Source organism: Poecile atricapillus, chromosome 29 (assembly GCF_030490865.1).
Source record: "Poecile atricapillus isolate bPoeAtr1 chromosome 29, bPoeAtr1.hap1, whole genome shotgun sequence".
Lineage (NCBI taxonomy): Eukaryota > Metazoa > Chordata > Aves > Passeriformes > Paridae > Poecile > Poecile atricapillus.
Window position 1 is genome coordinate 762,066 of NC_081277.1, and position 138,700 is coordinate 900,765.

A 138,700-nucleotide genomic window follows, 5' to 3' on the forward strand; every position below is an offset into this window, starting at 1 on the left:
AGATCTGCCCTTGACTCGCTGTCAGGTGTCAGTATGCAGGGGCTTCAGGCTGTCTCTTGGGTTATTTGTGCAGCAGTTCAGACAAAAAAGAACCAGTTTAGAGCTGCCAGTAGATTTTAGGTCTGTGTGGGAGGGGAGGGGAGAGGGGTGATGCTGTGTGTATAGCAAGCAGTGCTCTGCAGTCCTGGCAGGGTCTGGCTGAGCAGCAAAGTGCTGATGGTGAGCCTGAGCTCTGGTGGCTCTGAGCCCTCAGTGCTTTGGGGCTGAACCAAAAGCCCAGCCAGCAGTTTGTGCTCTGGAGTCGTTTGCACCTGCCTGGGAGAAGTAAATCAGATTTGACTTTGTGTCTGCCTTGAGGAGAGAATCTGCCCATCACAAGGGTCTGTGTGAAACTGAGGGAGCCAAGGATCAGGGGATGCATTGGGAGCCCTGCTCACACCACTCTGATGGGCACAGATAGAAATAAAATGTGTGGTCTGTCAGTAAACAGAGCTGAGTGTGACATAAGTAGCTGAGGCCAGTGAGCTCATGTCCAGGACCCTGTGTGCAGAAAGCTGAATCAGTTCCGGCCACAACGAGCTTTGTGGGAGGAGAACTTTCCAATGCTGTTTAGGGAAATCTTACAGAGAGAGTAAACAGATATCTGACCCCAAAATCCTGCCCCTCTGCAGGCCTCTCTCGTCACGGCAGCAGCTGTGGAAGAGGATGCTGTTGCATCAGGGGGGGTTCCCACGCCTTGGGGCAGTGTCAAGGTGCTCCTGGCACTGTGTTTGGCAGGCACGTGGTAAACACCAAGTTTTTTGTTTGGCAAATTAATTGGGGAAGAGAAAGGAATAACAGCTGGGCCAGCTGGCCCTGGGCTGGTGGGGTGCTGTCCTGAAATGCCCCTTCTGCTTGTGAGCTGTGTCCCACATCCCCTCAGGCAAACAGTGTCCTCGGGACTTCTTTCCCTCCCCAGGGCTGTGGGGCTCCTCTCTCTTGAGGAAGTATTGTATCTTTGATCAGTAGAAATTAAACCAGGAAAATACTTTCCATTTGTGTCAGGATAAAAACGGCTCGAGCTGGGTTGATTGATAGCTGAAAAAAACGGGAGCAGCCCCTGTGTCGTTTTGGAAGGCTTCCCACTGTCCTTGCTTACAGTAAACACCGAATATATTTAGCTGCAGAGCCCAGCATGACACAGCCTCTCACTGCAATAATAGCAGTGCCTTGTCTCTTTTTTTTCTCTTTTCTAAGAAATGGGATTGACTGGAGCTCCTGGGATGTTGGGTAGTGATTGCCTCACAGGTTCACTGTGCCTCCTGGTATCAGTGTTTGCCCTTGTTTACCAGCTCTGGCAGCTGCGGGCTGTGGTGATTATCTTGGCAAACAGGCATTTGAGAGGCCATGCCATATCCTCAGTGCCCCCGTGCAGGCACTGGCCAAAACCTGCTCCCAGCCTGACTGGGCACCCTGGGCAGCAGAGGAATGATGAGATTTTTGTCAGGACCTGCCTGTGTCTTCTTCCTACCCTTTGTTTGCCCCACACTAAGCTATTTTTATTCTAGTGCCAATGTTTGGGTCTCTGATTTCTTTATTTACCAACAGCTGTAATAGTGCAGTGTTTTACAAACACTGGCCAGACACCAAGGATTTCAGGGAAATAAACCCCCTTCCCAAAGGTCTCTCCTTTATCTGATAATGAAGACTTCACCATCTCCCAGCCCTGTGTCATCCTCTTAGCAGTGGTGGCTTCTCAATCTGTTCTCCCTCTCCATATTAGGTGTAATTTAGCATCTCCTCTCTCCTCCCCCTTGCTGTAATTAGCACTTTTTGCCTTGAGTCATGGTCTGTAATCATATCTGGCCTGCAGTTACTCTGCAGAGCTGAGCCCTTCCCCAGGTGCAGATAAGCCTCTGTTTGTGCCAGGCTGAGTGTTCCGAGGGACGCCGTGCCCCGGGCAGAGCCTCAGCTCTGGGGCAAGTGGCAGCACCAGAAGGTGAAGGCAATTATCTTCCGTGCTCTCACATCCCTCCCAAGGGGAGTTACAAGGCAAACTTGGTTGTTATTCATAAATTGTTTCGAGACCTGTGGCTGAGGTGTGCAGGAACGGAGCCCGAGCAGGGCCTGACACAAGGAAGTGTCCCCCCAGAAGTGCCCTGGGATGGTACCTGACCACCGTGTGGGGACATTTGGGCCACAGGTATGACAGCTCTGGGGACTTGCTGCCTTTCCAAGGTGCAGCAATTGGTTCTGCAGCAGGGCAAATTTTGGGATGTGGCATTTGGAGCCCCTGGGCTCTCCTGGGAAGGCAGCAGGTCCAAACTCTGCTCCAGCAGCACAAGTGAAGCAGGAGCTGGGGGAGCTGCTCTGAGATAAACTCAGCAGTGAGTGGAGAGAGAGATGGGGCTGGAAATGAGCAATCCTGGCATGGCCCAGGAGCACAGGGAGAGGAATAACAACCACAGCTCAGACTGGAATTGGCCATGGCTCCAGTGGGACCTTCACAACAAAACAACAGCCTGGGGACCCTGAGATGGGGCTGGAGGCTCCCAGACACTTTAGGGAGGTTGATCATGAGCAAGTTTATAGCTTATGAGGAGTTTGTAAGGGAGCCAGGACTCAGATAATGGGGGGTTTTAATTACTTAGATATTGACGGATATAATAAGTGTACAGCAAACCACAAAGGGAAACCTTTGTCTGGAGGGGAGAGTGAGATTGATCTATGCACAGCATGTTAAATTACTTAAATCATTCAGAGCCTCTTCTGGCCCCAGCTCCAGGAGCAGAGCCAAGTATGATAAATAAGGCTGGAATTAGGAAGTGTCTAGAATCCAAATGTTTGTATTCCTGTTCGATTTCAAATATTCCCGGGGACAAAAGCAGCAGAGCACTTGGCTGAGCCTGCCTGGGGGCTGTGGGAATTCCTGCAGAGGGGCTGGCAGCCCAGCACCAGGAAAGGGCTGCCAGTGCCCATGGGCAGCTCAGGAACTTTTGCCCAGATTTGTCTCAGTGGCCCATGACCTGGGTGAGACCAGGCACAGCAAGGAGAGACCCAGGGCTAAAGTGACTGAGAACGCTGGAAAGTCTGAGCCAACAGTGTGGGTGGGATGACGGGCTGGGCATGGCCCAGGGAGCCTGGCAGGCAGGGCTGGCCACCTCCTGTGGGTTGGTCCCAGGGCTCCTGAGGCTCTGTGAGGTTTGGTGAAGCCAAGGTGTGCCCAGGTGAGGTCTCCTGTTGTCACCTTGGGTGTGCACCAGACTCCATCACACAGGTCTGACCATCAGATATCATGGGGAAAATCTCTGCTTAACGAAAGAAAGGAGTCAGGAGTCAGGTGGACACTCCAAAATGTGGCTGGAAGAGCTGTTGTGCTGCTGGGCAGCTCTGAGTGGCAGCTCCACAATGGAACGTGTGCCTCAGTGCTGCAGGGACAGGGCCTGGCTCCAGAGATAAGGGAGATTTCTGTGTGGGTGGCACCAATCTGGGGCTGGAACTGCTGCTCTGGATGTGGACAAGGGCTGTGACATCTCTCCTGTGTTTCCATCCACTCCCTGGCAGGCGTCAGTCCCAGCTGACCCAGCAGATACTGCTGGGCTCAGGGAGTTGGTGCAAAATCCTGTTCTCAGTCCCGTGGATCCTGGGCAGGCTGTGCATCCCAGCCTCACTGTGGAGATGGACCTTTGGGAGACAAGGTCTGGGGGCAGCATCTCCGAAAGAAGGAGGGGAGTCTGCTCTTTTGCTTTTCCCTTGCTGAAGTAATATTAATTCTATTACAGAGCTGCAGAAATGGTCTTAACCCTGCCTGTTCCAGTGCACAGGTTGTCCCAGTTGGGGTCTGACAGAGAGCAGCGGAGCCTGGACATTGCTGCTCAGGAGAGGTGATGGGTAATTGTGGCTGGACTCACCTCACACATCCTGGGCTCCCCCAGTACCTGCCAGAACAAACCCTTCAGGACAGAGTGGGGCCTCAGGCTGTCAGCACAGCTCCCACTGGCAGGATGCAGCATGGATGCTCAAACACATGGTGCCATTTTTAGGCACAGGCATAAATTATTTAAATGCCATGTGCTTCCAGTCAGGAAGCACCTGAGACCTTAGATGTCTGTGTCTTGTGATCGGTGTTAGACAGCAATGGTTTGAAAACAGAGAGAAATCAAAGCTCTCTTGGAGCAGCTGTCCTGGGCTGCCAGGAGAGCACACAGGAAAGGCCTGTGCTTTACTGGGGCTCACTGTGCTTCACTGGGGCTCACTGTGCTTTACTGGGGCTCACTGTGCTTCACTGGGGCTCACTGTGCTTTACTGGGGCTCACTGTGCCTTACTGGGGCTCACTGTGCTTTACTGGAGCTCACTGTGCCTTACTGGGGCTCACTGTGCTTCACTGGGGCTCACTGTGCTGTACTGGGGCTCACTGTGCTTTACTGGAGCTCACTGTGCTTCACTGGAGCTCACTGTGCTTTACTGGGGCTCACTGTGCTTCACTGGGGCTCACTGTGCTTTACTGGGGCTCACTGTGCTTCACTGGGGCTCACTGTGCTTTACTGGGGCTCACTGTGCCTTACTGGAGCTCACTGTGCTTTACTGGGGCTCACTGTGCCTTACTGGGGCTCACTGTGCTTTACTGGAGCTCACTGTGCTGTACTGGGGCTCACTGTGCTGTACTGGAGCTCACTGTGCTTTACTGGAGCTCACTGTGCTGTACTGGAGCTCACTGTGCTGTACTGGAGCTCACTGTGCTGTACTGGGGCTCACTGTGCTTTACTGGAGCTCACTGTGCTGTACTGGAGCTCACTGTGCTGTACTGGGGCTCACTGTGCTTTACTGGAGCTCACTGTGCTGTACTGGGGCTCACTCTCTGGGTACTTCAGAGGGGCAGGTCCTCACTGAATTCAGTTCTAAAGGAGCTGCAGCTGACTGTGAGTTGGCTGTGACAGCCTTTGGTAAGGTGAGCTCAGGCACAGGCAGGATGGACAGTGGGGTTTTGGCTGGGGAACACAGCAGGATGGACAGTGGGGTTTGGGGTTTGTGGCTGGGGAACACAGCAGGATGGACAGTGGGGTTTGGGGTTTGTGGCTGGGGAACACAGCAGGATGGACAGTGGGGTTTTGGCTGGGGAACACAGCAGGATGGACAGTGGGGTTTGGGGTTTGTGGCTGGGGAACACAGCAGGATGGACAGTGGGGTTTGAGGCTGGGGAACACAGCAGGATGGACAGTGGGGTTTGGGGTTTGTGGCTGGGGAACACAGCAGGATGGACAGTGGGGTTTGGGGTTTGCTGCCTAGGAACACAGCAGGATGGACAGTGGGGTTTGAGGCTGGGGAACACAGCAGGATGGACAGTGGGGTTTGGGGTTTGTGGCTGGGGAACACAGCAGGATGGACAGTGGGGTTTGGGGTTTGCTGCCTAGGAACACAGCAGGATGGACAGTGGGGTTTGAGGCTGGGGAACACAGCAGGATGGACAGTGGGGTTTGAGGCTGGGGAACACAGCAGGCTGGCTCCTCTGCAGTCTCTTAGGCACCTTCCTTGTTCACTGAGAGAAGGGGACTGTGCCCTCCAGTGCACAGAAACCCCTTGGCTCTCCAGAGCCTCTGACACCTCTCTGATTTTCTATCTCCCCTCTTCTGAGGTGACACAAATCCATCCTCCTTGCTCCTAAGGACCTGCTCCTGACCCCATGGCACGGGGCAGCACGTTCAGGAGTTTGCAGAAGGAAGAAAACCCACCTGCTGGGGGTCCTGTGGCCCTTCCTGGCAGCAGCATCGCTTCTGCCCAGCGGGGTTTGGGCATTTGCAGCACATGTGGAGTCCCTGTGCCCTGCAGGGCCAGCCTGCCCCAGCTCCCTCCAGTCCTCACTGCATGTCTCATTTAGATGCAGAGATTTTTCCCCTGGTCCAAGTTTGCTGTTTTCCTGAAATGGTCCGAAATGTAATAGACCAAGACAATCATCGGGATGAAATATTTCCTACATGAAATATGCAGCAGCTATTCAGAAATGAAGATCAAGTGGAAGGAGCAGTGCCAGGCAAAGATTTAAAGGTGCTGACACATTCCCATGGGTTGTTTACTGAAGTCATCTCTGAAGCCTCAGTTTTAGGGCTATATTAAAAAAAAAAGAGCACAAAATACAATTTAGCAAGAGTTTAATAATTCAAGCTACAGTGTGCTGGGCTTGTTTTTGCTGTTATGGGAACAACATCTCATTTCAAAGGACCTTGACTCTCTTCTGGTAGTAAGAAGGGGCCAGTGCTATTTTTGCACCAAGACACTGACTGGGTGTGAATCTTGCTTCTGGTGTCTGTGCCAGCAAAACCTGGGGAGGCAAAACAGAGCCATATGGCCTGATTTCCCTAAAGGTGCAAATCCTAAGGAATCTGAGCGCGTTGACTTGCTAGAAAATGGCAACATGGGCACCTGGGGTTATAAAAAAATGCTTTAGCACCGCTCCTGGTGCAAGGCTCTGCCCACTCAGCCCAGCTGGGCGGTGCGAGGGGAGCTGTTCCTGCAGCCTTGGGCCAGGCAGTGCCAGGCAGGAGCGGCACAGGGGCTGCTCACGGGTCTGTGTCAGAGGAGCCTCTGTACTGGGATGATCCCGGCTCCAGGCTGGGTGGCATTCTGCTGCCGGTACCGAGTGAGGATCAGGCCTTTGTCAGAAGTATTTTTCTCGTGCTGGCCCCTTGGGGAAGCCATGTGTCCCCATGTCCCTTGCTACAACACTGTATTATCACTGAGACTCAAAGTGAAGCCCATGTGCAGTGTTGCAGCTTTGCCCCTATGAGCCTGAGCCCTTAATGAACCAGGAGGGGCAATGGAGTTGGCCATGGAGCAACCCCTGTGCCTCGGTACAGCCTCTTCCCGTGAACAGAGCCTCCTGGACACCCTGCATGTATCCCACAGCTTGGCTCTCCTTCATCCACACTCCTCTCGTGGCTGGGTTTGAGCGGCTTCAGCGTCGCTTTCATGATGGGAGAGCTGGTGTTTGTTGGACTCCCCTGGAGTAACCATGATCACTCTGCAGGGGTGGATGGACAGGAGCCATGTCTGGGTGCCAGAGGCTGGAGATCACAGCGGGGAGCTCCTTCATGCCCTTCGCTGTGCCCCGAACCCCTCCGCCCTCCACGCCCCCAATCCCACCCGTGCCCAGCTCCCCATCCCCGCTCTGCCCACCCGTGCCCAGCTCCCCATCCCATCCCCGCTCTCTCCGCTCTCCCCACCCGTGCCTGGCTCCCCAGCCCGCTCCGTGTCGCAGCCGAACGCGGTTTTCTGCCGCCACCTGGTGCTGGAGAAGCTGCGGGGTGGTGACGGACACAGGCCCTGCCTGTGGCTGGCTCGGGAATCGCCGCTTTATTCGTCCGTGTAACCCACCCGTGTGTACCGGAGCTGCGGCCCCCGCCCGGGGCGGAGCGGGGAAGGAGCGGGGCTGGGAGGGAACAGCTCTCCCCTGGGACCCGGGGGTGATGTGTGAACGCCAGTTCCACAGGAGGACACCGTGCCCATGCCGCTGCCAGGGGAGGATGCTGAGCTCGCTGAGTGCCTGCTGGGGGAGGCAGCGGCGGCAGCAGCACCAGCAGCAGCACCAGCAGCAGCACCAGCACCAGCAGCAGCAGCACCAGCAGCACCAGCAGCACCAGCAGCGCTTTCTCTCAGCAGCCCTCATGTCTCAGACGTGCACAGGGTGGGAAGGCTGATGCTGATGCGAGGTTTTGGATCCTGGATCAGACACCAAAGCCCCTTGGCCTCCTGCGCCCCGCTTTGGGCAACCCTCGGGCTAGGTCAGGCACTTATCATCCCCTCCCTGGTGGTGTCCCTGATGCTCTTCAGGAAGCTGAAGATGTGGGAGCCGCCGGTTCCTTTAGCCTCCAGGGCAGACGGGGGCTTTCCCAGCGCGGGGCCGGCGCTGGCACACGGCTGTGCCCGCCTGGCCCTGGCTTTGGCCGCCGCGGTGGCGATGTACTTGGTGACGATGCTGATGTGGTAGGACCTGAAGTCTGTCAGCGCAGACACGCAGCGATTGAAGGCGGCTCGGAGCCGCTCATCCCCCGAGGACAGCACATGCTGCTTCAGGGACACGGCACCCCGGATCTCCTCCACAAAGGCTCTGTGGGGCGGGGGCATGTAGTCCCTCATCCTGTGCAGGAAGGCAGCTGCAAGACAGCAGCAAAGGAAGGAATGAGTTGTGGGTAAGCAGATTAAAAGCCCTGAGCCTCTAGGAGAGAAGCTGGCCTGGAGCTGCGGTGCTGGCACAGTTTGCAGGGACCCCTGACAGCCTGCACAGCCTCCTCTGCTCTGCCTCCAAATTGAGAAAGAAAACCCATATTAGGTCAGTGCTCTGTTGAGGCTGGTGCTAACCCTAAAAGGCAGAGTTTAGCCCTGCTCCCAGCCTTTTGGTTTGGGGTTTTTTTTGCTAGTAAAGTGTTTTTGCTAATTTCTGGTAAATATTTCTGTTGTGGGCTGGACTAACGTGGAGCTTTATGAATGGCCTCTTACTGGCAGGATGCCTACATGCTCTGCTCCCTCATCTCTGGGCCCATGGAGAACCTCAGCAAAAAGCTGACATGCAAGAAGCCAAATGAGTGCTTTTGTGAATTTATGGTGGTGATGAAGCACCTGCTGAAGCCACATTTATAACCTTCCTCCTGGTCCCAGCCAGGGTCTGCAATGGGCACATGTCCTCCTGCCTGACAGAGCTGGCACAGACATGGGAAGCGCTCTGGCTCATCTCTTCCCCTGCCCCTCACTTGCTCTGGAAAAGGAAAAGCTCGTGGCTCACCACAGTCCTGGCGGTGGCAGATCCCCAGGAGCTCATCAAAGGCGTGCAGGACCGAGCTCTGCGCCGCGCTGCCCCCCGAGTACGCCAAGGGCTCCGGGGACACCCCCTCGTAGATGAGCCCATGTGGCATGGCAGGGTTGTCCTTCCAGCTGAGCAGGAGACACGGCAGTCAGGCAGGCAGCAGCCATGGGGCTGGGGACAGGGGCCTGTGAGAAGGGACCTTGGGCTGGCAAGACTGAGCAAAACTTTCCTGGCCCAGCCCATGGGTCTCATCCTCCAACTCAGCCATGTCAGCCCTCCTCAAACAGAAGATAAACTTGGAAATCAAACACTGTGCCAAAGCACACAATGAGGCCATGGGTGTAAGGAGACATCCTTGATTTTCCTTTGCCAGAAGAGCGTTCTCTGGGGTCGCCATGCCCTGCTGAGCACCCTGTGGCATGGTGCTGAGTCACACTGCCCTGCCTGGCTGCACCTCCTGCTCCACTTTGGGAAGGTTTTTGCAAGCAGAGCTGCCTTAGGTGTGTGAGAGAGGAGGGGGCACTTGTCTGGGCAATAATGGCACTTTACATCAATTCCTTGAATGGCAGCAGCCATTCAGAGAAGCAGGTAGTCACCCAAACACTCCTCTGAGCCCCCAGAGTTTGGATTTTCCTTTGTTCTTATTACTCAGGGTGATGTCTTTTAAAAGGCATTTAAAAGACATATAGAGGTCAGGCCAGCCCGCCTCTATTTATCTCTGTAGATAACAAGGCAAGGATGGGATTTTGTCTCTCTGAAGCTGCTGGTCCTGGGCAGGTTGAGAGCACTGCTGGTGCCTCCCACACACACCCTGAACTCAGATCCTGTCAGCCCCCCTTGTGCCGAAATGGACAAGTTACACCCAAATGGAGATCTGTTATGATTTCAGGGAGGTAAAGTGTCTGGCACAAATATGTATCTGTTGACCTTAGCAGAATGCACCATTCCATGAGGCTTTAGGTACTGGCTGCAGTGTCTGTTGGGCTACAGGAATAGATTTTACACAAACTGCAGAGAAAATAGATTCATTATCAAATACCAGAGTATTTTTAGTTCTCCCAGGATTGTATTTATAGTAACCTCTACTAGTGGGAAGTTCTTATAAGCAGAAGGGAATTTAAAAGGCATGTTTTCCTAAGCTGATGACCATCGAGACAAGGGCAGCTTGCATAAAGAATGAGAGAAGCTTAAACATGGTGCATGGAGCCTTTTACTTGGGAATGCTGAGAAATAAAAATAGAACCCCCCTGAGAAGCCCCAGACCTAGAGTCTGCAGATGCTGCAGCCCCACAGGGATGCTGAGGGATGGTGAATGTGCTGTGCTGGGCTCTTGGGGCTGTGGTTCTGCCTTGCCCAAACAGTGTTTTCAGTATTTGGGGGGGATTTTCTTTTTTACAACTGACAGAATTGTAACACAGCAGCAGCAGAAGGATTGTTATGGATGTTTCCCACACAGTGAGAAGAGCCTCTGCTCAGCTTTGGAGCTTTGCGTACACAGTGTGGAAGTAAATAGAAATTCCTCCTCTCCTGTCAAAACTGTTGGGCCAAGAGCAGGAAAGATTAATTTGTGCACAATTCTGGCTGTCAGGGCTGTCAGGGCTGAGCTGCAGCATGGGATGCAGAGAAGCTGGAGGGAGGCAGACCCCAGCCCTTGGGCACAGTCCCTGCCCAACTGATCCAGTGCCTAGGAATCCCTGAGGGACAGGATCATGATGCTCTGGGGAACATACTGCCAGACACAAGCTGGACCCTACCCTGCCCTGGGGAATTCCATATCCCATCTGTGCTGCCCCTTCCCTGCACATTCCCAGCTCCCCCCAGCCCTGGGAGCTGCCAGCACAGTGGCTCTGAAGGGAAACAGGCTGCACTTACCCAGAGAGGAAGATCCGGATCTCAGAGTAGAACACTTCTGGATCCACATGGTCTAGGGGGAAGTCAGTCAGATCAGAGGTGATGGGCAGTTGCACCAATGCATGTGATGAGCTGCAGCATGCACCAGCTGCTCTCACCATGCATCTGCCTCAGCGCCTCTCTCATGGCCTCAATGGCCCCTGCCAGCTCCTCCAAGGCTCTGTGCAGGGTCTCCTCATCGCCCTGCAGGATGGCACCAAGGGCCCGGCTGATTGCCTGCGAGGGGAGGAGGGAGAGCACCAGGTCACAAAGGGGTGGGATGGGTAGGATGTCTGTGTGCAGTGGTTGTGGACATTTGGTGCCACCCATGCTCTGCCCCTTCCCCAGCCCAGGTTCAGGGGACAGGAAAACCTTGTGGGTGCACCCCAGGCACTTTACAGTGCAGGTAAGCAAAGAGCCCCAACACACAGCAGTACCCACCTTAATGCCAGGCACAGCTGCCTTCTCAACAAGCAGGGTGACAAGGATGAAGCCCTGCAGGCTCTCTCCACCAGGCAGGGTGATGATCGTGTCCAGGTTCCTGCAAAAAGGGGCCGAGGAGAGGGATTGGGGGGTGGTGGCTCAGGATTTCCCTACACACTGTGGAAAACCATCCCAGACTCCAGAGCCTCTTCTCTGCACCCTGTGCAGAGAGGAGCTGGCACAGAGTGAAAGGGGAGCAGGACTGCTCTGCTTTAGGGGGCCCTGCCATCCTCCCTGTGGCCTCCCCATGGCCTGTGGCCACTGGCTCTGTGCAGCCAGAGCAGCCAGTGGCTCTGCCCAGTCCCTTTGCTATCGTGGCAGTGGCACCTGTGTGACAAACACTGCTCATGTGTGCACACATCAAGAGAGGTTGATCCCAAGCAGTGCTGGAGAGCTGAGCCAATCCAAACAAAACCAACGCCATTAGAAAATAAATGAGCATTAACTACTTACTCAATTTCCAGAGGCCTGAAGACATTTCAGTTATGGCCAACAAATGCACAAGAAAATGAGAGAGGGAAAGAGAGAGAGATTATAAATTGTTCTAGTGATGGTCTGTGCTCTGCAGGGAACAGAGGAGCTGCCCCAGGGGCTGCTCCCAGAGACACCCATGTCCCCAGAGTTCCTGTGTCCACACCCACGAGGCCGACCCCAGGAAAGATGGGATTCAAGGGGTTTTTGGCAGAACAGGAGCAGTTTGGGGACAGTCTGTCCCCAACACCAGCATCACTGCTGCCCAGCCACAGGGAGAACCGTGCTTTTTCCGCTGGCATTTGCCCATTTACCCGTTGGGGTCCTTCCTCCTCCAGTTGGCCAACACAAAGTCTGCGTGGCTGAGGATGGGCGGGAGCCCCAGGGCCTGTGACACCTCCCAGTAGGGGACAGCGAGATTTCGGGGCAGGACCTGAGTGGCACAAAGCACAGGGGGTGTTGTCAGGCTGCAGGAAGGTGCCAGGCAGGAGGGGGCATTCTCCTGCTGCAGCCACAGGAAAGGGGCTTTGCTCCCTTGGGATAAGTTCTAAGGGAGCAGCATCAGCTCCCAGACCCCAAGGAGCAGGTGAACCTGCTTTACCTTGCCTTTACCTGCACGGTGCCCTCCTCTCCCTCCTGCCAGACGTAGCCCATGGTGATGAAGCTGAGCACCAAGTGTGCCAAGTGCAGCTCCTCACGTCCTCGGAGGTGCTGGGAGCTCAGCTGCGGCATCTGCCAGGGAAACCCTTGGGAGCAAGGAGCAGAGCCAGCCAGTGCCAAGGCCCCTGTCGTGGATGGGCTGCCCTGCCAGCCGGGGGGAACCCTCCTAGTGCTTCTCCCCTGCCTTTAAGCCTCCTTCCCACCCGCTCTGCAGGATTTGCTCCCGCTGCACTGTTCCTGGTTTGTGAGGAGGGACAGTAATCCACGGGATTTTCCTCCAAAAGGAGTCCCTCCTCCTGGTTCTGGGATGCCCATGGGAGCAGCTGATCCCTGTGTGCTGAAAGGGTCAAGCCTGACTGGAATTTGATGGAGCACCTGTGCTCCTTTGGCAGGGAGCGTGGCTGGAATGTGACATGGTTCTTGTGACACCTGGAGGGGTCCTGCTCCAGCCCTGCTGGCTGCTGAGCACTTGGATCTGCTGAGGGAGTTATTTCTGCACCAATGTTAAGGCTTTGCTGTCGCCTGGTGTCGGTCCTGGCTCAGCACACATTTGTGCTGCTGGGTTGTTTTTGCACATTTTCCAGACGCTGCAGTGTCAGACCAAGGTTTGAGAGAGCTCTGGAGGCAGGAAGGAGAACACCATACCTGGTGAACGCGTGAGCGGAGCTGATGGCTCGCGATCAGCTGGGGCAGCTCATGGGCGATGTCCATCCAGGGGCCGTAGGGTGCTGGCAGCTCTGTCTTGGTGGGGAGAGGCAGAGAGAGGGCTGTGAATGTGCCCAGGCTCCCAGCACCCACCCAGCCTCACACACTGCTGCTGAGGGCTTGTGTCTGCTTCCCCTCTCCTGTAAGATGAGCCTGCGTGGTCACAAATTAACGGACGGTGAACACGATCTGTCTGTCCCCACCCAGTCCCACTGTGGATCCAGGCCTGTAATAAATAGCCCCACTTTGGACACAGGAGACTTGTCCTTCTTGCACTCCCCCAAATCCTCTAGAGCCAAGGCCGGTGTGTAAATGGCAGAGCTCCTTCATCTCTCCTCTGTGCTGCTTGCTGCAGCCACTTCCATCATTTTAAAGGGTAGGGGTTTGTCCTATGAAAATGCCAAAACAGCACCTGCCTTCCTCATTGTTCTTTGTCAAGTGTTATAGCAAAATGCTAAATCAAAGCTCCCCCAGAAAGCTGCTCACCAACCCCTCTATTTTCCTGTGGCATGCGGATGGGGAGGCACAGCCAGCTCCTACCAGAGGATCGGGAAGCAGGAAGCCAAACTCCTCGGAGACCTGAAACCTGCTCAGTGCCAGAGGCAGTGGGGGCTCCTCGGTGTCACCGCTGGCCTGCATTGCTGAACACTGGCTGTGCTCTGGCCTGGCCACCCCCCTGGCAGCATGTGCTGAGCCAGCAGCAGTACCTTGTCCTGGGGGGCCGGGCCTGGCTGCCCAATGGCCAGAGGGTCTGAGCAAACACGGCTAAAGGTTGCTGATAAGGCTTTGTTGTGGAGCAAACTTAAACTCTGTCCCCCGTGGGCATCCACCCATGGGAAAGCCTTGGGGGCACCCCAGGGGCTCTGAGCTGACTCCTCCCAGGGCTGCTCTGAGGGGCTGCCACGCTCCCCCGGGATGGTCCCTGCATGGGGATCTCCTCCATCCTGGCAATGCCAAACCTGTGTGCAGTGAGCTGCTGACCTGACTGTCAGGCAGGAGCCAGCATTCCAGCTCGGGGGTGCTCAATGCTGGCAAGCTCATGCTGGTACCTGGCCAGAGATGCACAAAACACAGGGGATGCTGCTGCTTTCCCCAAGGTGCTGGGGTCACTGGGGCTGCCACTGGGGTCCCAGCAGCAGAGCAGGGCTCAGCAGGGTGCTCTGAGAAGGGTCTTCCCTAACAGCAGATTTCTGGGGGAAAGGCAGCGCTGTGAGTGCTGGGGTTGGGGCTGGAGGCACTGTGAGTGCATGGGAGGGGAAGGGCCAGGGGTACAAACAGCAGGACTGACATCTCCGTGGGGTGCAGGTCCACAGGCACTGCAGGAAATGTGCACTTCACAAAGTGTGTGCAAAACAGAGATGACACCGGCACCACGGCCACCACACGGGACAGCGACATTCCCTGGTCCCCAGCTCTGAGCAGGGGGACCAGGAGCCACACACATCCACTGTCACACACAAAAGTTCACTTCAGAGGCAGCCACAGCACCTGAGCTGTCCCTGCCCAACAGTCCCCAGCACCAGGCAGCTTCACAGCCCTCACAGATGGGCAAATCCCATGTGCCCACAGAGAAAAGGGGACAATCGCAGCAGCTGTGGCCCCTAGGCCCCAAGAGCAGGATTAACTCTGACAAAAAACACAAACAACAAAAGCATAAAACCACAGGGCCATGACACCAGCTTTGCCCAACACCTTTAATTAGTGCCCGTGGTGCTGCCCCAGCGCTGGCTCTGCTGCGGGGTCCGTGCCTGTCTTCATCTCTAGGTCTGGCTCTCGCTCTAGGTCTGTCTGCAGCTCCAGGGCCAGCTCTGGGTCCGGCTCCAGATTCAGCTCCAGGTCTGGCTCCAGCTCCCTGTTCATGTCCCGGATGGTGCTGTGGGGGGACCTGCAGTGGTGCCTTGGCCCTGACTTGACTCAGTGCCTCAGCCTGAGGTCACCGTGTCCCCATGGGAATCACCTTGCCCCTTTCCCTCCCCTCTGCAGGATCCCCTCAGCCCTCTCCCACCCCTTCATCCCCCAGGGACCCCGGGCTCCGCACTCACCGCTCCAGGGCCGGCGGCTGCTCCCCACGGCCCGGGCCCGGCCCCCGCTGCCGCCACAGGCCGAGCCCCAGGGCCGCGGTGAGCACGAGCAGGACGAGGCTGGAGCCCAGCACCAGCCAGGCCATCTCCCCATCCTCCAGCGCTCGCTGCAGGCCTGGCAGGACACAGCCCAGCTGGGCACGGGGTGCTGCCAGCCCGGCCCATGCCATGCCCAGGGCTGCCCACACTCACTCACTCACCTCTCTCCGTCAGCTGCAGGCCGCTGTCCTTGCTGCCCCCCCGACGGGAGCCCCTCCTCTGGCAGTCGGGGGGCTGCCAGCCCGGGTGGCAGTGGCAATTGCCCTTGTTGTTGCACACCTGCAAAGCGCAGGGGAGGGTAGGGGTGTGCAGCAAGCCCTGTCCCCTGTGTGCTGCCTCTGCCCCCCATGTGCTGCCTCTGCCCCCCGTGTGCTGCCTCTGTCCCCCCTGTGCTGCCTCTGTCCCCCCCGTGCAGCCTCTGTCCCCCCCGTGCAGCCTCTGTCCCCCGGCCCTGTCCCCCCCGTGCTGCCTCTGCCCCCCGTGTGCTGTCTCTGTCCCTCCTGTGCTGCCTCTGTCCCCCGTGTGCTGCCTCTGCCCCCCCTGTGCTGCCTCTGTCCCCTGTGTGCTGCCTCTGTCCCCCCTGTGCCGCCTCTGTCCCCCCTGTGCTGCCTCTGTGCCCCCTGTGCTGCCTCTGTCCCCCCTGTGCTGCCTCTGTCCCCCCTGTGCCGCCTCTGTCCCCCCTGTGCTGCCTCTGTGCCCCCTGTGCTGCCTCTGTCCCCCCTGTGCTGCCTCTGTGCCCCCTGTGCTGCCTCTGTCCCCCCTGTGCCGCCTCTGTCCCCCCTGTGCTGCCTCTGTCCCCCCTGTGCCGCCTCTGTCCCCCCTGTGCTGCCTCTGTCCCCCCTGTGCTGCCTCTGTGCCCCCTGTGCTGCCTCTGTCCCCCCTGTGCTGCCTCTGTGCCCCCTGTGCTGCCTCTGTCCCCCCTGTGCCGCCTCTGTCCCCCCTGTGCTGCCTCTGTCCCCCCCGTGCAGCCTCTGTCCCCCGGCCCTGTCCCCCCCGTGCTGCCTCTGTCCCCCGTGTGCTGTCTCTGTCCCCCAGCCCTGTCCCCCCCGTGCTGCCTCTGCCCCCCGTGTGCTGTCTCTGTCCCCCCTGTGCTGCCTCTGTCCCCCGTGCGCTGCCTCTGTGCCCCCTGTGCTGCCTCTGTCCCCCCCGTGCAGCCTCTGTCCCCCCCGTGCTGCCTCTGTCCCCCGTGCGCTGCCTCTGTGCCCCCTGTGCTGTCTCTGTCCCCCCTGTGCTGCCTCTGTCCCCCCTGTGCTGCCTCTGTCCCCCCTGTGCTGCCTCTGTCCCCCCTGTGCTGTCTCTGTGCTCCCTGTGCTGCCTCTGTCCCCCCTGTGCTGCCTCTGTCCCCCCTGTGCTGTCTCTGTCCCCCCTGTGCTGTCTCTGTCCCCCCTGTGCTGCCTCTGTCCCCCCCGTGCAGCCTCTGTCCCCCGGCCCTGTCCCCCCCGTGCTGCCTCTGTCCCCCGTGTGCTGTCTCTGTCCCCCAGCCCTGTCCCCCCCGTGCTGCCTCTGCCCCCCGTGTGCTGCCTCTGTCCCCCCTGTGCTGCCTCTGTCCCCCCTGTGCTGCCTCTGTGCTCCCTGTGCTGCCTCTGTCCCCCCTGTGCTGCCTCTGTGCTCCCTGTGCTGCCTCTGTCCCCCCCGTGCTGCCTCTGTGCCCCCTGTGCTGCCCCCCCTGTGCTGCCTCTGTCCCCCCTGTGCTGCCTCTGTCCCCCGGCCCTGCGCCCCGTGGCACTCACGCCGTGGCCGTGGCAGTTTGCTTTGCTGTCACAGTTGTTTCTCAGCTCTGAGAGTGGGTGGCATGTGTTGTTTATACACACCTGGGAAAAACCATGGCAGCTCCAGCCCAGCACTGCCTCACACAAACAGCACTCAGTGCATCAGGCCCAAAGGGAAACACACTACTTAAAAACAATAAATAAAAAAGACAAAGAAGCCACAGTTCTGCCCTGGGGCCAGGTCATGTTTAGTGCTCACACCCCACCAAACCTTTAATGCAATGTTTGCAAGTTTTTACAGTGCTTTTAAATATCAAGCACACTGCTGCAAGGAAAAAGTGTTTCTATGATCTTGTTAATATTTACAGTTTCTATTTGTCATTTCAGATGATTACGAAATATTTCCTTACCCTTCCAGAGCCACACTTTGTTCCTGGAGGAACCAGAAGTGGATCCAGCCACGCTGGGACGTTCAGGTAGTTCAGAGATACACACAAATGGTGCCGCACCTGGGCGTAAATGACGGCAGCAGCAGCAGCAGTTGATGAGAAGGGCTTGTGGGACGGGTACGTGCAGATTAACTTCCCACACCTGAGATCCCTGGAAAGCCAATTTGCACAGGATGTGTATCAAACACACACAGACACACACAGATCCTGCCTGATGGACACCAGAACATTAAACACCACAATCTGGTGAGAAAACATCAGCAGGATGGGGAAGGCCAAGGGAGGATCTGTGACATAAGGAGAGACACCGTATCAAGGAGAACACACACAGAGGTATTTATTCCTTCACAAATCTCACCATAAACTGGAGTCCTGACACTTCTCTTGACTGGCCAATCCCAATTAAACATGCATTTTACATCCCCAGCATACCTCCAAGTACAGGGCCGGTACTTGTGTTTGCTCTTGAACCCGCAGTGCCCAAACCTGTCTTGCTGCCCGTTAATCTCCTCGTAACAGATGATGGGAGCATTCCTTGAATCTACAAGTTTAGCAATAAGATTTGTTACAGTTTAAATGAACACAAAGGAATATACTATGGTATCTAGTAACTTCATTTTTCACAATTTAATTAGAGAAAACATACCTATCCCTGCCCAAACCCCCAGCAGTCCTGAACCTCAGAAATCAGCAGGGGAGTAGAAAACAGGGAAGTTCTCTGACTGAGTTTGCCCACAGAAAATAATTTGCTTTTTGTTCTTTCCATTGTTATCTGTGAAGCAGTGGGGGACTCTATCAACAAGAGCCAAAAGAGAACTTGAAATGCTTTCCTAAAGCTGTGCCTTCTCTCCAGGTGCCCTGCTCTCCCCAAGGCTGGTGCATTGAAGAGTACAGGTACAAACTGAGCACCGTGCTGCTGTCCCTGTCCCTGTCCCTGTCCCTGAGCACGGCAGTGCCACCAGCACAGCCCGGTACCTTTCCCGTAGAGCCGCTTGCACTGCAGGTCTGAGGAGCGGCAGCGTCCCTGGTAGCAGTAGCCAGAGCCGTGGCCGCAGTCGTGCCCATCCTGGATGAACACGTCGGGGGGGCAGGAGGCGGAGGAGCCGCTGCAGAACTCGGGCAGGTCGCACTGGGCATCGGCGGCCGGGCGGCACAGCGAGTTCCTCCGCTTGAACTGAGGAGGATGAGGAGGAGCAGGAGGAGCTCTGCAGCCTCCCTCGCCTGCCCGCACAGCCCCTCCTGACCATGGCCCCAGGGTCCCCCTTGAGGCGCTGGGGTGACCGCACCATGTGTGACACCGCCGGTGACAAGAGTCCCCCAGGGCTTCCCACGAGCTGAGCTGGGAAACCCAACCCAGGAACCTTTCCCATTGCACAGCAATAAGTTTGGCTCTATCCCTCAGCATGGGAACATAATTCCAAACATGGAACATATTTGTCCAAAATAAAGAATGATTTTGTGATAATTAAAAAAATGTGTCTTACCTGACAACCCCTACAACATAATCCGGAGGCACATCTTGCTCTTGGCTTCAGTGTACACGTTTGAGTGCAGCACCTGTTCTTCAGGCATTCCTGGGGACACATGGCAAACTCATTTTATTGTGTTGTACCCCCGAGCCTCTCCTCCTCCTCCTCTCCCGAATTACCTGGGCAATATCCAGCAGAACAAATGGACAAGGCTGCCGCCAGATGGCCGCTACACAGAAACCATCTCAAACCCATCCCTCCCTCGGCTGCTCCCGGCTGCAGCGCGGCTCCCGGGGGTTCTGCACCTCCTCCCCAGCCTCCCGGTTCGGGGTTCGGTCCCGGTTCGGGGTTCGGCTCCGGTTCGGGGTTCGGTCCCGCTGCGGGGTTCGGTCCCGCTGCGGGGTTCGGTCCCGGTTTGGGGTTTGGTCCCGGTGCGGGGTTTGGTCCCGGTGCCGGGTTCGGTCCCGCAGGGGGGTTCGGTACCGGTTCGGGGTTCGGTCCCGGTTCGGGGTTCGGTCCCGCAGCGGGGTTCGGTCCCGCAGCGGGGTTCGGCCCCGGTTTGGGTTCGGTCCCGGTTCGGGGTTCGGTACCGGTGCCGGGTTGGTCCCGGTTCAGGGTTCGGTACCGGTGCCGGGTTGGTCCCGGTTCAGGGTTCGGTCCCGGTTCAGGGTTCGGTCCCGGTTCGGGTTTGGTCCCGGTTCAGGGTTCGGCCCCGGTTCGGGTTCGGTCCCGGTTCGGGTTCGGTCCCGGTTCGGGGTTCGGTACCGGTGCCGGGTTGGTCCCGGTTCAGGGTTCGGTCCCGGTTCAGGGTTCGGTCCCGGTTCGGGGTTTGGCCCCGGTGCCAGGTTGGTCCCGGTTCGGGTTCGGTCCCGGTTCGGGGCTCGGCTCACCTGTGCCGTGCCGCAGTCGCACTGCTCGCCCGGATCCACCACGCCGTTGCCGCACAGGGCTCCGCTCCGGCGGGACAGGCGGGGGCTGCCGAAAAGGCAGGAGCCTCTGCCCCGCTTCAGGAAGCTCTCAAAGGCCCTGATGCTGCAGTTGCTGAAGGCTTTTGCCCCACTGAAATGTCTGAAATAAAGCGGTTATCAGCTTGTGTGTTACACACTCACCCTCCTCCCTCCCTCTCTCTCTCTCTCTCTCCAAAGCTCTGTGCAAGTCAAGGGCTCGCCCAGACACTGGCACAGGGTAGGATGGTCCCAGGGGTCTATTAATTCACCTGATCTACAGCTCATTATTAACAGAGGTTGAAAAACATTCTGAAGGACCTTAATTTTAGAGAGCAAAAATCTCTTTTGTCAAATTGGGCCCTAATTTGCTATTTAATTAATTCTTTTTTACTTTTTAGAGGCATAAAAGCAGGTATTTCTCCACTGAAATAGTGGTCAGGCACTGGAATTGCTGCCCAGGGAGGTGGTGGAGCCCCATCCCTGGAGGTGTTCAAGAAAGGACTGACACAGCGCTCAGTGCTCTGCTCCAGTTGCCAAAGGTGGCGATGGGTCAAAGGCTGGACTCAGTGGTCTTGGAGGCCTTTTCCAACCTGAGTGATTCCATGAGTCTATGATTCTAATTTGTTGTACTTTTTGCAATGGAATGACAGTTGCAGAGGCCTCCTCTGACAAGGGACACCATGAAACCACCCCCGTCCCCCCTGCCATGCCCCAGCCCCTGCAGCCCCGGGGCAAACTCACAGCGCCTCTGGCCTCATGGTGCAGACACGCCCGGGGCAGCCGCAGCCTCGGGAGCTGTCCAGGTCCATGCCCAGGCTGTAGCCCAGCCCCTGAGCCAGCAGGGTGGAGAAGGACTCCAAAGTCACGTTCCCGTGGTACTGCAGGGAGGAGAGAGATGAGCTGCCAGAGCTGAGATCCCTTGCAGAGATCCCTGCTCCAGACACAGATCCTCCCACCTGCTCCCATCCAGCCCTGATCCTGCTGCCCACAGCTGCCTCACAGCCATGTGGGCTGGTGAGGGATGGGCAGAGGACAAGTGGGACCATACCAGGGCCATTGTGGCAGCAGCATCTCTCTCACATGCCCCTCCTGGAGCCGCTGCAGCCATGAATCCTCCTCGGTCCCTGTACCTGGAACAGAGGTGTGGTCACTGCTGCTGCCACCGACGCTCTCTCGGCTGGGTCTGCATAGCCCAAGTCCCCCTGGTGCCCCCGACTGCTCTGCTGTCCCCAGGGGAGCTGGGGCAGGGTCTGCGTGGTGGGAGGCTGCTGCCTGCTGCTGGGCAGGGACTGGGGGCTGCCACCTTCCCCATCTCCTCAGCCTGGCTGGGTGGCAAGGAAGGGATGGCACCATTGCAGCTGCTGCATCACTAGGAGGAACGTCTTTAAATACTTCAAGAATATTAAGGATTTAAGTAATTATGTAATTTGTATTAAGGAAATACAGATTTTTTAAAAAGCATGTATCAAAGGAATCCTTTATATTTCAACTTACATTGGTTTGACTAATTGCTACAACATAATCTTTAACACTAATGAACCTTTATCTTACCCTAAGAGAGAAGCAATGTTGTGTGCCTGTGGCTCCAGGGACAGCTGTTTCCACTGTAAAAATCTCTGTAGAAGATCGTCTGTACCTCCTGCTGTCGATATTTTATCCCCCTCTGCCCACAGCTCCAGGGAGGACAGTACAATGGTGACATTAAGGGGATCAAACATCTGGAAGAGAGGAAACCTCTGCTCTCACACCTTCCCTTCATGCAGAGTCACTACTCTGCACACAGTAAACACATGGGAAAAGTAAATTGCTGCTGTCAGTGCCTCAAAGACATCTGCAGCCATACAGAATGAACACATCTAAAGAATAAAGGGATACAGCAAGAGGCCTGAGCCAAAGTCCAGTAACTTCATAAGAAGTGTTGTAGATTTTGGGAATAACTTCTCATTACACAAGTGAACCATAAGATCACCAGTGGAGTAAAGAACAGGACTGGAAGTTGGTTACAAGCACCTGAGAGTAAGCAGGTTAATTGGACCAGTGAGATCAGGGAGGGAAGCAACCCAGGAGTCCTCAAAATGCAGGGGGGTGTGGCTGCCCTAAGGCAAATTGCCTCTTTATCTGTACATCTGCATAAGACGTGGCCATCACACAGGGAAAGATGTTCTTTTGTGGCAGACTGACATGTCTGAAGAAAAGCCTTCTCAAGGAAACATGGAATTTTTTACATAACATTCTCCTAAACCTAAAAGCACCTAGAAGAGAGGTGTCCACTGCTAACACCAACATCCCCCTCGTCTCCCATCCACTGTAGTACAAACCAGACTTAAAAACTCACATTGTTGATTAAATTGAAGGCCTGGATTACTGTCTGTGTCACAGCATTCGGGTCTGATCCCATATAGTTGTACTGAAAAACAACCCAAGAAGAAACAAGGGTGGACAAGCTGCTTACCAGGGTGAAGCACAACAATGTTGGAACACTGAAATGATTGAGACATGAGTTACAAATTCATGTTCCTTTTTTCCTAAAAAATCCACGGAATGCGTAACTTTTCAAAACAGAAAACAAATCCATGTAAAAGCTGGGAAATGTTACCATTTCCATGCTCACAGAAGTCAGGTAAAGACAAGGAAAAAGTGGTTAGCATGGACTTACCAAAGCCTTGTCCAAAACCACGTAGACTGTGAGGTATTTGGGAGCTTGTGCAGCGGCCGAGAGGGGCTAAAAGAGAAAATGGGCTTCAAAGTAGATCCTGCATTCTCTGGTCACCTCACTGCTGCTGCTGGCTGTGCTTCTCAAGTGTCCCTTCAAAGTTTGTGTCCAAGTGTCTGGCCAAAGCTTCCAGCAGAACCAGACCCCTCTGACAGGACAGGGACAGCAGCAGCACTGACAAACAGGCACCGCTCACCTCATCCTCCCCGTGGGCCCTGTCCAACATCTCCCCTCCTTTGGGGGGGCTGTGGGCTGGAGGGGCCTCTGCCATCTGCTCCTCACCCACTCGATACAACACGTGCTGGAAGGCAGAGGAGGAGCCCAGGGGCTGGATCTCGTAGCTGACATTCTCAAACTGCAGCAAACCCCTGCCAAGGCAGCACTGACTGCTTGCTCCGGGCACTGCAGAGCTGCCCCAGCAGCAGCTGCCAGGGCATCCCTGGCCCCCCTGGCAAAGGCCAGGCAAGTGCCCACGGGGAGGGCAGCACAGGGACAGGGCTGGTACTTTACCTGAGCCCTGAGCAGGTGCTGAGGGTCACTGCCGAGCCAGGGAAGCCATCGATGTACCCCCAGTAGTGACAGCCTCCCTAGGACGTGACAGAGGACAGGGAGTCCCTTCCATGGCTGGGATGGTGATCCCTTACCCAGCACCCAGACAGCTGGAGCAGCTGCCTTGGGCAGAGACACTGAAAGCACAGACAGCCCAAAGCAAGGCCAGGTTACCTCAACGTGGGCAGAATCAGCCTGCAAAGACCCCTGCTCACTGGACACGTAAGTCTGGAAATCATCAGATAAAAAGGCACTGCAAGAGAGAGGTGCAAAGTGAGGTGTTGTAAGCACCATTACCATCATCCGTCATCCAGAGCTTCTCGAGCTTCTTGCGGGTCCTGCAGCCACGAGGAAGCAGGGCAGCTCTGTCAGTGAGGGCAATGTCAGGGTCAACTCACTGCTGCTGCAGGTGGATGGTGTATGGCCTCCCCTCAATCCTCAGGATGTAGGACACTGCATCCTTGTGCACACAGAAAAGCAGAGAGGGGGAGAATTGGGAACAGGGAGTTGGAAATAGCAGGATCCAAGCGAGGCCTGCTGTGAACAGCAAAGGGGGAGCACCACGGTTCTGGCAGCTTGCTGTGGTGACATTGTTACAGCTGCTGCCACATCTGTATTCCCCCAGCCCCCTTCTGCAGCTGAAGACCTCACTTTGCCCTCCCCACTCCCAGCCTCCCCAGCACCCCCAGCACCATGCCTGCTTCAGCCTCACCGCTCCTCTGGTGCTGGCCCCCAGCTGCTGTGGGACCGTGATCTGGGACCAAACCCGGCCAGGAACAGGGGACAGAGCCCCCCATGGCTGAGCCCAGGCCCGGAGGGCAGGGGGCACACGGGGACCCTGCCCAGCCTCGTGCAGCAGCTGCAGGAGCAGCAGGAGCAGCAGCGCTGGCATCGCACACAGGGACCCCTGGCAGGCCAGTAACGGCCCCACAGCCACCAGTAACTGCCCCACAGGCAACTGCCCCAGCAGCAACAGCCCCTCCCTCCCCTAAAGCAGAGGCTGAGGCAGACTTGTACAAAACTGGCATCTTTATTGCTCCTTGGGTCTGTACAAAGGGATCAGGAACAGCCCTTTGGCCAGAAAGCAGCGCGGGGCCAGCCTGGAGGTGAACACAGCTGTCAGCGCAGCCCCGCACGGGGACAGGTATCCGTTCACTTGATGAAAGAAAGTCAGTAGTCATCTTCAGTATTCAACACCAAAAACTGGAGCTATTTCCTGTCCATGGGATCGCTTCTGAAACCACACAGCCCTGCCCTCCGCGACTGCGGCTGTTCCAACGCGCGGGCTCGGAGTACAAAAACTCTTTGTCTAGTAAAGGCACCGTTTTTAGCATAGTTTAGTTCACACACACAGTTAAGTACATCTCTCTGGATGACTTCATTCCTTGGATCCCCTCCTCTTTCCCCACCCTCTGAGCAGGGCTGGAGATGGGCTGCATCCAGCTGCAGAGCTCATTGTGACAGACAGACAGACAGACAGCCCACTCAGGCAGAGCGGGACATAGCGACACAATTAAGAAGTAATCTTGGAACAAAAAGGAGACCCCCCACCAGTACAGTTGGTGAAATTCTAGGTGACATTTTACAGATTTTAATAGTGTTATAAATCTTAGTCTAAAGTTTATGGGAAACCACAGGAGTTCAAGTATTTTATTACTGCACACACTATATATATACTTATGTATGTATATACAGAGGAAAAGATTATTTTTTGGCAATATTAGGGGGATTTTACAGACTGAGCTGTGCTTGTGGTGAGCACAGAGTGAAACAGCCCAGCACACTCTTCAGCACTTATCTCACTTTTAGCAAATTTGTGCAATAGAACCTCACTTTTAGCAAGTTGTGCAATAGATTTCTATTTCTGACCACAACATCCAGCTTCTACCCACAGCACCATGGGATCAGGATCTCCAGCTCCCTCTCTGAGCACGGTGGATGCTGAGCACCTCTGCTCAGGAGGAGTTTAGCCCATGGTGCAGGAGCAGAGGGCAGTCTAGTCCGACACAGTAGCCCAGACACATCCTGACTGGCACTACAAGGGTTTGGGTATTAAAAGAGGGAGTGCATCAGTCACCAGGTTCCCATTTAAAGTGCACAGAGAACCTCTGGTGGCCCAGGCAGAGACACTTCTTGCTTCCCAGTGTTCTGCAGGGACTACTGCTGTCTTTAGACCCGAATTAAAACCTAACAGAACCCCGTTTTTTAAAACCAGAATACGGCTGTCTTCTCGTACCTTTATCGTCACTGCCATGTATTAGTGGGAATTAGTACAGGAGTCTCATTTTGCCACTCTCTAATTAAAAAGCGTTAAACTCAGTGCTCCTATAGCACAGCTTAGTGTCAGTCAGCATGGAGTTAAGAATTTAAGTGCATTATTATGCATCTATAAACATATATACATGCATAAACATGTTTAAAATAGACCTCTCTTCCTCAAATAGTCCTCTGAGACCTCATTCCATTTATGCATTTAAGATGTCCGTGGGAAACACTTCCCAGTCCATGCAGAGTAACTAAATTAACTGACCAGATCTCCTTGCTTTGCAAACAGGTTACTCCAATTCCTTACTGCACAATCAGAGAGACAACAACAAGTCAGACAATTTCCTTACCAGGGCTCGTGGCAGAAATGGGGAACCCAAACCCACGTGCTGGATTGCAGGACTATTTCCCTGCAGGCTGCTGCACTCCTGCTGCTGGCCTGGCTGCAGTGGCAAAGCTTGGACAGAGCGAGGGACGGGCTGGGTGGGTGTTTCAGTCCCTGGAGCTTTGGTCGAGGTATTTATTGAGTGTAAAGTTCTACATTCCTGGTTTGGATCACTGTTTGCCCTGTCCCAGGCTGCAGCAGGGAGGCTGCCGGCACTGCCATGGGATGCCAGAAGGGGAACTGCAATTTCAGCTGTCACAGCCAGCAGGTCAGCTCACACCAAGGCCCCAAGGAAGCCCAAAGCTATTTGGGAGGCAGAGGTGCCGGTCGGGAAGGGAAGTACTGTCCCTGAGGTAAACATTTCTGCTGTGGTGCCGGCGGTCCCTGAGGTACGAGCTTCTGCTGCGGGGGCGGGGGCCTGGAGGGGACAGAGGAGGTGAGGTCAGTCCTACAGTGCCCAGCACCCTCTGACCACTGCCAGCTCCCCTGCCACCACTCCACTGCTCCCACACCGCACTCATCCTCAGTGTGCCGTGCTCAGACTGTGCCTTCCTGCAGTGCCCAGCACCCTCTGACCACTGCCAGCTCCCCTGCCACCACCCCACTGCTCCCACACCACACTCATCCTCAACGTGCCATGCTCAGACTGTGCCTTCAACAGCCTGAAATCCTCTAGGAACCCCCACTTGTCAAACCTCACCTTTTCTCCCAAAATTCTGCAAAGCCCCATGGCCCAAGAGCCCCACCAACATGAGCTACATTAGGATGCTCCCACTCAGTAACTGGCACTTCCTGGGGCTGTGTGTCACAGCACAGCATTGCATCTTACAAGCACAACCAAAAAGTAAGATAAAAATAAAGGGAAACTTTCTGTTCAAAAGTTAAGAGAAATGGTTTTGCACTTGGCCATAACATTCACAAATCAGCACAATGACAGATTTTTGAGTAATTTGCTTTCAAACTGACTATTTTAACAGCCACCTGCTGGGCTGATCTGCCCCCTCAGCAGTGCCCTGAGCCTCGTTCATCAGCACGGTGACAGCGTGGGATGAACGCGCTGCCTTTCAGGGTGAAGGAGAAACTTCTCCCAGTGAAGAGTCAGCCCTGCTTGCACACAATGTGTGATGGAACACCCCAGGGCTCCTGAGAGTGAAGGCCAGGACAAGAAATCCCATCAGTGCCGCTGCCAATGGGCATTGGCAGTAACTCCACTGACCTGCTGGGCACCCTCTGCGGCTGCTGCACCGGGAACTGCGGCGGGGAGTAGTAGGGCTGGTGGAAAGCCTGCTGAGAGTGCTGGTTAACTGGGTAAGCTGGGACAGGAAAGGTATTTGGATGCATATCCTACAAAGAAAATACAAAGAAAATGTTCACAAATTGCACATAGGGAATCAAACTATTTGTGCCACTAAATAAATGACGTTCAAAACCACTTGCAAATCAGCCTGGCAATGTCAGAGCTGCTCTTTCCTCTGAGAAACTGAGTAAGAAGAAGCAACAACAGTCTGGGAACTGCTGGATTTTGAAAAACACAAAGGCTGATCACAACAGCACTTGGTTTGCTCTGGGAGTGTGCTCTGGCTGGTTTTAGCTTTCAGAGGACAACTGCTCTGACAAGGAGAGGGGCTCTGATGTGGGGTGGGCATTCTGTCATGAGGAAAAGGGAGCAGCAGAACAGGCAAACAAAGCACAGCCTGGGACAACACTCAAACTGAAAAACTGAGGAGCCCCACACACAACCCTTAGGAAACAAATGTTCTCTCTGCTTTTTATCAGGAAGAAACATAATTCTCAGAAATGAAGAAGTACATTTAAAGATTTTATTAGGGCAAAAATTATGGTAACTTCCTTCATGTCTTTACTTGAGAGTAACAAATAGAGAGGGGCAAGTAGATGATTCGTACCATGGGTACAGCTCTTGGAGCATATGGCATGCCACGGGAGAAGCCTCTCTGCTGGCAGGCCCTGGGTTCAGTGTCTGGCCGAGGAGGAGGTGACTGAAGTGACCTGAAATCCGATGGATATGGACTGTGTGAGCACATAAACCAGACACAATGCAGGCCATGAACCCGGACACTGTGAACCTGACAGCTGGATTGATACTACCTTAGCATTTATCAAGTGTGAGAAAGATAAAATGTACTACAAATTTAATAAAAAACAACACTTTTTCTGTTCAAGACTGGCAGCTTCCCTTTGCCCCTTTATAAAAAGATGGGACCCAAAAACATAAACCCCTATCACCAATGCACAAGAACAAACATAACAATAAAGAGAAAACTCTCTGCTGTCTTGATTTGGGATGAATTTATCTTTTCTGTCATTGCCAGAGGCAAGCTACACGTGCCATTGGATGCAGAGGCCTTCACCTGACATCCTGGGACTGGGATATGCCTCCACTCTTTGGCACTGGCTGGTGTAAATAAACATCCATGAAGGGCAGAGGAGAAGGCAGAAAGGAGAAGGCACTCACGAATGGCAGCGGGACATCAGCCTCCTGAAGCATCGCTTCAGCCTGTCCCTCTTTGCAAAGGCCAGAGCAGCAGCTACGAGCAGTGGCAGCACCAGGAAGAAGAACACCAGCAGCCCATTGCGCAGCGACGCGTCTTTGTCTGAGGGGACAAAACCACGGAGGAGAAACAAGCCTTAGGAGGTGTTACCACCACCTGATTCATAACAGCAGGGGAAATGCATTGTGTAGTTTCCTACCTAATTTGGTAGGAATGGTTCTATAACTGTTCTCCACTTTTTATAGAAAAAACCCAAAAGAGTCCAGTAAGATATATGCCCAAACAGATCCTTTCTGTTTATCTTTTAGAGCTGATACCCTGGGCTGTAACAGCACATTAGGAGATCAATCCTTGTTTTTTATGATGTATGAGTATTACTTCATTACTAAAGATCTCACAAGAGAGGAAAACAGCTGCTGCCTTTTGGTCTGATGTTAAATCTACCTCTTCTCCAGACACTGTTTGCTGTAGACGAAGAACTTGGGTTCTTAATCTTGACACTTTTATATGCAGCAATTTCTCCCCTGCAGGCTGTACTAAAACAGTCTTTCCCTTTTTCTGTCTGATGATTTGAGGGATCTGCCTGAGCTCCAGTGTGCTTCTCCAGCCTGTTATTGCACCACAGTGCCTAGCTTTCCCAAACCCACACCAGCTTATGAAAAACAGTCTTCAAGATCATTCTTGCAGCCCACAGAAGTTACACCAATCCCATCTTTATACACTCCACATGGACACAGCATAAGTTTTCTCCAAATTAGAGCTCGGCTCTGGCTTCTTAGTTCACCTTCAAACCCTCAGTGAGCAAAGCAAGCTTCCCAGCTCTGTCAGTTTGCCTTTTCTTGTGCAGGAATCATGCTTCCCTTCACTGGGGCTTCCCTTCCCAGCCCAGACACAGGGAAGTCCAAGAGGATCTTTGTTCCAAGGTGTCAGAAATCACCTGAACTCAACCAGCCCAGATCCTTACAGATCCCTACCCCAGCATCCCAAAAGATAAGTGCAACACCTTGAGCAGAAAACCTCTGCCAGAATTCTTTGCCAGGGAAACCCAGTGCAGAGCCATCCACCAAAGTTCAGCAGCACATGGGCTCCTCTGGAGCCCCCAGCCCCAGCTCCCACAGCCACTTGCCATTGTAGGGAGGGCCACTGTCCACGCTGCCCCCGTAGCCTTTGGAGTCACAGAAAGGGGGGGCCCAGCCTGCTTCACAGTGGCAGTTCCTGTTGTTGTTGCACACCTGTATGCCAAAACACAAATACTCAGTAACTTCCATTCCTATGCATTTAAATCTGTGTGCAGCAGCCACAACCTGTTCTGTCCCTCGTACTGCTCAGCCTGGAGAATTTTACCCAGTAACTCCCTCCCCAATTCCAAACAGTCCTTGGCCAGGCATCCCAAGATTTCACATGACTGAGCACACACAGCACTGCTCAGGAAGAGCTTCCAAGGATTAGCTATCCCAACAGCTTACACACCATGGCTATTGCTTGTTTTTTTCTCTGTGAGATGCAGAGTCAAATTTCATTAGCAATACTGGAATGGGGAATTCTTGCCTGGCTGAGAGTTTTGTCAAAGATTTTTTTGACACTGCTACAGGTTCTCTTGCCCAGAGGCATTTTATAGTTTTACAGTTTGACAAAACAGAAAAATAAAGTTACTAATGACCATTTTAAAACTTGCTGCCTCTTCCCTGCTTACCCCATGCCCATGGCACTGCTTCTCCACATCACAGTCATAGTTCAGGACAGAGGCACTCACACACTGGAAGTGCCTGCAGATCTGGGGGACAGAGATGCACACAGATGAGGGATGATGGCATTTCAGTGCCCCCTTGCCTGCCCAGATCCCTGCTCCTAGCTCGAGGCTCCACAGCCACACTGTGCTTGCTGCCACAAAGCCTCACACACTCTCACTGACAATTCCAAGCTCTGCAGAAACTCTGTTCCACAAAAGGCCTCTCAGCATGGGGCTGAGCTGGCACTGGAGCCTTTTGTCTCCAGTCTGAATGTAAAGGAACAGCAATTAAATTGTGTCCAGTAAGGACATGTGGAATGCACATTCCTCTGCTAGGGCTAAGCTTCTGCACTTTTTAGTTTAGTTGGATTTTAATTGAAAGCTGTCTTCAAGGCATTTGTGTGCGCCTGGCTCTTCCTGCTCATTGACAGAGCAAAGATTTGGCTCTCATCAAACTCAGTTTCTTTCGCTTCACCTACAAATGAAAGGCTCATTAAATGTCTGATGCACATGCAGTGCAGTACTGGGCAGTGAGGGGATCAGTGGACTCATTTAGTTTTACATTAACTACAGGCATCAAAAAATAATGGTCATAACTATTCATGACACAATGCAGATGAAAATTTTATTCCCATGAATACCCCAAATTATTACACCAGGATATAATTTTTAAATGTTTAGTTACCTTTCCATTACCACACTTGGTACCTTCATTCACCATTCCTGGGTCCGGGACATCAGAGCCCAGCTGGAAATCCACCCCCCAGCATGTGGTGCCTCTGATGGGAGTTTGGATAATAGCAGGCTTGATTCCAAACACAGGCATGGCTTTCACATTTTCACACTGCAGCTTCCCACACATGGCATTCCTACAACAGCAACACAGGAACACTGTAGTGACACTTGAATTTATTCTGAGAATGAGACTACCATGTGTTTGATACGATCTTCCCTTTCTACTGGAAGATGCTCCTGGAAAACAAAACTGAGGCAACTTAACAAATAAAACTGAACTGGGCCTCATTCCAGTGCTGCAAGAATAGTTTATCCCTTCTCTCTGTAAGCTGTTGGAATCTCTACATTAAGGAAAACATGATGATTTGCTTCTCATCTTCCCTTATGTGAACACTCAGGAAAAGCACAGGAGATGTGGAACATGCTCTCCTCACCACAGCCCTGCATCCCTCCCCTGCACACCCACTACAACATCCCAAACTGACACTGCAGCACCCAAATACAGATGCCCAGCCACGCATTTCAGAGCTTCCCCATGCACTGGGCTCAACTCACCAGCTGGAACATTTCTTGTAGTCATGGCCATGGAAACCACAGTTGCCAAATCTGTCCCCCTTGGAATTCACTTCAGCAAAGCAAATGTTGGGGGCTGCTTTGGCTTCTGCAAACAACAGCCCATCCCCAGAGAGAGGAGCCACGTTACCCAGGCACAGAAACATCTCACACAGGATCTCCTGTACCCAGAGCAACTACCCTGCTACACCAATTATTTGCCATGCAGCAGCGAGCTTAGGAACTTGATAAAAACATTAAAGAGGTTACAACACCAGAACTGCAAGGTTCCAGGTTTAAAAATGGAGAAAAACAGATATTTAATCTGAGTCGATTCTAGCATTTGATATTTCTTTACAGCCCTATAGAACAGAAACTCCACTGTACCAGAAATAACAAGTGCAATAAAATTATTACTTGAATCCCCAGCACAGAACTAACACAGGAAGAATGCACAACCATTAGCATTAGCAGGAAGAATGCTAAGCCATTACCACCACTGCTTCAAAGCCTCTGCCAAAGCCAGCTGGTCTTTGTTACAGAAAAGCAAATAAATACATTTCAAATAAACTTAGTGTATTCTTTAGTTACATCTCTTAGAAAGACTAATACTGTGCTCTTCCTTACTGGAGCCAAAGATGTCCTGGCACTGTGCATCGTAGTACTGGCACACGCCGTTGTAGCAGTAGGCGTCCTGCCCGTGGCAGGGGTGCCCGTTCTGCACCGTGAAGTCCGGCTGGCAGAACTGAGAGGAGCCGTTGCAGTACTCCGGGAGGTCACACTCGTTGGAACTTGCCCGACACTCCGTGCCTCCAGGAAGGAGCTGAGGAGAGAGGGGATGGAAATCTGCATCAGGAACCTCCCAGCAGAGACTGGCACTGCACCTGACCCACGACACGCCCCAAACAAGGGACTGATCTGGAGCCCTCATGGGGCCATGGACACACAGGACCACTCCCTCTCACAGATGCACTGACTAAGCCAATGCTCTCCTTTCCTCAGCTTGCTAACAACACCACAGTCTGACAAAGCCAATGCTGTCCTTTGCTCAGCTTGCTAACAACACCACAGTCTGACAAAGCCAATGCTCTCCTTTCCTCAGCTTGCTAACAACACCCCAGTCTGACAAAGTCAATGCTCTCCTTTTCTCAGCTTGCTAACAACACCACAGTCTCCTACCTGGCAGTTTTTGCAGCAGTCACCGTAAGCGCATTCAGCGCCGGATCGGAGCCTGCAGGTTCCTGGCTCACAGCACGGATCGCTTTCACACTCCTGGGGACACAAGGACTGTGAATGTCACAAAATCCTCCCCTCTGTCACAAACAGTCCCCTCTGAGTGAGTGGCACGAGACTGCCCTGGCAGCACTGGGAAAACACAGCGCTACGAACCTTTGGTGAGCCACAGTCACACTCCTCCCCAGCATCCACCAGCTTGTTCCCGCAGTACGGGACGCTGTAGGTCTCATCAGGCTTCGGAACGTTGAGCAGGCAGCTCCCACCTTTGTTGAGTGTCAGCTTCTCAAAGTCTTCTGCACTGCAACTGCTGAAGTTCCTCGATCCCCTGCAATGGAGAAAATGAGCTGAGCTTTACCCTAAGCCAAGCCAGCATCCCCTGTGTTTGCAGAATAAGGGGGATGTTTGCTGTCCCCATTACAAGCACAACAGGACTCTTTCCAAGGGGAATTTGAAGGTGAAAGCAATCCATAAAAACAAAGCACATGGATGGGGCATTTTGAGCCTTCTTTGCCTTCCCTTGGTCAGCTACTTACGATGCTCCAGAGCTCATAATGCAGCTGCTTGCCCCACAGTGACAGACTCGTTCGTCATCATGGTTCATCCCCAGGTTATGGCCGAGCTCGTGAGCCATGATGGATGCAAACATCTGGATACTGATCCTTCCAAACTGCACAGGAGTGACACAGAAGGCAGTCAGCAGAGAGCTTATACTGACAAAGTCAATGTTTACTTATGTGCCAAGGAGACCCTTTTGCCATTCTGTCTCTACATTGTCAGGATTCTCAGACCAACAGTGCTGGATTTCCAACCAAGTGCATGGAATTTGCTTAGCAGTAAGAGCTCTCAGAGAAGCCTCTCTGGGACACTACCCAACAACCTCCACTTTCCAGAGCAGCTGCAATGTTAACACAAAAACTAAAACGCTCCACACCAGCCCAATTCTCCTGAAATGTACACATTGCAGCACTTCTGTCACTGGTCCAAAGAAACCAGATTTCTGGGATTGCCAGTTATCTGAGACCAGCAGCTTGTTTCATTAAGGCTCTGCAGTTCCATTTAAAACATGTAGTGAACTGGCACTTCTCAGGGAGGTGACAGCTGCAGGTCAGACAGCACAGGACAGATTTGAGAACACCCATAGCTCCCACATACTTTCCAGGCAGAGATGTTTAAAACGACACAGAAATCCTCTCTGAGAAATCCTTTTGCATGAATACTGCACACTGAGCAGAGGAGAAGCTGAGCAGAAGACTACAGAGTTGTGATCCAGATATCGTGGAAGTGTCAGAAATTGTTGGGGACAACGTAGGAGCCCCACTAAGCCACTTCAGCTTTGTTATGAAAGATTCTGTGCTTCCAGGAAGACTTCCAGAGAGCAAACTCTGATCTCAATCACATTCACAGATCACTGAAGAAATCTCACCACGTTAATGCCTCCTGCATGGCTCTTGGAGCACACTGTTCCCACATAGGCCATTCCAGCTGTGCCACCAAAACCCTTCTTCCTACAGTCATGAAGAGAAAGGAAAGGCCATCATCTGTCTGTACAGACACACAGAGTCCACATCAGCACACCACTCCTGCCTGTGGGGCACAAATCCTGCTGCTCAGCTTTCCAAGGCTAACACAGCTACTGACTGCAAGCACAAATGGCACCAGTTAAGCTTTTGCTGTCTGCTCAAGATTCCTTTACTCTGTTCATTTAAGACAAGTGTTTACAGAGAAAGTCAGCCTCTTCCACACCATCCCTCTGCATGTAAAGAGCACAGGCACTACAGCTGGGCTGAGCAGGCAGGAACAGAATGAACTTCTTGGGATCAGAGGGAAGGGGCTGGTACTCACAGGACAAACTGGGCGCTGTCGTGTCTCCGCCGCAGAATGAGGTTCTTCTCTCTCCACTGGACAAAGTTGGCCAGCACATCACCAGCCCCCCCGTCTGTGCTGATGATGTTCTCGTGCTTCCAGATCTCCAGACCAACCAGCACGATGCGGATGTTCAGCATAACGTACATCTGGGGAGAAAAAGGAGAAGAAATACTTATTAATAACTTCAGACAAAAACAAGTGGCCTGGTGTTATAGATCTTGTTGCAAGTATCCATCTTTTCTGTGTGGGTTTGGTTTTTTTCCACAGCTAGTACACAACTGGAACCACCAGAATGCATTTTCCCCATGATTTAGACCTTCATTAGCTACAGGATGAAGGGTTAAATGCTACTCTGGCTATATTGCAAGACAATACCAAACAAATAGAAACAAGTCTCAATTCTGACAAGTATCATGTGAAATAGTGGAGTTATAGAAATGCTTTTTCTCTAACCTTTACACAGACACAAGAATTGCAACAATCTGTCCTGTCACTCGCTGGATGCAGCACAGGTTGGAAGAGTTTCCTAAACTAATTCTCAAGGTGGATAAGTGCAGATGAATTTAGAGGTGGAAAAGCTTCCATGGGGATGCATTCCCCAAAGTGGTAACAGAACAGACCCCAAGGTAGACATTTACAAAAGGCAGCAGGGCTGCAGCACACAGCATCCCCATCCTTCCTACTCACACTGTCAAGGAAGTTTGCCAGCTGCACCATATGTTCTCTTACTTCTGTTTCACTCTTCCCAAAGTCTTCAAACTGCAAGACAAAGAAACTTAGCCTCATGAAGAGAAGAGATAGAGACAATAGTATAGAAATATAGTATAGAATAGAAAAAGGAACAGAACATTTTTGCCTGGCTCCAAATCTCCAAGAAGATGCTAACCAAGACAGCAGCATCTTCACTGCTACTGCTCAGCAGCTCAATATTCCAAAGACAACAGCAAAGGCAGGTTTTACCACGTGCTTTCCTTATGCTGTGAGATTCCTTGCTAACAAAACCTCTCCCTGCCTGATGGCTCCTTTTCTGAGGATTGCATTGCATACATTTATCCACTTCTAGGGTAGCGTATTTGCACAACTTGGGAAAATTGTCAAGTGTTTTTCAACAATCCATTTGGGAGTAATGAAGCCTGAGGGCTTTCCAGGCTCTCTCCTGAGGAGAAAGAAAAAGGAAAACCACACAGAACTCCCACCTTTTCTTTATCCACAACTATGAACAACTCCACATATCTTGTCTGGTGCAGGACCGCCCTCTTTCTCTGGGGGAAAAAAAAAAATGTTTTAGACAAATTCAGATTTATTAATTCAAGTGTAAGCAAAAAAAACCCTCATGACATTGTCATATTTCAGCTGAAACCATCATCAGTGGTTTGAGACACACCCAAAGCACAAAGTGCCAAACCCAAGCACTGTAATCCAATGCAATGACAGTCTCTGTGTTTTACACTGAAACTCAGCTGCACAAAGACTTCCCTTGTTTCAAAAGCAAGGGACCTCTGCACAGGTTGCTTTGGAAAGTCAGCACTCTCTTCCAAAAAGGGGCAGAAAGATTCTACAAGCAAATGCCAATGATCTTGAAGTGAAACACAACATTTTCCATTCTCCTGCTTTCATTTCAATCTTGTTCCTGTACAGACAGTCCTTGAAGGACAAGGGGGATTTCACACCAAACTGCTACTGTGATGGTGAGGAGGATGGGATAAACATGACCATATTCCCCTGGCTCTTGATGCAGTACTTTAAGAAGCCTCTCCATGAGGGTCATGTTCCTGCCCTTAAAAGTCCCCCCCAAAAAGCCCAGGAATATTCTAATCATCTGTCCCACCCTCACTGCTGTGTGCAGAAGCAGGAGAAGACTGTGCCTGCTTTGGGGGAGAAACTGAGTTGTCCAGTAACCCCCCAAATCATAAACCTTTAGGTATGTGCTAAGTCCCAGGAAATCTGATAAGCTGCTTCCATACTCTGAAATGAACTCACAAAACCCCTTGTGTGGGACTGGGGAGGACTTACCCGCAGCAGCTGGGTCATACTGGGATGGAGATTTCCCTCTGCATGTTCACTTTCCTGGCCTTCAGCAGTTACTCCACACATTGTGGGTTCTTTCTTCACATCATCCAGTCGATATAAAATGTGTTTAGAGCCAGAAGAGGGATGCATGGGCTCAATCCCATAGGTGACATTCCCCATTGTCACCAAACCCCTAAAATATGACAATGTGTGAGAAATCTGGCACTGAGCACACAGGACAGTTACCCACAATTCTTACAGCTAAACACAGGAACAGATATTCTTGGATAACCAAAGCCTGCCTATGCCTCAGCTCTTGTGAATCAGCACACTTCACTTAAGGCCTGGCAGGAGCCTTTCACACTCAGTAAAGCCTTACAAATGCAGTAAATTAAACACCTCTGTAAGGCTCTGCAATGCCCCAGGAATTACATCACAAGTCTTAAGCAGAAATGCTTTAGTTCAAGTACACTATTGTCACTCTGGTGCCTGGCGTGATCCTGCAAAAAAACAGTGGCACAGAATATATGGCAATTAGCCCAAAGCAGAACACAATTCCATCAAACTTGAGGTGTATAAGGTTTAGGGCAAATTCTGTGAAATTTGGAGACTAGTGTTCAACATTCCATTTCTGTAATAGGCACAGCTGTCATGACTATCTGTGCAAGTTAAAAAAATAAGCCAAATATGCATGGAAACCAACTTGCTGCACTCTGATAACAAACTGGATTAATAATTTATTTGATGGTACTTCAAATATCTGTGAACTCCTTGAATAAAAGTTGCCACAGGACAACAGCACCAAGGTAGCTCAGTCACCCAGTGACCTCCTGGCTTGCTGAGGCACAGTTAAAAACAGCAGGAGTGGGTTTTGGGCTCAGCAGCCACAGTGGGACAGGCAGGACACAAAGGATGAGTTGTGCTACCTGAGCCCCGAACAAGCGCTGACAGCCACCAGGGAATCCAGGGTCCCCACCACGAACCCCTGATAATGGCAGTGATCCTGGACAGGAAAAGAAGAGTGCATTACACACACTGCAGGCATGCCTGCACACCCAGGGCAATCTCTGATCTGCCACTGACCAGCAGTGATTACAACTCAAGAACACAAAAAGCATTAAGTTAAATTTACCCCAGCTACATTTCTTAACTTGACCTAGGCTATCCCTCTCCTGTTCTCCTGTCCTCCACCCTGCCTCAAATATTTTGAGGCCAGCCCCTCCCTCCAGATTTGGGCCAAAGTACTCTTCAGTTTTCTGGCAGAAAGTTCTGGCTTGTTTTCACCTCTCTGTAGCAGGAGGAGGGACAGCAGGTGCTGTCCACTGGCAGAGTTTTCTGGCTGCACAGCCCAGCCCCCAGCAGCCCTGACAGAGGGGACACTTCCACTGTGTGCTCTGGACATACACATTTTGGAAACTAGACAAGGGGCAGCGTGGGGCAACTACACTCCATTTTCTCTGGCTAGGGCATTTTTAGACATTCATTTAGGGGTCTATAATACATTTTCTGTCACCAGGTGCTCAGCAAGGAATGCAGACAGCACAGAGGGCTTGTGCTGATCGCTCAGGGTCAGCCTGACTTCTGTGACCTAATGCCAAAAAAGCATTTTTCCTCCATTAACCAATCCCTTTTAACTAGGAAGCAAATAGCCATTTGACTCAGGTGCTCTGTTTTCAAGAACAAGATCCTCTGAATCATGCATGACTACTACTTCCCTTTCAAAGGAACAACACTGATCCCTAAGAGTGAAGCCATTAGAAAAGTTCTCTTTCATATTTTATCACACAACCTGCTTTAATTCTACATTTCCAAAGGCAACATGGCAGGCAGCCTGCTTGTACAGAACAGCCACCTTCAGTGAGGATATGATAGAAGGAAATCCTACCTGGACATCTGGATATTCCAATTGCAACTTTCCCTCCTTATCATAAGTATAAACGGTGAAATCTTTGGGCAGCAGTTCTCTGCAATGAAAGGGGAGAAGGAATACAAGAGGAATTTCATTCAATGACCATGACATTGGAGCAGAGCAGTAAGATGGCCCTAATCAAAAGCGTGACAAATAGGTAAATTGAAATTAAATAAGGAAACATTAAAAAGGAAAGCCCTCCAAAATTAACAAAGAAGTTGTATATTTTCACAGCAAAATTCAAGACACCAGAATGGTAGCACTGCTAATGAAATAAAACAAACCACCTCACTTCAGAGAGTAGAACAAGCAGCAAAACTCATTAAATTGTGCTAAAAGCCTGTTTCCAGGAAGGAAAAAAAAAAAATCTAGCCCTCAGTCTGCTGCATATGCCTTTTCCTCCCCAGTTTAAGGAGGAAGTGCATTGGGAAAGTCTCCCACGACTGAGATTGCTGCACCATCCTGGTAATTCCATTGATGTGGTGCAGCTAAATTCCCACGTTTCTGAGGGTCAGGGCCTTGGCAAGTGGCAGCTGGGGCTCCCCAGGGGCCTGCACAGTTGTGTCTCTATCCCAGCAGCAGTGGCCTGGTAAATGACCATGTGCTGGTGCTGCAAGTGGCCCTTACACTCCAGACAGACAGCTTCTAGATCAGCTGGGAGGGCTCAGTGTTCAGACCTTGGAGGGAAAGTCAGTCTCCTCATTTACTAGTGTCCTTGTGCTACTGAGACAGGAAAAAATACAAAACTAAAAGATCCAGACAAAAGTGAAAATATTTACTTGAAATAAAGTTCAGCTTGTTTATTTTTAGCTGTGAATAAAAAGAGTTGTAGACTCCCTGGGTCTCCTTGGAGTAATCTGCAGCTTCCTGCTCTGAAGGGGGTTCCCTAGGGCTGCAGGAATCAAAAAACATCTCTTGTTGATGGCCAAGACACCAGGACCCAATCTCTTCCCACACAGAAACCTAGGATTCAAAACTCATGTGCTACCTGACAGCTTGTCACCTGGACACACCAGTTTGAATGATTTAATAATTTAAAGAAATTCATCACTTACTTGTTCTTTTCTAGATGAATGGTGTATTCTTTTCCCTCAATCTCAATAGAATATGACACCTTGTCCTGGATACAAAGAAAGGTGCATTTCACTCATGTTAATGAATAAAACAGTCTTTGAAACCAACAAAGGTGGATGAGCCTGAAATTTATTTTATAATTGTCCCTGCCTCCAGAACCTAGCATCCCTTCCTGTGTGACTGGGGAAAAATCACATGAAAGAAATGGTTTCAAAATAGAACTGTGGTTTTCTTATTCTTTCGTCTTCTAAAATGTCCACAGAAGAGTTCCAAGTCAGAGTCAGAAAAGGACAACACAGATTTTTACTGAACAAATTTTACACCCAGATCAAAAATCCACTGCAGCAACTCGTGACCTCTGGAGGAAGGAGGCACTTCTGTAGCTCAGCTGCCAGCAGTGCCAGAGGTGATGCTCTCTGCAAGGACAGACATTTCCCTGCTGCCAGGTGAATCCAGCAGCATCCCATGGGCATTTCAGGTCAGTTTTGGGTGCACTTTTTTGGAAGTAGACACTACCCTGAAGATATGTCTAGGACTGCCCAGTACCTGTATCGAGGAGCTGTTGGAAGCCTCTCGTCGTCCTCTTCCCAGTCTCTGTGGAGTTACAACTTGGTAGGAAGTGAGCTGGGAAATCTCCTGGAAACCTGGAAAGCAGAACAGAAACATTGCCTGAAGGAACAAAGCAATCAAGAGGATGAGGCACAAGGAAGAAAGCATGACTTCAGGAAAAGTCCACACACAGAAAAGCACAGAGTAAACCTCAGAGCAAGTCACATTTGGATTGCCTTGCAAGGGGCCAGGGAAAACACACAAACTGCAGAGAAGATACCAGTTTTTCCAGAAAGTTTAAAACTGCAATTTTCACATTCCAAATACTGTCTTACCAGTACCCATCTCACACACCACCACTCTTCATCAGCAGGAATCAGCATTTAAAGCAGGTCAGCACAGCAAGGACTCACTCAAGGATAGCCAGTGTCAAACCAAGCATCCTGTGTTGCAAGGCTGCAGAACTGCCCTGTGCAATCTCTCAAAGAGCTCCAGCAGCTCCTGTGCTTCCCCATGGCACAGCACAGCCAAACTCCTGACCTGAGGCTGGTGCTACTATTCATTATGGTCTCAGAGAGCTCTCAGGGGCCTCATCAAAACAACCGAGGTGAGACAAATCCCTGCAACAAAGCAGCTGTCACAGACCCCTTTATATATTATTTGCACATGCAACATCAGACAGATCTCCTGAACCAAACAAGTCCACAGTCCAAGCTCCCTTTAACAGTTTTTGCAAGCAACTGTTTTATATTAACTATGTAAACAACAACAAATTGTGCATGCAAATTACTTTTCCCATCAGTGGTGCCTGGCTCAGAGCTGCTCACCCAGGAAGCAGGAGGTTGGCCAACCCAGATCACAGGCAGTATCCAGGGAAATAGCTTTCCTGGCTCATGGCAAAGGAATCAATGAGCTCATGGAGCAGTCTGAGCTTCCCAACAAAAGCAGGGGGAAAGGGAACAGTTATCCTCACTGTCTGTCTCCAGAAATCATCACATCTGGGGCAGGTGAGTGAGTGTTTGGTGTCCAAGATCCTCCAAAATATCTCAAGTGGGTCTGAGATGCTGCATCCAGTCAAAACCAGCCCCTCAGAGCACACCAAAACTCACCCTCCATCTCCCAAGGGCCTTTGGCTTCTCTGAGTTGCAGGACAGCACTGTGAGCTCAAAGCCTTCATGAGAGGCCTGCTCTGTCCTTTGGAAAATGGGCAGGAGCCCCACGCAGGCTTTAAAAGCCAGGGGTTCCCCAAAAAGCACCAGGCTGCAGTGGCATTCAGGCTCCTGCAGATGCTTTCCATCCCTGGCAAGCTGACACACATCATCATCACCTTGCCTCAGCACTCAAAAAGCACGCCAAGGGAAAAGCAAGTCCCCTTTCCACACTCTTCCCACCACCATCCCCAAAGAACAAGCCATCAGATCACTTCCACAGCACACACATCCATGGCAGGAGGCCTCGTGCACTGGGCTATCCTGCCTGCCACACAGCATCTCTGTCACCTGAGCACAGGCACAGCCCCAGGGTTCCTCAGGAAATCCCACAGGGCACACACTGCAGCAGAACCTGTGTTAATACAGCATTTGTAGACAAAAGGTATTAAAAAAGCAGCGATGAGACTCCTGGAAACAGCCCCTTTACATTCACGGGCTACAGAACAGTGGCAATGCCTCCCTGGCCTGAAAACAAGGGAGGGAAGGGCTGCTTCCTTCCCTGGAATGAGCCACCAAGATACTGCAGCAATCACTTCTCTCCATTTGTCATTTCCAGCTGACACTCGTAGCCAGCCCCGAGTTCCTGCAGGTCACTGCTCTGCCCTTGCTCCTTCCCCATGGCCATTCCTGTCCCCAGCAGCAGGGATGGGACACTTGGGCCAGGCTCTGGAGGCTCTCGAGGCACAGGTTACACAAACAGCAGGACACAGCCAAGCTCGGCACTGCTTGCAGTGGGACACGTTTGCCCAAGAGCAGCTTGGAAGCAGAAAACAAGTAAGTGAATCACCACATAAAGCAGAACTGGGAGGGATTTCTGGGAAGAGTACAACTCCAAGAGGATCCTCTTAGAGCAACAGCACTAAAAGAGGACAATTTTCAAGTTCCTGAATGCTCTGACAGTTCTCTCCCCAATTTCTGCCCTCCTTCCCATCCTTCCCCATCCCCAGTTTGGAAGTGATGGGGGTGGGAGTTGAGCAGGTATCTCCCTGGCACTGCCCCTCGCTTCCCAAAGAACCTGTTTCCATGCCAAGTGCCCTGTGCATCATTTCACACATCGCCAGCAGCCCTCAAAGAGGGCACAGAGTAGTTCAACATAAATCCAACACAAGGAACAAGTGCAGCCAAGCAGAAAGCAAACCCTGCTCCCACATTTTCCTCTTAAAAAGGTCAGGTACAGTTTGGAATAAGATTTTCATTAAGTTACAGGGCTTGTAATCCTCAGGTGCTTTGTGTCACTGGCAGCTGTTGGAGCTGTACCACGTCACTGCTGAGGACATGACATGCTGGTGACCCATTTCCGGGCTGAGATCTTGTTTCTGATCAGAAAAACAAAACTGCATCCATTACCATATTTATCTCATCTCATCAGAGGCTGCCATTAATCACCAAGCATTGGAGACAACTAGGAAGACATGAATCATCTTCCCCTCCCTACCCCAAATCCACCATAGGAATTCCATGCATGCTCCACAGCATGTGGGAGCTTGAAAACCACCAGAACACATCACAGCTATAACAGCTCTCCAGACACTGAGGGAAGCTCTGGGAGTGTTCAGGTGAGTGATCCAGACCCATATTCAGCAAAGCTCAAACTGCATCCCCTGTCTTGCTAGACCTTGGCATGCCCATGGGTCATTGGCTCAGTTACAGAATCACAGCACACAGCTACATCCACCTACACTCACACTTCCCCTCAATTATCATCCTTCCTGAGCTCTGATTCCTTCCCAAGCCTAGCAACAGGAGGTCAAAGATACACTCTTCAATGGAAGAAAACAAAATAAAAAGAGGAAAGTTCAGACTGTGGCCTGTTACACCACAAAACAAGATAATTTCATAAAAACAAGCTCATCAGCATGTGAGCAGGTCAGCAGCTAATACCAAACTCATTAAGTTAGCTGTGGTTATCATCAATTGATCACAATGAATAGCTGAGGTCAGCTGCACGAGTTATCCCACACCTTGGCAGGACATTGCTCACCAGAAGTGCAGAAGCATCAGGCCCATCCAGCCCATCAGGGTCCAGGCAGGACCAGCTCCACACAGAGCATCCCTGATCTCCAAGGGATCAGCTCCTTGTGCTCCAAGCTGCACCTCCCAGAGGAGGGGAACCCTCCACTCCCTTCTCTCTAGCTCCAAATCTTTACATTTCCAGTGTGCCATCATGCTTGCCTCTCCTTTCCTGCAACCAAGGAGCATCATATGCTATGTAAGGAAATATGCAATATTCCCTTACACCCCTGCCTGTTCATGTCAGGCTGTTCTGATGAACCACAAATGGACAAAACAGCCACAAACAAAAAAGCACCACAACAGGACACAGGAGGCCAGTGAGGCCTCACACATACCAAGGTACATGTGCTGTGTGTGTTTATGGATCTCCACAGATTAATCTCACCTTCAAAACAGACAGCACATCTGATTCACTTGTCAGCCTATTCTGACACTCATTTCCTTTCCTGCAACATGCTCCTGCTCCCCATATTTCACCCTCTCATACTTGTACAATTATTTCCACCTCAGTAGAACACTTTGCATCCTCCTTTCAAAGCCATTTATTTCTGACAGATACTTCTCTCGTGCTCAAATCACTGGGATTGCTATCCCAGTCTTTATGGAGCCTGAAGCCCATCTGACTGGGAGGTACCAGCTGCCAGCTCCATCTGCATTCTTCATATCCTATTTTCAGAATCATACAGGAGTTTGCCAAGCAGTGTCTGAGGAGAAACTTCCATGACCTGGCTTACCTACACATGTCCTTCAAAACACCAGAACCACTGCTGGTGGATTTCTCCAGGCAATGACACACCAAGAAAAGCATTTTTTGGTGCACTTGACTTTTGCACTAAGGCCATGGTTGAAGTAGGATTTACTCTTTAGACTACTGCAAGCAAAAACCTCCTTCACTTTCACTATGCAAATATTATCCAAGTCCACTTAAAAGTGTTTAGTGGTTTATACAAAACACAAAGATAGCAAGTCTTCTTCTAAATGTAGGAATGTTTTCTGTGGAGCCAGCAGTTCCAGCTCCTCCCCTGCCTCAAAGACTAAAGAGTACCTCAGAGGTGCTTCACCTTCAAAACACCTGGGAACATCTGGCCAGATGTTCTTTTACAGGTACCACTCCTTGGGACTTTTCTATCCTCCCTCCCCTCCCCTGCTCTCATTCTTCACACCTGCTGGGTCTCCTGCTGTGCCAGTGCCCTTTAGAAGGCAGGAAAAGATGACCAACTATCATGGCAAGAGAAGCAAATTCATCTCTATATATTGCTCACCTGGATTATTTGTACAGCATTAAACCTGGCCAGAGCAGCTCATGAAGCTTCTTCTGGTATTTCACCAGGGATGTTGGATGTTGATCAGGTTACGGAGCTCTCCCACAGAAATATTTCCTAGAAAATTCTTACACCCCTTGCTGAAATCCAGAGCTATGCTGCAAGTGTTTCCTGTCTAGACTCTCCCCATTCCTTCTGCCCTTCCTAAAGCCTAATTCATCTGCAAGACAACAGCTCCCCTTGTTCCACAGAAAGGACTGTCATGTGTGTCCACTGGTACTGTCACTACACCCTCTGCACCTCGGAACCTTCTCACAGGGAGAAGCAGGTACAGCCAAGCTGGTCCCTGCAGCAAGATGAACCCTCCTGTGGGTCACTGGCCCTGAAATCCCTCCCTTCCACCCATGACAGCACGCCCATGGACAGGGGCTCAGCACACCCAGCCCACTCACTTCCTCCCCATCTTACCAGCTGGGAACGTCAGCTCTGCTTTCTCAGCTGAGTCTGTGGGAACCTTCTCTTTAGAGACATCACTGGCTTTACATCTGCCCACCAAAGGGAACTCTGAAAGGCACATTCTTACCTTTTTTTTTAATTTTAGCTTGAGAAATAATAATGATCAAGACATGCAGAAATGCTAAAGTCATGATTCAAACTTCCTTTTTGTAAAAGCAAGGCACTACAAGAGGCAATGTTAGCCACACTGAAATGTCTTTCCTCTCTCTCCTTTTCACATGGAGGAAATAACCACAAACCCTCTCTTTGCTGAATGATTGTCCCAGATTTCTTGCAACATAGGTGAGGCAGTATTTTGTTTTCTGTGATCTGAACAAAAGAATTATCTTAACCAAACACCCTATCTCCCTAGAAATTTAAACCCAAGCATTTAGACACTTATTGTGGCCAAGCCTGGCTGGAACACCCTGGTGTGCATATGACACCAAATATCAAGAAAGAGATGGAGTAGCACAAAACAGTCTCTGCCTGTGAATTTTTCTGAATTCATACAGTCAAATCTTGAAGGCTCCTATGGGCACAAACAGGAGAGGAAAAGCCATACACGCAGATCCCCTAAGGCTACATATCACTGTGTGATTATGGTCATCCAGGAATTTTCAAATAATAGTTTCTGGTAACACTCCACTCCTGCCTTACAGCCCTGCACGTGTCAGAAGTACTTACATTATAACCCAAAAGCTGGGGGTTTCTATCCTCTCCTAAAAGCTCATACCTCAGGCAAAGGAGGTTCATCATATTTCATGGCAGGTTTGGCATTAATAGCTGCGACAGAGAGTTCCAAAGGCAGAGAGGAATACTATCATCCACCATCAGGAACTGGCAGCAGTGTTTCTTTCCCACAGGTAGGAACTAAAAGCTTATTCCTCAGAACAACCACCTCACTGGAAGCACAAGCACCTGGTATCTCAGCGATGCATAACCTGCATCTCCCAACATGCTGTGCCATCTCCAGCACCAGCCACCTCGCAGAGCTTTCACTTCACACACCAGCAACAAAGCAGCAAGCAAGAGGAAGAGATTCCAGCCCAGAATCCCTCAGGGAGAGGCACACACCACATAAGCACTGTCCTCAGCATGAAGCACCAGTATCAAGTGGTATATTCCTCAGTTGGGAAGACCTAACTATAAAAAACATGCATTAACAACAAACACAAAAGTTTTACACAGTGCACATGTCCCTTCAGGAGGGGGAATCAATGACAGAGGAGACATTTCTGCCTGTCACATATGTACAGCCTTGAATCAGCACCTCAGGAGCCCACAAACAGAACCATCTCAATTCATAAACAGCCCTTAACGACAGCAGGGGACCAACTCCTCAAAGGCCCTGCCCTGCCTCCCTGGGGCCAGCAGCCTGCACGGTTCTGCCCCTTACCCGAGCTCCTCCATGGCCAAGGCCACCTGCATTGGCCGGGCAGCCCTGCATCCCCAGGGGCTTTGCCTCCTGCTCCGACAGAGCCTGGCAGAGCTCTCGGTGAGCGCACGGCCACCGGAGGATGCTCGCGGGACACCTGCGGCCTCGGGCAGGCGTGAGGGGACCGAGGGCAGCGCCGGGAGCAGCTCCAGATCTCCGTGCTCCAGACACGGGAGCGGCTCTGTCCCGCCGGGCCCCAGAGCACCCCTGCCCGGAGCACTGCCGATGCTGAGCAGGGCACGGGGGGTGCTGCCACCCCCACAGCCTCCTGCTGCCCCCGGCGACCCCCGGGGACCCCGCGGGCACACGGGCCGGCGGGAGGAGCCCCCGCTCCGGCCAAGCCCTGGGGGCGTCTCTGCCCCTGCGAGGGCAGGGGAGGGGAGCGGCTGCCAGAGCCTCCCCCCATGGCCCGGGGAGGGGAGATAAGGGGGCCCCGACCCTCCCAAGGGGACGGGGAAAGGGAATTGGGGGCCGAGGGGGGAGCGGAAGGCAGGCCCGGCTCGGCCCCGCGCACTCACCCGCGGGCTGCCCGGGCGCGGCCGGCGGCGGCAGCAGGAAGAGGAGGAAGATGAGGAAGAGTAGGAGGCGACAGAGGCAGCTCCAGGCCTGGGCCATGACGCTCCTTACCCCCATCGCCCCTCCCGTGGGGCGCTGGGTCCGGCCGGCGGCCCCGCGGCCTTATGGAGCCGGGCCGGGGCCTGCGCTGCACCGCCCCGGGGCGGAGCCGTCCGCCCGCCCGCCCAGGCCCGCCTGCCCCGGCCCGCCTGCCCCGCATGGCCCGGCCCGGAACACAGCACGGCCCCGGGCAGCGGCACGGCTCGGAACCCAGCACGGACCCGAGCAGCGGCACAGCCCGGCTCCCAGCACGGACCCGGAACCCAGCACGATCCCGGGCAGCGGCACGGCCCGGCCCCCAGCACGGCCCGGCCCGGAACACAGCACGGCCCCGGGCAGCGGCACGGCCCGGCCAGGAACCCAACACGGACCCGGGCCCCAGCACGGCCCGACCCGGAACCCAGCACGGACCCGCACCCAGCACGGCCCCGGGCAGCGGCACGGCCCGGCCCCCAGAACGGATATCTCTGTGCCCTGTACAAATAACGCACAAACGTGAATCATCCTGTAGTTCCTGCCTGAGGGGCATGAGATTCGCAGGTTCAAACAGAGCCACATCCATCTCCCCTGGCTTCTCCCGGCACTCGGCAGCGCTGCTGAGCCCTGCGATACGAGGCACTGTAAGCGCCCCCCGGGGCTCCGGGCACGGCCCCACCGGGACAGCTGAACACACGGCCCGGGTCAAATCAAACCCCGCAGGGAGAGACAGCCCTGTCAGGCACAGTGGGAGCTGCTCTGGGACAAACAGGGAAAACTGACTAATAAATTCAGCAGGTCTGCAATGTCTGAAGCCACAAATGAGACCTCGGAGCCGAGCACTGGACTGGGGCTGTTCGCTGGTTCCAGCACGAACTTTGTAACTAGAATAAGGCACAGTAAGAAAAACCATTGCAGTGAGATTTCCTGACATCCAGGCACAGACATTTCGTCCTTCCCGTGGCTGTGACAGGAGCGATTCTCCCTTAAATCGACACGAAGGGCAGACACGGGGAATGGAGTCAATTTACTGTGGAAAAGAGCACAAATGCACCCAAGCACAGGGCGGGGTGACACCGGTGGGAGCCGCGCAGTGCCAAGGCCAGCTCGAACGGAGTCAGTCGCTGATGTGGCCGCCGAGCCGCCCCGCTGCCCGTTAACGGCAACACAGACCCCTGAGAGCACTTCTCCGGCTCTAAGGTGTCTGCTCTTCGGGTGAGCGCGGCGGGCACCACCCGAGGGAGGGGTCCCCGAGCCCCGCTCGAGCCCCGCTTGAGCCCCGGTGGAGCCACAGCGACCCCGGGACTCGGCCCGGGACCGACGCACACCGCGAGCCCGCGCGCCGCACCAGCGCCCCGCCCCTCGCCTTCGCCCATTGGCCGCCAGCCCCCCCCCCGCCAGCCAATCAGCGCCTCGCCTGGGCGCACTCCCTCCGCCACCCCTTCACTGCCGTGCCCGCAGCTTCTTCCGCCTCCGCTCTGACTGCCTGCGAGCGGCGGGCGCCCATTGGCTGCGGCCGGCGGGAAGGGGTGGCGGAGGGCGCCCATTGGCTGTGACCGGCGGGGCGGGGTGGCGGAGGGCGCCCATTGGCTGCGGCCCGCGCGGCGGAGGTCGCCCATTGGCTACGGGCGGCGGGGCGGGGTGGCGGAAGGCGCCCATTGGCTGCGGCCGCCGCGGCCCGAAGGTGAGCGGGGCGGCGTTGCCGCCATGGCGCCGCCCGTGGGGTACGCGCTGCTGTGCGGGCAGGCCGCGCTCCTGCTCGGGAACCTGCTGCTGCTGCACGGCCGCGGCCTCCCGGGCAACGACACCGAGCCCCGGGAGCTGCCGCCGGGGCCGCCCGCCGCCGCCTGGGCTTACAGCGATCCGCGGGCGCCGCTCGTTCTGTGCACCTACCTGTGAGCGCCGGGCCGGGCCGGGCCGGGGGGGCGCCGCGGCCGCCGGGCCGCCCTCAGCACCCGCTCCGTTCCCGCAGCCCCGATGAGTTCGTGGAGTGCGATGAGCCGGTGGACCATGGCGGGAACGCCACGGCGCAGCAGGAGCTGGGGCACGGCTGCGTGAAGGTGAGGGCGGGGCGGGGGCGGCCCCGGTGCCCCGGGCCCGGCGGGCGCTGAGCGCTGCCCCGCCGCAGTTCGGCGGACAGGCCCACGGCGAGGTGGATCACACGCGGGTGCAGTGCCGAGCGCTGGACGGCATCGAGTGCGCCGAGCCGCGGAGCTTCCTGCGGGGCAGCCGGCCCTGCGTCAAGTAGGAGAGTCCCTGGCCCCCCCTGCACCCGCCGGACCGAGCGCCCCGGCAGCGGGGCCGGCCCGGCGGGGAAGGCCGGCACTCCCTGAGCCCGGCCCATCTTCTCTCGCAGGTACACGGGACACTACTTCATCACCACTCTGCTCTACTCCTTCTTCCTGGGCTGCTTCGGCGTGGATCGCTTCTGCCTGGGCCACACCGGCACCGCCGTGGGGAAGCTGCTGACCCTGGGGGGCCTGGGCATCTGGTGGTTTGTGGATCTGATCCTGCTGATCACCGGCGGGCTGATGCCCAGCGATGGCAGCAACTGGTGCACCGTGTACTGACAGGGGCAGCTGGCCCTGGGAGCCTCTGCTCGCTCCGAGCACCAGCCCAGGCTCTGCCCAGCACAACGTGGACTTTCAGAACCGTAACTCAGGGTGCACAGCAGTTACTCTTGGTTAAGGACTCTGTACCAACCTTGGACACAAAGTTGTTCAGGATATATTTTGCTTGTTTAAAATAATCTGGCTTCCCACTGCAAATAGTGACAGCTTAAGAGCTTGCAAACACAGGGTGTCAAACAAACATTAATAAAATCTGGAAGGTGACTCCATGTACTCTGAGGATTAGTAGAGTCTCAGCCACAGATGAGAATGAGGCCACAGGGTCATGGTCTAGCCCTGAGCCCCCCAGCCAGCCCATTAGACAAGTCCTGAGCCCTGGTTACCTTGGGGTCATGGGCCACCTGACACCTGGGAGCAGTCAGGGAGCTGGGAAAGGGCCAGAGGTGCCAAGAGGCAGCTCCTGTCTGTGTGCCAGGCACCCCTCTGTCTCCAGCCCCAGAACAGGGCACCTACAGCACCCAAAGGGTGCAAGAACCTCACACCCGAAAGAGGAAGCCCCACAGCTGCAGGTTAAAAACTTTACAAGCTGAATAAAATGGGAAAAGGAAGCTGCGACAAGTCCCCAGCAGAGCCAGACAAAAAATCTGTATATGCAAATGTCTGGTCACATTTGAGATAAAACAGCAAACACACACTCCCAGCTTGGCAGCTTCGTCTGGGGGTGGGGGGCAAATTTGTCCTGAAAATACAGCAGGGCTGGAAAGTCTGTGGAGGGGAAAAAAATCTGCAGTGACCTAGAAAGGAAAAATATAATAATCCCATGTGCAAGAGACCACTGGTCATTAACAGCTCCCGTGTCTCCAGACCCCCACTGCCAGCTCACAGCAGGATCTTGGTCCAGCAGCCTCCCTCCTCCCCAAAGAACATCTGGGACCTTAGTCCAGAAAGGGCTGTGATGTCCCTGCCCTCACTGCACACTGTTCCCCCAGCACAGAGCCCATCCCCTGTGCAGGGCAGCGGCATCGTGAGCAGGGGGAAGCACCCACCCCTGCTCCTGGGATCTCCCCAACTGCTGCACCATTCCCCAGCCTGGGGGGACAGCATTCAGTGCTCCTGGCACCCCTTACCCAAAATACACAGTGCAAATGGACAGCTTGGGAAAGTAATTGGGATTTCCTTCTTTATTTAAAAACACAGGGGAGAAAGGGCATTGCAGCATTTACAGGCGAGGCATGGGAGGCAGGTAGCCCCCACCCCGGGAGTCACGGAGAATTGCCTGCGAGGGCCCCAGCCCTAAGAGCACTTGAAATCCCCAGCCAGCACTTTCAAAACATCTGGAATGAGAATAGCAAACCCCTCTCTCCCACCACACTGCCCGTGACAGGCACCCCGAACCTGCAGCACCCCCAGCAAAGCCCCACAGCACACGCTTCAGGAGGGAGCAGCTCCAGGGGGATGTGTCCATCCCACACCTGAGCCAGGAGTGAATGCAGAGCTGAGGGAAAACCAGTTTCTTTAAAATAACCACAAAGCCCCATCAAGGTCTGGCTGCATCCACCCACACCTTTGGAATGGGAGGGAAATCCCTCCCTCCCAACAGCACCTGTGTAACAGAGGGCTCTGGAGCCCAGCTGAGCTCCACACTTGTCTGAACCTCACATTCAGCCTTTATGCTGTGCTGGGATGCAGGAGGGTGGGAATGAGCAAGAGAAATGTTGCAATAGTGCTGGAGCCACTGGTAGTTTCTGCTCCTGGATAATTAACCTCAATTGTGCAACCAGCCTCTGCTTTACCTTCCCAGGCCTGAAGAAACTGTGCAATTATCAAGCACCAGGAATACTCAGGAGTCTGTGGTTCCAAAGCCTTGCACAAAGGAACCATCATCCCTCTGCATTCCCTGCTCTGCAAAACCAAGATCAGAACGCTGTTACCTAATGCTGTGACTCTGATGGATGGGCTTACCAAACTACTAAAACATTCTTGAAATAGTGTTAGGAGCCAAACAGCAAGTCAGCCTAAAAAAATGAAAGTTTCAAACTCTAGTGCAAATAAAGAAAAAGGGAGCAGAAAAGGAACAGCAGGATCTAGGTAGCTACAATTAAATAATACTAACACTCACCTTGTACCATTTGCATTGAATCCCACTCATTTTCCTGGTCTCTGTGTTCTCCAGAGCCTCCACACAATCCCCTTTGAGACCCTCTTCCCCCTGGACTTGGGGGACCCCATTCCTGCCTCCCCAGCTGCACGAAGCTCCACTGTGCCCATCCTGCAGCAGCCCTGCTGGTCCCACAGGGGACTGAGGCAGGAGGAACCACTGGGACCGCATTAAGGTCAGTCAGGCTAATCAAGGCTTGGGCTGAGGATGAGGCACAGCTGTCAAACAGCTGGAGGCCCCAAAAGGGCCGGGACAAACCAGATGTTCTGCTCCTGGGGAACACACTGGGCTGAGCCTGCAGAGCAGAGGATGTGTCATGGCCAGGGAAGTGAAAGGGAAGCTGAGTTCTCGCTCGGCACCCGGGGATTGCACACACTCGTGGGGTGAAGGTATCAGACGATCTCTCTGCTGAGGGAACACCTGGATTTTCTACATACTATTCATCACACCTACAGGAGCTCATTTGGTTATGGAAATGACGATTCACATTGCTCTAGAAACTCCTGCTGGTTTCCATCTCGGGCAGGCAGTGGGTGAGTTGGCTGGACAAGTCTGCCCAGTTCCATCAGGTGCTCGGTATTCCTTGCTTTTTACTAAAAACCCTTCACCACCTGGCACAGCTATCTGTGCCCAGGTGTGTGCAGTGCAAAACTGACACCGTACCTGAGGATGGACAGTGGGAGCCACTGTGGCTACCTGCCCTGGCTCCTGCTCAGGAAGCACCAGAAGCCTTTGAAGGGGCTGAGCACCTGCCCAGGCTGGGGTTCAACAGGAGCCACAGGTATAAAAAGACTGAATCAAAAGCCAGCAGATTGCTGATAAACCCTTGTGTGGGCAGTGGGAAGAGCTGCTCTCTGAGGGAATAAGTCACTGTAAGGGGAAGCTGCAGTGAGTCCCCTGCGTGGGCAGCTGCAGGCTGGTGTCTCCCAGCTCTGCCCTGGGGAATCTGAGCAGCATCAAAGGGGAGAGAAACACTTTGCAAACACAAGAAAGGCTACACTCCCCCTCCTCGTGCCTCCAAGACCTTCTGCCACTTGATCCAGACCTGGTTTGTGGGGGAAATGATGCAATTGCAGAAGATGTCCCCTCATACAGGTCCCAAGCATCTCCTGCCCTGCACAGCGAGTGCCGGCAGTGCCGGGAAGCACCATCCAAGACATGGAACCAGCGGGGCCAAGCGTGGGCAGGAGCAGCCAGGGACCCCGCTCCCTGCAGAGCAGGGAGGGGGATGTGGCTCCAGGTGGATCCTGAACTGCAGGAAGGGCTGTGGTGGAGGGAAGGGACCACCTCGCACACCCCAAAGTGCCCCCAGGGATCCCCGCAGCCAGGCAGGCGGAGCCGGCGGTGGCTCGGTGCCCGCTCAGACGTCTGAGGTCCGGATACTTTCATCATCCAGGTCAAAGGCAAACGGCTTCCCCTTGAGCTGCTGCGGCTCGGAGCGGTGGCGCAGGCGTGTGCCACGCGTGGCCGTGCCCTGGTGCACCGCGAGCGCCGGCACCAAGTCCCTGAGCGGGGCTGGCAGCTCCCCCAGCGCCGGCCGCTGCCCCTCGGCCGCTGGCACCGGCGTCCAGGGCTGCCAGGAGCTGCTGGACGGTGCCTTGCACAGGGCTCTCCGCTCCTCCGCCGATGGCCGCGGCTGAGAGGGGCCCGAGGAGCCCCTGGGCCTGGCCAGGGAGCTGGATCTCACAAAGGACATCTCCTGCAAGGACACAGCAGAGCGAGGCTGCTCAGATAATCCATGAAATAACTATCTTGTACATTGGCACAGTCTCCATCCAACACTAAATGTGAAACTGAAAGTACATGACCTACCCTGGGGCGGGTTTTCAGGGCCTGCACTGCCCCTGTGATCGCCCGGATCCAGCTGTGCATGTCCTCGGGGCTGTCTGCCTGCAAACACAGCAGCCCCAGTGAGGCTCAGCTGTCCTGGCATTCCCAGGGCTCAGCTCTGCCTTCTCTTGCTCTCACAATCATTATAAATAATCCCACGGGAGAATTGAATCCTCACACTCATGTGTTACAGCCCCATCTGCTCATGTTCACTGGCAAAGGGCTGTGGGGAACATCCCATTCCTGAGAGCTGAACTTTCTGCCCCAAAAATTATCCTGGCTTCAGCTGCTCACCTGGATGTAGAAGGTCCTGGAGCCCGTTATGATTTCAAAGAGGTTGTCTCGCATCAGGAGGTCACTAGAAACAGTGAGAAAGGGACAGTCACACCCCAGCAGCCTTTGTGGACAGGAAAACCCCTGTGTTTATCCTCATCTCTGGAGTGTGCAGGGAGGAACCTTGGATCTTATTGGGATTTTGAGAAGAGTCCAGACCCCAGGGAGCTTCAGCCAGAAACCCCCCAGCTCTACCACCAGCCAGCAAACCCCTGCCCTCCCCCACCATAACCCACTGCACTCCCAGCTCATTTTAAATATCAGCTTGCTATTACTTATTAGGAATGCACAGTTCAGAGATACATTAATACATTGTATTTTTACTTTAGCTGAAGAGGTTTGTTTTCTTAGGTTATTTTCCATTGCCAGTCTTTAGGTTACTTTGATTTTATCAGTGTTTGCTGCAGTAACTTGTTCCCGAGACACTGCAGCCCCCTGGGCTAGGTTAAGGCCAACACCTTGAGAGCACCGGCTGCTCTGGCCTGAACCAGCCTGGGGCCACGGCAGGGAAACGTGGCTGAGAGCATTACCCAGACTTGACCAGGCACTCGTGGGTTTTGCAAACATCTTTCAAGAGAATCGAACGCAAAGGCTCCTTGTCCTGCAGAGGCGAGAGGAGACAGTGTGGGCTTGGCTGGCCCCAGGGCTGGCACGTGCCCACCCCAGGGTCCCCGTGCCAGCACAGCAGCAGTGCCAGAGCCCTGCTCCAGCCTCGGGGGAGCTGTTCACCTGCTCACACTTGTAGTAACTGATGGAAAACTCATCCAGAACAAAGTACCGCCGCTTCCAGCTCTTCCTCTGCAAAAGAGAAAGAAACCGCTCGATGCTGGGCCCTGCCTCTCCCTGCCTCGGTCCCGCATCCAGAGCGACCCTGGGGCAGCCCGGGCTGTGGGGCAGCCCCAGCCCTGGCCAGCACTCACCACGTTGCCCTGTTTGACGCAGAAGCCGCTCTTGAGCACGGGTGGCCCTGCGGGCGGCCTGGCAGCCGAGGTGGGGATGTAGCTCTGCGAGCGCCGCAGCAGAGGGTGAGCGGCCACCTCGCTGCCCTCCCCACCATCCTGCAGCAGAGAGAGCCACCGTGAGCAGGGAGCCCATCCCTGCTGGAAGGCCATCCCTGCTGGAAGGCCATTCCTGCTGGAAGGCCATCCCTGCTGGAAGGCCATCCCTGCTGGAAGGCCCTGCCCAGAGGCAGGAAAAAGCCACCTGACACAAGCCCCGAGTGAAGTGTGAGAGCCAAGGGCTCCTGGCAGTGCTGAGCATGGGCAGGGGAATGAGCCGGAGCCCAGAGCTGGTCTCTCACTGTGTGAGGCTTTCTGGGCTGCCCTGGTACTATTCACCCTTTTGGCAACCATGTGTTAGAAACAAGAAATTGTTAAAAACAAGAAATCAGAAGAGCTGCAGAGAAGCAATTTGAGGGCTGAAGATAATCCCCTGCAGAAGGGGAGTGAATAGAGCCCATCTGCCTGGCTCATCATGGACAAAGAGGTGACTCGACTGCACCACTGAAGGTATGAGGAAACAAGACCACCAAACAAGCTAGAAAGGAATGCTCTCCAATGGGAGAAAGCAATATACCATGGGAATAAATTGCTCAGAAAAGCCATAAAGTCTCTGGGTGTCATTTTCAGAGCTAAGTTCTCCCAAGGATACTGGAATGTTTGGAGTTCAGGAAGTGAAGCTGTCCCTGCCCAGGTGCAGTGCTCAGTGCTGTGAGCACAAAGGAGCTGTGGTCAGAACCATGTGCTCAGCACCCACCCCTGCTTTCCCTGAGCACACCTCAAGGGCCAGACCCTGCCCTACCCTCCAGCATCATCCCAGCAGTGCCTTCCCTTCCCGCCAGCAACACAGAGGATGGTTGAGATGAAACATCTTCTGCACTCAGCTTCTTCCCCATCCCTCCAAGCCCTTCCCCGCTTGGCTGAGGTTTGAGCACTGCCATGGCAGTGGGATGGCCACTGCCAGCCTCATACAGCCCCGCTTTGGGTAAATCTGCCTGCCCAGCACCTTCCACAGCTGCTTCAGTGCTCCCAGAACACACAAACAGCTTTTCATCTGGCCTCAGAGCACTGTCCAGCCCCTGCAGAGAGCAGAGCAGCACGGCTGCAGCACAGCCAGGACGGGGATGCCACCCATGGCCTGGGCTGTGCCACCTCTGCAGGCATCACACAGGAGGTGCCCAAAGCCAGGGGTGAGGACACTCCTGCAGCTGGGGTGCCACATGCCCAGGAGCTGGGGTGATGCTCCTGGCCGCTCTGGGGTGCAGCCAGGGCACCCACTCCCCACTGCAGTCCCGAGCAGCAGCGGCTGGGACCCAGCCAGGAAACCACGGACACGCCCAGGAAGCTGCAGCAGAGGAATGGCCATTTCCCACAGGGGAAGCAGCAAGAGCACGGAAATATTCTGGCAGCTGATGCACCACCTCCAGAAAAACCCCTCTGCACCCCACAACCTCTGTACACCCCTACATCCTGCCGAGCCCTGTGGCCAGGGAAGACTTAAAAGCATCCGCCAGCAAAAACTGCTGCAATGATCGAATTCCCTACTCTGTTTTTAGAGCTGCCACCGAGAAGAGCTGCAGCGAGACCCAGAGCTGGACAAGTGCCCAAAGGTGGGAGACACTGATGGCCAGGTGCACACCCAGCCATGTGCCAGGGAAGGGGATCAGAGCCACGGCCAGCGGTGCCAGCCACCACCCCCGGGACAGTCCCCCTGTGATTCCTCTGCCCTGGACACCCAACAAGATTCCTCTGTCCTGGGTACCTCAGGAGTGGATTTGCACCCAGGACACGTGGGTGGATGGCGATGGCCAGGAAGCCAAGAAGCTCCATGACCTCCTCCTCCTCCTCACTCCCCCTCGTCTCATCACACTTCAGAGTGAGACAAAGCAGAGGTGTTCAGGGTGCTCAGAGCAGCCACTGATACCTGCAGGGCCAAGGGTTTGTAGGCACACAGTTTCCAGAAATGAAAGTGCAAAGCAGCTCACCTGGTTGATAGAGATGGGTGTGTGGACCACTACTCCTGCAACAATCTCGGTTTTGTAGGCCACCTGGGGCTTCCTCTCCTGCGCCTGGGCCACCACAGAAGTCTTTGTGATTTCTGTGGCCGGTGGGACGCTGCCACCCTTTGGTACCTGTGGGAGAAAGGAAGGGATGAGGGGCACAGGATGCTGGGCATCCCCAAACCTGCACTGGGCACCCCATCTCTGTCTAATGCAGCAACATGCCTTTAGAAAACAACTCTGGCCAAGCAGCCCAGTTAGGGAGGGTGTGGAACCCCCTGGGAGACAGGAGACACCCGGAGGAGAGATGAGAGGAGCTCAGTGATTACGCATCCCTTCACAGGAACCTGTGATTTGCCTCTGCAGCTCAGTGAGTTTGTGGGACGCTTGCTCCTTTAATTGTCCCTGCTCTAGTTCCAGCCAGGCTTAATGAGGAGCTGGGTCTGGCTAACGAGGCTGAGCCTCATGGCCACAGCACCAGCCGGGCACTGCCGTGACCCCAGCGCTGGCCGTGTCCCCCCTGAGCGGCCCCAAACGCCTGGGCAGAGGCTGGGATGCAGCAACACGGCTCCCAGCAGGGTCATTCTCCCTTTCCCTTCCCAGTTCCTTCCTTCTGGCACCTGGCTCTGCACAGAAAGGGGAGTTTCCAAGTTTCCCTTCCCAGCCCCACGCTTCAGCTCCCCTAATGCCAGCCCCGCTGCTGCCGTGCCCACAGATTGGGGCAGGGTGGCAGCATCACCCTGGTCCCGGTGGCCCCAGGTGTCCCAGCCAGCCTGGGACAACTCCTCCCTGAAGGGCTGGACGAGCCGGTCCCAGCCGGGGCGCGGCCAGAGCCGGGAAGGGCTGGCCAAAATCAGGGCATGGAGATCACCACGGCTTCTTGCAGAAGCAGAAGCTGCATCTCGTTCTGCTGTCACCCCAGCTGCCACCTCTGCCAGCCTGGCAGAATCCCCCTGCCCTGCAGGCTGCCCAGAGGCAGCGACCCTGGAGGAAAGTGCTGCCAATACACCCAGACAGAGCCCAGGCGAGCTCTGGCTACAGCTCTGTCCAGCTCTGGAGAGCGGGGACAGCTCTGGAGAGAGCGGGGACAGCCCTGGGGAGAGCGGGGACAGCCCTGGGGAGAGCGGGGACAGCCCTGGGGAGAGCGGGGACAGCCCTGGGGAGAGCGGGGACAGCCCTGGGGGGAGCGGGGACAGCTCTGGGGAGCGGGCACTGGGTCAGTGCCATCAGCTCACAGCTCCCTGAGCACTCCAGTACCTGAGAGGAGGAGGCAGATGAGCCCCTCTGGATGCAGGCACAGCCCCAGTGCCCCACACAGGAGCCGTGTGATGTTTTATTTACTCCAGGAAGAATAAAAACTGAATAAATAAGTTACTGAAGCACAATAAAGCCACCCTTTGACAGCCACAGTGAGGAGCTGGCTGGGCCAGATCCCTGCCAGCAGGGGCAAGAGGAGGAGGAGGAGGGCCTGGAGCAGGAGGGGATGTGGATGGCTCCAACAGGACCTTCCTGGGGCATGGCTGCTGTCCCCCACAGCTGGGCTGGGAGGGCAAAGGAAGACACACAAGTAAACCCCAACCATAAGGATCCCTGGGGATGGTGGAAGGAACAATCGAGAAGAGCTTTAAGTAACCTACCGTGATCTTACTGGCCCTGTTCAGTGCCTCCACCCAGTCCTGCAGGTCCTTTTGGTCACTGGCTTGCAAGAAATAGCGCTGGGACAGAGCGTTGATAACTGCCAGAGAAGGGAAGGACAAGGAGAGCTGGCAGCAGCCAGAAGAACTCGTGGGACAGGCACCACACTGAGCTTCCTGAGGCAGGGTGTCCCCCCACAGAGCCCACCAGGACCCCACTCACTCACCAAAGCAGAATGGAGTTTTAGGCTTCTGTTTCGGGGTGGCAACGCTAACCTGTGACAGAGCAAATCAGGGGAAAAATGGAGTTAACAGCACAGCCAGAGCTGGAAGTTTCCACCCATCCACCCTGCTCCCTGGCTGGGCTCTGCCACCCCAGACAGGACCCTTGAGCAGGACCCCACAGATGTGAGGACAACCTGAGCCTCAGCACAGCTGTGCCAGCTGAAGGGAACTGGCCACACGAGCAGAGGGTACTGGGTCCCAGGGGAAATCAGCAAGGAGCCAGGACCTTCATCCCCTGCATCCCCTCAGGCCCTGGCTCAGCAGAGGACAGAAAGCTTTCAGAGGACCTGAAAACATCCATTCTTCTGGATTAACACAGCCACTCTCTTCAGCAATTAAGAGACTTGAGGGAAAATAGCAGTGGTTTTTCCCTGAAGAGTAGGAATCATTTATATAAGAATAATATTCCTTGAGGCTCCACAAACAGCATTCATGGAGTATTTATTCTGACAGTCCTCCTCCTTCAAAGACAGTCCATAATGCTTTAAATATGTTTTCTCAAGCAAACCTCCATTTTTCTGGTATATTTACTGTTGGTAGTTCCAGCCACTGACAGAACCCAACCCCACAGTTTGTGACCAAATGCTATCCTGCAGCAATTTTCATTTAAACTAAAACCTATATAATTTGTGAGGCTCTTTCCAAAATGGGGAAGGCTCAGCCTCTCAGCATTGCTTCATCTGCGCTTAATTTATAAATCATGATTCAGCAGGAACAGAAAGATCTGTCCAATGCTATATCCAGCTCCAGGATAAAGCTGAGTTGTGCCTGCTGTGGCAGCCACCAGCCCCCCGGTCCCCCCCCAGCAGCTGAGGGGCCACTGCAGGAGGAGGAGGATGGTGGCAGCTCCACTTCCCACTGCCACAGCTCCACTGGCACTCGCTGCCTGTGTGACACTTGGTCCTTACTGCACTTTTCCTGCCTTTCCATGGGGACTGGATAACACCTTTAAGACACACAAGTGAGTTTCCAGGTGGTCTCATCCTTCAGGGCACTGCCCTCTGAGCACGGGGTGAGCTCCTGAAGCACTGCTCAGGCAATTGCCAGCTCTGTGTCCAGCTCACACCGACAGCACACTCCTGTTCCTGGCCCTGGCCACTCCGTGTCCTTCCTCACAGCAGAGCAGTTCCTCTTCCTCCTGCAACCCAGCCTTGCACCCTGTCCCACCCCTGTGGGGTCCCTCACTGCTTCCCACAGCCCCACGCAGCCTTCATCTCAGGGACACGGTCACGAGCTCAGGCAGGACCAGGACCTGGCCTTGGGTGCTTCCAGAGCAAGCCATTGCCTCTCCTGGAATGCCACAAGGGTAAGGGGAAAACAGGGAGCACTCAGCTTCCCTCTGCCCCACCCCAACATTACCTTGGAGATATAGGTCAGCTGCAGAGATCCGACAGCACCTGCTCCAATGGCCAGGTTCTGCAACACACAGAATGAGCAGTGAGAGGTAAATGACAGGGAGAAGGTGGCAGGGACAATCCAGCCTGTCGTTTGTGCCCTTGGGGTCAGGCAGTCGCTGCCATCCTCACCCACTTCCCTCTCCTGCACCTGGCTCAGCCCAGAGCCCTCAGCAGTGGGACCAGCCCTGCTCTGCTCCTTGGGACAGTCCTGGAGAGGTCACAGAAGGGCTGGAGCCTGGCTCAGCCATGGGACACTGACCATGGGACACTGACACAGCAGGCAGCACCCAGGCAGACCCGGAGCAGGCGCCTGCTGCAGGGAGGCTGGGATGTGCCTGCACTCACTGACAACTTTACAGACACGCCTGGCACGTGTGCCTACCTGAGGATTGTCCATGTACCACAGCAGGTGGTTGGCCTGGGTGTCCAGGATGAAATACCTCCGCAGAAACTTGCCACAGGTCTCATTTTCTTCGATGTCCAGGAAGCCGCAGATCCGGTTCTGTCGATCCAGGTACGGCATGCCGGGCTCCTTCTGGCATCACCCTGCGGCGCGGGGCAGGCAGGGAGAGGTGGGCACCTGCTCTCCAGGGAGCTGCTCCCGCATCTGTGGCCACCCAACCCATCCCAGACAGAAGTTCCAGGATGCCAGCGCAGTCACTCGGCCAGAGCTGAGCTCTCCAGAGGGAGGTGGAAGGGACAACTCACCAACCCATCACTGCCATGAGCCACCAAACCCCACGAGAGAGGACAACGGAGCCACAAAGGGTCTGACATGAGACACCAGATCCCTGAGAACTGTGGCACAAAATAATCCCAAAGCAGTGTGCTAGAGAGAGCCTGAGCACACTCCCAGGAAATAGGGAACAATCTGCAACTCCAGCAGAAAATCTGTGCAGCCAGGATGTGGAGTCAGCAGGGAAAACAATGACCCATCACGGCAGGGCCACGCTGTGTCCCCAGCTCTGTCACGGGCACGGACCCTCCGCAGCACTGACCCCACCCAGGGAGTCTCCTTGGAGGCCCCTTGGCTGCAGGGGGAATTCTGTCAGCACCTCCAGCCCTGTGGGGAGGGCAGGAGAGGCCGGGGTGGGCAGGACAGGTCTCCCTGCCCGGGCAGAGCAGGAGGGCAGTGACGAGAGCAGCCGTTACCCAAAGGATGTGAGTGAACCCAGTGTGGTTTGTCTGGCAGGAGAGTGGTGATCACACAGGTGCCAGAAGCAGAGCTACACAAATAAAAGAACTCATGCAGAAAAGGAGGAAATACTATTTTTGAGCTGCAGTGGAGTGGGGCCCGGGGAGGCGAGGGTTGTGCAAGAGCTGGGGTGCAGCTGCAGAGGTAGAGGAGGCAGAAAACAAATCAACCTGCTGTCAGGATCTCGTTTTATCACCAGCATTGCAGAGACAGATATTGGGGCTTGGCTCATGGGGACCATGCTGCTGCAAGGGGAGAGGCTGTTCTAGACCAACAACAGTGCAAGGGTTTCTGTGGGCACTTCAGGTCTCACTGCTTTTTTGTGGGGTTATTTTATGGTGGGGAAGCACATGGAAAGCCAATCCCTAGGTACCTTCAACCATACCAACATGTTCAGACCAAACCTCACAGACCCTTTTCTGCTGGCAGCAAAGGTCTAGAGATTTCTGCTTAGGAGACAGATGAGGAAGAAGCAGAATGTGCCACAGGCAGCACAGAGACAAGACCCAAGCTCCATGGGACACCTCTTGGGAGTCTCCATGTCCCACCACCACCATCCTTCATTACCACGGGCTCATCTGGGAGACCACAAACCAGCTCAGCCCTTCTGTGCACACTGACCTCAGGCTGCACCTGGGGATGCACAAACCTCTGGGCAGAGGAGATTTGGATTGCCCCACACTCTGCACCAAGTCAGCCGGATTCCTGTCCCCTCACATCCCACTGCCCACACAAGACAAATGATCTCTCTTTGGAGCCACCAAGAACTGCACTTTCCCATAAGAAAATGACAAAAGTAGCATCTCCAGCTGTGCTAACGTGGGGCACTGCTCAGGAAATCCAGGAGGGCCAGGAAATACTCAGCTTTCTAGTGAAGTGTATCTGAGACTTCCAGGACTCTTTCCAACCTCTGAAGCAATTGGCATGCCAGCTTTTTCAGTCACAATATCCCACTAAAACAGACACCCCTTACCTGACTCATGGCATGGCAAGCAACTGGGCTACAGAAGATTTACAGCAAAAGCCCCTCGCCTGCCGGGGATAAAGGGAAGTGCTCCCCAGGGAGAGGCAGGAGGTGCCGGGCACTGTCCATGCAGCACCCGAGTCCCCTCTGCAGCCACGGCTGGCTCAGAGGCCTCGTGTGCAGCCACACAACCAGACTTTCCAGGAAGCACCTCAGGATGCCCCTGCACCATCACAGCTGCCTGTGCCCTGCCATGGCCACAGGAGCAAGCCGGGAACACTGTGCGGCAGAAAAACCCGAGGAAACGGCAGACCCGACATTTGGAGCATCACAGCTCTGCTTCCGGGAGCTTCTCCTCGGCACCTCCCTGCACAGGACCCATCACACCTGTGGGCAGCCACAGCATCCTCCTCCTCTCCCACACCTGTCCTGGCGCCCCTGGGGTGCAGGAGGAGCCTCCCGCAGGAGGACCGGGAGCTCCGTGCCCCGTTCCCTTCCTCACCTGAGCTCCCGCTGTGACGTCTGTCCCGACCCACAGATGGGGAGCAACTCGCTCCTGCTAATTTCAGATATTTGCCTTAATGAAACTGTTAATCAGCCTGATGGGAAGAGGCTCGGTGCAGCCTTCGTCTGCCACAAAACAGCCGGAGAACACACGGAATAGCTGCAAACCCCTGATCCCCTCCACACTCTCGCCTCCGAGCCCCCAGACTTGGGGACGGTGCCGCGGCGTATCCGGAGTTCCCACGGGGACCCCTCCTCTCCTGGCAGAGCCCCCTCGCTGCCTCTCGCTGCCCCGGCCCCGACGCTTCTCTGCAGGAACCGTCGAGCAGAAGCCGCTCGCCCCGAGAGGGATCGACTCCAGCCCTGGCACGGATGATCCAGCTGCAGGAACCGGAGTCTCCGCCAGGGACAGGGACACCAGCCCCGGGACCCCCTCCCCAGCGGCTCCCGGAGCGGGGCACGGGCGGCTGCAGCCGCTCGGCAGCCCGGGGAGCCGGAGGGAGGATGGGGACGGGGCAGCGAGGGCTCCGTGCCAGCCCCGCGGGGTCTCTGGAGAGCCAGCGCTGCTCGCAGGCGGCTCCGCGTGTCCCCCGAGCCCGGACTTACCCCGCGGGGTCCCTGGGCTGCGCATGGCCGGGGCCGGGCAGGGGCTGCGGGCGCTGCGCACGCCGGCCGCCCGTGGGAGGAGGACGGACGAGCGGCGGAGGGGGTGTGCCCCTGGATCCGCCGTCGCTTCTTTCCGGGTTAATTACGTCTGTCATTAGCAAACCCGGCCCCGGATGTGAGTGCGGGGCGCGGGGCGGCTCCGCGGGGCGGGGGGTCGGTGTCCGTCCGTGTCCGTCCGTCCGTCCGTGTCCGTCCCGCGCACCTGCTGCGGCCCCGGGGCTCCGCCGCGGGCTAAGCCGCCGGGAGGGGCAGGGGCTGCCCGGTGCGGTCCCGGTGCCAGCCTGTTTGGGCTCCTCTGCATCCCCCAGAGCCGCCCGGTCCCAGGCTCGGGGCCTTCCCGGTGAATCCCCCAGACCCCACACAAAAGCGCTCGGTCTGTGCCTGAGGCTGGCGCTGATGGGGATGAGCCGCCCACTTCGGGTCGCGGTTCCTGCAAGAGCATCTCTTGGGAAAGCTGCTGCTGGAGTGAGCTCAGGGTGGATTTGGGAGCAGGAAACAGCCGCTGCCCCCGCCCCCGTGCCGCCCAGGGGAAGCCACACTTTCTCTCCGAAACTCCATCTGGCTCCGAAGCACTTTCCCCCGGCGCGGGTGAAACCGATCCTGGTGCTGCCGCCGCCGAGGGTACGCGGGGATCTGGCTCACGGACACCGCAAGCCCTGTCCAGCCCAGGCTAGTCCGGCTCCTTCCCACTGCCGGCTGCCTGATCCCGGCATCCTGGAGGTCTCGAGCCCTTCCCCGACACCGCTGCCTCCCCCTCTCCCCACCCCTCCCTTTGCAAAGACTAAACTGTTCCAGGGAGTATTTTTATAGCGAGGCATCTCTGCAGCCCTTGTGACCCGCCGGAGCCTGGGGCAGCGCTGGCTTCTGTGCTCGGTCACACGGCAGCGACTCACAGCGCTGCTCTCGCTTCGTTCAGGGAGCCTGGCGCTTCTCCCAGGTGCTCCAAGGCGTTTTTCTGCTGAAACGTGTGTGGGGGTACAAGCAGCCCCTGGAACTCACTGAGACACCCCATTAGAGATGAAGGGGCGTGAGGGAAGTCCCGGGGCAGGGCGCGTCTCTTGCCCAGGACCTTTGGAGACTGCACCAGCAGCCAGAGCCCCAGGCAGGAGAACACCCTTCGTGTGCCGCGGGGAAGAAGCAGGATCCACAGCAGACAGGGAATAATCTGCTTTCCGGATGCTCCCCTCCAGCGGCAGCAGCCCAGGGACCCTCTGGGCATCTGTTAACCTTCACAAGACTGTGTCCGTGTTCTGCACAACTTCTGACCCTCTCACCCTCCAGCATTCACCGAGCTCTCTGTTCCAGCAGCATCCTCCAGCTGTGAGTTCCACGGCTGGATCTGTGCATGCTGAATTACTTATTTTCATCTGTTCAAACACGCTCTTTTCAGTTTCAATACCTGTTCCCCTTTTCCTCGTGTGCTGACTGGGGCAGATTCCAGCAGATGACTGCTGTTTGCTGCTCGCCCTGCAGCACAGTTCTTGCAGGCAAATTCTCACGGTCTCAGCCATCCTTTACTCCCTTCATCATTTCCCTTTCTGTTCTCCTCACTCTGTTCACTCTCTTTCACCATTCTCCCTCAGGAAACCAAGCCTCCCCGACCGCTCCTGGGGTTCCTAGCAGAGCTTTGAGCTGTGGGACCAGCAGGGTCCAGTCCACAGAGCAGCCTCACATCCCCCCGTGTCTCCGCAGCCACAGAAACTTGCGGAGAGCGGCCCAAAATCATCTCTTGAACCGACGGGGAGGGGGCGAATCCGCGCTGGCTGCGGGCTCTGCCCAGCGAAGCTCTCCGGGCCGGCACCAGCAGCCAGACGGGTTCGGGTTCGGGGCTGTTTTGGTTTCCCTGTCAGTGAGAGGCTCCGGAGCGGTTCTCAGCGGCAGCGTTTATTGAAGCGGGGCCGGTGGGGCCGAGCAGCCCCGGCCGCGTCCCCGGAGAGCAGCGAGCGGCAGCTGCGGCCCCGCCGCCCCTCGGGAGCGCTCAGAGCCGGCCCAGCAGCACCGCCCCGGCCAGCGCCGGGGCCAGCAGGCTGCCCGGGGCCAGCAGGCTGCCCGGGGCCGCGGCCACCCCCGCCCCGTTCCGGGAGCCCCTCGCCGGCCCGTTGCAGTCGTCGCTGAAGCAGCAGCGCACGGTGGCACCGCCGGAGCCGCCGCGACGCGCCTGGTCACAGAAGGACTTGTAGGAGCAGGATTTAATGACGCTGTCTGCAAGGAAAGGGAGGCGACACGAGGCTCAGGCGCTCCCGGGAGCCGGGACAGGACAGAGAACGCCTGAACGCAGCACGCTGCGGTGCGGGCAGGAATAAAAGGATCTCTCTCCTGCCCGCAAGAAGGGGGCACCTCCTGCTCCGCCTCGGCAGGTCCCCTGCTCCTCCCCAGCCCCTCTGGTCCCCTCCGAGACCCGACGGTGCTACCCCGCTTCCCCCAGTCCCCCCAGCACCCCGGCCCCCCAGCCCAGGCACTTACTGGGTGCGGTGATGGTGGAGCAGGCATCGGCGAACTGGGGGCAGCTGTGCGATCCCTGCTGGTTGCAGTCGTTCTCGTTGGATGCGACACATTTGTGGCATTTCAGCGCTTTACCTGGGTGAAGATGAGGAGTGGGAGTGACTCCTGCCACCGTCCCAGAGCCCCCAGTGCCCCGGCACTCTGTGGGTCTCCACAGACATGGTCAGCCCCAGGACCGGGGCTCACAGGTGAGGGCTGGCCCCAGACAGACTCGAGCCAGGAGCCGGCGCTGCCACGGCGTTCAGCAGGATGCAGGATGGGACCTCACCTGCCCCAAAATTAATGCAAAAGTCTTCCAAGTGTGACTCAAAATAATGGGAGCTAAAGCAGGCAGGTGAGCTGAGTCCTTGCGCTGCAAAGACTCCCTGAGAGTTCTGGAATTCCTTTTACAGCAAAAATAGACATAATAGTTAAAAACCATCTTAGATCTTTGTCTTCTTGTGCCAGATTTCATTTTAGTAAGTATTTTTGGGGGGAGAAGGGAGAATCCATCCAACCAGTGGGTGCAGTTCCCACATTCTACAGCACACTCGGGAAGCTCAGCCCGAGGATGCTGCCTGGGGACAAGCAGGGTGACAGGCAGCAAAGAGCCAGGCAGGGACGAGCCATCTCCAGATGGTCCTTGAAGGAGCCCCACGGGCAGGTCAGGTAGCAGCCACCCCTCTCCTGTGTGTCAGATAGTGGTGCAAGAGCTGTGTGACCCGTCAAACACACACTCCCAGAAAAACCCAGACCTGAAGATCCTGTGCCTGCCTGAAATGACGAATCCTTGATTTTGATGGGGCTGGACAAACCTGGGAACTGAAACTCGTCTCTGCTGCGCTGACAGAGCAGAGCCCTCTCGTGGCAGCGGGGCCGGCTCCTGCAAGAGCTTCCACCTTCATCTCAGGGAGAGAAAACCCGAGAATGGGGAAAATTGGGATTTCACGGGGTCAGATGCCAGTAAGCGCCTTTCATTTACCCACAATGACCCGGCTTCTGCTGCTGGCTGGTTTTGTGCGTCCTCTGCTGTTCCTCACAGCCTTTCATCTGCCCTGGGCTAAAAATCCAGCTGCATTCATCATGCCTTGGTCCAAAGATCCTGAAACTGTCTATAGCTGCCCCTATTGCTCCGAGCAGTGCAATCACCCTCCTGCCTTTTACAATGGATTTTTTGTGATTATGCCTTGGAGAAGGCAAGTTTTAGCAAGGAAACACAGCTCTAGAGAGAGCTGCAGGGGTTTGGCTCAGGAGCCTCCACTGGAGCTGGGGACCAGAGATTCTGTGGTCTCTGCTGGGGACTGCACGCCTGGGCTTTGTGCCAGTGGCAGAGAGGCAGGGGACAGGGGACTTCTCTTGGTGCTGCTCAGAGGAGAAAGCCATCCTCCCCCCAAAAGATGTTTTTCCTGCAGGGGTGGGAGTAGGGGCACCGAGGGCAGGTGACAGGGATGGAGCAGCAGCAAGTGCAGGAGCAGCTACAGCGATTTACCCGACCTTGTGCTGCCTGGAGCCAAGGGGCACTTACCTCCTCCAGCCAGGGATGAGACGATGGCCAGGGCCAGAAGGGTCCTCAGGGCTGCCATTCTCAGCAGTGTGCAGTGTGGGGTGCCTAGCTGCTCTTTTGTCTTAAGCTCTTACAGCTAATCTGCTTGGGTGGCTGCATCGGGGGTGGGATAATGCATCTTAGCCAGGGGGGACAGGACACAGCTCCCCAAGGACATGGGGACAGCAAGGGCTGCCCAGTGGAAATGGGGCAGAGCCCCACGCTGCTGCCCGTGGATGGGCTGGGCTCTGCTCCACATCCTGCTTTGGAAACCAGCTCTGGACACAGAACCTTGTGGCGGCTTTCAAAGAGCTGGGTCAAGCCCATATGCTCCATGCAGAGAACAACCCCTTTCTTGTCACGAGCAGCAGCCAAGCTGGGGAAAACCCCTCCAGATTTTCCAACCCACCAAAAGAGAAGTGCAAGAGAAGAGCTGAAAACCCCTAGAGGGCTGGGAGCCCAGTGGAACCATTCCTGCACCCCCCAGCCCCCAGGGCTCCTCCCAGAAGGATTTACCCAAGGCCACAGGGGGTTGCCAGGGTCAGGGCAGGGATTAGGCCAAGGATTCATTCTCCTGCCTGCCATCCCACTGCTGCCTCAGCTCTTCCTGCTGGCTGAGCCCACCGCCATGGCTTAGTGACCATCACAGTGTGCTGGGAGTGCTGGGAGGCACAGGGACAGAAAAGTCATCCCAGGTCTGAATTTCAGAGCTCAGAAATGCAGATTTCAGGTAACTGTCCTTATTTGAAACCAACTGCCAATCAATGTAAACTGCAGTAATAAGACAAGGCAGAACACATCCCATTCTGAAGGTAAAGCCAAGTCCTCCAAAAACTCTTCACCAACCTCACAAACACCAAGAAAGCTTTCAAGAGTGATAAACACAGTTTTTACTCAGGCAATGAAACATGGAAAAAATATATTAGTAATCATTATAATAATCTCATTTGTGTGAGTATAACTCTTACAAATATTTACCTGACATATAAAAGGGAAATTGTCATACATATAAAACCGATGGTGATGGCAGTTACACACATGGCTGGAAGCAGAGGAGCAGGAGTCAATGCAGAGGAAGTTCCTGCCTGGGGGAGGCCACAGTGGAGGGACGGGGGAAGAGATCAGTAGTTGGGGGTTATGGTTGGCACTTGGTTACAGACAGCTCTGCTGGCAAACACACACTGCAAACAGCAACGCAGCAGCAGGGGCAGGGCCCGCTGCTGCCAGAAGGGGCTTTTAAAGTCTACTGCAAGAAACAGACGACAAACACACCCAGCTGTGACACCACGGGCAGGGACCCACCACTCCCTGCACCAGGCATGGGGACACCACCACCTCAGCACGTCTGAGCGCAGCACACGAGGTACAACCATCCTGCCTGTTGGCAAACTTCTATTTTATATAGCTATACCCATTATACATGTATTTATATATATGTAACTATAACCATATTATAGTTAATAAATCATTCCGTAGGAATCTTCTTTGCCCAGACTGGGGTGCATGCGGACAGGCACAGGAACAGCACCGGGAGCAGCACGGCAGGGCCGGGTGACACTGGGGAGGGACACTGGGACAGGAGGGATGGCCTGTGCCCCGTGGGGTATCACAGAGGAGCCATGATTCGCACACAGCCCACAGGGAAAGCTGCAGTGGTGACTGCTGTGTGCAGGTCAGGGGCCAGGGGAAGTGCAGAGTGGTGAAATCTAAACTTCTGCAATTATCCATCAGCTCCAAGGGCCAGAGCAACGCCCCAAGGAGAGACTGAGCTCAGACAGCAGGTGAGCATCACGGCCCTGAGCAAAGCAGAAGGCTGAGGGCTGCCACAATCCCCACCTGGGACCTGCCTCCCTCCCACACCTGGGCTCTGCCAGCTGCACAGCGGCACTGCGGGCAGGACAGTGCCCCTGTGCCCAGAACCAGCCCTGAACCAGCCCTGAACCAGCCCTGAACCAGCTCTAAACCAGTCCTGAACCAGCCCTGAACCAGCTCTAAACCAGCTCTGAACCAGCCCTGAACCAGGTCTGAACCAGCTCTGAACCAGCCCTGAACCAGCTCTGAACCAGCCCTGAACCAGCTCTGAACCAGCCCCAGCTCTAAACGAGCTCTGAACCAGCTCTGAGGTTATGCAATGCTGCAATTCTGCTTCCTGAAGAGAAAAATCCATCTGGCCAAGAAATCTCTGGGTCTCAGGGGTTTTTCCTGCACTGACTCCCCAAGGGCAGCAGAAATACTCCTCCTTGATCATTCTAATGAAGCTTTTTCACCAGCCCAGGAGAGGGACATGTGGGGAGGTCAAAGGGGTTAAAGAGAGAGGGGAAAAGAGGGGTTTTCTTTTCTGTCAACTGTGCAAAGGGTGAATATCCAGCACAAGCAACACGTGCACTGCTTTGAGTGGTGTCAGCCACTGGCTTCTATGACCAGTCTGTTACTGGGATAACTGGGAGTGGGGGGAACAGCAGGGGAGCTGCGTGCTGGGGCAGGCTGCTGACACCTTTGCTAAAGTGTAGAATAAACCCTCTATATATTATATAACTAATAAAACATAATCAAGTGTATGGCTCTGGCTTAAACAGGTGTTCACCCTGCATGCTCAACATAGGGAATTAGAAAACAGAAGGAAAAGACCTCAATTCTGTTAGAAAAAGGTAGCAGCAAAAAGGTTTGTGAAAGTGTTCAACAGGCTGGGCAGGAAACAGTCCAAACTGAAAATATTTCCCTTATTTCATACCTATCCATTCAAGGCAAAGAATCCTCCAGCACTGCAGTTACTGCAGCAGCCACGAGGCAGCTCAGGGTTCACCTCCCTCCTCCTGCAGCCTCTGAAATGGAACCTTGGTCTCACCACGGCACAGGCACCCAACAGCAACGCCCTGGCTCTGCCCATGTCCAGCAGGAGGTCACCCAAGCCTGCAGGGACCAGGGCCACGGGCAGGATGGACAGGCAGTCCCTGCTCTCCAGAACCAACATCTCCCCTGCTTCTCAAACACCTCTTGGTGCAGAAACCTCCTGCCCACCCTCACCCGGACTCTCCCCTGGGAGGACTGAAGTTACTCAGGTTATGTGACTGTTTCAGTGCTCTAGGGGGGAACAAGTCGTGCCTTGTGTCAGCACCGTGCCTGTCTGGAAGGAGTGAGCAGAGAGCCCAAGTGCCCATAAATGCTCATAAAGTGCACAAATGCAGAGATGTCAGCTCCCTTCCTCTGAGGCTGGCACAGCCAGGGACAGGAGATGCTGTGCTGTGCTTCACCCACCAAGCAGAGCCCAGTGCCAGCTCCCCTTCCCAGGGCCAGAGCCAGCAGTGCACCCCTGCCACCACCCACATCCCAGGGCAGGACCCAGCAGTGCACCCCTGCCACCACCCACATCCCAGGGCAGGACCCAGCAGTGCACCCCTGCCACCACCCACATCCCAGGGCAGGACCCAGCAGTGCACCCCTGCCACCACCCACATCCCAGGGCAGGACCCAGCAGTGCACCCCTGCCACCACCCACATCCCAGGGCAGGACCCAGCAGTGCACCCCTGCCACCACCCACATCCCAGGGCAGGACCCAGCACGGGGCTGGACCTGCCCCACTGAGCACAAGAGGACAGCAAGTGACAAAGTGTGGTGGGGACACAACTAGACCCAGCCAACCGAGGGGGACAGAGCCCAGGCTGTCACCTCCAGCCTGAGAGGTGGCACTGGCACAGAGGGACACACAGGCCCTGGGAGGGACACACAGGCCCAGGCTGACCACAGAGCCCCAGAGCTGTGGGAAGCAGACAGGGGGAGTGAGAGGAGCAGCTCTGCTCAGGAGCCACAGGCCTGGCAGCCAGGCTGGGCACCTGAGCGCTCCTGCGGGGACTCTGGGGTAAGGCAAGGTGCTCGACGTCACGGGAAAAGCAGCCAAGTGCAGAGTGCTGGGCAGGGGGTGCTGAGGCTCAGTCAGACTTTCCCAGTTTGGCTATCAGCTCATCACAGATCTTGGTCAGCTCCTCGATCTCCTGGTTCTGGAAGAAAAGCAGATCTTGGGGACTCCTGTGGTGGCACAGGCTGGGGATAACACCTGGGCCCATCTGCCACCATGTGTGTGTGGGAAAGGGCAGCCAGCTTCTACAGCTGCCCCTGCAACAGCTCCTCTGTGCATCCAGGCACTGTGTGGAGCCCTGTGCTCACCCCTCTTCATCCCAGTCAGGTCTGCAGCAACCCAGCCCACAGCTCTGCAAACAGGCACACCTAAGCCAGCGATGCCCATTCTGCCCAAAAAAATCCAAACCAACCCCATAAAACACAAAAAAACCCGAGCAAACAAAAAAAATACCCCAGAAACCAAACCCACGAAACCCCTTCTGGAGCAAAAATCTGGAGGCCACCTCTGGCATCAAGAGGATGCTCAGGGCAGCAACAGGAACTGCTGGCAGGGTCAGAGAGGCGAGGGCAGGAGCGTTACCTTCTGCTGCAGGGCTCTCTCCAGGGACTCCACCTTCATCTGCTCCTTGCGCAGCCCCGCGTGCAGCGCCGCGCTCTCCGCCCGGGCCTTGGCGCGCACCTGGGCGATCTCCTCGTTGGCTCTGGACAGAGGGGCCAGCTCAGGGTGCAGCCAGGAGCACCAGGGCACGGCCTGAGGCCCTGCAGAGCCTGGATACAGCAGAGGGGGTCTGCCCTCCTCCTCCCCTGTACGAAACTCAGCTCTCTGAGTGCCAGGCCAAACCAGCTCACCACCCACTCCTCCTGGGGTTACGTGTGCTGGGGAGCTCCTGCTCATCAGCTGAGCCCCAGGGCTGCACAGCCCCCTCCTGTACCACAAACACTCTGAAAGATGGGAACCTGGTAAGTGACCATAAATAGACCCTGAACCCCAGATTCTCCATTAAAAAATAAACAAGTAAAGATCAGAGAATGTTTTCAGGGATTTGCTCTGCCTTGCTCAGAGACACCTGAGCCTGTGGTTGTAAAATGCAGCTTTTCACATCATTCAGCTCCAGCGTCTGGAGAGCAAATGAAGCCACTTCCCTACAAGGTCTTGAAGCACTCAGCAATCTCATGCATGACCTTACTTGTCTAATTTTTCTTCTGCGTGGACTTTCAGGGCCTGATACCGCTGCTCCTCTTGCTTGACACGGGTTAGATAATCTTGAGCACATTTCTTCAGAGCTTCTTCATTCTGGAAAAGAAAGTACATCCATCTGCATTGGGACTGGGCACAAAGACATTGCTCTGACAGATGATAGATACTGTTCTGAGTGTAAGAAATAAGGTTTTTAAAAAAACCCAACTTCTGCTTTATGCTGGAGCCCTTATCCAGCTCAGCAGCATAGAAACATGCAGTGTGACTGCACAGGAACCAGAGCTGCAGGGAGAAAGGGCAAACCAAGGTAAGGACCTTCTTAAATCCTTCCAGGACGCCCTTCAGGTTTTCATATCTCCTGAACAGATCTGACAGGGACCTCTCCACTGAGTTCAGGTCTGCCAGAGCCTGGTCCTTTTCCATTGTGAGCTGCTGCAGGTTCTTCTGAGATGTCATGTTTGTCCTCTGCTCATCCTCTGGGATGGGGAACAAACAACAAGGACACAGTGACTGAGCTGTGGCAGCCAGCTCCCCGCCCCACACACCTGGCCAGGTGACAGCACCTTACCTATCATCTGGGCAATGGTCTTTTCATACTCAGCCACGATTTTCCTACGAGGAAGAGAAAAAGAAACAGGAGGGAGGTCACTGACTTTGGGGACATGTCCCTCCAGTTGTGCTGGCAGCAATCTGCCCCCCCAAGGAGCATGGCCCATGCCCTGTCACCACTGCACCCCCAAGGAGAATGGCCACAGGGCCCAGATGTTGGGGCTGCAGCACAGATGTTGGGGATGCAGCCCAGATGTTGGGGCTGCAGCACAGATGTTAGAACTGCAGCACAGATGTTTGGGGATGCAGCACAGATGTTAGAACTGCAGCACAGATGTTGAGGCTGCAGCACAGATGTTAGAACTGCAGCACAGATGTTTGGGGATGCAGCACAGATGTTTGGGGCTGCAGCACAGATGTTAGAACTGCAGCACAGATGTTGAGGCTGCAGCACAGATGTTAGAACTGCAGCCCAGATGTTGGGGCTGCAGCACAGATGTTGGGGCTGCAGCACAGATGTTAGAACTGCAGCACAGATGTTTGGGGATGCAGCACAGATGTTTGGGGCTGCAGCACAGATGTTAGAACTGCAGCACAGATGTTGAGGCTGCAGCACAGATGTTAGAACTGCAGCACAGATGTTAGAACTGCAGCACAGATGTTGGGGATGCAGCACAGATGTTGGGGCTGCAGCACAGATGTTGGGGATGCAGCACAGATGTTGGGGATGCAGCACAGATGTTAGAACTGCAGCACAGATGTTAGAACTGCTGCACAGATGTTGGGGATGCAGCACAGATGTTTGGGGCTGCAGCACCCATCAGCGCTGCTTCAGGCCAAAGCTCTGCCACTGGGGCTGGCCCAGCTCACAGGATTTTATTTCTGCAGCACAGAAGGAGCAGGCTTGGCCAGCACCAGCACTAAGGGAACATCTCTGCCAGGACAGCCCACCCTGCTGAGGCTGACCTGTGTCAGTCACCCCTCACACCCTGCTCAGCCTCCTCCTGCCCCGAGCACAGAGCCCTGCAAGGGGACAGCTCCTACCTCATCTCCAGCACTTCCTGCCGGCTCTCCTCGTATTTCTTCTTCCACTCGTTGGCCTCCATCTCCTTGGTGATTATCTGGGTGCAGCAGACACGGGGCCCTTAGGGTGTGCTCCGAGGGCTTTCCCCTCCGTGTCCCACGCAGGGGATCAGAGGATCAGATCCCCCCTCCCAGGCAGGGCAGAGCTGCCCCTGCTCCCCCGTGGCAAGAGGCAGCTCCAGGGGACAGGGGCTCAGCCCTCACCTCCTCCCTGATGAGCGTGAGCACGGCCGCCTTCTCGGACTCGCTGAGGCAGATGCCAGCCAGGGAACTCTCGCTGCTGCTGACACTGGGGCACTTGTCCATGGAGCACAGCCCGGGATTGTCCTGGGGGAATTGCCCAGCTGGGATGTTTGGGGCGGGGTGTGTGGTTCCTTTTACCCACCTCCCCTCTTTGGAGTGCTCTCCGCTATTTCATCAGCATCTGTTCAGGTACTGAATTTCCTATTCTGCACACACAGAGCCCAGAGCCTGCACCTGACACCTGGCAGAGCTTGTGTGAGGTTTCAGTGCCTTCTCTTGCCAGGAGTGTGCCACAGGACACCCATGAGCTGCCCCAGGAAGGCAAGACCCCAAAAGGGAGACCCACTAAGGGCCCATTTCAGAAGGAGGAGATGCAGCTGCAAGCACAGATGTGCTCACATCCAACTTCCCTTATTCCATGGCTGGTTTAAAAATATCCCCAGCCTGGAGGGTCTCTGCTGATTGTGAGCCACAGGCAGGGGTGGTCTGCAAGGCTCTGGGTTGTCTTCAGCCCCTCCCAGTCTGGTGGGGACATCACTGCAGCTGATGTGCTCAAATTGCTGCTGGCAGCAGCAGGGACATTTCCTGAGCCTTGCTGATCACCCAAATGCCTGAGGAAGCTGTGGGGGCAGCAGACTTCACCCTTCTACAGAGCAGGGGTCCAAGGGACAGCCCCACTCATCCCTGGTGCTCCAGGAGAGCTCTGAAATAGGAGATGCTCACACAGAGATCCTGGTACCCTCCTGCTGCCATTCTGGGTGCCTCCATAAGGACTGGGGTGGTTGTTCCCCATTGCCTTCCCTTCCCACAGCCCAGCCTGGGCACCACTGCAGCCACAGAGACAAACTGGGGGAAGGCTCAGCCCAGGTGCTGACAGTGCCTGTTCCTGCTTTCACCACCCCAGCGAGCGACAGCCACGCAGCATCTCCTGAGAACTGGGTGCCAGGCCAGAAATAGAGAAGTGCTGGGAGGAAGGAGGCAGCCTGCCCGTCACATTTTGGAAATGAGAGCACTGGAGCACTTCTCCCCTCCCCTCCTCCCTGGTGCTTCAGCTGCTGCTTAGTTCAAGCTCCCCAAGCCCTCAGAGCTCTGCTGTAGCCACTGCCAGAGGTGGGACCCACCCCCAGGGACAGCTTTGGGGCTGGGCACCCAACACTGAGGAGGTTCAGCCCAGCTGCCTCCCACAGCATCTCCCTGCAGGAGCCTTTGGGGTGACACCAGCCTGCCTGCCAGGACAGATCCTGGCTCTCCTGGGCACCAGATAACAGGTTCACTTTGCCTCAGTCCTTGTGGGGCTCAGCTCAGTTAAATCTGTCTCAGAGAAGCTGGTTTTGCTGATGTTGCTAATCTCATTGTCATCTGCTCCTCAGCTCAAGCAGCTTTGGCCAGGGGCTGCTAAGCTGGCACAGGGTGCCCCCTGCAGCAGAGGGGTCTCAGGGTGTGCCAGGGCTGTCCCAGCCCAGTGCTGCTGCTGGGGTGCCAAGGTCAGCGTGGCTGCAGAGCCAGGGCTTCTCTACTCTTCCCCCATTCCTGCTGTCAGCTGCCTTGCTGAGAGCAGGGCTGAGGATCCCTTGCAGAAGGCATCAGCACCAATGGCCACGGGAGCCAGCCCTGGGCACTGCCCCTGAGCCACAGCCCGTGCCCAGCAGCTCATCCCCATGGTCTGCTCTGCCCTCTCCCTGTCCTTCAGCCCCGTTCCAGTGCAGCCCTGGCTCTGCACAGCTCCTGCCCTGTCCCTCCCTCCCTCCCACCCCAGCAGGGATCAGCCTCTGCCAGGCTCTCCAGGCCTGCTGGGAAATCTCTGCTATTTTTATCAAGTCCCTGTGTGGGCTTGTCAAGAATTTTACCTCCCAAAGAAACTCGTATGAGAAAGGAAAAAGCGAGACACACTCACAGGGAAGATGCCAGGCCCTCCCTTTTCCATCTGCTTGCAGATGTCCCTTTCAAAACCTAAAGACAACGAAACACAACCTTTTATTGACTTGGAAACAAGACCCTGGGAATGCAGAGACACAGGATGGTACCTCTGAGCCTCTCTATCCCCTGAGCTTCCCCTCCCAAAGGCGTCTTTGCCCCCAACTCTCGCCCACACATGGAATCATTTTGGTTGGAAAAGCTCCCTAAGACCATTGAGTCCCCAGCACTGCAAAGGTCACCATTAAACCCTGTCCCAGGTGCCACGACTGAGGTGCACCCTGGAGCTTCCAGCAGTCCTTGGAAGGAAACCAACACTCCCCTCTGGTGGCAGCTCAGCCTGGGCCATGTCCCCAGGACTAGCCGAGACCACAGAGGCTGAGGAAGATGCACAGGATGTTCTATTTGAGCAGGATGCTGGAACAGACCAGCTGCTCAGAACAGCACAGCCATCAGCCCATGCTTGATGGGAGCTCTCAACACCCTCCAAAGGACCTGCCATAGGGCCCCTGCTGCTCCTCTAACAGCAGAGAGGAGATAAAGAACATCTCCTCCCATCTGCAAGGTGTGGGACACCCTGACCCAAGGGACACTGCCTCACAGGACACCCTGACCTGAGGGAGGGACACTGCCTCACAGGACACCCTGACCCGAGGGACACTGCCTCACAGGACACCCTGACCTGAGGGACACCCTGACCTGCAGGAGGGACACCCTGACCTGCAGGACACTGCCTCAGAGGACATCCTGACCCGAGGGACACCCTGACCCGAGGGACACCCTGACCTGAGGGACACCCTGACCTGAGGGAGGGACACCCTGACCTGCGGGAGGGACACCCTGACCTGAGGGACACTGCCTCACAGGACACCCTGACCTGAGGGAGGGACACCCTGACCTGCAGGAGGGACACTGCCTCACAGGACACCCTGACCTGCGGGAGGGACACCCTGACCTGCAGGAGGGACACTGCCTCACAGGACACCCTGACCTGAGGGAGGGACACCCTGACCTGAGGGACACTGCCTCACAGGACACCCTGACCTGAGGGAGGGACACCCTGACCTGTGGGCACGGAGTAACTCATGGGCAGCACCCCCACAGCTGCTGACACGATCCATGAGTTCAGCAGGCAGAGAACAGCGCATTTAGAGAGCTCAGCTTGGAGAGAAGGGAGGTAATGGAACACTGCTGACTGCAGACTTCCCACTGCTTCCCTCCGTTTATCCCGGTGCCAGCAGCTGCACCCACAGCTCCCAGCCCATCCTGCACCTGCCCGGCCCTCTGAGACCAGCAGCAGTCAATAAACCCTCCCAGCCTCTCCCTCCACTGTCACATTTTCCTCCCCTGAGGACAAAGGACCATTCTCTTGGAGCTGGCAGCCCAGCACAGCCATGGGGAGAGTGATTAATGGGTCCCTGCAGAGGGGAGGGCTGCAAACCCCCTGTGGTGATCTCTCCTGCTTGCACCTAGGACTTGGCTATTGACAAAGTGTCATGTTGCCTGGATTTTAATTATTTTGTAATGGCTCGGTCAGAGAGGCTAATTGCATGGGAAACTGACAGCAGAATTCCACCAGGAGCAATAATTGGAGTCTCCAGGCATTACTGAGATCTCCATCAACCACAGCCCCTGTGCCAGGACACCGAGTGCTGGCAGCTCTGCTCCAGGCACAGGCTCCAAGCAGGGACTCTGCAGCCCAGGAGCCAGGGCAGGAATGGGGACAATTGTTCTGCTCAGCTCTCAGCTCAGCACTGAGCACCAGTGGGGCACTGGCAGGAGCACCACGGGGAGGGAACCCTGTGCCTGAGCCACATCCCACTGCAGCAGTGTGGGAGAGAGCTCTCTACCCAGTCTCAATAAACACAGCCCAGACCATCATGTTCCATACTGGAAATAGTGCAGGAAAGCAATGGGAGGTTCCATGAGAACCTGCAGCAGCCTTCAGCCCTGGCAGTACAAACAAACTCTGAGGAGGCTGCACTGCCTCAAGAGCACCAATCCCTCACTAGAGGCTGCAGAGGCTCCCTGGGTGCAGCCATGGCACATTCCTAGGGCTGAAGGCAACAGAGATGTTCCTCACCTGCCTCTGGTCTGTGCTTTGCTGCAGACACGGGGATGTTGGAGCACTCAAAGTACTCCAGGTCATCTTCTGGCTCGGCCTTCTTCTCCATCCCGGATGGTTTCTGCATGGAGCTGGTGGAGGCCAACTTCTCCTCATCAGTGGCACGCCCATCCCGATTTGTAATGGCTGGGATTTCTGAGATCAGCACTCCTTCATCCTGCAGGATCAAAGTGTGCAGTTAAGCAAGATCTGCGGGGATCAGGCCACCAGGCGAGCTGCTGGTTACTCCACAGAAGCACAGAAGGCCTAAAATCCAGTGTCAAACTGCTCCCCACCAGCCTTTTCCCTCCCTTCCCATCAGGAACTGCCCACAGGGAAGATGCCAGCCCGAAGCTCAGCCAGCCCATCTCTCCCCAGCACCACCCCTGTGCCCAGCCCGTCCCTCTGGGGACGAGACCCCACGCACCTGAGCGCCCATGTCCAGGACCAGGGGCTGCGCCTCGTGCTGCTTCACCTTGCAGCCACTCCTGCAGGAGAGAGAAGAGCAGTTGAGGGGGGTTCAGGGGCAGTGCAGGGGAGCGGGGGCACGTGCCAGACAGCCCAAGCAGGGGGAGCAGTCCCAGCACCAGCGTTGCACCCACCACGTGCCAGCACCCCACTCACCAGTGAACACCGGGGCAGAGCAAGTTCTGGAGGGAACAGAAGGAACAGGCAAACAAAAGACACAGCTACACAGAAGTTGGGTTTGTCTGTGAGGTGTTTATTCCTGAGGAAGGTAAGGAGCAGAGCACAGACCCCAAGAAGCTGATGGCGAGAGAGGCACTGCCAAGGAGCCAGCAAAGAAGGATCTCCCTCGCCGCCCTTGCCCTGCCCGTCCAGCATGACAGCAGCCACGGCTTCAGTCGACTTTCTGCAGGAAGAACCACGTCCAGGCTGTCTATGCCCTGTCCCTACATCTGGAATCTTGTCAGGGACTTCTCCACAGCATCCACATTCCCACACGAGTCAGAGCAGCAGGGCCGGCTCAAGGCGCCGTGCCTGGAACAAACGCTCCACCTGGCACAAACTGTCCCAAGGAGAAGGGCCTGTGGCTGGCAAGTTTAGCTCAAGCAGGTCTTGCAGGTGGTCCCCTTGCTGTCCCTGGAACTTCATCCCACGTTCCTGAAGGCACCGATCCGTCTGCGCAGGACCGCGGGCACGGCCCCATCCCCACGCGCTGGGAATCAGCGCAGCAGTGGGGGCACGGTCCCGGGGGGAATGTGGCTGGGACAGCAGGAGCTTTTCTCCTGCATCTCAACCCTCACACTCCATACTCAGGGGTCTCCCAGGCTCGTGGCCACGTCTGCCCCCAGGAGATGCTTGCTGAGCTGGAACACCTCATGTGAGAGCTGCAGGGACCTGGGGAGGGATCCCAGCCTCCAGACACGGCACTCGGCACACAGGGACACAGGCAAAGGCTCGAGCAGGACTGCAGAGAGCTGTTCCCAGGTTTATGGAGCTGCCCCCAGGCACTGCCACTCTCCAGCCTCCCCATCCCACCCACACAGCGAGCACAGCGAGCTTCCTCTGCACGCTGCCATGCACAGCTCGGTCACATCGAAGAACCGCTCTGCGCTGCTCTCCTCCCTCATGCCCTGCCACCACATGTCAAACTCGACATGTCCTCACCCTCTCCTGTGCCAGGATTACCCCATCACCTGGCAGCAGGTTTGAGCTCCCCCCCAGCACCAAGATAACAGCTCTGGATCACACAAAATCCTGCTGCTCCTCCATCAGCTGAAGGTTCTGAGTGCTCATCCAGCATCAGAAGACGCTGCAAGGCGGCATGCTGTGAGGACAAGCACAGGCCTGTGCCTCTGCTGCAGCTCAGCTCAGCTCAGATCTCCTCCTCTCCCTCACTCCCAGGCACTCACCAGGCCAGGCCACCCTGGGGACCCCGCCAAGGGACAGCAGAGAGCACAAGTCACAGGGCAGAAGGAGCGAGCATGCCATGGAGACCAGTGGGGCAGCACACACCCAGAGAGAGGACAAAAACAGCAAAGGAAAAGAAAAGGAATACAGGAGAGAGTACTTACAACAGAAAACAGAGAAATTTCACTTGCTCAGTAGTCCTGATGCACCAAAGCACGGACAGGGAGAAAGACAGACAGATGGAGAGAAGAAGAGTGTGTGAAAAGACCTGGATGTTAACCCTGCTCTGGAGAAGCACAGTGAGCTGCCTGGCTCAGTCTTTGGGAAGGCACACACACACTGGACACTCTGATCCTGCATTTGCTATCCACAACAGAGGGGTGAGATCAACCAACCTCACTGCCAGGACAACATCCTGCTGCCTGCAGTGCTCCAGGGGGACAGAGAAGGAGCAGAGAATTCCCTGCAGCTTCCCCTCCCCACTGGCTCTGCTCACCCACAGCCACACATGGGAACACCACCTCTTAAAAAATCGGTATCTACTTTCTGTAAAGTATTTCCTGGACAAAAACATCCAACACAGCCTGATTTTTTTCTTTCTCTCTAAAAACACACTATCTAATTTTCTCACTGGAGAATCTGACAGCACAGTGAGAGTCTACCTGTCCAACCTGTTCTCTTTCTCTGACATAAAGCAGAAATTCAGTGTCAGCTCACAAAATATCTCAGATACATTTGACCAACCACAGCTGCATCCACCAGCTCCTTCAAATCCCTGCACAAGTCCAACAAACACATCAGCTCCAGCCTCCACTACAGGCACCACATCTGACACCACATCTACACCCTGACCCACCAGCTGGACCCTCAAGGGGTTCCAAAGAGGTGATCCTGCAAGTGGGTCCCAATCCAGCCTTCCTGCTCTGCCTGGGACTCTGGCACTGTTCCAGAGCAGCTGTCCCTCTCCTCCCATCCCTGAAGGCACCAGGGAGCTGCCCCTCTGCTGGGACAGCAGGCAGATAAAACCCAGGCACCAGCAGAACCTGAGGTGCATGACAGGATTGGGGCTGGCTCAGGAGGCAGCAGCAGCAGCACCTCCATCACCCCCAGCACTGCAGCTCTGCTGCCCATGGGGAACACAGGGGCTGCAGCCCCAGCTCTGCACACACTGGCACTCACGTTATCAGCCGTGACTTGGGCTTCTTGGGGGAGTCTGTGCCTTTCAGGGCATCATCCTGCATCTCCAGCGTCTGAGACTCGAGCATTTCATTGAGGCTGTTATCTGCACTGGAGCAAGAGTCAGCGTTGGTGCTGGCAAGCGTCTTGGTGGGCTTGAATGGATCCATGGAGTGAAAGTTATTGGGGTCAAACTGGTAAGAACCCTTGGGGAGAACCGGCGAACTTTGCAGTGCTGAGCTGCCACTGAGAGAGTTGAGAGCAGGGCTATCCCAGCAGGGGGGACCTGGCTGGGAGGAGCCCTGGGGCAGAGGTGGCTCTGTGGGACCCCTCTCTGCATCCTCAGCTGCTTTCCTGGGGGACTCTCTGTGTCTCTTTGGTGTCAGCTTGCTGGCCGGGATCCTGCTGCCCCTCCTGGGCGAAGCTGGCTTGGCCTCCATGCTCTCTCTGGCCTCTGTAACATCAGCCCCAGGTTTCAGGACCTGCCCTGGGGCCTCCAGAGCCAGGTGCCCCCCCAGCTCCCCGGGATGGGGAAGGCATTGTGGGGCTGCAGGGGGAGAGCTCTGCAGCTGGCAGGCTCCAGCAATGAAGGGGTTCACGCTCCCGTCACGCTGCTCAGCGTCAAGCTGGTAGGATGCTTGTGTCTCCTCGGTGGCTTCATCAGTTTTCCTCGCCAGTGAAGGTGTTTTCCCTTTCCCGAGCTGCTCCTGGGCCAGGGCATCAGCCCCCAGCTCCAGCAGCCCCGTGCTGGTGTCAGCCGTGTCCCCTCCTGACATGGGCCGGGTGGCAGTGCCCACAGGGGCCACGGGGGCTGGCAGCACAGTAGGCACAGCAGCCTGCCCAGGGTCAGCCCTGCAGCCCAGCCCGGCCAGGGGCTGCATCAGGGGCGACTTGTAGGGCTCAGCTTCCCCTTTAGCATCCAAACTGGCTTTAGGGGCTCCAATCTCTGCTTGAGCCTCATCTTTGGGGTGCTTCCCAGGCGAGCTGTCCCGGTGGACTTCCCCTACCAGCAGGTCACCTGGCTCTGAAAAGATAAAAGAAGATGGTTAAACCCTGACCTGCAGTGCACTCCTTTCCAGAGGGCTTTCTGTTCCCTCCTCACAGCTGCTCCAGGGTCAGATTTTATGGGGGATCCACTGGCTCCGAACTCATTTCCCTCCTGCCCCATGACAGGCAGTCACTGCTCACTTGGGCAGAGTTAAAAATTGGTGAGCAGTGCTCAGGGATGCATGACACAAGACAACACCACAAAATGTGCACAAGCAGGGAGAAGGGGAATAGGAAGGTGTGCTCAGTGAAGGAGAAACAGGCTGCAGGAGGGATCTGGGGCTGCCCAGCTCTGGGGCTGCAGAGCTGGATGTGCAGCAGGCAGGAGAAGCTGCCCCACACAAGCTGACCCTCCAGCTGCAGAAACCCTGCTGTTGTCACACCAGGTTCTCCACACTGCTGTCAGCATCTTCTAATGACAAATCCTGATCAATGACTTAATCACCATTACTCCAATCCTTTCCCCTCAATCCTTTTACTGTTTAATCTCTTCTCTGACATCAAGGGATGGAGAAGATCCTGTACCTCTGCTGGGGCACCCTGAAAGCTGCACCCACTGAGCACCCAGAGCCAGGCTTGTGGTGCAGGTGTGCCAAGGCACAAGAGGAAAATGCCTGGTGTTTCTCTGCACCTCAACCAGGGACAATGACCCAGACTCCTGGGAGAAGGCAAAGCAGGATGCAGCACCCATCAGGGAGCACGGGGTATCTGCAGCCCTCACAGGCAGAGGGCTCCAAGGGCAGAACAGAACTAATGCTCTCCCAAGGACCAAAGTGGTTTGAAAACCTGGCTGGGAAGAGCAGCCTGGGTGATGAAGAGCTTGTGGCAGGGAAATCTGCCTGTCCCTGTCCCTGTCCTGGAACAGAGGTGACAGCTGCAGAGGGGAGTCACCTCGAGCATCCCCCCCTGCTTGGCAGGACACCAAACACATGCCCCCACAGACCCCCATCCCCAAGCATCCAGGAGAGGTTTTTCCTGTCACCAGGCATTTGCAACCAGCTCATGTGTGCTGGGAACAGAGCGAGTCACAGGCTGGCAGAGGAAAAGTGAAGCAGGCAAATATCTGGTCCCAGGACTAATCCAGCCAGCAGAGCCAACAATCCTGACTCAGTTGATGGCTCGTGGTTAGCATAATTGATCCCCAGGATGCTAAAAGCCATGAAAATGAATCATAAGGGTCTGTGTCCTCCCTGAGACTGCAAAAATGCTTCCTCTGACTGCAAAAAAAAAGCTCCCTCCAAGTAGATGTTGCCATGATGCCCCAGAAAATGCATCAGTAAACACAAATCCAGTGGATGAGTACTTGGAGTGCAGCCAGGAAACAGTCTGAGGCAGCGCCTGGCAGGCCTTCCCATCATTAGGAACCAGGAAAACCTCCTTAACAGACCCCGAATAAAACTTTATTACACTTGCTGTGTTGCTCAGCTGTTTGAAGCTTTCCTGAGACAGCCCTGAATAGAAAAACAGACTTCAAAGTCAGGGCAAAAGGACTATTTAAGTGCATTTTGCGTTCCCAGCAGAAGGTTTGGCAGCCGCTGTTCTCACAGACGTGAGCCCATCCTGGTTTCTAACCCAAGCAATGAGTAATTACTTCTTGAATAACAAGCAGTCGGCACACAAACCACCTCTCGGTGCTGGAGTGTCTGCAGGGTGGGGAGGGAAGGAGCAATGGCACATGTGGCCATAGCTCAGAATCATTTTCCCACAGAAATCAGAAGCACCACCTACACAGGCTCTCCAGTTTTGTGATTCCCCCATTTCCTGCAGCCAGGAGTGCTCAGCCCCTCCTGCAGCACAGCCCCCCTGCCCAGCCAGTCTGCGAGCTGGGGAACTGGGATATACTGGGAGGCAGCTCAGGAGCTCCCCGATGGTTTTGGAAATCTTTTGCAGCAGAAATGTCCCACCTACAAGCTCAGGGGGGGTTTCCCCTGCTTCCTCCCCCTCTGCATTTCTCCTGCCTCCAACGCAGCGTGACAGGAGCGTGTGTTCCTGTGGGAACAATTGCACAGGATGCAGGAAACAGCAGCCTGAAGGGCCTTGGGGTTCAGAGAGAGCCAAGCTCCCTGCCCCAGCCCCCGCAGCTGTGCTGTCCTGGCAGTGCCTCAGCCCAGCCCTGGCTCTCCCCCACCCCAGGGCTGCCTGCAGCCCTCCCTGCTCCTCCTGTGAGCGCTGCACCATCCCCAGCTCCTGCCAGCCCCAGGCACTCACGTTGTGAGCAGCGTGTTGACTCTGCACGTACTCCCCTCACCCATGGCTCCTGCCAAGGAAACCAGCTCATCCCCACTCCTGCAGCTGCCCCCCTGCCCTCCCACTGCTCAAATCCTCCTTTTGGGCCAAAACTGTGCTGGTCACCCCAGGAGAAGGGAGGCTGGCAGCTGCTGACCACACACAGCTCTGCCCCTCAGACCTTCACAGGCATCCCAGGAGACTCCTTGCTGCAGCATCCTGGAAAGGTGACCCTGAGGTCTCCCATTCCACCTCTGGCACCGTGCCCTGCAGCAGGGGACAGCTCAGTCCCAGCATGAAAATGGGCACTGACAGGAGCACAGCACACACAGCGACTCCAGGGTCCCAAGCACACAGCCAGCACAGGCATCCTGATCCCACCAACACACAGCTGCACACAGCCTGGAAACCTGCTCCACATCCAGGTGAGCACCTGCAGGGGAAGCTACAAAGTGAAAACAGAGATTTTTTACTTTCTAAAGAAAAACAGACACGACAGTCTGGCACCGCAGTAATAGACACTTTGTGCCTCTGCATTATAATTGCTTCGCTTGTCTTCCTCGGGCTGAAATTAAACACAAACACTGACTTAAACAGCTTTCCAACATGCCATCCCTCAAAGGAATCGGGAACACTTGGCAGCAGTGCAAGGCAAAGGCTCGGTGTTCTCTCCATCCCGCAGGAGAAGCAGCAGCAGCAGCGATCCCTGCCTGGCCCCTGTGCCAAACACAGGCAGAACAGCCCCTCTGCTCCTCGGGCTCAGCTCAGGGCACTCTCCTGCCTCAGCACAGGATATCTGCCCCCTACACCCAGCCCAGCCCCACATGGCCAACCACTCTCTTCCTCTTTTGGCTTTCCGCTTGTGTTTAACAGCCGTTGATCTATTTTTAAATCTATTCTGTTAAGAATTAGCCTAGCGGCGAGCGATGCTGCTAACGCACCGGAAAACACGTGCCCTGCATCAGGGTAACGGCAGTGACAGCACTCCCAGCACTGATGGCTCCAGATCTGCTGCTTCTGCTCATTTCCTTCTGCAAAATATCTGCTGGGAGACGACCGGAGGTAATTTGAGCAAGGATGGGACAGAATTAATGCCACCATCCGAGACGGCAAGAGGAAACCGAGTGATCCTGAGTGGGCATAAGCCCCCACTGCAGCCCCCTCCAGGGCTGAATTTTTGTGTCCTAGGACAGGGTTTAACACAGCCAGGTCACCTCCTGGCTTTGCATGGAGCAGCCAGCCCTGGAGTCACAGTTTCTGCCATTCTTCACCCTGTTTGTTCTGAAGGCAGGGTGAGACTGCAGCTGTACCACAGCCAGTGCCTGCTCCTCGCTGTGCCTCAAGGGCAGGGGTGCCACAGCTGCCCTCAGCTCCAGCCCTGGCACTGCCCCACACACCCCAGAAGGGCAGCAGCTGTGCTGGGGTGTGTCCCTGTGCCCAGGGACTGCAGGGCAGCAGCTCTCCCGTGCTGAGCTGCCATTACAGGGATCACCTCCATCCCCCTGCTGCTCCTGAGGCTTCACAGCAGCCTTCAGAGATGAGGCCCTAACACCCCAGGGTGCCTCTGCACACTGCAAACCCACCCACACCTGGCCAATCCTGCCTCTCCACCACTCCAGACAAACTGAAACGGCACAGCCAGAGACATGGGCAGGGACGGGCTGGAGCCAAGCGTGGTGGCACCACAGTTGGGCTCTGCCAGCTCCAACATCCCACTCTCTGCCAGCCAGCACAGAAAAACAGCTTTTGCTGGAGATCATGCCCTCATCTCCAGAACACTGGGAGCTTTGTGTGCAGGAGCAGCCACTGCCTCGCTGCGGAGCAGGAGCTGCTCATCCCAGGACAAGGGGCACCGGCACACGGGAACGGTGACACCCTTGAGTCTGAAGCAATGCGCCTCCCTGAGCTGTGCTGTCCCTAGAAATGATCCTCCTGCCTGCCAGGAAAGCCTTTATCTCTCCCCCTCTTCCCAGGCATTATCCCCAAAGTAAGGATGTCTCTATCATCCCTTCTTAAAAGGATTATTCCAAGAGCTGTGATTATTGGAATCATGAAGCAAGCACTCCCTTCATCACAGCAGACAAACACAAGTTTTCCACAGGGATGGATGAGCACCCAGATCCAACCCACCAGCAGAACAGCAGCACAGGAGATGGAGAGCCACAGCATCCTGTTACTGGCTTGGTCTGGGCTGGATCCAGGTCTGGACCCACAGTCTCTGAAACCAGCCCTGCAAACAGTTCCCAGCCGCTGCTGTGAGCATTCAGGGAAGGCACAACACATCACATACCAGGGGAAAGAGAGGGCAGAGAATGCTCAGGGCAGCCTGACCCACCACACAGTGCCCTGTGCCCTGGAGAGGCTGCTCTGCTGCAGATCACCCCGGGGCTCACCAGCACCCTGACACTGCCCAGCCACCCTGCCCTGCCGAGAGCACATGAGAGGGCCCTGCCCTGCCCTGATAACCCCCAGTGCGTTGCTGCAGCAGTGCCAGAGCTTCAAAGCTTCCTCCCAGCAGCACAGAAACAGAGATAAACACCAAGATCAACCACAGACACCAGCACAAGCCCATGAGGAGGAGGATATGGAGCCAGTGGGGAGCTGGTGCTCAGAAGGCCATGGGCTAATGGGGAGCCACGCTCAGGGGAGCAGCAGCAGCAGTGGGGGATGTATGGCTAAACCTGCAGAACAGCTCAGGGCCCACCAGCAAAGGAAACCCCATGCAGTTCAGCAGATCCCCTGTAATTTCTCAAAAAATGGGGTTTAGTGGCATGGAGCTTTAACAGCAGCTACACAGTGTGGACACCTGGCACCCAACCCCAAGGAAATGAAAACCCTACCACTGACCAGCCTGGGGTTAGGGTTAGGGTTAAAATTAATCCAAGGAAATGAAACCCCTACCACTGACCAGCCTGGGGGACACAAACCCAGCAACCTGCCACTCCTGTACAAGGCAGGGGTGGGTGACACATGAGAAAGGTCCCACCAGCCAGCAGCAGTCAGGGCAGCCCCCAGGCCACAGAAGAAGTATCAAAGGAACGTTTAACTGATAAAGTAATTCAACAGCATCCTCAGATTCCTCTCAACACATCACAGCTCTTTGTGGAGCACCCAGCCCAGCCTTGGCATTTGAACTGTCCAGGCCATTAACCACCAAAAGTGTGCCAGGTATTACTCAAAGTCAGAGAATTTTTCTCCTTGACCCCACCCTGACTTTCTGCCAGTGGAGCAGAGCTCCAGGAGCAGAAGGTGCACAATGATCTTTACCTTGGGTCCCGGACTCTGGCGATCCCGGTGGCTCGCAGAACTCCTTGAGTGGCGAGCAGCTTGGTGTTTCTGCTTCAGGGGTCTCAAAATTATCAGTGGAGTCCGAGCTGCCGAGGGGGGGAAAAGAGTGAGGAATTACTGCTTACAAGGCTACCTCTGAAATCCTCCAGGACACCCACACGTCCAGCCAGGCCACAGGCTGGCCGTGGGCATCCGGGGCGGCCTCTCGCTCCTTCCAGCGGGACACGCTGGCGAAGGGAAAAGGGAGAGCAGGTGAAACATCATCGTCAGCAGCCCCTGAGCATCCCCAGCCCTGCGGGAGGGCTTCTCGCCAGCTCGTTCCCGAGCTGAGCACACAGCACGGGCCTCCAAGGACACGCAGCCCCGCAGCATCTCCCACGCCGCTCCGGAGGCTGCCGCGGCCCCGAGCTCCGCAGCATCCTCCGGGAAGCGGCTCCGGCCCCCCAAGCGCGGTGCGGGACCCCGGCAGCCAGGCAGCGAGCGAGGGGCGGATGGGGAGAGCGGCCAGGGCAATGGGCCGCGGGTGACTTGCCTGAAGCCGAGGCCCGAGCCCCCCACCGGCGGGTCCTGGTCCTCCTCCTCCTCATCATCATCATCCTCCTCGGCGGCACCGGCCCCGCCGTCTCCCTCCTCGGGGCTGCCCCCGCCCCGCACCGCCGACCAGGTCCAGCGGGCCCACTGCACCGGCGAGAGGATCTGCCAGGCGCTGAACGCCATGGGCGCCGCCGCTGCCCGCCGGGCTCACTGCGGCCGAGCCGCCGCCCCCATCGCGCCCCGCTCCGCTCCGCTCGGGCCACCCCCGCACCCGCTGCTGGGCGGGGAGCGCCCGCCCCCGGCACCGCCCGCCGGGAGGGGTCTGCACTCCGACACCGCACCCACAGCACTCACAGCCCCCCCACAGCACCCCCACAGCACCCCCGCACCGCCCCCGGCACCGCCCGCCGGGAGGGGTCTGCACTCCGACACCGCACCCACAGCACTCACAGCACCCCCACAGCACCCCCACAGCACCCCCAGCACCCACCGCCCCCGGCACCGCCCGCCGGGAGGGGTCTGCACCCCGACACCGCACCCACAGCACCCACCGCACCCCCACAGCACCCCCACAGCACCCCCGCACCGCCCCCGGCACCGCCCGCCGGGAGGGGCCCGCAGCCCGACCCCCGCACCTCCGCACCCACAGCACCCCCAACCGCGGGGATGGGTGCGGGCTCCCCGGCTCTCCCGGCCCAAGGTCACCGCCGCCGCTGCTCTTTCCTATGCGAGCTCCCAAAGTCACCTATTTGTGCCCCCCGGGACCCACCGGGGACAGGGTGGCTGTCACCCCTCGGGCCGCCCTGCCCTCCTCCCCCGCCAGGGACCCCCAGGAGCGAGGGCAGGGGCTGCGGAACCGGATCCCGGCAGTTCATCCCGCATTTATTTGGCTGCACCTGTGCTGTCACAGAGCCGGCAGGACACGGATTCTTTCCACCCTGGACGTGCCGGAGGAGAGCCCAGGCGGGCGGGGAACTGCCCTGGGGACACGCAGCTCTCAGGAATCCTCACTCGGCCCGGGAACACTCGGCCCCACCGGGAAGGCTCAGCCCCTCTGGGTGAGCCCAAGGAACGGCATTTCCCAGAGCTGAGGAGCAGAACGCGGGGGGCACGGGCAGACGGGAGGGAAACACCTGTCCTTTCCATTTTCCAAGGGAATACCGGCCTCAACAGCCCGAGCTGACTTATATCCTTCCGTGGCAGCAAGTTTATTTATTTATTAAACTATTATTGTTTAAAAATAACAGCCAGCAGTTTCCACAGAAAACAACCTTGCTGGACTGCCTCGGGAACTTTCCCTCAGGAACTTCTCCCCTAACGAGGGCTCCCCCTCCCAAATTCATCACCTCCCACACAGTTGCTCGAGAGAGGAGGATAACATTCCTGACCCCTGCACCGGCAGCGCTGTGAGCAGATCTGTCACGGCACTGCCACTGCTGACTCGGGACACTTGGAGCTCCCTGGAGCCCTGACTGCTTTATCCCGATCCCAGGGACAGGTCCCAGGGATGACCTCGGGACTGCAGACATCCATCCTGCCGGGAAACAAACCTGGCCCCTTGCAGAGCAGAGCTGAGCACACCAAGAGCTCCCCCGGCAGAATGAGCCTATGGCTGGTGCTTCCCTGGGAATCATCAGCCAGCTCTGGGAGCTGGGAATGCCTCTGCATGGCCAGAGAGCCCCTGGGCCAGAGCAGACCCATCCATCTGGTCTGGCTGCCTCTGTCACCAACCCCTGGCAGAAGCTTCAAAGGGCTCATTCTTCACTGTTGAGCATCTCAAATAACCTCCCTGCAGGGATCTTTTCTCCCAAGCTTCCCTCTCCTGGTGTCCTGATTATGTGTGTCACTCCTGTGTGTTTTTACTTCCCATCCTCTTGAAAACAAAACCTCTTTTCTGCAATACTTCTGAACTTCTCCAAAGATTTCTCTGGGTGAACCAAAGCTGAGGTGCTGCCATTTCCCAGTGCAGGAGAAGCTCCTGGGACCTAGGGAACCACGCACCACGTTAACCCAAATCCCCAGGCCCTGGGGGACAAGGGACCCTGCACATCCCCCTGCTGCTGTGCAGGGGACACCCAGCAAGAGGGGACTGTGTGACTGTTACTGAAGCTTAGCCAAAAACCGTGAGTCTGCAGCAAAAGCAGAAGCTCAACACCCTGTTGCCCATGGCTGCCGTGAGCAGAGCACAGCCCACTTCCCTGTTTCAAAGCGGCAGAGATGATTTCTGCAGATGAATTTTACATTAGATCTCCAGCATGAGCAGCGCTGCAGCAACGTGAGGCAGCCTGACCTCATCCTCCTCCTCCTGCTCCCGCTTCCCCTTCCCACCTCCCAGTGAACCCAAGAGCAGCAGCAGCGACGGCAGCGCTGTGCTGTGAGCAGCTGAGGAGCTCTGCCACAGAAAGAGCTTTTCTTCTCCCTCACAGGGGAGAGAAAGCCAGCAGGAGCAGCAGCAGCAGCGGCACAGCAGGAGCTGAGTGTGACAGGCTCACTCCTACAGCTCCACTCGCTGGGTGAGGGAACTGGGGCACACGAGTGCAGGAAATGATTGGGATCTGTCCTTGTGCAGGCTGCACACACACACAGACACACAGACAGACACACAGACACACAGACAGAGACAGACAGACACACACACATGTAATGAAGTACATTTGTTCATTAACTAGGAAGTGGTTATTGTAATAGAGTATGTTTGTTCATAAGATGTGGTTACTGTAATAGAATATATGTGTTCGTTAAGTAAGATGTGGTTAGATCCGTTTATAAAGACTAACATGTTTGTATAAGTGGTACTTTCTAGAAACCAAGAGAAATAGAAGTGAAGCAAGATAGTTGAATGCCCCAGCAACAGCCTCAAAGCATGCACAGAGTACTCCGGAAGTATCACAATGATAGGCTCGTGAGAGACTTAAAAGGACCGACCGGAACCCCAGTAGGCGCAGCAGTTGGCAGGACGGAGATCCCCCTGTCGCCCAGCGCTGCATTGCCTCCTTGTTTTGCTTGCTGTAATTAACAAAATTTGTTGATTGGCTTCTTCGACTCTTGTTAATTAATTAAATCTATAACAATTGGTGCCGTGACTCGGATGGGAATATTGGTGAGATACTGAGGCTTGGGGAGGCGCCCTGCCGCAGTCGGCGGCCCCGGCTTCGGTCACTTGCCCTACTCCCACCGACGAACCCAAATTAAAAACAGGGAGGCAAGGAAGGACCGGTCGACCCCTTAAAATTTTGTGCACAAAAGTCCGGACGAAGACGCGGGACGCGGACGCGTAAGTGACTGCCTGTTTGGCAGGGGTATCCGTTCGGTCGGGGTCGGGATCCCGGAGTGTGGCAATTGTGGATTGTGCATTTGAGAGGGGAACTGGTAGCTGGATTCCCCAAGCGAGTGTGGACCCTCAGTAGTGCATTTCCCATTGTCCGCGAGGACGTGGGTCACGAACCAGGGGAAGCGAGTGAAACGAGTGAGGCGCACACACGATCGAGAGAAGGCACTCCGGAAGATGGGACAAGGGAGAAGCAAGCCCCCTTTACCCATGAAGCGTTCTCCAGTACCCAGGGACTCCCCACTGGGATTTATGCTGGAGATGTGGAAGTATTATCCCAGGACTGGGAATAAAGATAAAGCCAAAATGATCTATTATTGTGTGGAAGTTTGGGGAGGAAAGCAGATTGATAAGGCAGTATGGTGGCAAAAGTTTGGTTCTACTGAGGACTGGGTGCAGCAAAAGTTAAATATTTGGGTGAATACTAAAACTCCGTTCAATCAAGAGGAGAGCGAATATGCAGCAGTTTGGGTTACACGCCCAGGGGGACCGGGAGTCTCAATTTTTAAATTATCAGAAATAGACCCGGAAAGTAAAAAACAAAAGTCCCGACAGGAGGAGGATCTTCCCGTGGGACCCCCACCGTATATCCCACCGCAACCAATGGCTCCCCCACTGCCACAGCCAGAGCCGGAGTTAGATAATCAGGGAGATCGAAGGCTACAAGAAAGACCAAATGGTCAGGAAGGAAGCCAAGATCAGGGACCCAGAACTAGGAGCCGTGCGCGGCACCAAAACTTGTTTCCGTTAAGAGAGGTGCCCATGGGAGGTCCTAATCCACAGATGGGATTTATTTCAGTACCTCTAAGTTCGGGGGATGTTAGGGAATTTAAGAAGGAGATGGGAAAGATTTTAGAAGATCCTCTGGGAGTTGCTGAACGAGTAGATCAATTTTTAGGCCCTAATATTTACACTTGGGATGAACTGCAGTCCATCTTAAATATATTATTTACCACTGAAGAGAAGAACATGATTAGGACTGCAGGGATGCGTATTTGGGACGCTCAACATGCACAAGGACCCCAGGCGGACATAAAATGGCCCCTGCAGAGGCCTCAATGGGACCACCAGAACGGAGATCATAGGACGCACATGCAGGATTTGCGCACTATAATTATTCAAGGAATTAGGGAAGCGGTTCCCAGGGGTCAAAATATCAATAAGGCCTTTAATGAGAGGCAAAAGAAGGAAGAATCTCCCAATGAGTGGCTGGAAAGATTGCGTAAAAACTTGCAAATGTATTCTGGTTTGGATCCAGACACTCAGTTAGGCCAAGCCTTATTAAAGACCCAGTTTGTTGCTAAGGCCTGGGACGACATACGGAAGAAATTAGAGAAGATTGAAAACTGGTAAGACAGAGGATTAGACGAACTTCTTAGAGAAGCGCAGAAGGTTTATTATGTCAGGAGAGAGGACGAAAGCCATAAGAGACAAGTTAGGATGATGGTTGCGGCAGTCAGGGAAAGTAGGGAATTGGATAGACAGGAAAGACGGCCATTTCGGGGGAAGCCCCCAAGCCGAGAGGGAAATGGAAGAGTGAAAGAAAGAAAAGAGGAAAAGAATTGTTTTTATTGTGGGAAGAAGGGACACCTAAAAAGAAATTGCAGGATTAAGGTGCAGGATGAAAAAATGTTTAAGGAAGATTAGGGGTGTCAGGGGCTCTATTTATATTTGTTGGGGACTCAGAAACATCGTGAGCCCTTGATAAAACTAAAAGTGGGTCCCCACCGAGAAGAAATAGAATTTTTGGTAGACTCGGGGGCTGAGAGATCTACCGTACAAAAATTGCCCTCTGGATGTAAACTCTCCAGAGAGACAGCCCTGGTTGTAGGAGCTAAGGAGAACCCTTTAAAGTTGGAATTGTTAAGGATGTAGCGGTAGAAACAGAATTTAAGATAGGGTTAGGGAATCTTTTAGTAGTACCTGAAGCCGAGTTTAATTTATTAGGTCGGGATTTAATAATTGAACTAGGAATAAACTTGGAAGTAGAGAATAAAGAAATAAAAATAAAGCTTTGTCCCCTCAGAGTAGAAGATGAAAAGATGATTAACCCTGAGGTTTGGTATACCCCGGAGACTGTAGGACGACTAGAGATACCCCCTTTTACGGTAAAAATCAAAAATCCAGAACTTCCGATTAAAATCAGACAATACCCTATTTCACTAGAAGGTAGGAAAGGATTAAAACCAGAAATAGAGAGACTCATAAATCAGGGACTGTTAGAACCCTGCATGTCCCCATTTAACACTCCCATCTTGCCGGTAAAGAAGCCTAATGGGACATATCGACTAGTACACGATTTGCGGGAAATAAATAAAAGAACCATTTCTCGATTTCCCGTAGTGGCCAATCCCTTATACATTGTTAAGTAGATTAGGCCCTGAAAATCTGTGGTATAGTGTGATTGATTTAAAAGATGCATTTTGGGCCTGTCCCTTAGATGAATCATGCCGGGATTACTTCGCGTTTGAATGGGAGGATCCTGACACTGGGAGAAAACAACAATTGAGGTGGACAGTTTTACCTCAGGGCTTTACTGAATCCCCCAACTTATTTGGACAAGCGCTAGAACACATTTTACAAGAATATAAGCCTACTTCAGGCATTACTCTCATCCAATATGTGGATGACCTGTTGATTGCGGGTAAGGAAGAGGAACAGGTTAGGAGAGAAAGTATTGGACTTCTTAATTTCTTGGGACTAAAAGGTCTCAAAGTGTCAAAAATCAAACTACAGTTTGTAGAAGAAGAAGTAAGGTATTTGGGACATTACATCAATAAAGGAGAGAAGAAAATAGACCCCGAACGGATAAAAGGAATTCTGTTATTACCACCTCCCAAAAATAAAAGACAAATTAGACAGATCCTAGGTTTAGTAGGATATTGTAGACAATGGATCGAAAACTACAGCAGTAAGGTTAAATTTTTATACCATAAACTGACTATTGGGGGTTTAATTACTTGGACTCAGCGAGATGAGGAGAACCTTCAGGCATTACGAGAAGATCTGATAAATGCCCCAGTTTTAAGCCTGCCTGATCTGAACCGGCCTTTTTATCTATTTGTAAATGTGAATGATGGGACGGCATATGGGGTCCTGACCCAAGAATGGGCTGGGGAAAAGAAGCCGGTAGGCTACTTGTCAAAATTATTAGATCCTGTAAGTAGAGGGTGGCCTACCTGCTTGCAAGTAATTGTAGGATGTGCCTTATTAGTAGAAGAGGCCAGAAAAATCACCTTTAACAGCAACATAAAAGTGTTGCCCCTCATAACATCCGGGGTGTGTTGCAGCAGAAAGCTGAGAAATGGATATCAGACTCCCGTCTACTTAAATATGAGGGAATCTTATTGGAAGCTCCGAATTTAACTTTAGAAACAACGAGCCTCCAAAACCCTGCCCAATTTTTATATGGAGGGTCTGAAGAGTCAGAACTAACACATAATTGTCTCCAGACCATTGAGGAACAGACAAAGATTAGACCCAACCTGGAGGAAGAAGAATTAGACGATGGGGAAAGAATCTTCGTGGATGGTTCCTCCAGAGTGATTGAAGGGAAAAGAAAATCGGGATACGCGGTTATAGACGGGAAAACATTTGAGATTCTGGAATCGGGACCACTGAACAGCTCTTGGTCAGCACAAGCTTGTGAACTATATGCCGTCCTACAAGCTCTAAAGAGATTAAAGGGAAGGGTTGGGACAATTTACACGGACTCCAAATATAGTTATGGAGTGATACATACTTTCGGGAAAATTTGGGAAGAAAGGGGATTAATCAACTCACAAGGGAAAGATTTGATTCATCAAGAGCTAATAAAAGCAGTTTTAGTTGCCTTGCGAGGACCTGTAAAGCTAGCTGTAGTACACCTAAAAGGACACCAAAAGGGGATAGATTACAAAACAAGGGGAAATAATGCGGCGGATCAGGAAGCTAAGCGGGCGGCATTACAAGAATTAGTGTTAAAGGAAAGGAGAGTGGAGCCATTGCTGCCCGAATTGAAAATTTTCATACTCACCCCAAAAGAAGAACAGAAACTTGCTCAAATGGGGTGCACTAAAAATAAAGAAGGGAGCTGGCATTTACCTGATGGAAGAGAAGTGTTATCAAAATCAATAGCTTTCCAAATTTTAGATAATCTACATAAGCGGACGCATTGGGGTAGCCAAGCCCTAATAGACCATTTTGCGGCTAAATATATGTGTATAGGGCTACATGACCTGGCAAAATATATTACTCAGGGATGCCCTACGTGCCTAAAAGTTAATAGAGCTGTACAAAGACGAATGCCAATGGGGGGAAGACCCTTAGCAGTAAGACCATTTTCTAAAGTTCAAATCAACTTTACAGAACTCCCCAAGGTAGGGAGGTATAAATACATTTTAGTTATTATAGACCATCTTACACATTTCATAGAAGCCTTCCCAACCACCAGGGCCACCGCACAGACAGTGACAAAAGTTCTATTAGAACATATAATCCCTAGATATGGAATAACCGAAGTTATTGAGTCGGATCAAGGACCACATTTTACATCCAAAATCATCAGAAATCTGGCGGAAGCCCTGGGAATAAGATGGGAAGAACACACTCCGTGGCATCCACAAAGTTCAGGCCTAGTAGAACGAATGAATGGAGAACTTAAGAAGCACTTAACAAAATTGATGCTTGAGACCAAGCTCTCATGGATTAAGTGTATTCCTTTGGCATTGTTAAATATTAGAGCCCAACCCAGAGCTGACATAGGGGTATCTCCCTTTGAAATGTTATATGGAATGCCATATGATGCAGGAATCCCCATGAACCACCCGGGAATCTCAGATAAAATTACTTACACATACATCCATAAACTGATGCAATATCGACAAGAACTTTGGAAAAAGGGGCAACTAACCCAGAGACCTCCTCTTGATATTACATTACACCAGGTCAAGCCAGGGGATTGGGTGCTCATAAAAACGTGGAAAGAAACCACTCTACAACCTCGCTGGGAAGGACCTTACCTGGTGCTCTTGACTACTAACACAGCTATCCGAACTGCTGAAAGAGGATGGACTCATGCCAGCCGTATTAAAGGACCAGTGAGCAATAAAGAATGGACAGTCACTAGCCCTGCAGGAGACTTGAAAATTAAATTGTCTAAGAAACCTAGGCAGCAAGAAAGGACATTAGAGTTTGATGGAAAAGAGTGATCTGAATAGAACTTTTGAGATTAAATATTTAGTTGATGTATTTGAGTCTGATGAACAGAAGACCATTTATAACAAAAACGTGATCATTTTATGCACAGGCATCGGTTGTAAGGGAAATTGTTATCCATTTGTTTGTTTTATTTGCTTAGTTTGCAAGGAGAAGTGGTGGACCCATTGCAGGAACGGATATCCCCCTCGAGGGGTGTGCCGGCTGTGTTGGACACTCCAACGAGAGCTAACTGATTGGGTACTAGATCAAAGGGTGAAAGTAGGAGATTTAAAAAAGGAGTCAGCCGAGTGGTGGAATATATTTGCAAAAGGGGTAAATCCGGACCTATACTGTTATCACCCGAACGAGCCCCGACCTTTTGTGGCCCGGCTAGTGGCCGGACTGTGTCGCTGAAGAGTGGCACTAGCGAGCTGCAAGGTCCCTGAAGTGAAAAATCATAATTGGCACTCTTATAGACTGAGGCTCAACCAAACAGGGAGAAAGTTTCCTCCTGAAGAGTACTCTTGCTGCCGAGAAGATGGCTCACCCCATGGCTCAAAGCAACCGAGTCGACGGGCGAGGCAGAGGAGTAGTGAGCAGTGGAGGAAATTCTCCTGTTGTCAATGGGATCACGATGTTATGGTCCAGGAGATGCCCCAAGAGTGGGAATAAATTTTTTGGGAGATGGGATCTCCGTTACTGGAATGGGAAAGCCACGGGTCATTTGTTAATCTGGATACTGTCCTGGAATTTATTGGGAGTTTACGGGAATGATGAAGTTACACATGAACCCTTTAAGTGGTCCCTAATTAGAGAAGAAGAGCACAAAGTAGTTCAATCGGTAATCACTTCAGGGGTGCCCACCTTCAAATGCCGGTTTCTTGAGTTAATCTCGATAGATCAGCCAAGATGACCAGTTTATATATGCCCAGCCTCGAATCCTGGGAAAGGATATTGCAATTACCCCGGAGAATTCTATTGTGGATATTGGGGTTGTGAGACCGTGGCATTAGGATTTACGCCCAGAGGGGGCCCAGATCCATATATTTCTGTAGGGTGGGGAATTCAACCCTGCACAGTCACCGATTTTGGTAGTATAAATGGAGACTGGGGAGACTGGGGAGAAGCAGGCACTTGTGATGGGTTAGAAATTACAGTGAAATCTCAAACATTAGCAGATCTCGGTTGGTTTATTGGGAAGACATGGGGAATAAGACTGTTGGAACCTGGAAAAGATAGAGGGGGACACTTTCTTATAAAGAAAGAGAGAATTCCTCATGATTTACCAGAAGCAACAGGACCCAATAAAGCTTTAAGAAAAACTGAAAGAAAAGCCAAGAAAGAAAGGCCTTCATTTAGTGATAATACCCACTATAACATATCTAAAGAAAATGATATCATGATGCTGCCCACAGAACATTCACCCCCTGGAGTATATGACACTTTCTGGAAGATTATGCAGGCAAGCTTCAATGTTTTAAATCAGACCCATCCTGAATTAACTAAAGAATGCTGGTTATGTTACGACATTCGTCCTCCATTTTATGAAGCAATAGGGTCAGTAGCTAATGTGAGAAGGAGGAACGGAACCAACCCCAGAGAGTGTTCATGGAATTGGGAAAAAGGAACCCCAGGGATTACAATAACGCAAGTTACCGGACAGGGGTTATGTATAGGAACTATACCTCCGGAGCAAAAGTACTTGTGTAATAAAACTATAAAAATACAAAAGAAGGAGGTCGCCAACTGGTTAGTCCCAGCTCATAATAATAAGTGGATATGCTCCAAGCTAGGGTTAACACCGTGCTTATCCACCACAGTATTCAATGAAACATATGAATATTGTATACAGGTAATCATTGTTCCTCGAATTATATATCATCCCAAAGAGTATGTAATAGACCATCAAGAAACAGAAAAACATCATTTAGTAAAGAGAGAACCATTTACAGCACTTACGATTGCAGTACTGCTAACGATAGGAGGAGTTGGAGCAGGAACAGGTATAACCTCTCTAGTATCCCAAGGAGCTGGGCTAAAAACATTGAGACAATCAGTGGATGAAGATTTGCTGAAAATAGAGAAAGCTATTGATGCCCTTACTAAATCAGTACGATCTTTATCCGAAGTAGTCCTACAAAATAGGAGAGGATTAGACCTTCTGTTAATACAACAGGGAGGATTATGTGTAGCCTTGAAGGAACAATGTTGTACCTATGTGGATTCGACAGGAGTAGCGGTAGACACCATGGCTGAGCTTAGGAAGCAACTCGAACAAAGGGAACGTGAAAGAGAATCTCACCAGAGTTGGTATCACAACTGGTTCCATAATTCTCCCTGGCTTACCACCCTCTTGTCAACAATAGCTGGACCAGTTATTTTACTTGTTCTAGTACTAACTTTTGGTCCCTGCATCTTCAATAAAATAATAGCAATTGTTAAGAAGAGACTAGAAGCAGCTCATCTGATGCTAATACGAGCAAAGTATGAACCCATCAACCCAGGCCCAGATGAAGAAGAGTTAGAATGGAGTAGACAAGAACTAAAAAGGTTTAATGAACAAAGCAAAGAATTGTCCTAGATAAAAAGGGGGGACTGTAATGAAGTATGTTTGTTCATTAACTAGGAAGTGGTTATTGTAATAGAGTATGTTTGTTCATAAGATGTGGTTACTGTAATAGAATATATGTGTTCGTTAAGTAAGATGTGGTTAGATCCGTTTATAAAGACTAACATGTTTGTATAAGTGGTACTTTCTAGAAACCAAGAGAAATAGAAGTGAAGCAAGACAGTTAAATGCCCCAGCAACAGCCTCAAAGCATGCACAGAGTACTCCGGAAGTATCACAATGATAGGCTCGTGAGCGACTTAAAAGGACCGACCGGAACCCCAGTAGGCGCGGCAGTTGGCAGGACGGAGATCCCCCTGTCGCCCAGCGCTGCATTGCCTCCTTGTTTTGCTTGCTGTAATTAATAAAATTTGTTGATTGGCTTCTTCGACTCTTGTTAATTAATTAAATCTATAACACACACACACACACACACACAGACACAGACACACAGACACACACACACAGACACACAGACACACAGACACACACACACACACACACACAAACACACACACACAGACACACAGACACACACACAAACACACAGACACACAGACAGAGACAGACACACACACACACACACAGACACAGACACACACACACACAGGCACACACACAGTGCACACACACACACACAGTCACACACACACAGACACACACACACAGACACACACACACACAGACACACACACAAACACACAGACACACAGACAGAGACAGACACACACATACACACACAGACACAGACACACACACACACAGGCACACACACAGACACACACACAGACACACACACACAGACACACACACACACAGACACACACACTGACACACACAGTCACACACACAGACACACACACACACAGACACACACACACACTGACACACACACAGTCACACACACACAGACACACACACACACACAGTCACACACACACACAGACACACACACACACAGACACACACACACACACAGACACACAGACACACACACACAGTGCACACAGACACACACACACACAGACACACACACAGTGCACACACACACACACAGTCACACACACACAGACACACAGACACACACACACAGACACACACACACAGACACACACACACACACAGACACACACACACACACACAGTGCACACAGACACACACACACAGACACACACACACAGACACACACACACACAGACACACAGACACACACACACAGACACACACACACAGACACACACACACACAGACACACACACACACACACAGACACACACACACAGTGCACACAGACACACACACACAGACACACACACAGTGCACACAGACACACACACACACACACAGACACACACACACAGTGCACACAGACACACACACACACAGACACACATACACACACGCACACAGGCACAGACACACACACACAGACACACATACACACACACACACACACAGACACACAGACACACACACACACACACACACACACACACACACACACAGTGCACACACACACACAGACACACACACACAGACACTCACACGCTGCATCCAGCCAGGACCCCCCAGTCCCACCCACCCGGTCAGGAGCCGGCAGGAGCAGGATCAGCAGGACTGACCCACGCTGTCTGCTGAGCTCTGCCTTGGGCCTGGGGCAGGAGGATACCAGAGCAGTGCAGGGGCAGAGCCTGCTGCTTCCACTTGCTGTTCCTGATGAGCAATTAAGAAAACGCCTCGAGTGGCATTTTCCAGCTTGGCACCTGACCCAGCCTGGCAGCAGCACCGGCTGCAAATCACCACCGAGCAGATAACCTGACTTTGGCAGTCACATCGGAGGCTCTGCCTGCCAAACGCTGCCTGGCACAGTCAGCAAACACATCTCTGCAGAGCAGGGAGGATGCTGAGCTGTTTAAAAACACCTGCCAGCAGTTTCCATGCACACAGTGAGGTGCAGCCCACACAGGCAGCAGCTGGACTGGCTGTCCTTGGCACTGCTGTCACCTCCTCCCTGCTGCCACAGGAGTGCCAAGCCCTGCACACACACTGCAGCTCAGGGACGGGGGATCTACAGCCCCTGGCTGTCTCTGGCACTGCTGTCACCTCACTGCTGCCACAGGACTCACCGTGCACACACCACAGCTCAAGGACAGGGGATCTACAGCCCCTGGGTGTCTCTGGCACCGGCTGTGCTGAGCTACCCAGAAACGCTTCACACACTGCCTGCACCTTCCAGGAGGGGGAGAGCAGCGGCCCCTGCTGCACAGAGGACGGTTCCAAATATTCCAAATATTTTGGAGCTAGAAAAGCCCTGTCATCACAGAAGCTGCAAAAAGAAGCAAAACCTTGCTTTAGCTTTTCATGTTTATCCTTGCAGGAAGCCAGCTGCATCCAGGGATAACAGCTCTCATCCAGATGGACCTTCCCCTCACACAAGGGATAAACTTCCTTCTGCCGCCTGCCTGACCCCAAAACACACCGTGCACAATTCCTGTCGGTGTAGCCACACCTTGGTCCCCAGGAAGGGTGCAGGGAATAACGCTGTGGAACGGGTATCACACCTCTGGCGTTTGGAGCTGCAGTGCCCCAGGCCAGAGGAAGGCGTGCACTTGGAACTTCCCTTCTCAGCCCTTTCCTCAGGCAGGAGAATGTCTATTTCTGGCTGCAAAGCTTTTCTGGGCACGGCACAGCAGCGAGTGCTGACATTTCCAGCTCAGAAACAGATCTTTTGTGGATTTTCTTTCTCTTCTCCACTCCTGCCTCTCTGCCTCTCTGCAGTGGGGGCTTTGCTCCCTCGCCAGGACCAGGGTCTGGCTCCCTGAAGGCAACTCCAGGATGGGGCACAAGGACAGCAGGGGAAGGTGATGACAACTCAGAGATCAGCACATGGAAAAGACATGAATCCACATTTCATTCTGTGTAAATCTCCCTCACAGTTTGTAATAAGCACTTTATCCAAATAGCATTTATCTTCTCCAGAAAAGGAGGTCCATCTTTCAGGAGCATTTTTCTGTTGCTGTGTTTTATTCCAGCCTATTCTATCGATCAGGGATCAGCATCCCCTGCATGTGGCAACACCTGGAGCATCCCAGAGCATCCCAGAGCATCCCAGAGTATCCCCCAGGTATGACAGCTGCACGGAGCATCTCCTGGACTCAGCAGCATCCCTGGGAGCCCACCGGGCTTGGACAGACGCTGCTCTGACTAGAGGGGTCCCCAGGGTGGGTTCCCGAGGGCTCCCCAGGGATCCTCAGGGTGGGTTCCCAAGGGCTCCTGAGGGATCCCCAGGGCTCTCCAGGGTGGGTTCCTGAGGTTCCTGAGGGTTCCCGAGGGCTCCCCAGGGTGGGTTCCCGAGGGTTCCTGAGGGTTCCTGAGGGCTCCCCAGGGCTCTCCAGGGCTCTCCAGGGTGGGTTCCAGAGGGTGCCCGAGGGTTCCCCAGGGTGGGTTCCCGAGGTTCCTGAGGGTTCCTGAGGGCTCTCCAGGGTGGGTTCCCGATGGTTCCCCAGGGCTCCCCAGGGTGGGTTTCCGAGGGTTCCTGAGGGTTCCCCAGGGCTCCCCAGGGCTCTCCAGGGTGGGTTCCCGAGGGCTCCCCAGGGTGAGTTCCTGAGGGTTCCTGAGGGTTCTCCAGGGTGGGTTCCTGAGCCTGCCGGGCTCTCCAGGGCTGGGGTTCTGCAGGTGCCCACAGGCTGGCAGCGCCCCAGCGTGCAGGGTTCCTTTTGCTTCTCCTGACCTTGGCAGAAGCTCAGCCTGGACACCTCTGGGCACAGCCCGGACTGGGCAGAACAACACTGAACGCCCTGGAGCTCAAGGCAGAAAAAATCCTCCCATCTTGGGCTTTGCCAGCTGCCCACCAGAGCCCAGCAGGAGCCAGGGCGTCACCCACTGCTCCGGAGCTCCAAAGCTGTGCCCAGCTTGGGACAGCGCTGCCGAGCAGCTCAGCTCCCCCAGGAGCCTTCACAGCCCGGGATGTGACAGTTCCCATCGCCACACATTCCATCAGAACAGCTCTACAGAAATAGAAATAGAAATAAAGGACACAACTGTCACACACGAGCCTGGACACCAGCAGCCAGCCCAAGGCTCCAGCTGCCTTTCCCCACCAGACTGCCAGCAAATGGATAAATACCGACATTTGTGGCTGCACTGAAAAGGACCGATGGGATAATGAATGCTCTGCTATTTCTGCATTTTAAAAATGCCAACCACAGCTTAATCTCGCTGATGCACTCGTGTGGTTCGAGCTCATTTCAAAGGGAACAGGCTCCAGCCCCATTTCCACACTGATGCCGGATGAACACAAGCAGCTGCCTTCATCATGCAGCTTATTGACTCCCCCTTCAACTCCATTTGCTAAAAATATCTGTGCTATGTGGCAGGAATGCTTTTATCAGGTGTTTGTCAGGCCTTAGATCCCTGAGCTTACTCCAGACTCAGTCATTTTGGGAAATGCAGGCAGCCCCTTAACCCATAACCTGGGGGACCAACAGGAATGGGGACAGCAAAGAATGAGGACAACAGCCAGGACAGGGATGGGGGACCAGGGAGATGATGAAAGGTTGGAGGAGCAAAACAAGGTTTGCTCAAGGTGGAGCAAACAGGTGGGAAGGAGAAACATTTGAGTCCAGCAGGGCAGAAAGAAGCAGCTCCAGCCATGCAGGGAACCCTGGAATGTGTTTTCCACCTGAGAACACCTTTAATGCCTGGGTAGGTGATGGCTGCAGGGAAATGAAGGCAGGACCGAGCAGTTACAAGGGCAGAACGCACTTGTTTTCCTTGTCTGAGCCCACTGTTTGCAAACAAACAGCCTTACATGGTCCCCCAATTAAAGAAAACTTGTCAGTTCTCAACAAAGTTTTGGTTGATTTACAGACTGTTTATAGCTGTTTCCACTTTTCCATTTGATCCCAGCCAGTGTCGCCCCTTCAGTTCGGAGCAGGCGGCAGGGAGCAGCTCCCCCAGCTGTCCCCAGCTGTCCCCAGCTGTCCCCAGCCCGCAGACCCCCGGCAGCCCCCACCTTACCCCAGCCCAGCATCGGCAGCGCCGGCCCCCACCCACAGCCCAGGGCTGGGGGCGCAGAGCTCCCCCAGTTCCCCCCGGGCTGGGCTGGGAGCTCTGGTGTGCCGAGACCAGGGTGGGATGTTCAGCACCCATGGGTGCGGAGCCAAGCGTGCCCGGGGAAGGAGGGGACAGGAGAAAGGGGAAAGGAACTTTCTGCCCGCAAACTGAATCTCGCTCTCCGGTTTCCCCCTTCACCGCAGCGAGCCCGGACCAGCCCCACGCGTAGGAAGGGGCTGGGGCGGGGGCTGCGGGGGGGGACCCGGACCCACCCCGGACCGCGACCCCCCCTCCCATACACACTCACCGGCGCGGCGGGGCTCGGGGGTCCCGGGGGTCCCGGAGATCCCGGAGATCCCGGGGGTCCCGGGGGTCCCGGAGGTCCCGGGGGTCCCGGCTCTGGGCTGTCCCCATGGCCGGGCTTGCTGTCGCCTCTCCGCCGGTGCCGGCGCGTCCCTCCCCCGCAGGCGGGCGGGGGCTCGGCCGGGCTGGGGGGGCTCGGCCGGGCTGGGGGGGCTCGGCCGGGCTGGAGGGGGCCGGGGGCGCTGGGGGGGCTCGGCCGGGCTGGAGGGGGCCGGAGCTCCCGCTCGGAACCCCCGGACCCTCCTGGCGGGGCAGAACCGCGGCTCCGGACAGAGCCCCGGCAGATGCGGGGCTTGGGCGGGGGCTGGCACGGGGCAGGCGATCGGTCTGACCGGGAGTCACCGATCCACGGAACCGCTGAGCTTGGAAAAAGCCCTCGGAAAGCATCGAGTCCAACATTAACGCGGCACCGCCGTCCCCAGATACCACATCTCCACGAGTTAAATCCTCCACAAGTGGGGACTTCACCCCTGCCCCGGACACCCTGTGCCAGGGCGGGACAACTCTTTGCATAAAGAAATTTTCCCTGTTAGCCAAGCTAAACCTGCTCATTTACCAGCACAGCCCCTCATACTGCACATTCCTCGAGAAACTGGGGTCTGAGCCCCTTGTCTAGAGCGCCTGTTCTCTGTCACTAAGCCCTGCTAAAGTGCAGGTGTCATTTCCCCTCTGAGAACAGCCTCTTTCCGAACCCTGCCTTGCCGGGCAAGCCCCGATGTCAGGAGCGGCCGGACCACTTCACGGGAGGAAGGTTTAAGGTCGCACTTTAAAAGCTCGGAGGTGACCCTGCTAAGGAAACATCCTGGTTAGAGTCCTTTTAATTAAAGTGGCTGAGAATGTATCAATTTCTGACAACACTTCGAGCTTTTTACTTTGGAGAAACTGAAAACTGCATGATTAATCTGTTTTCTTTCCTGTCAATCGGGGTGTTCTGGCTCGTGTTGCAGAGCTTTTTGGCAAGAAAAGTATCCATGCCCTTGAAAGCTCTCACCTTCCTAAAAGAAAAACCCAAAATAAAACCACAAAAAAGCCAACCAAATTTTCCTTTGATGAAAAAATGTCCTGCCAGGCTCACCTGCACTCCTGCCTGTGACCCTGCACAGCATCTCTGAGCCACGCACACCCACGGGGACCCCTCTGCATCCACCGGGGGTCCCACAACGGCCCCGACCACCCCAGAGCCCTGAAATGCCCCTGGGAGGAGCGAGCGGTACCTCTGCTGCGGTCGGGTCGGTCACCGGGGTGAGTCAGGTGAGAGCCATGTGGGATGTGGCCTGGGGCCCTGGCTGCTGCAGGAGGACAAAGAATCCCTGGCAGCGACACAGGCAGGGCTGGGCAGCGCCCTGCACCCTGCTCTGCAGCCCTGGCACCTCTGGTGACACCTGTCCTGGGCTGCTGCAGCCTCCTGGCACTGCACCACGGCCACGGGGGGAAAGGAAAACCCACCGGGAAATGGCTCTGAGCATGGCCCAGGGAAAGATCTGCTCCAAATCCAGACCTGACAGCTCCCACTGGATCTGCTCCAGCTCCTCTGCCTTCCCCTGCTGAGCACGGCTGGGGAAACTGGCCATGCCAGAGCGGAATTCCAGGGGGTCTCAGAAGCCCCAGGCCCTGATGGGTTGTGGCAGCAAGTGAAGAAGGTAAGGAGATGACTTTTGGGCTCCCAGACCCTAGGTGCAGACCTTGGGGTGGGTTTTGGACTGCTCGGGACTCCTGCAGCATTATCAAAGCCAAACACTGTGTATGATGTGCTGTATGTTACTGTCTGCCTCCCCACCCTGCAGCCGAGGAAAGCTCTGCCTCTGCACATCCCTGCTGGTGGAATGGGGCAGGAGTGAGCTCTAGGAATGGATGTGCAGTCCCTGATGATGCCCAGCACCCTTCTGTGGAGGCAGCGTTCCCAGGAGCCAGGCTCTGGCATGGTCAGAACTCCCAGGGCTTGGCCCTTCCATTCCCGTGCCTTTGGTTACAAAGGAATTTCCTCTAGCCATTTCTGAGCATCTGGAAATGCTGCCCTGTCTGGCTGGGCAAAGCTGGGACACACACATCTCCACCTGTTGGACTGGAGCTGCCAGGACCTGCCCGCACTCCAGGCCGGGATGCTGGATCCAGGCTTCAGCAGCTCTTCCCAAGAATCTGCTTCCATGAGGCTCTGCTGAGCCGAGGAGCTCAGCGGGTGGAATTCAGCATTTCCTATGAAAGTCCATCCTGTCGGAGCAGGGATCTAAACTGGAGGGGTGAATCTGACCAGGAGCCAAGGCTCCAGCACACACACACATTAGAAACCAGCTGAAAAAAAACCTGGCCAGGCCCACGGAAGCCAGGCTAGCTGGGGACAGGCAGCAGGGGACACGCCAGACCTGTGGCTCTGTGCTCGGCGATTTTGGCCGCAGTCCCCACCCTCCTTGGCAGGGTCCCATCCTGTGAGGAGTAAACACACACAGATTGCTGGGAAACTGCTGGCTTTCCAGGCAGCCACTGGAGGGAAAGTCAGCAGAGGGAAGACACCAAAATGAAATCACAGTAATGTAGCGCACCAGCAGAGAAAACCAGCTCCCAAACCCAAGAACCTGGAGGGCACACGATGACATCCTTCACCACACTCCCCAGAGTTCCCTCAACCTGCCAAACTGGCAAAAGAAAACTGATCAAGCTTTTCCCAATCCCTCAGAACAACAGAAAGGATCACTGTCACCATCTGTGAGCTACGGCCTCGACTTTAGAGCAGTGCCAAGTGCTGTTCAGACCCCCAGCAGTCCCAGAGCAGCCCCCAGACCCACTTGGGGGTCTGGGGGTGAGCAGAGCCGCATGAGAGACTTTGCTACCCGGCTGTGCCAAGTGTCACAGCACCCTGAACAGTCCCGAGCAGCTGGTGCCACAGAGCCTGCCCGGGAAGCTGTGTGCTGTAGGCGGGCTGGCCGTGCCCGCAGGGCTGGCAGGCACACAGCAGCCAGATGTGCCCCAGCTGTGAGCTCCTCCTGTGCCGGTAGAACTCAGCTCAGGCGGGGCTCCTGCAGCCCCGGCTCGCCCGGAGCCCCGAGGAGCGCTGGAGCTGGCCGGCAGGACGGCTGTGGTCTGATGGTAATAATTATCCTTGTGTTAATTCCACGGAAATTTCCATGGGAAAGAGGCGGCCAATCCCTCCTGCTGCCCGGGGCAGAGGTTTGCAGAGGTTTGCAGAGGTTTGCAGAGGTTTCCAGGGACTGTGACTAAGAGCCCGGTCTGTCACATGATGGTGTTTAAATGTCCCCTTGGAGCCTCCCAATGGCACCAGCTCCAAACCTGTCCGGAGCTGGCACCACCAGGCTGCAAGGTGTACCCGGGAGTACCTGAACAACACCCCAGGAGTACCTGAATACCCCGGGAGGACCTGAACAACACCCCGGGAGTACCTGAACACCCCGGGATTACCTGAACACCCCGGGAGTACCTGAACACCCCGGGAGTACCTGAACACCTCGGGAGTACCTGAACAACACCTCGGGAGTACCTGAACACCTCGGGAGTACCTGAACAACACCCCGGGAGTACCTGAACAACACCCCGGGAGTACCTGAACACCCTGGGAGTACCTGAACACCCCGGGAGTACCTGAACACCTCGGGAGTACCTGAACAACACCTCGGGAGTACCTGAACAACACCTCGGGAGTACCTGAACACCTCGGGAGTACCTGAACACCCCGGCTCTTCTGCACACCAGTGCTGGCAGAGCAGCAGCTCCTCGGAGGGACAGCGCTGTGTCCACCTGCGCTTGTCCAGAGCTCTGGAAGCATCTCCCGGTGCCGAGGGAGGGCAGGAGGCGTGGAGCAGCGTGCCAGCAGCACACATCATCATCCCGTCTGCCTCGGGGAGCTCCTCCTTAGCAACCCGAGCAGAGCCACGACAGGATCGCATCCCGGCCAGCCTGGGGCTCTGCAGGAGAGCCCGGAGGGAGCGCTCGGCTCGGCAGGTGCCGGTGCCCTGCTCTGCCCGGATCGTGAGATCGAGCTCCCTGGCAGGGCAAGGCGGAGGGAGGTCGTGCTGTTCAGAGGTGTTCTCCAAGCTCTGCCATCGCAGGGGGCTGCTGGGGCTGGGGACAGCTCTGCGCCTTGGGCAGCCGAAGAGCTCTCTGTCCCTGCTCTCCTCCTCCCTCCAGCCTGATGTAGGCAAGTTCTGGGTGAGGTCCCAGCCCTCGGCTCCCTTCTCCTTCCTACCTTTGCAGCTGCAGACTTGTCCCAGGCTCTGCCACTCTCTGCTACCTGTCCCGGGGCTCCTCGAAAGCCACTGGCGTGAGCAGCTGTGTGGGAAGGAGCGGGGAGGAAGGAAGGGGATGGACGGGGTGGGGAGGGCCGGGCGGCGGGGGTGGCTCTGCACCCTGGAGCCGCGGGGGAGAGAAGGAGGATGTTTTGTAATATTTGGCCGGAGCCTCCACGGGCGGAGAGAGGCCAGCAGCGGGCAGGGGGTGACTCGTCCCCCCTCCGGGTGAACGCCCGCATCTCATGGCGGCTCCTGTCGGGGCCCCGCTGCTGTCATGCCGTAAAAATGTGCTCTGGACTGGAATTTGGCAGCCTAGCCCCTGGCGGGGAGGGAACCTCTCGGCTTACAGAGGGAGTGCGAGCTGCGGCCCTGGGGCTGCAGGGAGAGGGGACGGGGAGCTGCTGCTGAGCTGTGCGAGGCTGGGGAAGGAGGGCCAGGAGCAGTGAATGTGCCCGCGGATTGATGCCCAGGGATGCCGCTTTGCCCCGGCTGCCTCGTCCGAGATGTGACAGGGACAGACAGAGGCACGGAGCTCCCCAGAGCAGCTGGGCAGCAGGCGGCAGCGCCCGGAGCACAGGCTACCAGCCCTGGGGCAGTGAGGACACATTTTGGAGTTGTGAGGGTCCGAAGGTTTTGTTCTGAGCCCCAGCCCACAGGCGGGCCCTGATGTATTGAGGTATCACTGCTGAGCATCTCCGCATGCCGCAGCTTCTCAGCTCCCGCCCCGCTTGGGGCAGGTCCCCCCTCGGCCCGGAGCCCTGGGGCCATCACCCCCCGTTCGCCTGAGCACAAACTTCAGCCCGGCCCCCGAGCGTCCCTCCGGGCAGGACTCGGCCCACGCCGTGCACACGGAAATCGGCTCAAGCCATTCCCTTTAATCCCCCTCCTCACCCCGAAGGGTTCGTGCCAGCCTGGTGCAGGCTGCGAGCGTGGGCTGGCAGCGACCCCGGCCCCCTCCGACCCCTCCTGGCCCCTCCCGCTCTCCCCCGGCCCCTCCCGGCCCCTCTCGACCCCTCCCCGACCCCTCCCGGCCCCCTCCCGACCCCTCCCCGACCCCTCCGGCCCCTTCGGCCCCCTCCGACCCTTCCCGGCCCCTCCCGGCCCCTCCCGACCCCTCCCGGCCCCTCCCGACCCCTCCCGGCCCCCTCCCGACCCCTCCCCGACTCCTCCCGACCCCCTCCGGCCCCTTCGGCCCCCTCCGACCCCTCCCGGCCCCTCCCCGACCCCTCCCGGCCCCTCCCGACCCCCTCCGGACACCTCCCGGCTCCTCCCCCGGCTCCTCCCGGCCCCTCCCGACACCTCCAGACCCCTCCCGACCCCCTCTCGGCCCCTCCCGCTCCCCCCCAGCCCCTCCCGAACCCCTCCGACCCCCTCCCGGACCCCCCGGTCCCCCCGACCACCCCCGGTCCCCGGCCCTCGCCCGCTCCTGCAGAGGGAGCGCAAGGAACGGGAATGAGCCACGGGCTCCGCGCAGCCATTTCGTCCTCGGGAAGCGGCAGCTCTCCAAAGAGAAGAGAAAACTCCGCTTAGGTGGGGAACTCCCCCTCGCAAACAAAAAACCAGTGCTGACTGTTCCTGGAATGCCCGGCCACACCCCAGCCCGTGCCCCGTGCCCTGTGCCCTGTGCCCCGTGCCCCGTGCCCCGTGCCCCGTGCCCCGTCCCTGTGCCCTGTGCCCTGTGCCCTGTCCCTATTCCCCGTGCCCTGTCCCTGTGCCCTGTGCCCTGTCCCTGTGCCCTGTGCCCCGTGCACTGTCCCTGTGCCCTGTGCCCCGTGCCCTGTCCCTGTGCCCTGTCCCTGTGCCCTGTCCCTGTGCCCTGTGCCCTGTCCCTGTGCCCCCTGCCCTGTCCCTGTGCCCTGTGCCCCGTGCCCTGTGCCCTGTGCCCTGTCCCTATTCCCCGTGCCCTGTCCCTGTGCCCCGTGCCCCCTGCCCCATGCCCTGCCCGGAATCACTTTCCCAAACACCCAGGAGCCGCGGCATCCGAGCAGGGGGACAAAGCAGATCTCTTCATTCCCACCTCCCGCAAAAAGCAGGAGGGCAGCGTTCGGAGCGGACACCTCCCATGGACGAGCAGGGTGGGGAGTGGCAGCCCAGGAGCCCCCGTTACTTCTGCCTTTTCTGGGTTTCTCCCTGTCAGCTCACCCTTCCCGTCCGTCCCTTTCCCTCCCCAGAGGGGCAGAGGATCCATCCTGCTCTTGTGTCCCACCCACCCACTGTGGGTACCAGCGCTCACATTCAGCCGGGCTTGGCTCTGCGTGCTGCCAGCCCCGCTCACAGCCCATCCCAGAGCCCCAGGGCCCGTGTGCTCCCCAGAGCCCCAGAGCCCCTGTGTTCCCCAGAGCCCGTGTTCCCCCCTGTGTGCTCCCCAGGGCCCGTGTGCTCCCCAGGGCTCCTGTGCTCCCCAGAGCCCCAGAGCCCGTGTGCTCCCCAGAGCCCCATGGCCCCTGTGCTCCCCAGAGCCCCATGGCCCCTGTGCTCCCCAGAGCCCGTGTGCTTCCCATGGCCCGTGTGCTCCCCAGGGCCCCTGTGCTCCCCAGAGCCCGTGTTCCCCCCTGTGTGCTCCCCAGAGCCCGTGTGCTCCCCATGGCCCGTGTGCTCCCCAGGGCCCCTGTGCTCCCCAGAGCCCGTGTGCTCCCCAGAGCCCCATGGCCCCTGTGCTCCCCAGAGCCCCATGGCCCCTGTGCTCCCCAGAGCCCGTGTGCTTCCCATGGCCCGTGTGCTCCCCAGGGCCCCTGTGCTCCCCAGAGCCCGTGTGCTCCCCAGAGCCCCATGGCCCCTGTGCTCCCCAGAGCCCCATGGCCCCTGTGCTCCCCAGAGCCCGTGTGCTTCCCATGGCCCGTGTGCTCCCCAGGGCCCCTGTGCTCCCCAGAGCCCGTGTGCTCCCCAGAGCCCCATGGCCCCTGTGCTCCCCAGAGCCCCATGGCCCCTGTGCTCCCCAGAGCCCGTGTGCTTCCCATGGCCCGTGTGCTCCCCAGGGCCCCTGTGCTCCCCAGAGCCCGTGTGCTCCCCAGGGCCCCAGGGCCCCTGTGCTCCCCAGAGCCCGTGTGCTCCCCAGGGCCCGTGTGTTCCCCAGAACCCGTGTGCTCCCCAGAGCCCGTGTTCCCCCCTGTGTGCTCCCCAGAGCCCGTGTGCTCCCCATGGCCCGTGTGCTCCCCAGGGCCCGTGTGTTCCCCAGAACCCGTGTGCTCCCCAGAGCCCGTGTTCCCCAGGGCCCGGGGCAGCAGAGCATTCCCAGCTGCTGGAGCCTCGGGGGTTGCTGGAGCCGTGGCCAGTGGCACTCGCCTGCTTGCCGCATCGCCTTCAGCTCCTGTCTCCCGAGTGGCTCTTTCTTTTCAGCTGAAACTTCCTGTTGGCTCTCATTTTCATTCTTTACCTCTTCAGCAGTGCAGAAAATTGGCACTTAATGTGCCCTGTGAGGCTGTGTGGTGGCAGCTTAATTGACCCTGTTTGCATCACCCTGGCCACAGCTCGGTCAGCGAGCTCAGCCTTGGGCCACATTCATTTCCTGTCCCCTCTTTGTTTTCCTGCCCTTCCCAGGGGTCCTGCTGGTGTTTGGCTCTGGGTGAGGGTCGTAGAGAAGCAGGGGTGGCCCAGGCTGCCAAGAGAGCTGCAGAAGTCTCTCCTGGGCCCTCACTCAGGGAAATCTGGATTCCCACAGCTCTCCATCCTCCTTTCCTCCCTGATCCTTGTGCTTTCCCCAGCTGGTCAGCAGGTTGCTCCAAACTCTGCACATCCCAGCGTCCCACCTCTGATGAGTGGCAGGACCACGCTGCAGCTCTGGGAGCTTCCCCAAGCACTTCAAATCAGTTGGAAACCTGAGCTGCTGATTGCAGCCCTGACCTTGACAGTCATTTTCCAAGAGCTGGTCCCAGGCATCTGGGACTGCAGAGAGTGTCAGTCCAAACCAGGGCAGTGAGGACCAAGTGCCATACTGACCAAAACGCTTACAATAAAACCTGACCTGTAGCAATCACCCACACATGGTTTCTGCTTAGCTCCAATTCCCTTATTACCTCCTTTGGGGCAGAGATTGCTGCAGGAGGACCTGGAATAGTTGGTCAAACTCCAGGTGTGGTTGACAGTCCAGGCAGAACTGCATTATGGCAGATGTGTAGCATTAGATTTTGCAGGTGAATGAAGGAAATTGATATAGCCATTGTTTTGGGATATTCCTGAGCACTAATGAGGAGAAGGGGCTGCTCACTGCTCCTCTGTCATGAGAGAGTAGCAGAGCACTGCCACCAAGGCTGTGCCCAGCTGCTGCTCTGGCACACAGCCAGGGGGACCCTCCCAGCCCCAGCGGGCTCTGGGGGACAGCAGGGCCACACCAGCAGCAGCAGCAGGTCCCAGCAGATGGCCCTGGGGAATTCCTGGCTGCGGGTTCCCAGCACAGGGCTAAGGCAGCACCTCCACATGCCTGGGACACTCTGTTAAAGACGAGGGTTTCCTCCCATTGAATATCTCAGCACTCCATTTGCGTTGGACCATGGAGTCCTTCCAAGCCTTGGAATACAATGAGTTAGTCTCTGCTGCTCTGGAGCTTGCATCCCAGCTGAGAGCCCGGCCAGCTGGGAGCACCAGGCTCCAGTACAAAGAACAATGGGAAGGCTCAGCAAGGAGCTCTGGGGCAAGACCCAACCTTGGTGACAGCACCGCGTCTGGGGCTGCTCCCAGCTCTCTGATTTTCCACCAAGGGAGGATCACAGCCTCCAGAGCCTCCTTTTAACTCTGCAGCTTGTCCCCTAACTGCTCTTTGCTGTGCTTTCAGGCACTGGGCTCTGCGTGCCAAATGGGATGCTGGGGAAGGCGCTGCTGCCTGGATGGGCTCCAGATGCAATGCAGCTAATCCATTTTTATAGCTGGGAGCAGGTGTCTCGTGCATCGCTCTTTTAGAGACCACTCTTTTCATTTGGCCACAAGCACTGCAGGGGTCCAAGGGCATCTCAGTGCCCTCCAGCTCCAGGGGTGCCCTGTGGGGCCAGGGCTCTGCTGCATCTCCGCAGGGACGGCTCTGGATGACTGTTGGCATCCCTGGCCAGGGTCACAGGACCAGAGCCATGCCTGCACCTCCCTGCTGGGCTTCAGAGCCACAGTCACCAGTCCTGGGGTTGTGCAGGCCCCCCAAGGCTTTGTGGACTGACCTGTGTGTGCATAAAATGAAGAACACAGCCTTGGGGACATGGAGAAATTCCTTTTTGCTTGTACTTTCCCCCAGTTCCTGTGGCTGGGAAGAGCCAGTACCTGTGGGGAGGAAAAGAGAAAAATCTGCTGTTGGAGCCGGAGGTAGGAAAGGCCAAAGGGTTTGTTTTCCATCCTCGGACCTCAGCAATGCAGCAAGCGGAACTCAGTCAAGAAACCCCATCCAAACCCACAGCTCATGAAGCTGCTCTGGGCAAACAAAACCTCAAAGGGCTCTCTGTCCTTGCTCATCCTGTTCCCAGTCCGGAAGGGAGCAGTGCCCCAGTGCCAGGGCTGCTGTGGGAGGCTGCAGAGGGGACCCTCAGCCGTGCCACAGCAGGACTGATGTGAACTCACTGCAGTGACATCCCCACCCCAAAGCAGCCAGGAGCACCTGCAGGAGCTGCAGCCACTGATCCTCCAGCTTTGCTGAAGGGAGCAGGTCCTGGAGAGCTCAGAGACCCCAGAGAAGAGCTCGTGTCTGTGCAGGGCCCCAGCCAAAGAGCTCCAATGCAGCAGCTACTGACGGGCTGGGACTCGCTGGCCCTGCTGAGACAAAGAGCCATTGCTGAATTCAGCTGCCCTGGGTATTTTTTTCCCTCTTCGATGAATCACCTGCTAAAAATATTATAAATTAAGTTGCTGGCCAGACCCTTCACTTCTCTGGAAGCAAAAATATTTATTTTACTCAGGCCGTGCCTGTGTTTCAGCAGAACTTTATGATCGGTTTTGGAGGAACGTGCCATGCTGTATATTCAAATTACAACTTTTTTTGGCTTGCAGTGTAAGTTTAAAATGTCTTGTTTAAGACACAACTGTCAAGCTGCCAGAAAAATGTGTTTTCAGCTGTTTTCCTCCCAAAAGCACCAGTTTTGCCCAGTTGATGGTTCTTGTCAGCCCAGGTGTGTGCCTGTTCCAGGCCTTGGAAATAGAGGGGTGCAGGCTGGACTTAGACTGGGAGCTTCCACAGCCGTGGAGGAAACAGCGCTTAGCTCCCAGCACCAGCACAAAGCCAGGTCCCAGGGAGCCCTGGAGCTGCCTGGCTGGTGGGGACAGACCTATTCCCATTGCACAAGGCTGTGTTTTTGGGAACTGGAGCAGGACCTTTTCCTGCCCAGGCTGTGGTGCAAACCTGATGCAGATGGTCAGACAGGCAGCAGCACAATGAGATCCATGGGAGGATCATCATGGAACCCCTGGGAGCCAAAGGAGCTTGCCCTGGGAGATTTTTCCTCCTCCCGAGGTGTTCAGGGGAGTCATGTCATGCTGCCAGGGCACTGGAGCCAGGGTCTGTGCCTCCAGCCTCTGAGACCCCCGCTGGGACCAGCTCCTGTTGCTCTTGCTCTCGTGCCAGGCACACCTTCCCCATAAACTCTCATCTCAACTTAGGAAGGAAATGAGGGAAATTTCTATTTCTTGCTTCGGGGCAGAGAGAATAATGGGATCTTTATTCCCCAGTAATTAAGTTGATTTTTGTGTGAGTTTAATTTCCACTCCCTTCCAGCCTCCCCTGCAAAGCGGGGTGTGTCTGTGGCAGGGCAGGGAACATCAGCTCGCCTGGCACCAGGAGCAGGTGCTGGTCAGGGCATCCCTTAGTGCAGGGGCCCAGAACTGGCACTTGGGATCCTCCTGATGCCAGCACCGCATTCCCACGGGCAGGAGCTCTCCCAGCTCTTCTCTGAGGTTTGCCAGCCCCCGGCTCCTGCTCCGTGCCAGCCGGGCTGGGGGGAAAGCTCCGGCTCTCCCCGGGTGCTTCCCTGGACAGAGCGTTCAGAGCCTCGCAGCCCCAGCCGAGAGCCCCGGGATGGGCTGGATCTCATCCCTTCAGCCCCGAACGAGGAGCAGCATCCCCGGGAGCAGTGCAGGGAGATGAAGAAGCAGAGCCCCAGGAGCAGACAGGGAAGTGAAGAAGCAGAGCCCCAGGAACAGCACAGGGAGGTGAAGCAGAGCCCCAGGAGCAGACAGGGAGGTGAAGCAGAGCCCCAGGAGCAGACAGGGAGGTGAAGCAGAGCCCCAGGAGCAGCACAGGGAGATGCAGCAGAGCCCCAGGAGCAGCACAGGGAGATGAAGAAGCAGAGCCCCAGGAGCAGCACAGGGAGGTGAAGAAGAAGAGCCACAGGAGCAGCACAGGGAGATGAAGCAGAGCCCCAGGAACAGCTCAGGGAGGTGAAGAAGCAGAGCCCCAGGAGCAGCACAGGGAGATGAAGAAGCAGAGCCACAGGAGCAGCACAGGGAGATGAAGAAGCAGAGCCCCAGGAGCATCATCTGCTCCCGCAGCAGTTTTCCCTCAGCCGGATGTCGCAGCCACGGCCAGCACAGCACATGTGGGACACGCTCAGCACACCTGGCACCTCCTGGAAGGAGCTGGGCTGGGCTGGTGGGGCACGAAGCTCCCGGGAGAGGCCGTGGATGCAGCGCAGGAGCCTCGGAGGCGGGGAGGGGATCGGGGCACAGGAGCATCCTCAGCCTGACACCAGCGCACTGCAAAAACCAGCAGCACACAGAGATACACACACCCACATCAAATCCCCGGCAAGCAGAGAGAGGGGGAAGCAGTGTTTTCATCACATTTCGAGTACGTGAAGCCAGAAGCTGCAGGGGCTGCCCCGAGCGGCTGTGGGAGGACACGAGGGGTCCCTCGGCTGCCCAGGAGCCTCCTGCCCTCCCTCGCTGCAGGGCAGATGGAAGAGGAGAGGAAAGCCAAGGCCAAATGAGAGCCTGCTGTGCTTGCTCTGCTCTCCTGGGCTGTGGAGGGGGAGCAGCACCCCCTGCACCCAAACCCAGCCCCATCACTGGGGATGCAAAACCCACAGCAACACCTGCTGAACCTTTTCTTGCTTTTATCCTGTCCAAGTGGATGATAAGAAATTCAGACACTGTAAAATCCACCAATTGTGGATGTCAGAATATTATATCTAGCTTCAATATTAGGAATGAGTTTCCTTGGTGAAGAAAGCAGCATTAATTAAAGGCACAGCCTTTTACGTTCATTCCTCACTCGTCGTTTTTCCACTCTCCTCTTGTATATTTGATCTGTTCAAGGCTGAGGAAATGTTACTCACAGCTTTGCAATAGCAACTGATTTACATTGCCTGCTTAGTCACTGGGGAATTCCTTGGATTTTATGTTTTCTGAAAAAACAGAACCACCATTGCCTTGGTCAGTATATGGCTGACAAATTCAGACTAAGGCTCACCAATATTTTATATTTGTGGTTGGAGGTGAAATTCCACTCATAACTTTTTGACAGTGCTGCAGCCTTTTGTACGTATGCAGAGCTCTGAGCACCCTGCTGGAGCTGAGGATGTCCCTGCCCATGGGCAGGGGGGTGGCCTAAATGAACTTTAAAGGTCATTTTCAGCCCCAAACACCCTGTGATTCCGTGAATTCTCATGCAGGGCTGCTCCACATCCCCGCACAAGATGCAGATGAAGAGCCCATCCTGCAGAACAGGCTCAGGAAGTTTCTGTCCTCAGCTGAAACCCCTTTGGTGTGGAAGAGCCTGGAACTTATTACAAATCGCTTAAGTAACTTTGGCTCACTCATGCTGATTAAATTGCTTCCCTGACTATTCCAGAGGCTCAAAACCACCAGCAGCTCCCAGGCTCACTGTGCAAAATTAATTAAAGCAGACGATAACTTGGCAAGGACAAAAAAAGAAAGTCTCATAGTAAGGAACAAGCCCAGGGCAGGGGCGTTTCTGGAGCACGCGCCTGTGGGTGCTGGTAGGTATTTTCATACAGCCTCACGCAGGGACAGACCTCAGCTCACACCTAACAACACCCTCAGCCTTCAGTGCCTTGCCGGATCTGGGCATAAAAATAAACCTGGAAGTTCAGGGCAGAATGGCAGCACAAAGGCAGGGACCCCTCGGTTTCCATAGGAAGCAGAATTAATGGCTTGGCAGAAGGGGTGCGTTTCCATTTTTGCACAAGAATTTCCTCCACCTCCTGCAGAAAAAAGCTGTGTAAGAAACACAGATTGAGACAGTTCTCCAGAACCTGGCAGTGGCTCTGAGGCATCCCAGGAGGTGTCTGCAGGACTTCCAGGTTTCCAACAAAACCCAAGTGGACCATCACTCCTCTCTTCCTTGAAAGCACCAGCAAGGCAAGCGCAGAGAGCACCTGGCACCTTCCTCCTGGGCCGTGAGCTACAGAAGGGGAAATGGGCTCTGGGGTCTTTCCACAGCTCAGCCAGTGGAAGTCCCCTGTAGCCCCCTGCAAGGAGAGGAGGGCTGCATGTGCCGTGCATTAAACAAGAGCCCTGGCAGCAGGACAGAACTGAGCCTGAGCCCGACCTTCTCCCCCCTCCCCTTCCCCAGCGTTATCTGAAACCACAGCCTCCACTGGCTGCAGCTCTCATCCATCTGCAAAAGCACGTTAAGGAGGGAGAGAAAGGTTGGCAGCTGACCACGAACCAAATCCCCAGAGAGGTCCTTACCTGACTCCAACCAGATGCTGTTTATCAGCCGCAGCGTTCGCTACATGCCCGATGTGACGGAGACAGAAGAAATACAAGAAATGCTTGTTATGCTCAGGGCTTCGGGGGGTTTTCATCCTCAGGCCGGATATACAAGTTCCAGGAGAGGAATATGCATCCCTGGAGTCCTGCGCTGAATCTGGAATTCATATACTCTGTAAATGTACTTTATTTAATACAGGAATCAAGAAAGGGTTTGGAATTATTGCACCACAGAGCTTGATTGGGCAGTTACAGCTTGGAATGAAGGAATAACTGCAGATCTGTAGGGCAGTGCCTCAGCCCCATGGAAAGGGCAGGATGGCGTGTTCTGGCTGCAGTTCTGTCCCTGTTCTCCAGCCACTGCCCTACATGTGTTGAAGCCTGAGAGAAGGTTCCAGTGGGGTCTGCCCTAGCCCTGCATGCATCCCATCACAGGTCTCCCTTCGGATTAAGCCAGTAAAACCCATCAGACCAGGAAGAGGCACCACAGTGCAGGGTCCCAGAGCCCAAGGAAGCCTCTCAGAGCAGTGCAAGAACCAGGGCCAGGCTGGGAGGTGGGAAGGATGTGCTGCCAAAACCAGGGAAGCAGTAATGTGGAACACAGTAGCGATCCAGCCCAAGCTGGATGTGTTTGCTGGGAAAATGAGGACAGGACTCTGTGAGAGATGGCTGCATCCATGTGCAAGCACATATCTGTATGCTTATATAGGTGTACATGTGCCTGGGATGTATTCCAGCCTGGCTTTAAAGATCCAACATGTTTTTGCTGCACCAACATGCTTTATCTGACACCTGCAAGGTGCATCTGTCCCTGGAAGTGGCCTCATCCTCGCTCTGTAGAGCTGCTCAGGTCTGGTGGTGTCCCAGGGCTCTGGGCCCTGTGCAAGGCTCTGCCTGTGCCAATAAATGCCCAAAGCCCAGTCCAGAGCCTTGAGTTACAGTCACTAAGAGCTTTCATAGCCTGGAGGAACCCATTTGCTAATTAACAGCTAATTAATGTCAGATTGACATCTGGAGCACCTCTGGAGGAGCCTGGGTCCACCCTGGGGGCTTTTCTCCCCCCCAGCCTGGGTGTTAGACTCTGCCAGGTGCTCATGCAGAGCTGCAGGCACTGAGCAGAGGGAGGCCACCCTGGCTGCTCCCTCCTTTGCTTTCCCAAGCAGATCTGCAGGGAAGAACCATCTCCCAGCACAGCCCCAGGCCCTGCTTTGGGACCCTTGGGGATTATCAGCAAAAGGTATTTTTTGGGAAGGCTGTACCATGGAATTTGGTATAAGGTACAGGTATCATGTCCCAGGAGAGGGTCTGGCCAGCTGATCCCAGCTGACAGGCAGAGACAGCCCATCAGGAAGGTGCTGAGGGAGCGGGTGAAGAACACTTTGCTGCATCAGTGTCTCCCGCTCCACCAGCTGCTGTGTAAATCACGTTGTCTTCAGAACCTGCTGGCAAAACATAAAGCAGCCTCCGTGCTCCAGCCACCACAAGGGTATTAATCAGGCTAAAAATATAGAAACAACATGAAAAGCACCATCTACGGGGTGTGGAGCATCAGACGCTCTCCCCGGGAGCTTGGCCAAGCGCTCATATCTCCACTCTCGTAAGTGCCCCGCCAGGAAAATGCATTATCTCTGCAGTGCTCTTGGAGCAGTGAGATCTCTCAGCAAAACAGGCTGTGGCACCTGCTGCATTTTAATGATTCTTCTTCATCATCTGTAGGAAACTGAGATTTAAATAGCTGTCCTGCAGTGCCCTGACCTTCCCAGCACAGCTCTGGCAAAGCTGGCATCGGCCACGCGGGCACTGGCAGTGTGAGGATCAGCAGTGCCAGCCAGTGCATTCACACCAATCCTCCCGTTCTGGAGCACCAGAAGAGCCCCACACATCCATGTCCTGTGCCAGCAGCACTGCCAGGGGAGCAGCAGGCGTTGGGATGGGGAGTGTGGTCTGACTGGGTATAAAACACAGAGGATTTATCATGTTCAGGGAGCCCGAAGAACAGACTCGATGTAAAAACATGCCCTTTGCATTGCTCTCCATTGCCCATGAAGCCATAAACCCCTTTCAAATGTTCCATCCCCCTAACTTTTGGATGTCATTAAACTCTTTATTAATTTACTCCAAATGTCTTCGCTCATATTCCAGCACGGCTAACCCCATCAAAAGGAGACAGCACAGTGCTTAGGCAGCACTTCTGCTCTTCAAAGCCTCTTTCCAAGATTAATTGCTTCTCTCGAGTCCTCTGTGAAGGAGGAACATGAGGATAGCTGTTATGAGTGCTGGGTGTGAGGGGGGGAAGTGAGATCCAAGGTAAAAGCAGAGTTCCAAGGCATTACAGGTTGGAGAGGATGGGCTGTGCAGGCTGCAGGGGAGGCCCCCAGGACTGTGGCTGGGCTCCATCTCAGGAGGATCCCTGCAGCTCCTCGGGGGAAGGCAAAGCCCAGTTGGGCAGCGCGGTGCCACCGCAGAGCTGAGACCCGAGGTCCCGGCATGTCCCACCTCCGAACACCTTTCCTTGGGCGAGAGCTGGGAGTGTCCTCAGGCTCCCCAGTGCTCCTCCCTAACCTCTGCTGCCTGCCAAGAACCTCCACAGGCAGAGCTCCCTCCTCCATCCCAGTTTGTCCTATGGTGTCACCAATCCCATCCTGACATCACGGGTCGGGTCTCGAGTCCTTCCCAGTTTGTCCTGTGGTGTCACCAATCCCATCCTGACATCACAGGTGGCATCATGAGTCCATCCCAGTTTGTTCTGTGGTGTCACCAATCCCATCCTGACATCACGGGTGCCATCTCGAGTCCTTCCCCGCATCCCCAGAGCGGCAGTGGGGCTGGCCGGGGCAGGACGTGGGGCACAGCCGTCCCCTACCCCCAGCACTCCTCAATCCCTGCTCTCAGCGGAGCTCAGGAGGGGTTGGCAGGCCCGGGACAGCCCTGCACAGCCTCCCGGGACAGCCCCGCACAGCCTCCCGGGACAGCCCTGCACAGCCTCCCGGAGCGCTCGGTGCCAGCTCCGGAGCCGCGCACCGCGGCCAGATGCGCTCCTCGCTCAGCCTGACACGGCACATCTGCTCCGGCCTTTGGTTTCCATCGCGGGTTTACCACATCCCCCCCAGCCGGCTGGAGGCGAGGAGGAGAACATCTGGAAGCAATCGTGGCTGTCACGCTTCAAGGAGATACTGCACCGCAGAGAGGAGAAGCCGATCCTCCGGCAGCCTCCTCCCACCCTCAGCCCAGCAGATGAGCAGAGAACCAGCATCCTGCCACGAGCAGGGTCCTGCCCGGCCCTGAGCCCCCCAGGGAGGGCAACACCCGGCTCCAGCCTGCTCTGGGAAGAGGGATGGATGGCCTGAGCCCACGGGGAGACACCCAGCTCTGTGCCGGAGCAGGAGCGGGGCTGGCTGGGGACACTCCCCAGGGACTTGGCTCTCTATTCTGGAGACGGGCTGAGAGCTGGGGTTTCTTGGCCTGGAGAAGGCTGCAGGGAGATCTTAGAGCCCATTTCAGCACCACAGTTGTCCAGAGAAGCTGTGTCTGCCCCATCTTTGGAAGTGCTCAAGGCCAGGTTGGAGAGGGCTTGGAAAACCTGGGACAGTGGGAGGTGTCCCTGCCCATGGCAGGGAGGGACACTGGACGGGCTTTAAGGTCCATCCCAAACCATTTCAGGACTCTGTGATCTCCCTACTGTTTCCAGGCATCTCCCTGAGCCCAGAACAGCCGTGCAGGTGTTTGTAAACACCCTGTGACCCCAGCACAGCGCTCTGCTTTCCTCTGGGCCGAGCCCCTGCTGCCCAGGAAGGGGGTGCTTTTCTCTTTAATTAAGTGCCCCGTGTTTCCTGAAGCTCACCAGAGCTCAGGAGCACCATCACTGCAGAGTGGTTCTGGCAGGGAAGGAGCCCTTGTTCCTTTATGATATGGAATAGTTTCAGCATTAGTTATTCCAAAATCATTCTGGTTTATGAGCACCCTGCCAGTTCGGCAGAGGCAGGAGGCCTGGGTCTGTGCTAGGCACTAATAAACCTTGAGAAGAGCTGTGAGTGCATGCTGGCAGCTGCTGGGGAGGAAGAGGAGTTACTTTGAGGGCACCTCTGCTCCTGCCTCCTCCCCACTGCAGGCAGCAGGAACTGTGTTTTCCTCTGCTGAAGGAACTCCCCGTTCCAGGCCACAGTCCTGGCAGCAGTGAGCTCCTTCTCATCCCACTCTCACCTCACCCATTTCCCAAAGCACGGTGCCATCCTGCAACTGGAGGAGAAGGAAAAAGAGGCAGGAGCCTCCCCAGAATGCCCAGCTTGGGCACAGAAGCATCTAAATAGCATCCAGTACTGCTGCCCTGGCAGGCTGGGGACCAGTGAGAAGCCAGCTCAGCTCTGGAGAACCCTCAGCACTGTCTGCAGCAGGGATGGACCATCCAGCTGCTGGGGCTGCTGCTCTGGAGCAGGAGGGCTTGGGAAGAGAAGATAAATAGATGTGGTACAGAGGAGCAACAAGGGCTTTGTGAAAGCTGCGGAGAAATAATGAATGGATTAAAACAGAGGATCTATTTTGGGAAGGCCTGGCACAGGACCTGACCCAGAAAGCCACCTGCAAACCTGGCCAGCACCACTTGCCTGGGCTTGGACCTGGAGCTCTGAGGCACCCCTGACCCACAAAGTGCTTGGATGGGCTGGAAAGCAGCACTCAGAGCTGCCCCTGAGCAAGGCAGCAGCCAGGGGAGGGCTCCTGGCTGGAAGAGCCCAAGGCACTCCCAGGAAGAGCAAGGGGAGCTTGGAAAGGCTGGAGGAAAAGGAGGTCTGTGGAAACAGGCTCTGTACTCTTTGCACGCTGGATCCAGTTACAGGCCAGGTCAATAAAGGAACTGAATTTAGATTTTATGGCTGAAATAATTACCACTGGCATGCCAAGGGCTCTTTATCAGCACAGCAGGTGAGGCTGTGGCTGGGGTCTGAGGGGGAAGCTGCAGTCAGTGGCACAAGTGTGGGTGACCCAGGCAAGCCATGGCCACCAGCCCCTTCCCCACACAGCACCTAGCCTTCCTCTCACTCCTCCTCCTCCTCCTTGCTTTTCCCCTGAACACATTCTTTGTCATGGCAGGTTCACAGGCAGCAGATGTGGGGCTGGGGCCAGGCACAGGGTCCCTGGCACAGGGTTCCTTTGCTCCCCAGAGCCTGCAGGGCTCAGAGCAGCGAGGGCCCTGCTCTCACACTGGACAGAAGGACGGACAGGCAGGGCTCCTGCAGCAGCCAGGCACAGCAGCAGCAGCGTGTCCTCCCTGCAGATAGAGAGAGATGGTTCATTAAAGCGAGAGGCTGCTGCCAGCAGAGAGAACAGGGCTCAGGTGGTTAATTGAACTGAGGCTGCAAATCCAGCCAGGGACTTTCTGCCTATGGTCATGCACACAACATCTGCTCTGTCGGGATTCGAGAGGTAAAGGCATGAGAGGTGTGAGGATGTAGGAATTCCACGGGATTCCCCATGGCAGCCCTTCTTTTGCCTGGCATCCCTCAGCCAAGGGACACAGAGGTCCAGGCCAGAGGTCCACAGGAATGTAGACATCCCTGGAAATTCCTCTTCCCCTATGGAAAGCCAGCAGTACCCTCTGATAACATCACCTGGCTCAGCAGAGCCTGCAGTGCTGCTAAGGGGGGCTCTCCTCCCACCCCTGCATCAAGGTCAGATGAAGATAACACAAGTGCTGGGCAGAGCAGTTCACCCCGAAGTGATGGGAGGACACCCAGAGTGGGCTGCTGAACTCCCGCCTGCTCTCGGTGCTCAGCCACACACCGGGAAACATCGGCGGGGTGCGAGGAGAGGAGCGGCACCGGCAAGGTCGCTCCAGGGCTGAGTCCTCTTTCTCCCTCCCCAAACATCTGTGCAGATGTTAACAGGCGTGGCACAGCTCAGTTTTCAATATGAAAGGCAAAGGGTTAGAGCTGAGCTCTTGGGTAAGTGACACCGAGAAAGTCAAAGTTTAATTGGCATTCCTGGGCGGGATGAAAGCCCCCGGCTGCCGGTGCTGAGCGGGGCCATTGGTCACGGGCTGTAAAGGCCACACACAGCAGCGCTGGGCACGGCTCCCCCTGCCAGGGGACTCTCAGATCTCTCACCCCCTCATGTAGGGGCAGCAGTGCTGGACATCCCTGCCCTTGTACGTGCCCCTGCAGTGCTTGCTCCAGGGCTGGTGCCCCTGCAGAGGCTCCAGGGTGTGAGCAGCGCTGCCCCATGGAGCTGATCCCTGTCCCCTGTGCCTCTTTCCAGTGTGCAAGAGCCCAGAGCGTTCAGGCACACCCTCCAATACCTGTGAGCAGAATGAAGCCACTTCACCTGCCCTGCCAAACGCTCCAGGTGCAGAGGAGGTCACACAGCAGCCACAGCCAGGGTCACATTTGCCAGACCTCCCAAACTGCCTGGAAAGAGTTATTCTGCTAAACTCAAAATCTAGTGCATGCAAGCCAGTCATTTCACTTCTGATGCAGGTTGTTTGCAGGGAGGAAACTCAGATGATGGTTCCCATAATGTGGGAACCCCTTGCCCTGCTCCCAGTCCTTCCCAGTTTAAATACCTCACTGGGAAAATGGAGCCCCTTCCCTGGGCTACAGCCTCAATCCCTTTCAGCTGCTGCACTGTAGGGGAACTCTGGGCCCTGAGCTCCAGCTTCTTCTGGGCTCCTCAGAGGAACCAAAGCAAATACAGAAAAGTTTTTCTTCTTAAATTGATAGGGACACACAGGTTGCTGGAAGAGCACCAGGATCTGACTGAGGCAGCTTTTCCTTGTCCCACTGACCCAATATTGCTGCAAAGGATGGGGCTGGGCATGGCTCTTCCTCTCTGGGGGATCAGCAGTGAAGGTGAAGGTGGTTGTTATTATCAGTAGATTTCACTGTAATTCGGAGTAGCTGCCCTGTGCCAAGCACTTTCTGCTGCTGCAGCCTGTTCCTAACAGCACATCAGACCCAGATGAGCCCTGCCTCTGCTGCCAGACGAGTCCTTCTGCTTCAGCTGCTCCTCTCAGCCTGGCAAAGCTCTGGGTGTCCCCTGGACGGGGCCACTGCTCCCCTGGCTGAGCCGCTGGCTCATGGGGTTTCTATTCCCACTCCCACCCTGCTGGAATGGCTGCAAGGAGCAAGACAAGGCTCACAAGGACATGCCTCACTATGGCCTGGCCAGACCCTCGGACAGAAGTCAAGCACTCTTGGAACTGCAGAAAATCTGCCATAGAAATTCATCCAGAAGCTGGTGCCCACTGCGCAGCAGGATGTGCCTTCCTAGTTATTTTTCCCCAGTTCCTTTGACAGCTCCCTGAGAATCCTCTCAGGAAGGAGACACAGGGCAGGGAAGGATGGGGTGGTGATGGGGACTGGCCTCACATGCAGCCCAGAGTGTCCTGAGAGGAGGAGGTGCTGTGGTCCTTGACAGTGGGTAGGGGACACTGGCTTTATCTCTCACACTGTTGTGTAAAAATCATCAAAAACTCTGACAAAATACAAGCTTTTTGTGCAAATTCAGTGAATCCCCCTGCTCTGCACTGTGCATTCCCATCCAATCACTGCAATTTCCACTGCAGCTGATGCTCCCTTGCTGCCTCTGCTGGGACACAGCTCCCTGCCCGTGCTCGCTGTCCCCTCCTGCCCCTCTGCTTCTTTCCCGGCCTCCATCCCTGCCCAGGACCATGGCAACAGGAGACATCATGGTTGTGATATCTCCTGCACCTTGAGGGTGATTTGATTATGCTGAGGAGGTTCCTGGTGGAGCAGAAATGGATTTATTATTGATGCTGGCAGTGTGGAGGAGCCGGTGCGGAGTGGGCGGCCGGGCAGGACGTGCTCAGCCGTGTCCAGCAGCTCCGCTCCCAGCACAAGGTCAAGGGCAGAGCTGAGAACAAAACCTCGTGATCTTGGGGTCTGGGCTGCTTCTTGCCCATTCCTGTGCTCCACAGTCCAGCAAAGGCAGCCCCTGTCCCTGCTCCAGAGCAGCGAGTGCTGGCTGTGGCTGTGGGAGGATGAACCCCCCACGCTGCTGCTCCTCTTCCAATGAGCCTTGGAGAAGGATTTTCATTCCCTTCATCCTTCAATTGCAATGAAACTGCTGTTTTTATGCAGAAGGAAAAGCCTTGAGAAAACAATCTTTTGGCATGTTTTTAAAGTAAAAATCCCCTTTTTCTTGGAAAACAGGCTGAAGCCTAGCCCATATTCCTTGGAAATAGGCCTTGTTCTATTTGAAATACATCCCAATTTTTTGATGGAAAATTGGAAAATAGATCCAGGTTGGCTCTAGGAGAATATGGTGTCACAGCAAAATTTTCCATGGAAATGATCTGGAGTCTGCACAGAGAAAAAAACCCCAAAACTGGAATTTCACCATCCCAGCAGAGACACTGTGCCACCAGCTGGATCATCCTGGTGTGGTGCTCCACTGGTGGCAGGGTCTCCACAAGGATGCTGTGGCCCCAGAACTATTAATAATTAATAGATAGCATTACTGCTCCAAGCACACTGCTGTGGACTCGAGGAAATGCTGGTCCGCTCAACGATGGCTGTTTGTTTTTCCCAGCCCAATATGATAAATGTTCCAGCCCCTGCACCCGAATCTGCCCTGGAATGTCATTCTGGCAGGACTGTTACCCAATAGGATTTCTATTAAAATGTGATTTTCTTCTGCTTATAATTTCATTATAAGGCATTTTGCAGAATATCGACCCCACAGGTGATGTATGGGCAGGGGAGCAAGATGAGAGAGTGTGGGTGATTTCTAATGGAGGCTGCAGGCAGGTGTGAAACAGTCAAGGCTGGGTACAACCATCATTTACTGGTGCCTGATGTGGAGAAATACTTCATCGGGGGGTTATTGCCATTTAACACATCTTTCAGTTCTTCCATGTCTCCAGGATGAGGTGGCCGGCCGTGTTATCCATCCTCGGGCTGGATCAGTCAGCGCTGCCGCTCCCACGGCCGCAGCCAGCAGCGATGTCCTTTATCAGCACTCGGGCTGTTCCTTGGAAAAGCAGTCAGGGACACGGCGGTGAGGAGAAAACAGGAGTGCTCACCTCCCTCAGACCCCTCCGGGCTGAATTCACATTGCCCCCCTCCCCTCCCCGCCTGGGGAACCTGGCGTGGGGGGTCAGGCCCGGCTCTGGGAACTCAACCCCCTCCCCACTGCCTCAAACTCGCATTAGAATAACCAGACTCCGAGGGCTGAAATGCCGTTTTCCGAGTCAAAGGAGCAGGGAAAAGGCGGTTTCCCCTTTGCAGCAGTCTGGGGGGGCAGCAGCCCCATCCCTGATCCTGGGCAGACGATGCTCAGCCCAGAGATGCCACTTGGCATTCCTCCCACAGCCGAGGAATAAATACCGCTTTGTTTTAACCCCCCTCGCTGCACAGACAAGAAGCACTTCGGGGCTTTCATAAGCTCATCTGCATAATAATGCTGGCGAATTCCTATCTGGAGTGATCGGAGTGTCAAAACCCGGGATCCAGCCGTGAGTTGTGGGGAAGAAGCGTCGCAGGGAAAATGACACCGGTGCGGGAGGGAGAGGAGCTGCCCGGGGGCTGCTCCCGGGCCACGCGCTTTTAAACAAGTGCCTGAGCAAGAGGAGGGCGAGGGGAGAGCCAGGAGAAAACCTGGGGAGCGAGCAGGACCCTGCCGGAGCCTCGACACCTGAATCACGAGCGAATCCTTGTCTGCAGGACGGGGCCACGGTGCCACCCCTGCAGCAACTCTCACTGCGCTCGGGGGGGCTCGGGACCTTCCCACCCCGCTGCTGACCCCTGCGAGCACAGGCCGCACACCAGCTGCGTGATTTCTGGGGAAATTCTGATTTATGAGCAGCAAAACCTGCTAACACCATCGCTCTCCGGCGAGGGAGCCGTGTTTTCTCTGGCATCTCTAGGAACAGGGGCTGCTTTGAGCCGAAGCCTTCCCGAGCCCTCCGGGTGTGAAGCTGGGCGGCGATAACTTATGCAAACACGCTGTTAGCCGGCAGCTGAATTCAGCAGAAATCACCAACTCTGACTTTGCAAGAAAAACAAAGCCGGGAAAATGAGGCCGGGCAAAGGGAACAAAAGCCCCTTCCTGAGCTGGGTGAGAGCAGCACAGGCAGCGCTGCACAGGCTGCGAGAAGCGCACGAAGCCTCGGGGAGATGGGGCTTGCCAGGAGCTGGGGCACCCAGCAACGCCCTGCAGGAGCTCCCGCAGCCTGTCAGCCCTTCCCACAGCCCTTCCTCTCCATATCCCCCTCCATATCCCTTCCTCTCCACATCCCTTCCTCTCCATATCCCTTCCTCTCCACATCCCTTCCTCTCCATATCCCTTCCTCTCATATCCCTTCCTCTCATATCCCTTCCCACAGCCCTTCCTCTCCATATCCCTCTCCATATCCCTTCCTCTCCACATCCCTTCCTCTCCACATCCCTTCCTCTACATATCCCTTCCTCTCCATATCCCTTCCTCTCCACAGCCCTTCCTCTCCATATCCCTTCCTCTCCATATCCCTCTCCACATCCCTTCCTATCCACATCCCTTCCTCTCCACAGCCCTTCCTCTCCGTATCCCTTCCTCTCCATATCCCTTCCTCTCCACATCCCTTCCTCTCCACAGCCCTTCCTCTCCATATCCCTTCCTCTCCATATCCCTCTCCACATCCCTTCCTCTCCATATCCCTTCCTCTCATATCCCTTCCTCTCCATATCCCTTCCTCTCCATATCCCTTCCTCTCCATATCCCTTCCCCACTGTCTCTCCCCAGCCTGTCCAAAGGGCTCCTTGGCAGGAGGGGGAGATGAAGCATGCAGCTATTGATTTATTCCAGTTATTTTAACAGATTACTGGAAAGCACAGAGCCGGCAGCCGGGCAGGGCTGGCCTCAGCTGGCACAGCGTTCCCTCCTGCCGGCTCCATCCCTGCCCAGCGATCGCTCCCCGCGGACCTGAGCAGCCAAGAAGTCCCTGGCTGGTGGCAGCAGTTGGCCTCCCCACGCCGGGGGGGCATTTCTGTTCTGCAGCGACTGCAGAATCCTCTGGCAGCATCCCGTTGTTGTTTGGGATTTTTTCCTCCGCCCCCGCTGGGTTTCACAGGCGTTTTGCTGGGCGGGCGGAGCTCGGGAGGGAGTTCTGGGCAGAGCGATTCACCTGCAGCGAGCTCCAGAAGCTCCAGTCGGGGCAGGGATGGTGGGAGAAGGAGCACCCGAGCTCAGAGCAGCCCTGCGGGTGCTCTCGTCCCCTCCAGGGCGGAGAGGATCCCGCAGAGCCGAGGCTGCGGGTCAGGATGCCTCCGGATGAGCCCCCGGCTCACTCGCACATCGCACAGCCACCTTTTGTGGCCTTTCCATCCTACTGCATATTTATCAGCCTCATTTGCATTTCCTTTGCATAAACCGGTCTCTGCGAAGTGTCTCTCTTGAAGACAAGTTGAAGTACGCATCTCCATAATTCTGCCGGGGTTTTGACTTCCAGGACAGAGCCTTTGTTTCACACCATTGCCAGCAAATTCCTGCTCGGGTGGGCTCAGGTTTCCAGCGCACCATTAGCACACAGCCGTTCCCATCCAGAGCTCCAGAGAATCTCCCCGTTCCCTTCCAGCTCCTAACGCCAGCAGCCCAGATCCTGTTGGGAATTCTGTATCTTATTTAGATGCCTGAACACAGTTCGGGTGAGAACTTTTCCTAAAAGCTCCAGGACCAAGGCTCTGCAGGTTCTGCAGGCTCTGCCACCACGGCTCAGGGTTGTGGTCATTCCTCATCCGGGCACTGTGACCTTTTCTGACTTCTCACAGCTCCATTCAGTGAGAAAAATTATACTTTGGATTCCTAATCAGGCCTCAGGAAAGGAGATAATGTGTTCTGTGCTCACCAAAGTGTCCCAGCAGCGGTCCCAGCTCTGGCAGGGTTCAGTTGTGGTCCCCAAGGTGGTGCTGAGGAGGGTCTGTCCCCCCACAGTCAGCCACTGATGTTTCCAGTGGGAATGGGGGAAAGGTTTTCATCACATGGGCAGAGCAGGCAGGAGGAGCTTTATAAAACTTTTCCATTTCTTGGTGTGAGGCAGCCACTTCTGTACCATATTCCCAAAACCACTTTCCACAGTACTGGAGGGACAGAGCCCTGAGGGCCTGGAGCAGGCAGTGCAGGACCCTGGGACCAGGACACCAGGTCAGGGACATTGATTCCACAGTCCTGGAAAAGCAAAAACTCCCCAGCAACAATCTCCTCGGATGTCCCTGCAAACACACCCGTGTCCCCTAGGCTGCTCTGTGGGTCGGCTGCCCGGCTGAGTGCTCCCAGCCAGATCGATGCTCCCGGCTTTAGAAAGCCACTAATCACGCTGATTTATAGGGAACGTGTCTCAGCAGCACCCGGAGGCCTGGGCTTGTTCTGAGGGGAGGGGTTAAACCCTTCCTGCTTTTTAGTACTTTTTGGTTTAGAGAAATCTGTGGCTGCTGGCTGCCCCCAGCCCTCCCCTGCCCTCACAAGGTCTGCTGGAGCAGATTGCTGGGGGCTGGGGAGGGGGGTCACTGAGCACACACATTTTGGGAGTCAGGGCTATCTGCAGCACCATGGCAGCTCTGAGGTGCAATATCTGTGCTGGAACTGCACCCTTGGGCCTGTTCTCTGCCCAGCAGCTGCTCTGTTACCTGCAGGGTTTGGCCCATGGAAGCAATCTGGTGGCTCTGCAGTGTCCTGGGGCTGAGGGGTCTCAGAGCCGCATCCCAGCCAAGCCAGGAGCTGAGAAATCCCTCCCTGCCTGTGCCAGGGAGCTGAGAAATCCCTCCCTGCCTGTGCCAGGGAGCTGAGAAATCCCTCCCTGCCTGTGCCAGGGAGCTGCAGCACAGCCAAGGGCCTTTCCAGCAGCCAACATCCCCCGCTGGGCAGTGGGAGTGGGAGCAGCACCACTGGATCCAGGGCATCTCCCTGGGGTGCTGAGGAGCATCTCCCCGGGGTGCTGAGGAGCATCTCCCCGGGGTGCTGAGGAACATCTCCCCGGGGTGCTGAGGAACATCTCCCCGGGGTGCTGAGGAGCATCTCCCCGGGGTGCTGTGTCTCCCCGGGGTGCTGTGTCTCCCCGGGGTGCTGCGTCTCCACGGGGTGCTGCGTCTCCACGGGGTGCTGCCACAGGCTGATGAGCCGGGGTTTACCCTGCTCTGCTCAGCTAATCAAAAGGAGCTAAGTGCCTCCCTGATTGCAGTAAGTGCCTCCGTGGGCAGCAAATGCCGGGCACTGGAGAGCTCTTCAATCAAAGCACAAAATAGATGGCACAGCCAGAGCCGGCAGCCAGCAGCACTTGGGGGTTGCCTGGGGACCAGCACATGCTTGTGAGAGAGAGGACTGTAATAAATTATTTGTAAATAAAAATTCGTAAAGGTATAAATAAGATGTATATATGTTAAAATAATATAAAATCCAAAGATATACATAAACCCTTTCTCCAAGCCTGGCCGGGAGTTTTTCTCCGAAGGCAAAGGATTGCAGCCAACACCCAGATAACGAACATTAGCTCGGAAAATAGACAGGACGAGAGCCATCAAGAAAACAAAGGAACTAGCTCGGAGGAGGAACCCACCTCCGGACCTGACCAACGTCTCTGCAGATCTCTGTTGGGAAACAATCAAGGTCGACAAAGACAAGCCTCAGAAAAAGTATCCGTCGCTAGTCCTGAACGCCCCACCTGTCAAACCAGTGTTGGAGATGCAATCACTGGAAACAAAGGGGGAGACTCCGCCGAGATTTCCATCGGCACCAATCCCGGATCACACCACTTCTGCTTTGATAACCCAAATTAAAATACATACAGAGTCTCTTTGCATATGAGGAGACTCTGTCCGGACACTGGTTAGGTCTATTTTTCCAAGCCAGGAAATCCATTCACCGGACAATCAAGAACACTTGGTGAATGGAGCCTGCTTGGAATTTTAGCCTGAGGATTTAAAATCCCTATAAAACCTCAAGCCTGAGAGCGCTCAGACGTGGATTTGGGAACCCTACACCTCCGGTGTAGACCCTGTCCACCCAGCGCTGCACTGACCATTTTTATTGTGTTTTTTTTTTTTCTCTCGTTGTTGTTCTTTGCTGTTTATTAATAAATTTCTCTTTTTGATTTTATCCCAAAATTGCCTTTGCATTTATAACAGGACGATGGGGGAGGAGGGAGAGGGAGCAATAACTTCATCTCTGGGTGTTGTGGGGGGCTGCAGGAGATCCATCAGCCAGGCTGAGGCACACTGACCTCATGGTGTTTCTGATCCTCAAATCTGTGAACCCACAGACTTTAAGTGTTTTCAGATAATTTCCTGTATTTAAGGAGAGAGCTGCTCTGGAGTGCTTCCCTGGATGCTTTACTCATGTCCTGTAAATTATGCATTCGTTTCACTTGCAGGAGTGAAAACAGCCCAGGTTTGTGTGACTGCTGGGGCTGCTGCTCCTGCAGACAGAGCACAGCATCGCCCCCCCCGGCCTCCTCGCTCCCCACAAACTCCACTCTTCATTCTTCATTTCCCTTTTCCTATTTAATGAGCTGGTAAGCACAGGGATGATGTCTTGGAGTGCCCTGTGCATTAGCCAGAGATGATCCCATTAGGAGCAGTCTAGCGAGCCTGGCTGGACACATCCCGTCCTGTCCGGGGCTGTGGGCCGGTGCTGCAGGGTCCCGTGGCACCCCCTGCCCCTCCCGGGGGATGGAAACTCTCCTGGAGGAGTGCAGGGAGCCCCACACCAAGGACCATGCTGGTTCATTCAGCCCTTTCCTGGGATGGATCTGCCCACCCCTGCTCTGCCGTGCTGCGGGCGGCTCTGCCAGTGCAGAGCAGAGAGCTTCACCTGGGAGATGGACAGGCTTCCAGAAGGGTGGGTCATGCTCCAGGGAGAAGAGTGTTTGCAGCTGTCTGCTGCTGAGGCAAAGCAGAGAAGGGAAAACAGGTTCTGCTGTTGGAAGCCGTGACCTTCTGGTCCAGGGATCAGGACATGGCAGCTCATCAGCTCCAGCTGCCAGAGCCGCAGCAGGTACTGGGGTGTCACAGCAACACAGCGCCACTGTTCAATAATTCAGCAGAAAAGGCCAAACAGAGGCAAGTGCTGGGAGCAGCCCGCTGCTGGGAATCCGTGAGCAGCCTCTGCAGTGCCGGACTGCAGCGTGCTTGGAAAACTCGGGGTGGCTTCCAATAGCATGCCTGTTGATTTTCCCTCTGTCCCTCCTGCAGCTATTGTGACACCGTTTACCCTTTACATCCTCTCCTGTTTCAGGCCAGGGTAGGAGGGAGGGCGGCAGGACCTCCCCCAGCACAGTGACACCCCCGGTGCCTCCCCGGAGCCCTGGAGAGCCCCAGGGAGGCCGAGCAGCCTCTCCCACAGCCCGGCTGCTGTGGGGCATCCCTTGCCTTGCTCAGCGTTTGGGGGAGCCCCGAGTGGAGGCTGCACCCCGGGGCTGTGGCTGTGGCTCCCTGCTGCCCACACCAGCCCTGCAGCCCAGGCTGTGCCTCCAATCCACAGCCAAGTGACACCGCACCCCCAGCACCAGCCTGGCAGGTTCCTGGTGCCCATCCTGCAGGTTAAATCTGTTCCCAACCACAAATTAGACATGTCTGTTGAGTTCACCCTAAATTACAGTGCAGGGCGGCCCTTATAATTAGGAGCTTTGCTCTGGAAGCACAAACCTGCGGGAACGCCCTGTGCACACTTCCTCCTCCCCAGGGCAAATCCAGGCAGAGGGGCCCCATCCTGTCCATGGAACCCCTGGAGGGTCCAGCTGCGGGCACTGCTGGGATGTGATGCTGCCTTGCACCTCATGCTGGATTTCAGCCCAGTGCAGCCCCAGTTCCAGCTCTACAGGGCTGGGACAGAGCAGTGGCCAAACTGGGTTTTATCCCAAGCCCCAGGCCTGAGCCCTCAGCTCCTCACAGTGGGTCAGGCCATGCCAGGGCACCCATCAGAGGCACCGCTGTGTGCCATGGGGAGGGTGGCAGGGCTGGGTCACCTCCATGCCACGGGGAGGGTGGCAGGGCTGGGTCACCTCCATGCCACGGGGAGGGTGGCAGGGCTGGGTCACCTCCGTGCCATGGGGAGGGTGGCAGGGCTGGGTCACCTCCATGCCACGGGGAGGGTGGCAGGGCTGGGTCACCTCCGTGCCATGGGGAGGGTGGCAGGGCTGGGTCACCTCCGTGCCTCACAGCCTGTGCAGAACAGCCCCTGCTCCAGCACCGCTGCCAGGGCAGCTGTGCCAGGAAAGGGTTTGGCTGCTTCCCTGTCCTGGAGCTGCCAGAGTCTGGAGCCAAGTGGCAGCTTCCCAGGTGCCCAGGCAGCTGCAGCATCTGCAGGGATTACTCGGCACTGCTGGAGTCTTTGTCCTAACAAAGGAAAAAGCAAAGGACCCAGATTAAAAAAAACAACCTGGAGGAGGCCAGGAGCTGCTGCCCGGGCCTGAGCTGTGTGGGAATGGGAGAGGGGAGCAGGTTGCTCCTGCACCAGTAGCAGTGGGAAGGCACTGGGGTGTTCCCACACCGACCCAGCCTTTGGGTCAAAACAAACCCAGCTAGAACATCTGCAGATTTTTTACTGAAATTTCACATTCTCTCTCACAGATAAAATTTCACTTTCTGGTTTGTTGTTTTTTAACCAGAATAACCTAAAACATTTCAGAAATGTGCTCCATGGCCCAGCCCCAGATGCCTCCCAGCATCCTGACTCCAGCAGCCCCGGCCCAGCCCGCTCCTCCTCAGTGTCCTGCCATGCCGGATGCGAGCGCAGCCCACTGCGGCTGGAGAGTTCCGGACATGTCCCTGGGCAGTCCCCTCCTGCCCACCTAATATTTCTGTGGTCTGGCAGCTGAGAGCCAAACCATTCCCCTCTTCCCTCTGCCTCTGGTTTTGGCAGGGCTGCCAGAGCCCCGCTGGGTTCAGCACAGGGCTCCCAGCAGGACATCCCTGCGGAGCCTGAGCTGCTCCATCCCTCTGCAGCCCTGGGGCCCTTGGTGGCAGCGCTGCCACTGCTTTCATTCCATCTGCTCTGTCCCTCTGCCAGTCCCGTGTTGAGCACTCCCATTGTCCCTCCAGCCACCAACACTGCAGGTCCCTGCTCTTCCCAGGCCTGGGAGGAACCCCATCCTCTTCATCTTTATTCAAACCGGGCTCCAACACCACCAGGCAACAGCCAGGTGCCTCCAAGCTGTCACACCAGATGCAAGCTTGGGCCATTGTCCCTCCAGAACATTTGTCACCTAAAACACCCACTGTGTTTTCCTGCACACTGCTCTAGTTTGTAATTGGTGCACATAAATACACACACACACACACATATATATATATATATATATATAAACACAGGGAGCAGGTCACTATTTAGAGCCTGGGCAAGGAGGAGGACGAGAGCCAAGCCTGGCTTTTAGGAACAGGACACAGGTGCAAGCCGAGGACATGGCCCCAGGCCGCTGGCTGCATGCCAGGGCCATGCACCCATCCATCATCCTGAAGTGTACATGGGATTTGGAGGAGTTAAATAAGCACCGGCAGTGGGGTGGAGCGGCCAAGTGTGGCTCTGTGGAGCCGTGGGTATCACCCTGCCCCTCTGTACCCTATGGAACCCCCTGAGCAGCACAGCAGCACAGCACAGCACCGAACCTGGCAATGCTCAGTGTTGGTGAGTGCTGGATGCCAGCACGGGAGTGCCACAGAGGCCCCTGTTCCACTCCCACACCCGGGCACAAGTACAGGACTGTGCCAGACCCCCTCCCCAGCAGCTGAGCTCCCTCCTCACTCAGCCCCGGGACTCTGTGCAGGAGAAGCCCGGGCTGTGCCGTGTGGGAGGCGGCAGAGCGAGCCCAGGGCTCCACAACAGCCCTGGCACAAACCTGTCCTGCCAGGGCGGCTCCGGGCCTTGGCGCTCCGTCCCCATCAGGGACCGGCTCGGCCCTTCCTGCGGGCACCGGCAGCAGCAGCCGCCTCTGCCGGCGCCTCCGCCTGAAGCCACCCCGCTTCCTTCAGCTCCGGCCGGCCCCAAGAGCCCCTCGACACAGCTCCGAGCGCACCGAGCACACCGAGCACACTGAGCACACCGAGCGCACCGAGCGCACCGAGCGCACCGAGAGCACCGAGCACACCGAGCACACCGAGCACACCGCACCGAGCGCACCGAGCGCACCGAGCACACCGAGCACACCGAGCACACCAAGCACACCGCACCGAGCACACCGAGCACACCAAGCACACCGAGCACACCGAGCACACCGAGCACACCAAGCACACCGCACCGAGCACACCGAGCACACCAAGCACACCGAGCACACCGAGCACACCGAGCACACCGAGCACACCGAGCGCACCGAGCACACCGAGCACACCGAGCACACGGAGCACACCGCACCGAGCACACCGAGCGCACCGAACACACCGAACACACCGAGCACACCGAGCACACCGAGCACACCGAGCACACCGAGCACACTGCACTGCACCACACCGAGCACACGGAGCACACCGAGCACACCGCACTGAACACACCGAACACACCGAGCACACCGAGCACACCGAGCACACCTCACCGAGCGCACCGAGCACACCGAGCACACCGAGCACACCAAGCACACCGCACCGAGCACACCGAGCACACCAAGCACACCGAGCACACCGAGCACACCGAGCACACCGAGCGCACCGAGCACACCGAGCGCACCGAGCACACCGAGCACACCGCACCATACCGAGCACACCGAGCACACCGAGCACACGGCTCCGAGCGCACCGAGCACACTGCACCATACCGAGCACACCGCTCCGAGCGCACCGAGCGCTCCACACTGAGTGCACCGAGCACACGGAGCACACCGAGCACACCTCACCGAGCGCTCCACACTGAGCACACCGAGCGCACCGCACTGAACACACCGAGCACACCGAGCACACCGAGCACACCACACCGAGCACACCGAGCACACGGAGCACATGGAGCACACCTAGCACACGGAGCACACGGAGCACACCGAGCACACCAAGCGCACCGCACTGAACACACCGAGCACACCGAGCACACGGAGCACACCGAGCACATGGAGCGCACCGAGCACACCGCACCGAGCGCACCGAGCACACCGAACACACCGAGCGCACCGAGCACACCGAACACACCGAACACACCGAGCACACCGAGCACACCGAGCACACCGAGCACACTGCACTGCACCACACCGAGCACACGGAGCGCACCGCACTGAACACACCGAGCACACGGAGCACACCGAGCACACCGCACTGAACACACCGAACACACCGAGCACACCGAGCACACCTCACCGAGCACACCGAGCACACCGAGCGCACCGAGCACACCGAGCACACCGAGCACACCGAGTACACCGAGCACACCTCACCGAGCACACCTCACCGAGCACACCGCACTGAACACACCGCACTGAGCACACCGAGCACACCGAGCACACCTCACCGAGCACACCGAGCACACCTCACCGAGCACACCGCACTGAACACACCGCACTGAGCACACTGAGCACACCGAGCACACCTCACCGAGCGCACCGAGCACACGGAGCACACCGAGCACACCTCACCGAGCACACGGAGCACACCGAACACACCGAGCACACCGCACCGAGCACACCGAGCGCACCGAACACACCGAACACACCGAGCACACCGAGCACACCGAGCACACTGCACTGCACCACACCGAGCACACGGAGCACACCGAGCACACCGCACTGAACACACCGAACACACCGAGCACACCGAGCACACCGAGCACACCGAGCACACCGAGCGCACCGAGCACACCGAGCACACCGAGCGCACCGAGCACACCGCACCATACCGAGCACACCGAGCACACCGAGCACACGGCTCCGAGCGCACCGAGCACACTGCACCATACCGAGCACACCGCTCCGAGCGCACCGAGC

The 138,700-nt window shown here is 55.4% G+C and overlaps 6 protein-coding genes across 19 annotated transcripts; 1 reads left to right on the forward strand and 5 right to left on the reverse strand.

Moving 5' to 3' along the window:
- Positions 1–7,742: 7,742 nt before the first annotated feature.
- LOC131589510 (indoleamine 2,3-dioxygenase 2-like) lies at positions 7,743–13,689 on the reverse strand. Of its 9 annotated transcripts, none has more exons than XM_058859069.1 (10): positions 13,470–13,686; positions 12,924–13,019; positions 12,231–12,350; positions 11,933–12,051; positions 11,601–11,615; positions 11,106–11,205; positions 10,784–10,901; positions 10,647–10,698; positions 8,754–8,902; positions 7,743–8,127 (listed from the first exon to the last, which is right to left on the reverse strand). In XM_058859069.1, exons 1-10 carry the CDS (start codon positions 13,620–13,622, stop codon positions 7,757–7,759), a joined length of 1,293 nt encoding a protein of 430 aa, XP_058715052.1. In that variant the 5' UTR covers positions 13,623–13,686; the 3' UTR covers positions 7,743–7,756. The 9 variants fall into 9 exon arrangements, with proteins under 9 accessions (XP_058715052.1, XP_058715053.1, XP_058715059.1 ...); XM_058859070.1 differs by having other exon boundaries at positions 13,524–13,679; XM_058859076.1 differs by having other exon boundaries at positions 12,924–13,015; positions 13,524–13,642.
- An 868-nt stretch (positions 13,690–14,557) lies between these two features.
- LOC131589509 (disintegrin and metalloproteinase domain-containing protein 32-like) lies at positions 14,558–22,630 on the reverse strand. Its single transcript, XM_058859068.1, has 15 exons — positions 22,587–22,630; positions 22,334–22,399; positions 22,013–22,084; positions 21,229–21,395; positions 20,726–20,807; positions 20,419–20,555; positions 19,621–19,798; positions 18,746–18,835; positions 18,237–18,435; positions 17,694–17,802; positions 17,223–17,412; positions 16,834–16,914; positions 15,265–15,382; positions 15,026–15,179; positions 14,558–14,856 (listed from the first exon to the last, which is right to left on the reverse strand). The coding sequence occupies exons 1-15, from the start codon at positions 22,614–22,616 to the stop codon at positions 14,682–14,684; spliced, it is 1,848 nt and encodes a 615-aa protein (XP_058715051.1). The 5' UTR covers positions 22,617–22,630; the 3' UTR covers positions 14,558–14,681.
- A 1,320-nt stretch (positions 22,631–23,950) lies between these two features.
- Positions 23,951–46,888, reverse strand: LOC131589508 (disintegrin and metalloproteinase domain-containing protein 9-like). Its single transcript, XM_058859067.1, has 22 exons — positions 46,697–46,888; positions 39,757–39,854; positions 39,192–39,256; positions 38,113–38,191; positions 37,154–37,230; positions 36,231–36,420; positions 35,414–35,479; positions 34,905–34,976; positions 34,194–34,363; positions 33,775–33,856; positions 32,885–33,018; positions 32,505–32,676; positions 32,295–32,387; positions 31,743–31,938; positions 31,119–31,224; positions 30,514–30,697; positions 29,793–29,873; positions 29,226–29,331; positions 28,063–28,201; positions 27,494–27,596; positions 26,806–26,933; positions 23,951–26,007 (listed from the first exon to the last, which is right to left on the reverse strand). Exons 1-22 carry the CDS (start codon positions 46,809–46,811, stop codon positions 25,893–25,895), a joined length of 2,571 nt encoding a protein of 856 aa, XP_058715050.1. The 5' UTR covers positions 46,812–46,888; the 3' UTR covers positions 23,951–25,892.
- A 1,539-nt stretch (positions 46,889–48,427) lies between these two features.
- Positions 48,428–49,603, forward strand: TM2D2 (TM2 domain containing 2). The gene is made up of 4 exons (XM_058859222.1): positions 48,428–48,664; positions 48,742–48,829; positions 48,898–49,013; positions 49,126–49,603. The coding sequence occupies exons 1-4, from the start codon at positions 48,477–48,479 to the stop codon at positions 49,337–49,339; spliced, it is 606 nt and encodes a 201-aa protein (XP_058715205.1). The 5' UTR covers positions 48,428–48,476; the 3' UTR covers positions 49,340–49,603.
- A 1,257-nt stretch (positions 49,604–50,860) lies between these two features.
- On the reverse strand, positions 50,861–64,032 carry PLEKHA2 (pleckstrin homology domain containing A2). Its single transcript, XM_058859411.1, has 12 exons — positions 63,244–64,032; positions 60,357–60,520; positions 59,937–59,993; positions 58,520–58,568; positions 58,296–58,393; positions 56,644–56,790; positions 54,581–54,718; positions 54,390–54,458; positions 54,191–54,261; positions 53,622–53,685; positions 53,310–53,387; positions 50,861–53,196 (listed from the first exon to the last, which is right to left on the reverse strand). Exons 2-12 carry the CDS (start codon positions 60,495–60,497, stop codon positions 52,858–52,860), a joined length of 1,251 nt encoding a protein of 416 aa, XP_058715394.1. The 5' UTR covers positions 60,498–60,520; positions 63,244–64,032; the 3' UTR covers positions 50,861–52,857.
- A 4,166-nt stretch (positions 64,033–68,198) lies between these two features.
- On the reverse strand, positions 68,199–109,254 carry TACC1 (transforming acidic coiled-coil containing protein 1). Of its 6 annotated transcripts, none has more exons than XM_058859409.1 (14): positions 106,165–106,209; positions 87,863–87,969; positions 81,326–82,346; positions 80,311–80,346; positions 78,702–78,762; positions 78,254–78,452; positions 76,151–76,206; positions 74,218–74,340; positions 73,975–74,051; positions 72,950–72,993; positions 72,697–72,857; positions 72,371–72,477; positions 71,764–71,884; positions 68,199–71,323 (listed from the first exon to the last, which is right to left on the reverse strand). In XM_058859409.1, exons 3-14 carry the CDS (start codon positions 82,201–82,203, stop codon positions 71,255–71,257), a joined length of 1,932 nt encoding a protein of 643 aa, XP_058715392.1. In that variant the 5' UTR covers positions 82,204–82,346; positions 87,863–87,969; positions 106,165–106,209; the 3' UTR covers positions 68,199–71,254. The 6 variants fall into 6 exon arrangements, with proteins under 6 accessions (XP_058715392.1, XP_058715391.1, XP_058715390.1 ...); XM_058859408.1 differs by lacking the exon at positions 106,165–106,209 and adding an exon at positions 106,026–106,142; XM_058859407.1 differs by lacking the exon at positions 106,165–106,209 and adding an exon at positions 104,895–105,016.
- Between the last annotated feature and the right edge of the window lie 29,446 nt (positions 109,255–138,700).

Coding starts and splice junctions, on each gene's coding strand:
- LOC131589510 (XM_058859069.1), bottom strand. CDS start 13,622: ATGCAGGCCAGCGGTGACACCGAGGAGCCCCCACTGCCTCTGGCACTG. Junction 13,020..13,469: donor ACAGGAAAATAGAGGGGTTG/GTGAGCAGCTTT, acceptor CTCCCCACCAAG/ACAGAGCTGCCAGCACCCTA. Junction 12,351..12,923: donor TCCGCTCACGCGTTCACCAG/GTATGGTGTTCT, acceptor TTTCCCTGGCAG/ATGCCGCAGCTGAGCTCCCA.
- LOC131589509 (XM_058859068.1), bottom strand. CDS start 22,616: ATGTTGGACAGGGCCCACGGGGAGGATGAG. Junction 21,396..22,012: donor CCTTCAATTTAATCAACAAT/GTGAGTTTTTAA, acceptor CCTCTCTTCCAG/ATGTTTGATCCCCTTAATGT. Junction 19,799..20,418: donor ACCATGAGGCCAGAGGCGCT/GTGAGTTTGCCC, acceptor GCTTTATTTCAG/ACATTTCAGTGGGGCAAAAG.
- LOC131589508 (XM_058859067.1), bottom strand. CDS start 46,811: ATGGGGGTAAGGAGCGTCATGGCCCAGGCCTGGAGCTGCCTCTGTCGC. Junction 29,874..30,513: donor CCAAGTGTGGTAATGGAAAG/GTAACTAAACAT, acceptor TCTGTCCCCCAG/ATCTGCAGGCACTTCCAGTG. Junction 28,202..29,225: donor CAGTGGCCCTCCCTACAATG/GCAAGTGGCTGT, acceptor TTGTCCCCTCAG/ACAAAGACGCGTCGCTGCGC.
- TM2D2 (XM_058859222.1), top strand. CDS start 48,477: ATGGCGCCGCCCGTGGGGTACGCGCTGCTGTGCGGGCAGGCCGCGCTC. Junction 48,830..48,897: donor TGGGGCACGGCTGCGTGAAG/GTGAGGGCGGGG, acceptor GCCCCGCCGCAG/TTCGGCGGACAGGCCCACGG. Junction 49,014..49,125: donor GGCAGCCGGCCCTGCGTCAA/GTAGGAGAGTCC, acceptor CTTCTCTCGCAG/GTACACGGGACACTACTTCA.
- PLEKHA2 (XM_058859411.1), bottom strand. CDS start 60,497: ATGCCGTACCTGGATCGACAGAACCGGATCTGCGGCTTCCTGGACATC. Junction 54,262..54,389: donor GTTACTACAAGTGTGAGCAG/GTGAACAGCTCC, acceptor TCGCCTCTGCAG/GACAAGGAGCCTTTGCGTTC. Junction 53,686..54,190: donor GAGTGCCTGGTCAAGTCTGG/GTAATGCTCTCA, acceptor CACTGTTTCTAG/TGACCTCCTGATGCGAGACA.
- TACC1 (XM_058859404.1), bottom strand. CDS start 88,600: ATGGCGTTCAGCGCCTGGCAGATCCTCTCGCCGGTGCAGTGGGCCCGC. Junction 74,052..74,217: donor TCACGCTCATCAGGGAGGAG/GTGAGGGCTGAG, acceptor TGCTGCACCCAG/ATAATCACCAAGGAGATGGA. Junction 71,885..72,370: donor GCAGAAGAAAAATTAGACAA/GTAAGGTCATGC, acceptor CCCTCTGTCCAG/AGCCAACGAGGAGATCGCCC.